This window comes from Zosterops lateralis, assembly GCF_965231275.1.
Source record: "Zosterops lateralis genome assembly, chromosome: Z".
NCBI classification, from domain to species: domain Eukaryota; kingdom Metazoa; phylum Chordata; class Aves; order Passeriformes; family Zosteropidae; genus Zosterops; species Zosterops lateralis.
Window position 1 is genome coordinate 72,562,354 of NC_139800.1, and position 144,179 is coordinate 72,706,532.

General features: G+C 41.7%; 1 protein-coding gene across 4 annotated transcripts; it reads left to right on the forward strand.

Moving 5' to 3' along the window:
* The first annotated feature begins 19,170 nt into the window (after window positions 1-19,170).
* Window positions 19,171-108,726, forward strand: ZNF462 (zinc finger protein 462). 4 transcript variants are annotated; one of them, XM_083883344.1, is made up of 14 exons: window positions 19,171-19,622; window positions 59,313-59,563; window positions 60,172-65,681; window positions 66,558-66,722; window positions 68,492-68,595; window positions 71,706-71,824; window positions 75,979-76,170; window positions 77,093-77,209; window positions 91,230-91,494; window positions 94,055-94,191; window positions 99,421-99,644; window positions 102,095-102,227; window positions 106,693-106,807; window positions 107,718-108,726. In XM_083883344.1, exons 2-14 carry the CDS (start codon window positions 59,344-59,346, stop codon window positions 107,917-107,919), a joined length of 7,503 nt encoding a protein of 2,500 aa, XP_083739470.1. In that variant the 5' UTR covers window positions 19,171-19,622; window positions 59,313-59,343; the 3' UTR covers window positions 107,920-108,726. The 4 variants fall into 4 exon arrangements, with proteins under 4 accessions (XP_083739470.1, XP_083739472.1, XP_083739473.1 ...); XM_083883345.1 differs by lacking the exon at window positions 19,171-19,622 and adding an exon at window positions 20,759-21,229; XM_083883346.1 differs by lacking the exon at window positions 77,093-77,209.
* The last annotated feature ends 35,453 nt before the right edge of the window (window positions 108,727-144,179 follow it).

Consider the following 144,179-nt stretch of genomic DNA (forward strand, 5'->3'; position numbering starts at 1 on the left):
TTCTTGGGCTGTTTGATGCATTTGTTGGCCCATTTAAATCTACCAGAGTGTTCCTTAAAAGGTAATGAAAAAGTATTTGACCCAGTGAATACAATACTAATGTTAGGACCCCATCTAACATGCTTCTTCTTCTGCCCTGAGTTCAATTTATTTGACAGAACTCAGGAAGTAAATAAGGAGCAGTGACTATTCCAATGCTTTTCTTGAAGCAGCAGAGCTGCAAAATCTAGGCATAAACATCAAGATGCTTTTGATTGTTCAGTGCTACTGGCAAGTGAATATGGTTGAGGAACCTAACTACCAATGGGATATTGGTCTGATGTTTTTAGAAGAAAAAGTCTCTCCCGCTTTTATCTTGAATTAGAAAGATGGACTTTTTCATTTGCATCAGGAGAACAACATTCTCAAAATCAAAAGAATGACAGCAAAGGGACCAGACCGTAAAATTCAACCTTTTATCGACGAGCAGTGTGTGTAGACTTGTACTGTGCAAAATAAGCAGAGCATGAATTTATCCCACTGAAGTCATCAGATATTGATCATAAGCATTTCCTAAAGTCCTTGTGGAATGAGGGCCACAGGGCTGGATACAGCCCAGAGAGAAGGGGAGTGCACAGCCAACCTGTGGGACACATTTTCCAGATCCTACTACACCTTCCTTACAAATTGGTTACCCCTGTTGCCTGCTTCACAGCATTATGAGGACATTTCCTGCTTCAGAACTGATGCTTCAAGCTTTGATCCTGCCTGAGTCCCACAGATGAGAACCTACAGCAAGAGGCTCTTTCTTCTTCTTGTTCCACAGCCCTCACAAAACCACGTCTCCACCCGCACTTCAGCAATTCACTCGAGCACATGCTTAACATTAAGGTCATGTAGGACTTATGTCTGTGATTAAAATTAAGCATGCATTTAAATACTGTGTGGAACTGGGACCTCAGTGAGGATGGCTGTTGGATCAACCTGCTATGACCTCTGCTGAGCTGATTATAACTCAGCCTTTTGCAGCATTCTGTTTTTTCCCTAAAAGTCATGGTTTACTCTCTGTGTCTTGTAAGAGAAATTTAAATGGTCCTGGTTTTTTTTTTTTTTTTTTTTTTTTTTTTTTTTTTTTTTTTTTTTTTTTTTCTTTATAACACTGGGCAAATGACATTGATTTTTCTAGCCCTGAAAATATTTGTGATATAGGAAAGAGGTCCAACACCCCCCCAACTCACTCTGTAACACCTTCTGTGCACCAAGGAGGCATGTGTAACATAAATGTACCTTGGGTGCTTTTAAAGTTCTAGGAAGGAAATAAAATCAGTTTCTGTAAAAATTTCCAGTTTCTACAAGCCAGATTTAAGAGTAAACAGGTGGGTGTTTGAGTGTGTGTAGCAGGACAAAGAAGAAGGATTAATCACCCACACCACAGAGATTCTTGACTTGTCCTTTTTGACCATTGAAAAATGTGGTGGCATAAATAATCAGGCAGATTTCCTTTACTTTCCCTTCTGAGGGAACATTGCTTCCTTGCTGGAAGGTCAGAGAGGAACTCTGAATACGCCTGACTGATTGAGAAGCAGAAGGAGATCTTTAATTTTTGTTTTGCAGATTCATATCTGTGGATTATGTTAGTCTACTATCTCAAAGAAAAAGAAAAAAACCAAATAAAACAAAAGCAGAAACAAACAGGCCATGGGATCATCTGCATCACTGCTGTAAACAGATTAGCCCCATGTCATGTGAAAACTCCTTATCACACAGCTGGGACTTAACCTGTGAGGACTCACCCTTTGCTGTGTGGCCCTGCATGTCCATTTCACCCTGAAGTTCCAAAGGCAAAATATTTCAACAGCACTTTTTCCAATTTACCTATCACCCATATTATGAACAGAGACACTTGATCTTCCTTCTGATTTTTAATCCTTCCTCTTTCTGTCCAGAAGGACTGCTTAACCTAAAACCTTAATCCTTAAGCTTGGAAAGTCTGTAGTCACTTGCCTTCATAACCATGTTAGCTTTATCACTGCATCATCACAAGCACTATTTTTTTTTTCTTTTTTTTTTAACAGAAAAGTCGATGTGCTAAGCCTCTCCTCCAGCACTGCAGTCTTCTGATATTTCACCCTCAGATACAGCTGGTGTCCTCGCCCAGCCTCATAGCTGGGTCACTTTTTAAATTTAGGTTTATTTTATCATCTCCATCAAGCCAGGAAATCTTGGCTAATGAGAAACAAAAGGGTCACTAAAAAATGCATATTTTATCCTGACAGAGGAGAAAAAGAGCTGTTTACTTTGAGCACACAATTAAAAACAGAGGTGAAAGCCCAGCATTATGAAGTCAAGGAAAGCTCTGCCATCCACACCAACAGGCCAGAATTCTACCTGGAATGTTTTGTTTGGTTCCTGGGTGCTCTTAGCTTTGGCTCTGCGCTCTTTGGGCAGAGGGTTTACAGCAGCTTCAGCCCTTTTTTTCCAGTGAGAAACCACTTGTATAATTGAGTGTATGATGTTTCCTTTTTCTTTCCCTGAGAGTGGCTAATAACCTCACCCTTTATTAGAGATGGGAAAAAGCACATAAGAAAGAGATGCTGAAAACCAAAATTCATTATTTCTGCCACTCATGGAGGACTTTTTCTTCATTAAGTGAGTTATCTTGAGGGCATAAGGGAGCTTTAAATCCTTTTTCTCTGGTTCAGGCTTCTGTTCTCATACACTTTTACCACTCCATCCAAGCATTTCTCCAGTTACAGCCTTGGCACTTCATTTTTTTTTTTTTTTTTTGGTTTTTCTACTACACCTCTCACCCAGATACCTCTCCACAGGATCTGTTCTTTTAAAGACATACAGAACTTCTCCATGATACATGAGATGCCTCTGTTAATAAAAGATATGCAAAATATATGTTTCACATTTTCATGCTCCACTATCAAATTGAGTAGTATAAGATTAAATAAAGCATGTAGATAGACCTGTTTAGCTCTCTGGTATTCATGAATGAAAAGCTGAAACCTCTTTTTTTTTTGCCTGAATATTTACATTTCAAGATTTAAATGTGTTTATAGTATAACTATTCATATTTTTTTAAATTTTATCTCATGAAAAAACAATCACAGACAATATATTTCACTTTTTTTTTCTTTTGGAAAAGGCTAACTTTTCATGAAAAATAGACAAAATTTGTAATATAACAAATATTAACAAGTTTAGACTTATGTGCACAACTTGGTCTTGTAGAATTTTCATTTTTTTACTAAAAAATCATGACTGAAAATGACAGTCTAATAGTTAATATCTGATGCCATAAATTCATCAAAAACTGAAGAAGGACTCAGAAAATGTCCACTATGTGACTTTTGTGAGAAAAGCAAAGCAGCTAAGCCATCAGTATTTTACATCCAGAGCTCCATGTCCAGTCTATAGGGAAGACATGCAAATACAGCCTTCATTGCATGGATTTTTCTGGAATTAAAAATTATTATATATTTCTGGCATGAGTGTCTGCACACTCTGGAATCCTGCAAGGGAAAGTCAACCCAGCTCCACTGAAACCACCGCCACCACACAGTTACTTACTGGGCAAGGATTTTGGGGACAAAAATGGAGATATTTTTGCTCCACAGCACTACCAGTATGCCCACAACCAGCAGAGGTGGCTTGTGCTTCCATCAGATTCCTCCTCTGAAAGGCTTGTTAGCTGACTGGTAAGATTAAAATAAAATAAAATAAAATAAAATAAAATAAAATAAAATAAAATAAAATAACACTCCTGATTAAATAAAAAGCAAGGCATTAGAGAGCCTGTGTAACTTCTGTGGAAAACTGAGGCCTACTCTGGCTTACCTCAACATATACATAATTTTTTGCATGTCTGTTTTGCTCCTAATGCAGAAAGTGATGCTGTAGAGATGCTGTAGTGCCACTCTTGAATTTAATCCATTCCCATCTTCTTCACTAATATTATTTATTTAACAGCATCAGGCAAAATCAAGGCTCCATCTTACTTGACTATTCACCAACATCATCAAGCAGAAGAAAAAGAAAATAAGCAATTACCTAAGGTATGCAGAACTTGTCATGTTAGGTCAGATTGATCCCATCTCTAACAATGACCAACAGTAGATGCTTGAGGGAGGAATATGAGGTCAGAACAGCCAGAGAGATCTTTTCCTGGTACACCCCTCTGCATTCTGGAAAAAGAAAAAAAAAAAATAAGGTAAGCCTCTACAAAACTGAATATATTACTGCATGCTGTGAGAATTTAGTTGTGTAATTGCCCCTGTGATCAGTGTCATGCATGTCCAGAAAGGGCTTCTAATCCAATCTCATACTTTGAAAAGCGCCTGGCTCACAGGTCCACCTGACATGCCGCATCCCAGAGCAGAGCTCTGTAACTTCAGTCTTTGAAAGTGGGGTCAGAGAGCAGCACCTTGTCAAGTCATCTACTTTTACTTCAGCTCAGATTTTCAGCTCTGGCCAGGTTTGGACACCACCACCTCCACAAATCCTCCTCCAAAATAGGTTTAATTGGGAATGAAATAAAGCCCACACCTAAGCAACAGGAGCCAAATCCATCAGGCCGCTCCCTGTGCAGTGGAAGCTCTAAACACAGAGGAATCTGAGGGCCCCTGGGGGAGTTAACACCGTGAGGATGACAGTCACAGTGCTACTAATACTCAACCCTGCAAACTATTTGGCCAAAATAGAACAGCCAATCCCCTCATTTCTGTAGAACAATCCTCACTATATTGAGCTTGGATTGAGGAGCCTGAAGCTTGCCAAAACTTTGACTTTATCAAATGTTCTACGGTAGCTCAGCCAAGATCAACTCACTTTGACTGGTTGAAGAAGCCTTCTGTCCTTTTCTACCTGGGGTTTGCATTTTGTGCATCACTTGGGTCTCTGAGCATTTCCAGTGGGGCTGAGCGAGCCAGCTGAGGTCTATGGTGCTTCTGTGGCTCTCTCACCCTTTTCCAACAGGTTGTTTGGGCTCACACAGTTCTGTGTGTTCTCATGCATGCCACCTTCACATACATATATGTAGGTGACTATGCGTTTGCCTGAGCCAGGGCAATTTCAAGGAAGCCCAGTTTCATTTTTAAACAGTGATGAAGTTTGCAATTGTCCTTATAAGACCATTTCTTAATGTGGCCCCAAGCTCCGACAAGACACTCAGTTCTGTTCAGCAAGTGCTGCCTGTGCAGGGATCCACCCTGCTTTGCAGGGATGAAGGGCACGTGTTACCTTGGAAAACAAAGGGAAAGCTGATTGAGGCCTCATGGGACATTGTTCCCCTGCAGAAAATTCTTTCTGAACTGAAGAATTGATGGATTCTTCTATAAAAGAGCAAAGTGCAAGTACATCTAGAAGGAAACACTTTTTTTTCTTGATTTTTTTAGATGTGTGGCAGGAAGGGACCAATTCTTTGAAAAGCGCCATCTGAATATGAGAAAAAAAAAAAAAAAAAAAAAAAAAAAAGAAAAAAAGCCTAGCAAATGGGTGCAACAGGCAACAGGCAGCCCATAACTCTGCTGCTTTGTGGGCTGCTAGGTAAGACCTGAAGCAGGCTTTTGGAAGAGGAGCAAGGAGAAGCCTCCTTCTTCTTTCTGTAAAGTTGAGGCCAGACTAAAAACCAAGGGTGCATGGGTGCTCCTCCCTCTCTACTCTGCTCCTGTGCTTGCAGAGAGAAAAAAAACCTCAGTGTATGAGCTGAGGAAGAGGTGGCAGAGGCTGCTGGCAAGGATGAGGATGGTGGGACTACATCCAGAAGGAAGCACCACTCAGAGCAAGGAAGATTAGATGCCCTCAAGGTTTGAAGTCAAGCCCTGTTGTGGTTGATGGGAAGATTTCCATTAATTTGAGTGGAATACATTATTGAGTGATGGCACACATTGTTTATGTGGTAGTGAGTGTGCAGTTCCACTGTTAGAGGAATGAATCAGAAAGGTGCAAGCTCATCATGTATATGAAGTCTTTTCTAGATACTGATCACACTACAGGAAGTCTTTGATCTTCAAGGAAAACCTCACTTTGCCTTCAGCAATGAAGAATACACACGCAATGAGGCAGAAATGTCCTCCTCAAGCTATACTTGCTGTTGTTACAGTGACTTCACCTCCACAACAAAATGAGAGTGAGAAAATTACAGGGCTGAAAAACTCTGAGTGGAAATAGGACGAGGCTGCAGCTCAGGACACTTTGCTGTTTATGAAACGTGGCTTCCAGACTGATCAAACCCAACTAGCATTCATTTTCCCACAAATTGTTTCCTGTATTTTGCAATTCAATTTCCAGCATGCCTCCTATGCCCAGCACCACCAATTGCTGAAGGACAGGACCTGAGTCCAGGTGTCAGAGGCATTTGTGCAGAAATCAGTGCAGCTGTATCAGCAGTGTGGTTTGTGCCCCTCTTTGCTGCCAGAGGTGAGGTGAAGTCCTTGTGGATGCCAGAGTTAGAATAATTTGTGGTTATTCCTTTCTCTATTCACTCAGCCAAACCCACCTGTGGCTTAAACTGAGCATGGGCACTTTTTTTTTTTTTTTCCCTGTTAACTGCATATTTTTGTCAGGCAACACTGGCATTGAAAGGTTCAGTTTAGTATTTGTGTCGCTCCACCTTTATTACAGATCTACTCAACCGTTTGTTCACCCTCCTGCTCCACTCTTCTCAGTATTTTGAATGCACTGGTAATATACTGGTGCTGTTTTGATAACACTTGCCTGAGAAACTTTAGTTCAGTGAGCATTAGTCTTTAGTGTCTGCCGTTCCTACCCAACATTTTAAAAGATGCTTGCTTCCCTTTTATGTTGAATATTTTTTATATGACTGGAATGTAAACACAAATTCTACAAAATTTCCAAAATTAATGGATTACAACTTCCGCTTTTTTTTTTTTTTGCAAATCTCAATGACTGTGGTTTTAATTTTCCCAAATTCTTACACTTAGGAACGGATCTATTTAATCTAGGATGCTAATAACTTCTAAAGTGTAGTGATAAAAGTGAAAATACTAAATTCCTACTTTTAAAGTTTTCAAATTAATTCCATTGTATTCACAAAAAAATTATAAAATATTAATATATTCAGTACAACTATTCTTTAATTCAATATACTGTTAGAGAAGACTATTTTTTAAAACTCCAGCTATCAATAAGTTATTGCAATATCATTTATATAATGCTAATTCATTATTTTAAAAATTGGATCAATTTGGATTTCATTTAGCACTTACTTCTAGAAAAACGCATGAAAGTGCAAAAGAATTATTGAAATTACTTTCGATATACCAATTTTCTGTATACAGCTACACAGTTTTACCAAAATGCTACTGTTATGTCTCTGGTAAATTTTAATCACAAAATGAGTCATTAAATTAAAATACAATTAAATAGTCTAAAGAGTTTTTTACTTCCTCTGCTGAATAGAACAAAAAGAAAATTCAAAATATTCAACCTCTCTTGAATTTCAAAGTTTTCTTTCTTGACAACTTAGTGGCCATTAAAAATAACACACTGATTAATGAAAAGGAACCTGAAATAAGAAGTGCCTGGATTAATTGGTGGCCTTTTGTGGTGTGCTTTTTAATACTTTAGAACAGGTTTAATTGTTTTCCATTGCATGGCTGAAGTGACCCAATACACCCATGTTTCTCAGGAAGATCAATTGAAAGCTATTGCATCTTGTTCTCTTATGTTCCAGAGAAAAGGAGAGAATAGGGAATGATTTATGCACCAAGACCTCAGGGAAAAGAGTCATCAGTGGCAGAGAATGGGATTAATCTGATTTTTGTCCTGACCTGCAAGAGTATTTCTTAATAAACCACAGGACATGATCAACAGCATTCACATTTCAAAATCTGAGCATTTTTACCTTTCACAAACACTTGTTTTGAGACAGGAAAAAGTTAGGTGGCCCTCTAGACAGACATTTCCTCATCTGTACAGCATTAGGTCCCAACACTGTTCCAGGTCACATCTTTGGTCTCCAAGGTCCTTCAAGCTCTGATTTCAATCTCAAGTGCCCAGTGGAGAAAAATTAGCTGAGAAAGGCTGGTAGAGCAGGATGGAAGGAGGGAGACATCCCTTCCTGGACTCCCAGTGCAGATATATGTGTCTCTCTGAGGCTGTGGGGACAGCCAGCCTTGCTGGAGAGCAGATCCTTGTAAAGGACATGGGAATGCTGCTCCCCAGAGCAGTCCCCGAAGGATGGGACAAATGAGAGAGGACAGACCTGGCTGACAGGTACTGTCAGCAGTGGAGATTTTAGGTAAGCAGAAGGTCCTGAAAGAACTTGGCAGAAGTGAGGTCGAAATTGTGAGGAAAGCAGCCAGCACTGTGATCTTGATGTGGTGACTTATTTTTTTTTTTTAATTCCCCCAGTAAAGGGATGAACGGGAGTTACTTCACTTCCTACCTGAGAGCATTCAAGCAGTGGGATTCTTTTGTACTGTTGAATTTTACACAGCAAGAAGAAGAATTATTGCTATGCAGTGAAACTTCTGTGTCTGTTGCAATCTTCTTTTTATACTGCATACCCACAGTGCTAAAAACTGCATATAAACTTGGTCTTGCTGGTTTGGCTTGGACTCTAATAAGACTATTAATAATTTTAAAAAAATAAAAAAAATAGGAATAGTGTGTGAGACTTATTAAAATTGAAAATTACAAAATGCAAAAAAACCTATTCACCCTGTGGTGCATACCTGCATTTAGGTGTCTTCATAAGATACATCTAGCTGCATCACTGCAAATCTCTTAGGTTGTTTTTTCTGGTTGCTTTTTTTTTTTTTTTTTTTTTTTTTTTTTTTTCCCCACATAATTTAATAATGTGTAAAATAACTTAAAGCAAGAATAATGGGATGTAGAAAACCATGAAATAAGGACTGTAGAAGAAAAAAAACCTTTGCCTGCTATTTTCACAGAGGTAAGTTGATGAAAAAAAATCAGTGTTCAATGGTTAAACTGTGAAAAGGATTGAAAAGGAACGATGGAATTTCTTGATTTTGCAAGGTAACATTAGAGACAGTTGAGAGTATTGGTGCCTTATATCACAGAACTCTCTAGGAGCAAGTACCTCTGTATCCATTTGTGAAAATTAACAATAAGGAAAAATAATAGACTTCCAAACCTGCATTCTGACCTCAAAATGCCCACTTGAGTCATTAATGTTTGAACAAGGTTAGATATCCATGGACAGAAGAACCAAGGAGGATTTTGAGCTTGGCACAGTAGGAGCATCCTGGTGGCAGGATGTATGTGGCTTGGCTGAAACTCCTTGGCTGATGGGCAAAGGATCTGGAATCAGATGGGCTCCAAAGCTGCAATGGCAGGAAGCCTTGAACGAAATGAAAATGTTTGGCAGGCTTCATAATCTAGGAGTAAAATGAGGCTCCAAAATATGTTCTAAGGCTTCTGCAACTGGGGTTGTGGGTCAGGGAAGAAGATTAGTCCTTAGGACTTGTCTACATAGGAAATGGGCTGGTTATATTGAAATAATGATACTGCAAGAACTTGGCTGGTCCATTTCCTGATGCAGATGAGACCTTAGCAAGGCAAAGTAATCCTTTTGAGAGAAGGAAAGCACAAAATTGGCTGGGCTTACCCATCAGGCTAGACTGTGGCTATCTCAGAGCTTAGTCTGAAGATGGTTTCAATCCTGCCTGCTGGGGAAGACCAAGGCAAAACAGCGGATGGCAGACGAACAGGTTAGCTGGGAAACTGAGCTCCTGGTGGTGAACACTGAGACAGGAGCTGCACACTGCCCGGGAATGCCAAGTGTCCACCTCCTGTAATTCACACCTCCTCTGCTTGTGTCCTTCAGTCCCCAAGGCCAAGGGACAAAGAGCAATTGTTTCACTTAACGACTTAACAGTAGATGAGGATGGATGTTTGAATAAACTCTCTGGAGAACTAAAGTACTGTGAATTGACATTTGATCAGTGCAATCAGGTTCGGTGGAACAAAACTGGTTAACATCAGTCCTTCAACCTCAGAGTTGCAAGATCAAGAGTGAATAAAGACATTTTGAACTCCTCACCAGCAAACTACACCTGATTTGGTGTGCCAAAGGATTCTTGTTGCTGTGAAATTACATGGCAGCTTGATTTTACACTGAAGACATTGAAACCCGTGAGTAACTGGCTATGAAGGCAATTAATCACTCAGTACATTAATCCCAGGGACAATTAAGTAGGTAGGCAAATCAATTAATTTATTGGACTCCCTCTGTTCTTTCTAGTATGCCATGGGTTCTTGCACTGAAAATTCCCATTTGCAGCTTGCAAGTTGTCAAGAGGGAAAATAGATATCACTGTAGCTCTGGACTTTCTCACCTGGAGGGCACAAGGAACACTTTGAAATTAGGGAATAAAAACTTCAGATGGCTTCTATGAAATGATCAAAAGGGAAACAGTTAAACATGTGAGCCCAGCTCTAAAGCTGATGTTTAAGTTAGAAGAATGTGAAGAATGACAATTTAAGAACACACTGAGATGAATGAGAAGGTCCAAACCTCTTGGAGCTATTGCTTCAGGCTCTCTGCAAACTCAGAACTACCTGCATCAGCTGTGTTTGAGGCACATTTATCAGAATTTAATTTTCAGTCACAATGACTAGAAACACATTATACAACATGCACACTTGGACCTTGGAGAACAACTGGGAACCAAGGAGAAGCTTCCACAGGCAACAGCACCTGCAGCAAAAAAATCACTGAGAACAGAGCAGACAAGCAGCAACAAGTATGATAATCCAGTCTAGAGACAGGGAGCAATTTTCAGTGCAAACTCAAATGAACTGGAGCTAACTAGCTGCAGAATAAACCTGACTACATCCGCTGCATACGTAATTTTCCTAGTTTTCCTTCAGAAGAACTGCAAATTTGCTATTGCCCTCACCTTTTCTAGCCAGAACATGGATGCTTGCTGTTCTCCATGAAGCTACTAATTTCTTTGTGGCTGTTTTGAAAAACTTTGCCTTGGTTACTTTTGCCACAATCAGTTCTGGTGCATTTCCTAACACCCACATGTCCCTTTCAATCTGTCCCAGATACCACCACTAAGGTATGGAACACATGATTCCAGCTACATCTGGCACACATGATTCCAGCTACATCTCTGCCTTCTCCTGAATTGCCTTCTCTGGTTACTACTTGCAATCAAGTAAAATTTGAACCTTTGTTTTCTTTTTTTGTCTCTCTTCCCTTTTCCCTTTTCCCTTTTCCCTTTTCCCTTTTCCCTTTTCCCTTTTCCCTTTTCCCTTCCCCTTCCCCTTCCCCTTCCCCTTCCCCTTCTCCTTCCCTTCCCTTCCCTTCCCTTCCCTTCCCTTCCCTTCCCTTCCCTTCCCTTCCCTTCCCTTCCCTTCCCTTCCCTTCCCTTCCCTTCCCTTCCCTTCCCTTCCTGTGTATAAACTTTTCAAGACCTGGAGCAGAAATCACACTCACAATAATATAACCAACATATCTGCTAAATCTCTGCTCAATTATATCACTTCTCATTACATTCCATGTCAAGTTTTGATGCTCGGCATGTTTTACTATTAGAATAATAAGTACCAGCTTGATTGCAGCTATATCTTTTGAAAGACTACACCGAAAAGAGTACCACCCACTTGCAGTTGTCAGATTTTCAGATAAATTAGTTCATTACTGAGGAAATGATGGCTTTTTTTTTTCTGCCATCTTCTTTTGAAATTAATTCAAATATTAATATATTGATTGGACAGGTGGCATTTACATAGAGACTGATATGTATAAATAATTGTTACCTTTCTGAAGATGGAATGGGATGCTGGAATATTTTTGCAATTATAGGTGAGGATTTTTTTCCAAGTATGCTGATACTATTTATGGACTTTCTTTTGTGTTCTTTTCTGGATCTTTCTTTTGTCCTACCTTCTCCCTATTAATGGGATCCACCCAGTCACCTCAAAAGCCTGGGTTTCCATAAAAGAGCTGGAAAATCCTGGGGTTTTTTTGGGCTGGCCAAAAAGGAAATGAATTGCACCCAGCTGTTTTACATGGTGGTGTAAAAAACCATTACTATGTGCAGTCACAAGACAGGTAAGGATAAGTTCATAAATTATGAAATATATATATATATATATATATATATATATATATATATATAAATACAGTGTAGCACCAGTCTCCTTAAATATGAGACTACATTTCATGACAACAGGATTGGTATCCCTCCCTAGATCATTCTGTAACATAATCACTGGAAATATTAACTCACATCACAAATGGTGCATCTTCAATTATTCTAGAGAACACAACAGCTGTGAAGATAAAAACTAGAAAAAATGCTTTCTACATAATTGTCACAACACGAGTATAGGTGAGATGTCGCAGAAGAAGGGCTCCTTTGAAAAACAGCATATTAAAATAAATTAACGCAGAGAGCAACTCAGCAAAAGTGTGATTCAAAATAAAGGAGGTCAGGGTGGGCATTAGGAGACTAACTCTGGAGAGATCAGAAAGGGGAGCAGAAAAGAAATGTAATTCTTAAAACCAGACCATGATTTTATGAGTTATTGCTGTATTATAGATGAAACACCAATGGAGAGAGAGACATGTAATTTCAATACATAATACCTACAAATAAAAAGAGAAATCTCTAAATTACTGAAAGGAATTGGTAAAGATTATTAACCCAATTAGATGCAAGAATGAGCCAAGGAGAAGGTTTAAATTAGCAGTTTATCCACTGGAGTCAATGAAGCCAGCCAAATTGCATCAGCTGAGGTTTTGGCTGATAATTTGGAGATGTGGAACAGGGAGAAAAAAATTTAAAAGTGTCATAAATACATGGGATTAGAGAAAATTCAATCTTTTAACAGAGATGAATCACCAGCAAATGGATGAGGAAGACCTTGATTTTGTGCTAGTCAGATTTAAAATCCTGAACAAAATCTTCAGAAGGATTTTGTCAAAACTTCTCCAGAGTAGCAGAAGCAGTGACAAGCTCAAAGAGAGGAAAGGTGTGCCCAAAACAAATGACATTATTAGAAGAATAGAGCTTTGGCAGACACTTCAGCAATGTTCCACTTTCTGCAGTGTGCATCCCTCTACTCCCAGGGAAAATGAACTGGAATTGACCCACGGGTACCACTGAGACTTCAGCAAAAGCTGAGGAAGAAACAACTTCATTAGAAAACAAACTATAAGCCGAAGTAGTTAAAAAAAAGTAGAAGATAAAATACATTGTTTCCTTTTTTATATCTTCAAAGGCATGCAAGATGAGAAATCAACTACGCCTGAAATCCTTCCACGGGCAATGAAAATACCTACTAGAGTTGCTTCAAAAGACTAAACTTGGGCTAACTTTGTAATGTATCAATAAAAATGTCATCAAACTGCATATACCAGACAGATTATTCTGTGGTAGCAGGTACTTCCCTACAAAGCCAGAGATGGCCTTGATCAATTTTATGGTGTGTCTAGAAAAATTAGGTATCAGGAAAACTGGCTAGGAAGGGGAACTCAAGCCTTTTGGAGGCTGTATATTATATAGGTTGATTAGGACACACAGAATAAAAATTACCTGGCTGGTATTTGAGAGCTTAAGTTTTAAAAATACTGAGGTGTCAGAGATACATATCAAGAGATGCAAGAGTCATATTTAGGTCTTGGGGGGAAAAAAAAAAGAAAATGCTTTTCTCAAGGGTATACAAGCAAAAATAGATTTGTATTGAATTGCATACATCTAGTAAAATACACAAGAAGAGGGGCACACACTGGAAAATGACCAGTAAATATAGCCAGAAACCATTTGTATCTAATCCATAAATTCAAAATCATTTCACAAATCACTCTGTATCCCTCTCTTCTGAAGACAAAATCAAAATGCTTCTCTCCTGAAGTTTTCTTAGCAGTGAGCATAATGCAATATTGGGATACCATATCCCAACCAGCAAACTGTTGTCATCATCCAGAGGTCAGATGATGTAAAATGACTGCAGTTTCAATCTCATTGACTCCATCTAAAGCCATGCTGAAGGTAAATGAAATCCAGCTGTGTCTTTTGAAGGACTGAATTTCATAAAACTTAATTTGCACCTACAGCAGAGTATTTTGCTTCTAAAGATTTCAAAAGTGAAAAAAAAATTTGATTAGGCTTCATGGTCACTGCTTTTTAGCAGTAAGTGAAGTCAGGATGTGCCTTTAGTTGCTTAGAAATGCTTTTTATGATAACTGCAGATTTTTACAAAGTCAGTTTGTTGCTTGTATTCTAGTGGTGGGTAAAGCATCCTTTTGACTAGACTGCATTCTATTATTTTATTAAAACAAACTTATCATTTAAGAGTGGATACATGCAGACAAATTACTTAATAATGATCTAGGGCCATTTGTGGTTCATGTTTTAGTGACTAATGGATGTGTTTAGTTTGGTTCCAACCCAGTTAATTTTAACACTGAAGGAATTCTTTTTCGTTAACTTTACTGCAAGTTCCACTGGTCTCTAAATACATGTTTTTCTGCTTTCTGCACTTTTTGACATGTTCTGAGGCTGGGGAACTGTGACCTGTGGTACCCACCAAACCCACCTTGCGGTCTACCACAGCCTGCCAACACCACACATCCATTATTCTTGTCTCACGCCTCAATTAAAAGGTTTTGGAGAAGGACTTGTTCTCTTTGCAAAGTGATTTCTTGAGTCCTTCCTAGTGAAGAGTTTCTAAGGAACACTGGGGGCAGGTATAAAAACCCAACTGTGAGTTTACTCAAGAATTTGACTGCCAAAGATTCAGCTCCCTCAAAGGAGCAAAACCTCTATTTCTAATAATTGCCACTTATGCATCTATCAGAGAAGGAAGTGACTTCCAATACCCAGCATGGTCCTTGCCAGTGCACTTCTCTTAAGCATTCTCAGCAACATAAAAATATATCTTTGTATGGGTTTTCAACATGTGCACTACATTCTAGGGTGTCCTTGCAGACAAAGTGATCTCACTGTGAAGAGCTTGCTCTCGGAGATTCCAGTCTAAGCTCTGCCAGGTTAAAAAAAACAAAAAAAAAAAATCATTTTGAATTTTGTTAGCAGGCTGAAAGTTTTGTGTTTTAATAGAAGAATTTTCTGAAGATTTTTTAAGAGCCTGGATTTGCACTATTTACATGTAAATCTTTTTGAATACAGTCTTCTATAAGAGCACTTGCTTAAAGAAAATTTTCTTGATGAGATATCCCTTGTCTTTCATGGATCAGAGCAAGACTTCAGTGCTTCCAGACAATCAGCTTCTCCTCAAAGTCCTTTCACAATTAGGAAACTCTTAGACGTTAAAAACATGAAAGAGTTACCAGGGTAAAGGTCAGATCAGCACATTACTAATCTTTTTTAGACAGGAAAGTGAAATTCTCTCAATAGCTGGAGAACATAATATTCTACAGACAGACTGATACCTAGTTGTTCAGGGAGCTGATACAATACTTGTCTCTTGCATAAGGATTCTGAAGCCTAGCTCTGGTAGAAGAAAACAGATGTGAAGAAAAGAATAAACACAAGTTCATATAAAGTTGTTGTAGGAAAAGGAAGAAATTCTTCCAAATCTGAGAAGGAAAAAAGAGAAGCCACTTCCAGTTCTGTGACTGGCCATTAACTACAGTGCTTCACTGCTGAATGCGTACAAAGATTGTGCTTTCAGTGATTTGTTTTCCACATTGCTTTCCTGATGTCTCCTGCTCTTTAAGGCTGTGTTCACTGTCCATGTTGAATGCACCAGTTTGCCATCCTGAGGAGCTAATTAGAACCCCCGGAGAAACAGGTTTGGCTAGGGGGAGTGGGCTAAGGGGAAAGAAAAGTCAGAATAGCATCATCTTGATCCTTCCACACTGTCATTTCACCCCTCTGCCTGTGGTCTTGCTAGCCCGGGGCTCGATGTGCAGCCCCCATGGGCTGCTGTGGCTGCAGGAGCAGGATGCAGGTGTCAGCCATAGCCATGCAAACCTCACTCATTGCACAACGAAGTGCTTGGGATCAAACCCAGGCTGGTCAGATTTTCTGGGTGAGGAAAGGTGCAGTCAATCCAAGAGGCTGGAAAAATGTTTGTGTTTGTTTGTTTGGTGTTTTTGGTTGAGTTTCTTTCCCCCACCTCACCTCTGGCTTCTCTTTCCCCTGGCTACATGGTGGAACATTGACCATCTACTGACCATCTACCCCAGATCAATGAGAAAAGCTTTTTTGTTTTTGTTTTCAATTTCAAGCCAAGATCATCCCTTCACCTGTGGCTTCAAACCAACACGGCGGTGGGACACCACCTTTGTTGGGAAGACAGAAAGAAGCTGAAATCCCCCTCTATCTTCCCACTTGCCGGGGGGAGCGGGGCTGCCGTGGAGCCCCGGGCAATCCCGACGTCCCCCGCAAATGCCAGCACCCAGAGAGGAGCAAACTCTTCATGGCTCTTAATGGGACACTTAACCCGCCGGGGTAATTAAGACCAGGGGGCTGTCAGCACGATTAACCTCTTTATTGCCGGGCGCAGCACCGAGGCGAGCCAGGAGGGTCCCCCCGCACTCCCACCACCCGCGGAGGGTCCCGAAGCCCCCGGGCTCGCCCCCCTCCTCTCGGGAGCCATAAATGCCGGTTCCTGCACGAAACCAGCGCTCTCGAGGATCTCCGGGGAGGCTCTCCCCTCTTTTCCATGGTGTCCGCTTCTCCAGAGCCCAGCGTGTCCACCTCGCCGCGGGCTGTCCCCGGCGGCGCTCGGAGCGCGGTGGGGAGGGCAGAAATCCTGCGGGAGGAAGTTATGGACCGTCGGACCCCTGGGGAGAAGCCCCCCGCCCCTGCCCCCCAGCGCTGCCCCACAGAGCCGCGGTTCCTGCGGGCGCCCCGACCTCCTCCCGCCGCGCTCCGGGGTCCGTGTCCGCAGCCCCGCTGTCCCCCCGGGCTCGGGGGGATCCTCCGGGACCCGCCAGGGTGGGACTCCCCCTCCCCCCCGCCCAGGGACCGGGAGGACAGGGCGGGAAAACACTTCCAGACTATCTCCATGAAGATCCAGTTTCTCTCTTTTTGGTCAGAAGTAACGTGTTTTGTAAATGTGGGATTCTCTCTTTCTTTCTCGCTCTCTTTTAATTTATTTTTATTGTTTTCGTGTTTTTTTTTTTTCTTTTGTTTTTTGTTTGTTTGTTTGTTTGTTTTAAATTTAAAATATAATGCTGAGAGACAAAGAGGTGCATTATCTATCTCGGCGTTGATGGTACGTCAAAGATTGCAAAGCCAAGGCGCTCTGCTCCTGCGATGAGGATGATTTATAGAAAATTGCAGGCAGAACACATGCACATTCTGGCAGCCGTATAGACAGTCCCTCCCTTTTCCTTAATGTTCTTTTATCAGCTTCTTAGGAGGTGTCCGCTCCGTTTGTCTGCATGAAACCAGTAGTCTTAGTAGGAATCCTCACTTTTGGTGGTTTTTTTCCCCTTTTCCTTAATAAGGAATCTCTAAATCCAACAGTGCTCCTTCAGCCCAGATATTGTCCTTCTTCCCATTTCTCACAGCACTTGTTTGGGGTGGAGGGCGGGGGGAGCGGAAAGAGGGGAGAGGAGGAGGAGGAGGAGGAGGAGGAGGAGGAGGGAGAAGATCTTTCTCCTGTTTAGTCATTAACTTGCATGGCTCAAAGAAAAAGATTTAATGGGAGAGATCCTGCATGTGTGCTTTGTGCTCACGGCATTCTTGTGGACGGGTAGATCGGAGGGTGCATGGGTTTAATATCTGACCAATACCTGGGCGACCGATTTTCGTTATTTTATTTTATCTTATTTTATTTTATTGCTATGGATAGTATTCCTGCGTTTGGTCTTCAGCTGAGCTGAGAGAGACAATGAAGTTCTAACACGCCTGACTTCTCCCAGAGTCAGTAAAACCTGAACTCAAAAATCTCCAGGAGATCATCTCAGGTTCACCACTCATATGTAACTTCCTCGGAGTAGGGGAGGACGATCTCCCCGTCCACCCGAACCGGAGCTCCGTGGTTCTAGTCTCTCTTCCAGTCATGCAAAACTGCAAAGCTGGAGAGCTCGAGAAACCCCACTGATGTTCCAACACCAGTCATGCCCTTGTGCTCAAATTGATTTTGCCTCACTCCCGCGTATTGATTTACTGAGTCTGCACGTAAACCCTAATTCCTCCCGCCCCTCCACCCCCATCCCCCTTTCCCCGCTAGACATAACCCCAGAAAGAATCTGACCTGGTGCTGTGGAAAGATTGGAAGGAGAGAGGGGGGGGAGGTGGGGGGGTGGTGGGTTGCGCTGAGGTGGGGGTGTTGAGCAAAAGAAGTAGCTCAGGACAATGCTTAATAGAAATGTGACTAAATAAAAATGCAGGCTATAGCCGCTTTGTCTTTGTCTGCTTGCCTTCATCACCCAGATACCTTTCTTTGTGAGCCTTGATCGTTAGTTTCCACGGTTTTAAATAATCAGTCACAAAGAGGCAGACAACTAGGTGTTGGGAGGCATAAAAGTTATTTTAAGTGGAATTATTTATTTTATTTTGCTGCCAAAAACCGTTTCACCAATGTAAGAAGTGATTTTGGTGATAGTAGTACAAGCTCTCTTTACTCCCAAACGCTTGTGAGAAACAGAAAACCTGGAGATGACTGTCTTTATTTCCAGGAGTAGACTTCAAAATACGTGCCAGAAATGGACAATTTGATTGTCCTTTCTCCACATCAAATGCGAGCTGGAAGGGGGATTAAAAACCAACCACGTGGTAGATCTGGTTTTATACTTTGCAACCTCCAGCTCCATTTATGTTCTTTACCCTGCTCAGGGAAGATTAGCCTCTAGATGGATGTGTCTGAGGGATCACCTCGGGGGCAGATCTGCATGCAGAAACCGGTTTTTGTCATGGCTGGAAGAGAGCTATGACCCAGCAGAGCGCTCCATCCGAGCGGCTCCCCCAGCATCGCAGGAGCTGCTGAGCGCTCCTGCACAGGAAGCTTTGTGAAGGCAACAGCTTGGAAGGGGAAGATCTTCAGATCTTTCCCCCTTCTTCTCCTCCTCCCTGGCCTGTGAGTGATTCAGTGTCCCAAACCTTAACTTTTTGTTACCACCTTCCTCCTCTTAATCTCCTTCATCTTCAACACCTCCTCCTCTATCACTACCATCTTCTCCTCCATCTGTCTGCCTGCTGGATCTCTCTCTCGCTTGCTTGCTTTCCCCCCTCCTCTTCCACCTCCCTCCTCTTTCTTCTTGCCTTTTCCTCCTCTCTTTTCTTCTCTTTTCTTTCTTTTTTTCCTCCTCTTCCCCTACACGTTGTTGTTGTTGTTAGAAAGGATTCTTGCACCCCCTGGTGCTCTTGCGTTTTGTGTGGTAGGAGAGGAGATTGTCTTCTTTCTCTCTCTCCCTCTGGTTGCTCATTATTCAGAGAGAGACACAGAGGGTGAGAGAGAGAGAGAGAGAGAGACGGATATCTCAGGTCATCTGCAGCTGCAGCAAACCAGTGAAGGAGAGAGAGAGAGAGGGAGAGGGAGAGAGAGAGGGGGGGAAAAGCAGGGAAAGATGGCGATCCTCCATTGCTGAGACCTGGCAAGGAGCACATGAGACTCACAAAACAACTTCCACAACAATAACAAGAAGAGCTAGGCAGAGAGGAAGAGGAGAGGAGAGGAGGCAGCAGCAGCAAGAGCAGCAGTGCCGGGACGCTCCTGTAAGTTCTTGCAATTAAAACCCATCTCTGGTTTGGCATTGGAGAGATCATCTCTCGTTTGTGTGTGTGTGCGTGTGTGTCTGTGTGTGTCTGTGCGTGTGTTATTTTGTTTGGTCTTTTATGTCTGTCTTTCTTTCCACCACCTTCCTCTGAAATCCATTCATTCGGTCAACGGAGGAAGGAGGAAGAAAGAAAGGAAGAAAAAAAAAAGAGAGAGAGAGAGAGAGAAGAGAGGGGAGCGAGAGCGGGGTGTTTTGTTTGAGAGAGAAGTCTCTTGCATGGAGGAGGAGAAGAGGAGGAGGTGCTGGTGGTGGTGGTGGTGGTGGTGGGAGGAGGAGGAAGGCGGTTAATTAATTTTTTGTTGTTGCATTACGGGGGGGGGTGGGGGGGGGAAATATGGGGAGATAAGTGAGATACCAGCCGAGCTTTCGGGGTGGGGGGTGCCTGAGAGTATATGTGTGTGTGTGCGGGGTCTGGATGGTGCTGTGCGTATGGACTTGGATCAGAGACGGGAGACACACGGAGGAGAGAAAAGCTCCGTGCTGGCACGACCCAGGCAATCGGGTGACCTCTTTCTTCCTTCCTTCCTTCCTTTCTTCCTTCCTTTCTTTCTTCCTTTCTTCCCTTCTTCCTTTCTTTTCATTCTTTCTTTCTTTCCCGCTTTCTTTCTTTCTTTCTCTCTCTCTTTCTTTCTTTCTTTCTTGCTTTCTTTCTTTCTTTCTTTCTCCCAGCCACTCTCCCCCTCCTCCTCTTTCTCCTGGTCCCCTCTCGCTGCCCGCCTTGCCGCTGGCGAGGCTGGTCCCTCAGCCCGGCGGTGGTGCCCCCACCGCGGTTCTCCTGGAGTTGGGATGCGGGGGTGCCCGGCGGCGTCGGGGCTGGAGGGCTGGTGGTGCCCGCAGGAGGTGGCTTGGAGGAGGACAGCGTTCAGCTGGAGAGCAGGAGCCATTACACACGCTTGTGCTCTCCTTTGAGAAAAAAAGAGAGCGAGAAGGGAAGAAAGGAAGGGGAAGGAGCTCACTTCTACTTGCTCAGTTCCCCGATGTCCCTACCTTTAAACCAAGCAAGAGAGAAGGCGCTTTCTCTCCTGCCCCTTTCTCAACCCACCCGGAGCAGGTTTCTCCCTATCTCTCCCCCTCTTTCCCTTTCTTTATCTCCCTGTCCTCCATTTGCAAGCTGTCTGCTTTGGTTCCAGTCCAGGCTTCCACAACACAAAGCTTCTCCTCGCTCTCGCACACATGCACACAACACAGTCCACAGGCTCTTTATGTCTTCTGGAGTAACCTTCTCCTTCCCCCCCCGTGCCCCCCGGCTCCTCTCAGCATTGTGGTTTCTATTCTCCACACAGAGAGATCCTCCTGGAGCTTCATGTAGTTGTGATCTGAGAGGATTCCTCCCCCCCTTCCCTTCACCTCCCTCTTTTTGGGGGAGAAAAAGGGAAAAGTTTCATTTGTTTTTCTGGTGTTTGGAAGGGGAAAGACCTCCAAGTTTTGAGTGCTTTCTGCTCCTGCTTTTGTGTGTGCGTCTGTGGGGGTCTGTTTGTCTCATGAAGCTGCTTGCATGTCTAAGAGGAAGTGACTAGTTTGGCAGAGAGCTGTGATCTGAGTCAGGTAAGCCATGTCATGTTCTCTAGCTCCACCAGAAAATGGAGGAGAGAGAGAGTAGACAAAGCTGAGATGGGAAGTGCTCCTAACATTGTGGATGTCTCTCCATGTTTTGAGGCTTTGCTGGGCAGGAGCTGGCTTAATCATGATTTTTTCCCCTAAGGTTTTCCCTTCAGATTTTTCAATGCACAACATTGTGATGGGTCTTCTCGCTGTCTTCATGCTATCAGGAAATGAGGATTGGAGGAAATTGCTCAGATTCTTCTTCACACAGAGAAACACATCCTCAGGCTTTTTTTCTCTGATGCTTTCTTGCGGAGGTCACCTTTCTAGATATTTTTCTTTGGTTAAAGACCACAGGATTTTGGAGGTTGATCAGTTGGCCAAGTAAATAGTGTATATAAGCATATATTTTTAGATTTCTGAAAGCATTTGGAGGTAAGTGCATGCAGCTTGAAGCTGCTCAGGTTCTTCCAGAGGATATCATGAAATGTCTCTTTTTTTCCTAGGTGATGATGCCTAATTTTTGGGATTTTTAACATCTCATTTTCAAGAGCATTCCTTCTTTTGGATGTGTTTTAAATTAAGATGGAATATTTCTCCCCACTCACTAGGTTGCATTAAAGTGATACTGACAAGCTTTTAGTAGGTTTCCCAGAGCATCATAACATACGTGATTTCTCTTGAAATAAGCAAAACAGTTTTCACAGGTGGCTTTTTGGTGTCATAAAATACTCTTTTTTCCTGAAAACCTACAGCAACATTCTTACTGTGATTTTAATGTCATTATGGAAACTTGAGATCTTTAAAGTGAGATAGCAGTAGATCAGGAATTTGTGTGCTTTGTTTTTCACCCATCTTTTAATCTGAAGCAATTTTGAGTAGACCCAAAGCAGGCTTCCCCACCCACTGAAATCTGCACATCAGCTGCACAGTAGATGCAGTTCCTCAAAAAGTTCAAAATGCATCCTGAAATGCATGAGGGGGATATCAGGGTGCAGTGCTGCTGAGCTTGAAGGCACAGACAGCTCCATGGAAAGGTGTGAGTGATGTCCATGCATTGTTACTCTGAGGTGTTTAAGAACAAATATGGAAAGATTTGAAGTGGCAGGATGGGGGACCAGTGAATCTGAATCAGAACACGCTCCCAGGTGTGCAAAAACCCAGAAAGATTTCAGGATTGCAATGACGGGTGATGAACCTGAGATCCATCTTGGAGGTTGAAATCAATGCCCTTGTTTTTTTTTTTTTTTTTTTTTTTTTTTTTTTTTTTTTTTTTTTTTTTTCTGTGGAAGAAATGTTTTTATGTGTAATCTAATATACCTCAGAAGGATATTGCTTTATCAACTGTGCATTTCTTAAGTTCTGATGTGTCACCAAAATTACTGAGATTCTCTGGTTGTCTCCATCTTTCAGAAGAAGGCTATGGAACATACCATTTCAGGTATGTTTAATCTTGTATTTTGAGAAGAAGAGAGGTTAACTGCTTTTGGTTTTGGGGTTTTGTTTGTTTGTTTGTTGTTGCTGTTGTTGTGGTATTTTGGTTCTCCCCCCCCCCTCGAGGTGATTTTTTTTTTTTATGCATTTTCCAGTCTCTGCACAGGTCTAAATCAGCCACAGAAGAAAAATTGAAAAATTGCCCACTGACCTTTACTTATTTGGGTCACATCCCAAATATCCATCCCCTATATGGACTGTATGCAGAGTGCTTGTGGTTCAGAGCTGTGAATCTCCTCTTACTTCTGGAGAGGTCAGCCCAGTGCTGGCACTACAAGGTGCCCTGCAGATACACTGCCCTCAAACTGGCATGTGCAATCCAAGAACAACTCTGAGATTTAAGATCAGGATCTTTATGGGAGAGCCTCTTATGCCCTAAAAAACCAAACAACATTGCAGTTGTTTTAATGGTTTTTTTTTTGTTGTTGTTGTTGTTGGGGTTTTTTTTGTTGTTTTTTTTCTGGGTTTCTTCACTTATGAGACTGAAACCTCTTCAGAGAATTTTATTCATGTTAATAGTGCTTCTTACTGTGGTTCTGCCCAGACAGACTGAAGTTCACCTTGCTGTTAAAATACTAGATGAAGAACTTTTATTTTTTTAAAAAAAGACAACCCAAACCAGTACAGAACAATTCTACCTCCCAACAAAATTACAAACAAACAAACAAACAAACAAAAAAAAATCCCCAAAACCCATTGGTTTTTAAAGAATCTCCAGGAAGATGATCTTAACTCATGCCATGGTGGTGACATGAATGCTTCTCCTAATCAGGCATAAATTTATTCATTCAGACAATGGCTTTCAATTGCTTTTGGTTTGGGGCACACAGAACCTTTTATTGGTCCAATCTCTAATAGAAGGAATAAGCATTGGAAGCTTATTCTCCAGTATTTAAATATGCTTTTCTTAATCACTTTCCTCACACCTACTAGACATAGCCTATGAACCACGGTTTTAATATATTAAAAAAATATTTAATTTTGTTTTACATTTTCACTGCCTTCACACCGGGTTATGTTGATGAGAAACTTACGATGTCATGTGTACAATTTCCTTCCATAATTAAAAATATTATTTTATTCCAGTAAGAAAACTAAAAATACAATAATGTGTATGTTTAGAACATGAAGAATATGAGTACATAATGGGGTGCTGGAAGGGGAAAGCAGGGCAACTGCAGGTGGAAATGGAAAAAAAATATGATCATTCCAATCCAGTAACCTTTATAACAAATTCGTTAGCATTGAGCATTTGACTTGAAAGAGGATTGACTTTCATGAAGACCGATAAAAGGATGATTAAAAAGAGAGTTGACAAGTAGATGACTATTGTTCAACATAGATATCTGGACATCTGGCAGATGTTCCTCTGGGCCCCAAGGAATGGGCAAGTTTAATTTTAGCCTTAAAAAGGAAATGGGAAGAACTTAAGTCTTATAATAGTACAACTTACAGTTTGAGGAAGATTACTTCAGAAGAGCTCAAAAGATGTCTCTTGAAATCTGGAACTCCCAGAAACTCAGTGTAAATTAGCATTTCCTATTGGGTTTTCCTATTATTCCAAACAACTTGTGTGGAGTTACAGTATAAATTGAGATTACCTCAGTTTACTGTAACACTTTCTCTGTGTGGTGTTGTGGATAATTTCCTTAAATGGGCAGAACAATGCTGCTTTGAAGTAAGAAACTGCATAAAAAGGACTTGAAAGTGTGAAACTGGCGAATAGCTGTGTACTACTCATTGACTAATATTGTCCCGTGTTGAAGCTTCACCAGGCCAACTTAGGGACAAATGCAAAAGTCCCCAGTGAAATAGTGATGGGAAGAAGCTGCTGATGGAGGAAGGAGGTCCTGTTTTTCACAGATCAGGAAAGATCTACAGAGGCCAAGATGTCTGTGTTGTTTTGTGTGTTTTGTTTCCTTAAATTTTGTTACACTTCCAATCTATTGTAGGAGAAAAAAAAAATGGAAATACTCCTATAGTATTATTTATTTCTGTTATTTTGACTCTCAACAGATATTTATCTACTTTGAAGTAGAAGATTATACATTTTATGAACTTGTTCTGGATGAATATGGTCTACTGCCAGTGCCAGAACTGTATGAGTTGCTTAACTTGAATACTTGATCCAAGATGTGTTCATGTATGAACTTCTAATTGCTGACTTCAGCAGAGATGTTGAACTTCATCAGTCCAAATGCCTGCTTGCTTTTCAAACAGTTGTTCCCTCTAGGGTATTATACAGTCAAGAGATCTCTGGGTCCACAGGAGGTGAGCAGGAGGTCTGTTAAGTGTTAATTGAGGAGAGAATGAGAAATTCCATCTTACTCTTCAGAGAGAGAGAAAAATTTTTGAGAGGGGGGGAAAAAAGAAGTGTGATGAGCATGAAGGTTGCTTAAACATCTGCTAACTTCTCAGAGAGAGGAACTCAAAATTGTTTAATCAAGAGGTGCTGGTGTGATGCAAGTCCTCAGCTGCTGGCAGAGACACAGTTAACATTGTACATGGTTGAACTTCAGCATGGCACTTCTCCAAATGAGTTGACTGTTGAAAATAAAATGTTCCAGAAGAACTGGGAGAACAGGAAAGAAGTTAAAATAGCATGGTTTGTATGCCAGTGCTGAAAGAAGAAAAGGGGGGAGGAAGGGAGATAGATCGACTTATGATAATTATCTTGTTGGTTGTAGCAAAAAAAAAAAAAAAAAAAAAGGTCTTCAGAAGTTTCCAAACTTAGGGTACCAGGTTTAAGAAGTGGTCTTCGCTTGCGTCCTGAGTTTTGGAAATATTCTTCTGCTTTCAGCCTGTGTTGGGGAAGTTCAACACATAGGTAAATACAAAGTCATGTGAGACTGGTTTTGGGTTCTGTTCAGTTTTGTTCTTTTAACGTTAAAAACAATACCAAAGATCTAAAAAGTCTGTAGTCTGTCCCTCCTCTCTCAAGCTTTATTAAGCTGTGCCAGAGGTTGCAGCACAAATACATCTCTAAAGGGATTTGAAGAAGAGAGAGTTTGAGATGAGGAAAGGAGAGCCTTTGTCTTTGGTGTCTTACAGTTGAACACAATCCTAAATACAAAGTATTTTTTTTTCCTCTGGGCTCTTTGTACTCTCTGGGAGTTGAAGATCTTGGTATAGTTGCTTTGGTCAGCTTGAGGCAACATATGTTACTGCAGTAACTCAAAAGATCCTGAGCTAATCACTACTTGAAGGATCTTTTCTTTAAGCTGTGCTTGAGAAAGAGCTTTCCCTCATCATTGGCTTTGACTGCTTTGTAGTCATTGTCTGGTTATCAGAACATCAGTCCCAGACCTAGCAGCAGTGCTATACATTATATTTTACCTTGATCAAAAGTCTTGTCGTTCTTGGCTGGTTTTTGTGGTACAATTATGGACCTCCACAGCTGCTGTCTAGGGGGAATACAGTGAGGTTTTGACTTGGGCTAAAAGCAGCTTCTTAGGTAGAAGATGGTAAGATCCATCAGGAGAAGCAATTAATTAAGTTGAATTTAGCTGGTAATTGAAGCAAGATGGAAATAGGAGATCTCAGGATGTTCAGGAGTTGTTCTTGAGTGGAGTCAAATGTAGTCTCTTTAAGAATACTTGTTAAATAGTGTCAGCATAAAGAGCTGTAGGCACAGCATCAATGTCGTGAGTGATTAGGAAGAACTTATTTAGAGCTTATTAGAGTAGCAATCATTGCAAGGCCAGTGTGTGTGGAGGACGAATAATTCTGAGAAAGCACTTGATTCACTGGGCTACTTCTATTAGTTTTGAACCAGTTAAATTAAGAATTTAGTTCTTGAAGTGTGTCACTTGTTACTTCCTGGTGGAAAATAAGACCTTCTAATTGGGATTATGTGTGAAGAAGCTAAGTGCTTGCATTATGTGGCAGTGTTTTTCCTTCTCCTTCCAGTTCCAGGAATATGCAATTAATAACTTGATAGTTACTTAGATAATGGGTGCTCAGCAGTCCTGGAAGGTGTATTTGCAGCAATTGTTACAGATGCAGACTCTGTGCTGACCTGAAGATTAGGAAGTAGGATGTTCATCAGAGTGGCATTACTGTTGCTATTAAAAAGGTCTGGAAAGAGGCCTGAGAACCCCAGCTGCTGTCGTGGTGTGGAGGAAGTCAGGCCTTCAAAGGATACAAGGATTAGAGCATCAGGAAAAGTAAATGGTAGCATCAGCACAAGTAGAAAATAGGCAGAGCTATTCAGCAAACAGAAAAAAGTAGGCTAAGGCATGCCATAATTATGTGCAGTGGAAACTTGCTGCTAATAGAGCAGTGGCATGGGGTAGAGAGGCAGGAGAACAATTTTTCAAGACAAAACAAAGCAGACATTGCAGAGAATGATATAGGAAGACTGAGGATTCAGTGTGCTCGTGATAATGTGAAAGAGAAGACTTTGTTTTGAAAGATACTAAAAATGGAATCTTCTGATGCACATGTGGTCAGTGTTTCCGTGGCCTGGTAGGACAATGGGGGCTTCTTTTGCATTGCTGGGATGAGCAAACCCTTCCTTTCCGCCTGCAGCTCTTAGGTTCAAACAGTGGCTTGGGGTGGTATCAGTGGCTGTGGAAAGAAGGCATCACAGGATATTCCTTTTGGGAAGAAGATGGCTCATCTTGGGTTGGACTGTTGTCATGCAAATGCTTCAAAACACAATGGCCACTTATCACAGGAGCTGGACAAACACATTTCTCCCACACACTGTTCCCAAGACCTCTCCAAATAAAGGAGCAGAATGGGGGAAATGTAATACTTGGAACCTGTGCTCCAGCAAGCACATTTTTAATTTTTCTCCTTTTGTCAAATAAACAGCAAAGCTAAGGAGAGACTACTTGTACTGGAAGATTTTGGTCTAGCATGATGGTGACATGGAGGGTGGTTCATTTACCTTCTAATGACTGACTTGCTGGAGAATTCAATTGAGTGTGCAGCTGGGAAAGGGATCATTAATAAAGGCCTTGCTGTGGTCCAAAAGTCAGAATTCAGCTGGCTGATAATGCTGAAAAGGATTTTGTTGTTCTTGTTGTTGTTGTTTTTCCATTTAACTTCTGCCTCCCTCTTGTTGATATTAAATGGCCAGCTAAAATAGATCCTAGGTCAGAAATTCCAGAGGGATTGGTGAAGGTGGTTTATGTCAGTGGTGATGGTTTAACAGCTTTTTGTAATTTCCTTTTTTTAAAAAAAAAACTTCATGTTTTTATTAAACAAAGTGATAACTGCAGTCTGGACTAAACCTGAAATATCTTGAGGAGTGCTGGTGTAGAGGGGGATGCAGTGAGTAAAGGATGAGTACTCCAGCTCTAGTTGAGCAAACTGCTTTTGGAGAGAACTTAAGAGGCCCATGGATGTTTATTTATTTTAACTCAGACTTGGATTCTTCAGTTCTAGTCAGACTCAGATAGATTTGTGGGTGTGTGACTCTTTGTAAGGGTATTTAGGTCTCTCAGACCGAAAAGAAAGGAGACCAAAGAATTCTTGTCCAGTGCTTGAAATCTTGCTCTTAATTTTTTTTATTCCTTCAACCATCTATCCCTCTATCCAGTAAAATAGGCATAATTAGGATTTAACGTGTAATGTTGGAAATTATGAACCTGGTGTTGTGTGTGCTAAAACAAGCCAAGATAGGGAAAGAAAAGGTTCTGGTTCTGGTGTGTGAGACTGCAGAAGAGCTGCTCTTCTCTTGGCAAGTGCTTGAGGGATGAGATGTGGTTACCTGCCACCTTGTTTCTGTGTTTCTGCTGTAATTCTGATTGAGCCTGTCTCCTCAAGTATGTTGTTGCTTGTGGTGAATTTGGATAAATATACAAATATATAAATGTACACAGTACCTACTTAGTTGGTGATGCAGTAAAGTTTTGAATGCAGTGGCTGATGGAGTCATCTTCTTGTTTTGTTCTATGTTGTGAGACCATGTGGCACCATGAAGAAAAGTAAATAAATAAATAAATAAATAAAATGGCAATGTGAACAAATTTGGAATTATTTCTCTCTGTATTTGATTAGAAGCTTTTTTACATTTCAGTTTTTCTCATCCCTTTTGTCTACAGCTGGGTGGTTCGGGCTGTAGGATGTGGGACCTCCAGCACTGGTGGGCTCTGAAGCCTTGCTCCTACCATGCTCAACTAAATAGCTTTACATGTGCAAAAAATGTAACAAATGGCTGATGCAAAATTGAGAGCAGCCAGACAGCTCTCAGCCTGGTTAATTAGGTCCTTGACTGCTGAATTGTTCTTGCACTGTTGTATGGCTATGGCTTGCAGCCCTGTGAGAAAGGGTTTGAGTTCCTAGCCAGGAGTGCATCCCAAAAGTTGAATTAATGTAACTTGAAGTCAGTGTGGACAGGTTCCTTTTGGTCTAAATGACCTTTTATCTTTGCTGGGGGCGGGCAGTGGGGAGAAAGCATATCAGCTTTCAGCTATGTCAGGTCATGCAGAGGCCAAGTTCTCTTGTCTGATCAAGCATATGGTGTGAAACAGCCCAGTGTGCAACAGCACCAGGGCCTGGGCAGAGGAGCACTCCAGCAGCCCTTTTGTAGGTAACTGTGACCCAAGGCTACGTACTGCCTTGCAGGATGGGTGTGTTTAACCCTCCAATAGTGCTGGCTCCTGGTGTGTTTCCATCCTGGTAGGTTGAGAAGAAGCTGTTGTTGCTCAAGAGTGTGCGGATTTCTGCTGCCAGAACACCCCTGCATGTGTGAGACCTGAAATCTCTGGCTCCAAGGACATAACTGTATTACTCACTGGGGCTGCTGAGAGAGTGAGTCAGTATGTTTGGGTCTTTGCATGAATAAATGAGTAAACCTGAATTATTTTAAAATGATCAGATTGCAGAGGTGATAAAATACTACAATGAACTTTCCATTCCACACCCTCTACCAGAGTGCTCCTCTCCTTCTACCATGGGGCAGTGGAGGGGGGGAAAACAAAGATTTACAGTGTGTTCTCTTGAGGAACCATGTAAAACCACCTGCTGAGGCTGTACTCAGGAAATGTCTTTCAAACAGTCAGAAGTTGCTTGGCAAGATGTCAGGCAGGTTGACCAAAGGTTGCATGAGTTGTGCTCCTGCAAAATGAACTTGGAATGGTTGTTGCCCTCCGTGGTTCTTCAGTGCTTCTACAGGTTCTCCAATGGTGTATAGGAATATAGTTTGCTTGCTGATATTCTGTTTTATCTCTGAAGATATTTATTTTAAGAATTCATGTCTACATAGGTTTGTTAATACTGTACTGTAATATCAGATGGGCTGCTGAGACCTCAGGGGGGTGAGGAATCTATTTTTAGTGTGTTTGAAGGGTAGATGATGTTTCAGGTTGTGGAATGACTTTCTGGGGGGCCTGTCACCATATACTGAAGTTTTGTATGTCATAGCAGTGAAGGCCAGTCATATGATGATGAGTTAGTAACTTAAATGGGACATTGAAAAAAAATCCTGCTCTTTGGGGAAATTTTAAAGATAGATGGAGTAAAATGTCACACCGCCTGTTCTCATGCTTGTTTCCTTGATGTGCTGAAGGCATCTAATCCTCTTTACAGGTGAATTAAGCAGTCTGCTTATGAGCTGAAGGCAATACCTGCTGATCTGTTGACATCCAGATTGGAGGGTTATTCATGTCTCAGTAAGACTTTTAGTAATGGATGACCACAAGAACATTTTAGCTGCCCAGGTGGTGTGAAGAAGATGGTTTGTGATCTCCTTCCACATCAGAAGTTAACCACATATAGGAAGTTGGATAGTAGCAGTGCTGTCCTCTTTGAGGGTGTTTGACACCCCAGCCTGCAGAAGTTTGGAGCTTTAGGTTGAAACCATCCAGCCTCAGAGAAATGCATGTGTGCAGCAATCTGAGCAGTGAACCCAGTTGAGCTTTTGAAGCACTGCACTGTGGTGGTAGTCATGAAGAACAGATTTTAATGATTTATTATAGTTAGATTTTATGTGGATTTGCTTCTTATTTCCTTTGGAAGACAGCAAAACTGCAATTTTACAGGATTCTTCTTACATTCCTGGGATTTTGTTTAGTGTGCAGGCATGTGCACTTTATTTGTTTGTTTTGTAACTGCTCACTGCCACTGTTAGGAATGTTAACAAAGGCTTTTTAATAGGTCAGACCTCACCACTGTTGCATTTTCATAGTTAACGTCGTGCATTTGGTAGATAATAGATGATGGGAGCTAAGGCCCTTATTCTGTAAGAGCTCATTCATGTGAACAGTTGCTGTGCTCTGATTCTGAATTTTCACTGCAGCTACTTGTGTGAGTAAACATTTGAAGATCAGATCCTTAGCTGCATGAAGTAATTCTTGTGGAGCTTTTCAGGGAGGCGTTTGAAAATTACATCTTGAATTGAGGATGCCCTTAACTTTCAACAGCTTCCACCTACATACATGAGATGCTCATTTGTGGTTGCATGTGAGGGCATGGCTGTAGCAGATTTGCAAGATTCAGCGGAAGCATATGCATAAGATAATTCTTTCACTTTCATTCATGTGCTCCTTCTTTCATTCTCACTCTGTGTTTTGACAGAAGGAGCATGTATGTTATAAATACTCAACTTTGACTTCAGTTAGTGCTGGCATGTCTCTGAAGTATGATTTCATGTGACTTTGCAGATGTTCTAGTGAGAACACTCCTCTTGCTGTGTTGCTGTAGATGATGTTCACGCATTCTGGAGCCCCATCACTAACTGTGGTAGTTTTGGAAGCCATTTTTCCCTCTCAGTTTTTTCTTCTTAATGAAGAGATTGGCTTGAATAGATACTAATATGGTAGTATTGGGTTTGTTGAAGACAGAAGTGTTTTGGATCGAGAAAAATACAACCTAGGTACTTTTACAATGGCAGAAGTGTGTACCTTTTTGTGTGTGTACATAATACAAGTTCCTATCCATGTGGTTCATGCTGCTGGGGGTGGTTCATCTGGCAGATAGTTTAAATATTTACTCCAAAAGTTCTCTCTTGGTGTGAAGTAGCGTTTCCAGTTATTTTTAGGTCATTTTCATCTTAGCAACCCTGTTGGAGATAAACCATATATGAGTGCTCCAAACCATCCCTGCATTTTGGTAGAGATTAATAAAATAAAACTTAATGGTTTGATCCCAAGGGGAGAGAACAGGCCATCTGGTTAACAGAAGGTTAGGCAAAGCTGTACAGCACTGAGAGTGCCATAAACCAACCCAGAATATCTGGTAGTGTGTCCAGTTCCTGCATGTACTAAGCATTGAAATGGTGCTCTCGGATCTGCAGAGCCAGCAGTTCTGTTACCACTGCTGTGACGCAGGAGATAATTCTGTTGGGCAAGCATCAGCATGGGGGTGGATCTACAGCACAGGATGTGTAATGTCAACATGAAGCATGGGAGCTGGCAGTAAGAAGGAAAGCAGCCATTTCATGCCAGTGCAGGAAGCCCAAATAGATTTTTTCCCCCCTCTGCATCTCGTCCTTTTGTGCTGCATTCATACTTGGTATTAAACTATTACCTTCTGGTTTGTCATCTGGAAACTTCAGCCCAGCAGGGTTTCATTAATTCCTCTCATTCTCTTTCTGAACCTGTGGGGCTTTTCTTCCTTGTTTTTGTTTTTGTTGGTTTGTTGGGTTTTGTTTTTGGTGGTTTATTTTGGTGGGGTTTTTTTGTGTGTAAGTGTGTGTGTATTTCCTTTTTTTTTAAAAAAAAAAAAAAAAAAAAAAAAAAAACCAAACAAACACAAAGCAATGAAGTGCACTCCAAAAGCATGTCTGATGGATTATAAAAGGGGCTGGGGGGAGGCTGAAGGGCTGAGCAGATCTGGAGAAAGGGAAGAGTTCAGTCATGTGCAAGTCCTGAGCTTCAGATGTAGCTCCATTGTAGATCCTTTTGGCTTTAGTGCAGACACAGTTTGTTCAAAAGCTGTAACCATTTGAGAACATCGAACTGCAGCTGCGAAATGCAGAAGGTATGAAATGCTGTGATACTATGTAGACCTTGAAACTCTGTAATTACTAAGAAACTGTAGAAAGCTACTGTAACTGTTCCGGCTTTCTTTTTACCAGAAATGCACTTTTAGAATGCCTTTGTCGTATTTGGCTAAAGCCGTGCGTGACACTTTTTTTTTTTTTTTTTTTTTTTTTTTTGGAAGAGCCAAATATTGTTATTAGTTTATCTAAATGTGCAGGAAAAAAATTCTAAATAAGCTTACTAAGCATTTAGTGGACTTAAAAAAATCTAGTGATATGTCTTCTGTCAGCTCAGTCAAACACTGGTCAACTGGTTTAAAGTTTTTTCCACCCATAACATTTGGAGATACCTTCATGTAACTGCAGCCTGGGAAACTCTGGAATACCAGAGCTTGCTTCTTGATGGGCACAGTAAAGCTGAAGTTCACAATCAGAGCTCTAATGGTTTCCATTGCCTGTTCAGCTGGATCTTCAGAGAATATATTACAGATCCCCTTGAATGAATCCTTGTCTTAGATGCCATTCTGTGGCAGTCCTGCAAAAGCATGACTTTCTTCATGTGTTCCTAAGAACTGGAATGGGAATGTGGGAGTAGTCAACCCACAGGTATGTTTTCCCAGTTGCAATTTGGTGATGGGAGGAGGGGATGCATATAAAACATGGTTTGTATGTGAAGACTGTTTGTTCTGTTCTGCAGTAACTCCATCCTTAAAACTGCTCCAGTGGCCCTCTTCAGATTTTTTGGTTGGAGCTATGGGACTCTGGCACTTCTCCATAGGGCACTTACAACTAAATGTCAGAGGAGTTATATGAGACATGAACATAATCTCTCAGGGCAGAACTCCTTGGTACCATAGGTATACCATGGTGTGGCTGTTCCATCATCAGAAGTATTAAGGATGCAGGCAAATCAAGTGGGTTTTTTTTGTTGTTCTTTGTTTGTTTGTTTGTTTGTTTGTTTGTTTTAATAAAGTATGGGCACTCTATTCTGTCTACCCATGTAATTTCCATTGCAGGTTGTACTTTGTAGTGGCTGGTATTTTCATGCTTTTTCTAGTGGTGTTGGAACAGTTTTCAGAACATGCTGGAGGAATGTTCATTAGAAGTGCATCTTTGTATGCAAATGAACAATGCCACCAGATACTGCCTGCACGTTTTCTCATAGACCATCTCTGTACTTCGAAGAAAATGCATTGTCCTTGACTTTTTTCCTACTGAAAAAGGTGCTACTTGCTGAAGATAGTTTATTATAAATAACTACTAAGATGATAATCTCACCACAGCATGCTTGGCAGTCTTCCACTGAGTTAGCCTGTTTCAGCAAGGAGCTGTCGCTTAAGATACAAAGCAATCTGCAGGGACATATGATCACACACACTGACTGTTTTCTCAGTCATCATGGATGCCATATCATTTCCTGTGCCTGAAATTAGGAACTGGAGTTATTATCTGGTAAACCAGCAGGATCCGCCTCCACAAAGATGGACCTGAGTTCCCACCTCACAAACATTTGGTTGCAGAGAAGTTCTCAGTTATGGAGGATCTAGTAGAAGAATGGTTAGACATGGGCTTTTAGCCTTCCATTTTGTCACAAGGATAGATGTGAACTACTGGAGAAACTCTTGATCTATGTATGTATGTATGTATGTATGTATGTATCTATCTATCTATCTATCTATCTATCTATCTATCTATCCATCTATCTATCTATGCTTACAGCAGTCATTTCTATTAGAAATTATGGAGAAATACAAGCCTACTCCTGGCAATGGTGGGGATTTTTGTTGGGTTTTTTGTTTGTTTGGTTGTTTTTTTTTTTTTTTTAATTGATAGCTTAGTTTGGGTAAATAATGACTTCAGGATCTCTGAATGTTTTGTTTTGTAGAGATACTGTCCAGAAGAAAGACTATGATAAAGAGATAAGAGACTATAAATTTTTTTATGAGTATCAGAAAACTGATATTAGTATCCATACACAGCTCATGTCAAGATTTGGCTATAGTCACATAGGTGGATGGTGACTTTTTTGAGTTTGAAAAGTTTACACTGCTTTGTGGTACATAGCTGTTGAGTTATCATGTTATTGCAACAGTTATGTGATGGATATCAGTGGCAAACTTCCTTTCAATTAGAGTGCTGGCAAGTGTTTGCCTTTTATTTGTTTAAAAACAACTTGATCAGACCATCTCTACTGCTTTGTTGACAGTATAATATGAATCAGAACATTTTTTAACTTCCACATTACTCATGGATTCTGCTCCACGGTGCCTGATGCTTCTCAGTCCTAAAAACTTCTCTTTCAAGCTTCAGCATCTGTGGATGCTTAGAAGTGTGGAATGTGATATTTAGTGGAAGCAATTGGTGAGATTGAGTTGGAACAAATAAAGATATCAGCAGTGATGATAGACATTTTCTTCTACTGGATTTGGCAGGTGATGTTAAATCCAAGTATCGCAACAAGATCAATGAGAAAGCAGGAAATGAAGAGTTTAGTTAGACACTGACTTGCAAGGCTTAATATCAGCCCTTTTTTTCCCCCAAGACTTGCAAGAGTATGGAATTGACCCATCCAGACAGAGAGATGCTCAATCTTTATCCAGTGATGATGTCCTTCCCTACACACTCTACAAAGGCTCTGCTCCTTTCCTGTGAAGTTGCAGGAACAGATTAATGGTGGAATGGGCTCTGCTGACAAATAAAATGAGGAAATTATTGGAGCTGGTTCCTGGTATTCAATGTCCCATGTGTGACTGTGGATTGTTCTTCATCTCAACATCTGACCCAGATGCTTTTAAACTCTGGGATGGCTCTTGAGAGTCTGTCATGTCCATAAATCACCTGCCTGGGGCGACCTTGTGTCTTTAAGGAAAATCCTGTGGAACAGTTAGCCTCAACCTTACTGAAGGACACACTCTGAAGAGCCAGCTCATTAAGCGAGCTTTGAAGGGTGTGCTCTGCAGAGCAGCTTCCTGTTATTTGGTTAATGGTTGACCTAGTTCTATTGCCATATGCCTCCTGGAACACATTCTAATATAAAATATGTGCTAAAGCAAGACTAGGATAATAGATGGAATGTCAAAGCCTCTATGAAACAGAAATCATGTAATGCTGTTGCGTTTTGGAGGATATCATAGTTACTAAAAATGGCAAATCTCTATGCAACTATATTGAACCTGATGGCAAACTCGGGAATGTTAAACACAGCCATCCATGATTTTTTTTTTTTTTTTCCAAAAAGTACAAAAGGTTTGTATCAATAATTCCCCATGCTCTGTATGTGAAGCTAAAGTTAGGTAGTGAAGCACTCAGAGTGATATTACAGCTGTGAGAAAAGATTAGATTAGATTTGGCTGAAGGCAGGAGGATTTTTTTTCCCTCTAGTAGGTGTTTTTTCCATTGCAACCATGGATTAGCAATTTTTTTTCTTTTTAAATGCTGGCTAAAAGCCAGAAATGGGTATTTGAGCTTTTACCTGATAACAGAGACAGCATACTCAAGCACATACTTATGGCAAAAATATAAAAAATTCGGAGGTAGTAGATGAAGTTCAACCTCCTAGCCTGAATGAGACTTTCTGACACGCTGAAGTTCTGAAGAACTTACTGGCTGTGTTTTCTGGTTGATTTGGTTTTCTGCCCTAGGAAGAGGAAGGATGTATGATAACAACTGTTTTCATAAGCAAGTGTGCATTATGGTAGAACAGGGGGAAGGGAAAATTAAAGCCACGTTTTGTAGCCTCTCGAGAGCTGAGGACTCTATCAGTAGAGGTTGGCGATTTTATTTTCCTTCTGTCAGTGTGGGAAACAAAACTGCTCACCAGACAACACCACGCTGCAGTGGTGTTCACACAACCTGGCAGCGGCTAACCTTTGTCTCCTCTGGTGCAGACGGCTTTGCAGGCAGTCCAGGTGTGAATTCTGAGCAGAGGTATGTCACCACAGCGGTGGGGGTGGCTGGGGCCAGCCCAGTTTGTCTGTGTGGGAAGCAGTAAGCTGTCAGGACACGCAAAGGCTGTTGCTGATGAGCACAAGGAGTGCCCAGCCTTCAGAGAAGTGGTGGGATGTCTTGGGAGTCACAATAATCTTGTGCCTCTCCAACTCCTTCAACTCAAGTCTATTCAGGTGCTTCTGGTGACTGTGTTCATTTGTGTGGGGCGGGGAATATTTTGTCACATTTGTCTAAGATACATGTAGCAACAGCATTGTGCAGTTTCCACTTCTTCCTTAGTGTGTAACACTGAACTGAGTTTTTTGTAGGAGAGCTGCCTGGTGGAAAACAAAACTGCAACAATTTTAGCAGGACACAATGTGTTGCGTGAGCCGTAAATCATATTGGTCATGAAAAAAAAAAAAAAAGAAAAAAGAAAAAAAGAAAAAGAAAAATCTCTGCTCTGCGACTGACACACAAGCACAGCTATTTGTGCAACCTGATCAGAACAAAGGATAATGCTTCTGCTGCAAGATCAGACAGATCTGACGTTTCAGCAGGCTGAGCAAATGAATGGCGGAAGTGGTCCGCCTCCTCTTATCCATTGTCTCAAAGATGCAGGCTCATAGAGAAGAAAGAGAGTTTGAATAGGGCTTCTGAAGGAATATGCTGCTTTGTGTTCTGTGGGAAGAGAGCAAGGAGGAGTTCTAGAAGTCCTCTGCATTGGCAGGCTGACAAGCTCGTAATACGAAAATGTGGCAGTGGACTACTGCTGTTGAAGGAACACTTTCGCTTCTGTAGCCTGCCTAGAAAATCTGATCTGTAATTAGAAAACTGGTGAAATGTTCCAGACCTGGAATATGGGACCAAGCCCATCCTGAAGGAAGGTCAGTGGGTCTTTAAATCCAGTGAACTCTGACCTCCTGCTTGAGACTTCTTCTATGTTTTTCATCTTTTTTTTTCTTTTTTTTTTTTTTTTTTTTTTTTTTTTTTTCCTTTTTTTCCTGTGTCCCCTGAATTGTCTGTGTGTTCTGGAATACCTCTCAGTTGTGTTCCTGATGGGATTTTTTGCATAGGAAGGGCTAGACTGATCAAATTACTGGGATGGTCAGAACCTTCTATTTGTGGTTTCTCATGCTCCAGCTGTCAAATTAACGCAACTGGGATTTTAGTAGCAATCTCCCTTTTTAAAAGCATAATGAAGCCAAGGAAATGTGAGAAGGGAGAGAGCAGGACAGGGATTTTTGATAAGCTGGGTAGAATTGAGGGTTACTTCACATTTCAGAACTGTAATATATGATTTCCAGCCTCAAGGGGTATTTCAGTTGAGAAATGAATCCTTTGGAGGGAAGAGTGTAGAATTTATATCAGTAACCTGGCTGGTTAGGTCTCTGTATATTACTGTTTGCCTGGTCACTGGGACTAGAAAATGGTAGTGGTTAGCTGCACCATGATCAGAAAACTTTCATATGGAACCAGTTTTCTTTAAAACCAAGCATTCTCTGGCTCAGGGATCAACAGCTGCTTTTTTTTTTTTTTTTTTTTTTCTTTTTTTTTTCTTTTTTTAGCAAACATGCTATTATTCTTTAAGTTAATAGAGATTAGATTTGTGTCAGTGATAACAGAACTGGTCTTGGACATCCATGAGATCCCTTCTGCCCTTTGTTTTCCCATGTACAGCCTAGAAGATTCTGTCAATCCAAAAGAGACATAAATTATTTCCACAGGATGCTAACAGTCCATCATCAGTAGGCACTAGGAACAAAGCTGCTGCTTTAGAAGCCCACTTAAAAAAAGCACATCAGAAAGTCATCAGACTCTTCTGATTGGAAGCCTGTGTTCAAACTTTCTAATGTGTGATGGCTGGGCTGCCACAATTGGCGTGTTTAGTGTTCAAAAGCAATTGTGAAAATTCACAGAATCACAGCAAGGGTCAGGTTGAAAAGGGATCACTGGAGGTCATCTGGTCCAATCTCCTGTTGTCTCTTTTCAAGAGACAGTCCTAGCTCCTTCAGCCTTTCCTCATGAGGAAGAGGCTCCAGGCCCTTCCTCACCAGCCTCACAGCCTTTGCTGGGCCCTCTCCAGGAGCTCTGTGTCCCTCCTGCCCTGAGGAGCCCAGAGCTGACACAGCATTCCAGAGGTGCCACCCAGGGCTGGGCAGAGGGGCAGGATCACTCCCTGACCCACTGGCACTGCCCTTCCAAGTGCACTCCAGGATCCCTTTGGCCTCCTTGTCCCCTGGACACTCTCCTGGCTCAGGGACAGCTGTTTGTCCCCCAGGACCTCCAGGTCCTTCATTTCTGTTTTCCAGCAGATCACACTCACACCTCTTCTCTTCCACTACCCCTGCCTGCCCCCGCTCCCCCCCACACTGATGCCCGGAGTTATTCTTGCTCAGGTGCAGGACCCTGCATTTTTGAATTTCAAAGGGTTTTGCTCTACCCTTCTCTTGAGGCTCTCGAGGCCCTTGAGAAGGACAGCACAGCACTCCCAGTTTCGTATCATCAATGAACTTGCTGAGGGGACAGTCTATCCCAAGCCATTAAACAATACTGGACGCAGTACCATATTGCTATAATACTAAGCTTTCTGATTATAGTTTACATACTTTTTTTCAAAGTCTCTCAAAACAATGTATATTGTTTTCATTCCTCTCAGTGATGGACTTTTGTATTGACCGGTGGGGTCAGAGAGGTGTTCCCCTCATTGACCAATCCTTGACCAAATCCCAAATACTATATAAACCCTAAACCATAATAAACTGTCTTCTTTTCCCTGCTACTACCTGATGAGTGAGTGTAGTTCTTTTCGTGTCCCTAACTGTGACAGTACCAAACCTTGAGGACACCACTAATTACAGGACTCTGTGCCACTGGTCACATCCTCTGAGGCCTGCCCATCAGCCAGTTCTCAGTGCACCTCACTGTTCCCTCTGTTTATTCTCAGCAGAGGCTAAAAAGCCATCCCAGAGGATGTGCCATGCTGGATTTGACCCAAAAACCACCAGCGTGTGTTTCCAGCTTCTTTGACCTAAGGGAAATAATATTGGGGACAGGAAATAATACCACTAGTGTTGCTCCTTTATTCAGCCATGGTTGCAAACTGTGTCTAAACTAAGTCAGAGTTATTTGGACAGAGTGATCAAAAATGTTTATATTCCAAAAATGTCTAGTGGAAGGAGGAAGGAGTTCAATGAGCTTTCAGTCCATGCCTGAGTGTGAGGACAAGGGTAAAAATCTCATAGCTGCACATAAATCTCAAAAAGTGTTTTCTCAAGTGATAGAGTTTGGGGTCTAAAAGTGAAAGAACAGTATCAGCCTCATGCTAAGCAGAGATTAAAAGGTCACTTGTGTATCAGTGAAGGCTGCAAAATGATTTCTTACAATCTTCTGCTTACTCACCTCTTCAGGAAACAGAAGGTACAGCAGAGAATCTTGGCTAGGTTTGTAGATCTTGGGAAGAGTATCCTTTGAAACTCTTACATTCCCAAATTTATATTAGGTAGATCTTATCTTTGTGGGATATTTTTATTATTTTCTTAGTAATATGACTCCTTAAGATATAAGACAGCTGGACCAATCTCTGCTTTCAGAGCACTGTGCCAATCATAAAGGTGATCATTTTTTTGATTAAAAAAAAAAAAAAAAGGGCTATTTTATGGCCTAAACCAATAAGGAAGCATGGGAAGAATGGAGGATTGGATTGCATTAAACTTTCAATGACAGCAATGTGCTTGGGTTCTCGGGCATCTGTTAGGTCAAGCAAAGTGGATGTCCGAAGTTCCTGTGGACAAAACTTGAATTTTGGAATTTATCAGTTACACTTAAAAGACTGTAACAGACTTTTGGGCTGTCCTCAAAAGTTCACAATGGAGCTGAGCTGAAGGAGACAAATGATCAAAACATGTGTTTGTACCACCTTTCGATCTATGTTTGACATCTTTTATGGTTTGATTTTTGTTTTTGGTCATTCCTTGTGTGCCCCCTCCCGCAAATAAAAGGGATTGAGAATTGGGTCAGTGCCTCAGGGATCATCCAGATGGAGGCACCTGTTTTTTGCAGATCTAGGAGAACAGGACTGTGGAATGAAAAAATTCTATGCAGAGAATGCAGGAGAGTCATAGATCTCCTTGGCCATTGGCTTTTCTGGTGTATCAGAAGACTTTTGCATCTTTCCAAGATTGAAGTAAGTGATGACCTTGCTTTGATGCATCAAACAAATAACACCAGTGTTGTGCCTTTGAGAGTCCATGATCCCAAGGAGATAAGGAAGGGTTTTCCTTTGTATTTTGGACCCATTCCATTCAAAACAAAAGCATCCCACAGGTCAGATGAGAAGGGTATCTGGCAGGATTTAAAGAGACTTCTCCTTTTTTCTGTTTTCTATGCCAGTAATTTATATTGTTTAATGTGTCAGACTTTAAACTTGTAATTCAGTTTGTATCTGTGAAAGACAGAAAATGTGGAACAGAAAATGGTTCATGACTCACTCAAGAAATGTGTTGGCTTTGTAGCCTTAAAGGAAGACTCCTGTCTTCCTTTCAAACTAAAGGAAAAAAAAAAAAAAAAAAAAAAAAAAAAGAGATCCTGCAAAGCAGGCATTTAAAAGAGTTAGAATAGCTGAGTGGACTAGGCTGGAAATGTTTGTGATATTAAAGATTTGAAGTCTGGAAAATTGTGCTTCACCATGAGAGCTTTTAGGTAGTCCATTCCTCCTTTTCAGAGGTTTTCAGGAGTGATATTTGGAGGACTAAAAGCAGCCAATTTGCCTGTCTGTATGCACTAGTACAGGAATCTGGAGTCTGTATGAAACTGTAAAAGATGTGATGGCTGGAACCTAAGACTAGAAAGATGCTCATTATGTAAACAATTCCTAATTTCTAATTGAATTGCAGAAAAAAGTAAAGAGATATTGGAATTTCTGATGGACTGCCAAAAGTTGTAAGGGGTCAAGTGTAGTTTCTCCTTAGATGCTGTGGTGGGATACAGTCTGGATTGATTGAGTTGGCTGGAGACAAATTGTGTAGCTGTAAAAGCTGAACTTTCAGCAGGATGACTCCCAGTGCTGCTATCTTGTGTCAATTCAGGGATTAAAGTACATCTGATGAGAATCCTGCCATGTGGAGCTGCAGGGAGTCCAGGGAGGTGGTTGTGTTCTACTAGAATGTGCAAGAAGGTTCTTTTTCATCTGGCAAAGGAATGGGAAGCAAATAAACCAAATAAGGTGAAATCATAAGGCTAACTATGGGTTTGTAGTTAGCAGTTAGGGCTTGATTATCTGTACTGGGTTCTCCTCTATATCTCCATTTTAGGCTTAAAACTAAGGACATGTGATTTGCATTTTGTTCTCAAGGTGGAATCAGTACAAAAGATTGCTGCTTTCTTCGTCACAATCAGATGCATTTTTCTCTCTACAGCAGAGGAAAAAAGGAAATTGAAATTTCCTTGTTTGTTTGTTTGTTTGTTTGCTTTTGTCCTGACAGAGCTACTGTAGACTTTCACAGAATAATTTCTGAAGGATAAATAAATCCCCCAGAAGGAAGATCTCTGGTTTCCTCTGGAACTTAGCAGCACTTTAGTCACCCCAAACTTCAGTCCTGGTTTTACAGATGGGAACCATTTGCTTTTGTTCTGTAGTTACCATAGAGGAGGTTGTTGCACAAAACCCCAATCATAATTTGTCAACATGTCAGTTCCCTAGGGTAACATAACATTCTGCTATGGATAGCCCAACCAAGCCATCTGAAATTATTATTAGTAATGGTATTATTATTGTAAATGCAATTCAGTAGATTCAAGGGTCTCAGCTATTTCAGTAGTAATTTGGTTTCATTTTTTTGGTAGTCATCTCTCAAAATCTTAGGCTTTGTTCTGTCAAGGGTGAGAAATCTAGGAAACCTAGAGATTAGGTTGTTTTGTTTTCTGTGCTTATGAAAGAATTTAACAGTAAGCACTATCATTAGATTCTTTTTTGATAACTGATGCAAAAACAAGTCAGTTTCAGGGGAAAAATAGTTCATTAGCTTGGTTTTGAAGGTTAGCAGTAGAGGCCACACTGTAAATGCTTTTTTTCTTTTTTTACTTTATAAACCAATTACTACAGCAGGATGAAGGAGAATTTAGATTCTCTAATTGACAGGTTGTTTTCAATTCTTAATTTACAGTTTCAGTTTTGGAAGGGTTCTTTCAAGACTCAGAACTCTGTATGGCAGCAGTCTGACTGAAGGAGCTAGAAGCCAATGGGAGAAGAAAGGAGGTCAGGAATGAAGGAGGAAAAAGATGTTGAAGCTGTTTCCTTTGTTTTTGGAATGAGTGATTATTTTAACCTGTAAAGAACACTCTGATTAGTGGTGTTCCATCATGACATGCAAATAAAGATAAGATAAGATATAAAAAGATGACTTCCTCTTGACAAACCACTTTTTCTCCATTTCTCTCCCATATTCTGTGTCAAATCTTTTCTCCCAGGCATGGGTGCAAGTCCTCTTGCCTTCAGCTTGAACATTTCCTTTCTTCTAGTAATTAAGCCTACAGATACAGACCCTGTGTGCTCTGCTGAAAAGGAAACCACTTTTTTTTTTCTTTTTTGACAGTGAACCTTCACTGCTGAAATGATCTTGTAGTGCAGGTGGCTTAGAGGTATATGATATCAGTTATTTTGTCAGCTTTGCCACACATCTGAAGGGCAAGCTCTACAAGAAGGGTGAACCAAAGCACCAGTCTGTGATTAGCATGTCTGGGTTCTGCCTCCTTCACCTTCTGAGACCTGGGAGATCTATTGCAGGTTCTGCTTTCAGGTGAGGAAAAACTCATTCCTGTTTCAACCCTCCACTTCATAATAAAAGGCTGTACTGAATACTGATCCACACATAAAGGTCTGGTGCTCAGCTGGGGAAAACTGGCAGAATGCCAGCAAATTTCTAGAAATAAAAACCTAGAGAAGTCTCTGAAACCACAGCAGTTACTGGGACTTGCACAATATTCTACAGCTTGCAACAATACAGTAGCATGAAGCTGGGATGACACTGGTGGCTTAATATTTTTTTGTGATCTCTTGGGGTATTTTTGTGAGAATGAAAATCTTCAGGCGAGAACTTTGCTCCGGTTCTCTTGGTGGCATTGGCTTGGGTGGCTTTGTTTTTCTTTGAAAACTGATAGCAGAAGACTATCCAACCTTCAGGAGCTGGAGCCATTATATGTGGGGCTGTGCAACAGGAGCCACAGTTTAAAAATAAAATACCAGGCTGCCTTCCTGAGGATCCAGACATAGCAAACACACACACACATACACAGGACCTTGGCTGGACATGGTTGTATCAGTTACAGAGCCCAGAGTAGCAGACAATGAGAACCAAAAAGAGAGTCTTGTTCCTCAAAAAGAAAGAGGAAGAAATGCAAGGTTTCTGTAGCCTTGGATGCCAGTTTCTGGTGTGCACAGGAGGCCCCTCAGCAGCAGCAGGTTGAAGGACAGACAACTGCCAGTCATTCCTGGTGATGTTTGCTATAGGCCCTTCCCAGCCCTCCCTTCTCTCCCCCATGTTTTCTCTGCCCTGCTGAGTAAGGGGTCTGAGGTGAGCAGTCTTTTTTGAGAATGTGCTCCTTTCTTCAGAGAGAAAAACAGTGGCTTTTATGTCCTACTGAGTGCTGAGTGACCAGGATGACAAACACTTTTAGAATAAAGGAAGGACTAACTATTTTGGCTTCAGAGCTGTGTTGCTGGCATATTTATCTATTGGACTGTAGAAATAGCAAATGATCAGATGATCTTTCTAGAAGTCTGGAGGATGAGAGGCATATAGAGGAGATAGTGGATAGACCAGGAAGAATAATTTGTGATAGCAAAGCAGAAAAATATGGCTTAGGGCCAGGAATACAGCTTGGAAAGTGAGGCAAGTTATGTTAGAATGTCTTTTGAAAGAAAAGGTGACTCTACTCAAACAAGTCTAGGAACTTAGGAAGATACAATTCTTCATTAATTATGAATGTGGAGAGAGATGAAGAAGGCGAAACATTTAACCCTCTTTTGTCTGCTTCTCCAGAGTGCTGACCTCACATCAACTCTCATGGCAATTGTGTGAGCTGGGCTGGCCAGGGTGGGAAGCCAGGGTTCCTCCAGGATCTGGGTGTGGAGCAGCTGGGATTGTTCTTCTCTCAGGTGACATTGACAGAAACTGCAGGGGACAGCTGTGCACAGCCTTACCTGCCACCTCAGGTGTGCTGAAAGATTGGAGCCTGTGCTTTTGACTGCATGGTGTGCCCAGATGCACCTTGTAGTAAATGCAATCTGAGCTTTTAGCCAGGTGCCTTCCAGCTGCACCAAGAATGTTGGTGTATATCAGCTGATAGCTACAGGCAGGGAAAAAAAACCCACCAAAACCAAAACACCCAAAGAAGAGGTGTTTTTCATCATCTCTGCCCAGGCAAAGTAGGAGTCACAGCTGCCCATGACACACTTGGCTTTTGGCAGAGCTCAGGCTGGTTCTGCTCTGCAGACATAGGATGAAGCATGCTCAGTGTGCTTCCTTTCAGCAGGAATGCCAGCAGTATCTTGGATTACTACAGAGGCTGCTCTGTGTCTGTAAGCTCCTTTTGCAGAGTTTGGGTTCACATGAAATGGGATCAGGAGTCCTTGGTAGGCTGTGCATGGCTCTGAGCAGAGAGCCTTTTGGAAAGATGTGTTTTCTTAGCCATCTAGGCTCTCAGTATGGAACACTTATTTTATTGAAAAACTGTATTTTCAGAAAAATCATAGTAGCTTCTCATATTGGTTGAACATAGGCTGAAGGTGATGTGTAGCCTAAAGGTTTTGTAAGATGTGATTCTCATACAATCTAAGTATTTTTTTAAAAAAATCTATAAAATATCTGTGTCTTGCTTGTGGTGTTGTACAAACAATGAAGGATAGGTGCAACTGTCAGCATGTGAAAACATTGCTTGGTTTGCTGCGGTCATAAATTTTGTCAGCCAGGGTAGAGTGGAAGTGGGCACATGCTTTTTGGCTCCAGCAAGCATGTGTGAAAGAGAGGTCTGATTAAATCAAACTTCCTCTTCTATGGTCTTGAATATCTCCTGCATAAAAAAAGACATTGAGGAAGACCCAGAGAGTTCCTCTTGCAGGTATCTTTATGAAGATGCTATAAAGGAGACTCTCTTACTGCTAGTAAGTATTGATGACTGCTAGTAAGTATCCAGATTATTTGCTACAACAGAATTAATATGTTGCTGATTATTTAGAAGAGTTTGGGAAGAAAGACTCAGCAGTTTGGGCAAAGCCCTGTTAAGAGAAAAGCCTCTTGGATCATCCAAGAATTTAAGTTCTTCTAGCTGCCAGCCCTGCAAAACAAGTATTCTTCTTCACTCCAATATAAACCCCTCCTATAAAACCAGTTTTTTCCATGTGCATCCTGCACTGCAATGGCAAGTAATATGAGGGTTAGACCATGTTCACCAACCCCAAACTCTGTCTCCACTTCTTCTCTGCAGCTCTGCAGACATTTTGCCGAGTTGACCTAAATTCTTCAGCAAAAGGCCTGGATTTTGTGCAGAAACGTGGAAATGGCAACTCCAGCTAGAAAATAAATACAAAGATAAATAAAGAGCATCAGTTGTATCCTTATGTGTGGTGTTTTGATTTACCCTTCCTTCTGGAATTCCGACTTCTGCCATGCTGGAGGAGTTTTTCCATTTCTTCTTCTTGTGGAAAGTTAGCACTGAGATTCCAGGGACAGTGACACAGGAAGGTAGCATGGCATCACAGGGAAGGGCTGGAGTCTGGAAAGCCACTTTGTGCTGCTGGATGTGCCACAGACCAGCTGTGTGGCCTGGAGCCAGGCTGCTTCACTTCTTAGTGGTTTTCTCCTACCAGGTAAAGGAAGAAGTTTTTTTTGTGGTGTTGACTGACTCAAATTGTTTTTCACACATACAGAGCTCACCAACAAGTGTGGCCTGAACTCCATGAGTCAAATAAATAGGTTGTGATTGGATGAAATAGACTCTCAGTCTTTTTGTTTATGTGCAACTTAAAATCACGAGCCTTCAGATTTCATTTTGAATTTGCAAACATTTGAAAACCAGGGAGATACCTCAGTCTTTGCTCTCTCTGAGAGCAAGACACTTCTGCTGACTTTAATGACTTGTCTGGGATAAATGAATCGAAACCTGAAACATATGATCCTGTCTTTTGTCATGGTCCAGTGTTCCATAAACAGCAGAAGGGAAAATGAAATTTGTGCAGAACTGATTGTACACTTCTTCCATAGACACTTTGTCAATGAGGTCATAAATTAATGTGGAACTTTGACTCTGCGTGCATTCCTGCAAACAAGAACCCACGCCTGAATGAATGCTTGTTCCTAGAAATGAAAAAAAAAAAAAAAAAAAAAAAAAAAAAAAAAAAAAAAAAAGTGCAAATGCCTTTTATTCAAGTACTTTTAAAAGGGAAAAAAAGTCTAGAGTGGACAGCAAACCATGTTACATTCTTTTTTTTTTTTTTTTTCTTCCATACTGTTCAAGGACACTGGTTAAAAACAAATCAAATGCTCAGAATACTCTGTATGAATTCTGGTGTCATCAGGCTCATGCATGCCTCTTTTGGGACAAAAGTGAGGAGATCCACCTGACTGGCAAGTGGTGTTGCTGAATGCTGTGTCTGAAGAGCTGTTCACTTAGCTGGACTCTTAATGCAAGAAGAATGTGTTGTTTATATATGCAATTGTCCTTGTCTCCTCTCCATTTGTATATGAAAAGAACACATCCTGTCTACCCAACCACCATAAATCTTTTTTTTTTTTTTTTTTTTTTTTTTTTTTTTTTTTTTTTTTTTAGCAATTGAGTCTAACATAGACTTTGTGCTTTATGTTTTGTTTTCTGGTAGGTTTTTTTTTCTTTTTTTTCTTTTTTTGTTTTTTTCTTTTTTTGTTTTGTTTTGTTTTGTTTTGTTTTGTTTTGTTTTGTTTTCCTTGCTTGCTTGTTTCTATCTTTATTCCTTTAGTAAGAACAGAATAGAATTTTTTATGTGGCCCTGCTTTGAACTTAATCCTACTTTATTTTAGAATTTCCTTGAGCTGGAGGATTCAATAACACTCCATCTACTGAAAGTACTTAGATGTACATCTTGGAAAGCAGCAAGGTTTTAAATGCCTTCTCTTTAAGAGAAACCTTGGAGAATTTTTTTTTTTTAATGGTTCTACAATAATCAGTAAAGATAATAGGAATTATGTACCAATTTTCTTTGGAACTATGGAATGCAGCACATGTCTTTGCCATTATCATAGGTGAATTTACTTTGTTGAAATCACTGAGAGCCAGAAAACCCTTTGCTTTCAGAACGTTACTTCTGAACTTTCCAGATTAAAAGACAAGCTATATTCCATGATTCTGTTTGGATCTCTTCAGGCTGAAGGTTCTGTTTGATTTACAGATGGATTTTAAACCACTACAGGGACTTCAATCTTCTGGGTTTCTTTTGCATATTTTTATTTTTATTTTTTTTTTAACCAGCCTTCTTAGCTTAAAAATATCTTAGTCTCTCCTATCCACTCTTGCATGCAGAATAAATGTCAAGGTTTGCCTAGCCATGGAGTTATTTAGACAGAGGCACTGTAGTTCCAAACAGCCTTTTTTGGTCCCAGAGTACATAGCCAAAAGTAGAATACCTGTCCTGAAGAGCCACTGTCCCACCAATTTTCAATAATATAACTTCATTTGCAGCAAAGTAAGTTTTTTTCTGAGGACAGGTCTTACTAGATGACCTTTTTTTTGCCATTTATTTACTGCTTCTCCTGAGGCTTGTCTTCATTGCTTCTTATTATACACAAAACCAAAATCCTGACCAAGCCTGAGTTGCCACTGGGCTGCCTTTTCTTGAATTTCTCTAAGAATCTTGGTCAGGTTTTAAGTGTATTTTGTTTTTTCCTAATTGGAGGAGGTTTAAATTTTTACTGGGGACACATGTAAGTGCTTTTTTAAAAAAACCCTCCACCTTGGATTTTCCAAGAATTCTCCTCTTTTAGACCAGGAAAACTGAAAATCACTTTTAGTCTCCTCTTGTCTGTTACAAAAATCAAGTACTTGGGTGCAGATTCCAGGTTACTCAGTTGTTGGGTGGTTTTGTGGTTTTTTTTCTTTACCTCAAGAGATATTTTTTATCTTGATAAACTGGTCTTGAACTGAACTTTCCCTGTAACAAGAGAAAACTGGGGGTTATATATGTAATTTGGCAATTGTTTACATATTCTGGAGTGAAGTTTTTTGCTTCACTTTCTTTTTATCCTGTACCTTTAAGGCCAAGTGAGAATGGTTCTTCAAAACAAGAGTCATCTTATGACAATGGAAACCAATTATTTTGTTCTAAAATTGGATTTTGTTGCCTTCCTAGATAAATTTAAATACTTGAAGATGGCTGAGTTTTAAATCATTAAATGCAAAAGCATTTGCAACAGCTGAAAAAAAATAAGGTGTTGTGTAATGGACTTGCAGAATAGAAAAAAAACTTCTTAAGAGTTCTGTAATGTCTACATATTTGCAAGGATTGTAGCTTTTGAAGGATGCAGTTGCTTATAATCTAAGCCCTTATTACAATGAAAGTCTCAGTTATTTTTTATTCTTTATGATCCATTTCCTGTTTGAGTATTTCTTAGGAGGAAGAAAAAGAAACTGGATGTCTGTGGCTGACCCTCAAACAGCTTATTTAAAGCAAAAAGGATTAAGCTAGGACAGAAGAACTGCATTAGGAGCTTCAATCTCTTAGCATTTTTAATACAACTGAGCTATAATACTAGATTTCTCCTTAATTTGAATTATTCATCCATAGTAGTCAGGGATGTGAGATGTTTATTACTGGAAAGACATGAAGTAAGAGGATGGTTGTGGGGGTTTTTTGTTTGTGTTTGTTTGTTTGTTTGTTTGTTTGTTTGTTTGGGGTTTTTTTGGTTTGTTTGTTGGTTTGGGTTTTGTTTTGTTTTTTGTTTTTTGTTTGTTTGTTTGTTTGTTTGTTTGTTTGTGTGTGTGGGAGATTTTTCTTAATTATTACCTGGATAACAAAATATGTATTTTCTTACAGCCTGGGACTAACAGCTTTTTCCTGGTTTTAATGTATTAGTTTCTAATTCCTCTTTGATTAAAAGATTTTCTTGCTGGAGAACTTTCATTAACCCTGGTCAAATCAAAAATGTTGTGATCCATAATTACAGGATCACTCAGAATTCCCTTTTCCCCCCATCCTGAAGTGCATTGTAGATGTTCCTCTTGGTTTCTTCTAGAGCCTGTCTGCCATCTAGGTATCACATTAAGGGTGATGATTATAACCCAGAGTGCTATTTTAAGTATTTTGCACTTGAACTTTTTATTATTACACCAACTGCAAAAATCTGATTCCTGGAAAGATTAAGTGAGTGAAAATGGGCCTGAAGGGGGGAGCAAAAGGAGCAAGGTTCTCATTTGGACCCAGGATATTGCACTCATAGTGCATCTCAACATGCAGTCCAAAGAGTTCTGTCTATATCTGACGTTGTTTGGGACAAAGTAGTTTGGGCAATGTATTAGCAGCAACTTGTTCCTTCTTTTCTGCAGCATCCCTTCTCAGCTGGCAGGACCAGCATCTTGCTGCCACCACCACAAAATAGAGAGGACCTTCACTTGCCCAGGTGGAAAAGAACTCCTGGGAGGGGTTGGGAGAAAGGTGTCAGCCTAATGGATCTGTCAAGTGACAGAGAAGTACATGTTCTTTTAACTGGGGCAGAGATGCTGGGTGCCATACTGCATGTGAGTCAGTGGGCAAATAAAACTCTGTATTCTGTCTGGTATTATAAATGGGTCAGTGATGGATTTGTATTACCTGAGGAAATGAACTGGCGGACAGAGAAGCTTCTGCTTGCTGCCCTGCAAATGTCAAATATAGCAGAAACCTTGGGGGAAGGGGAGGGATAGCTGGAGACAAAGGCAGTGTTAAAATAACCAGAGTGTCAGTGGAGCTCCTCAAACAAACATGTGCTTCTAAGGGGCAGGCTGGGAGAGCTGAACAATCTTTAGACTTTGTTAATCAGCATTGTCTTACCCTCCAGCAGGGTTTCAGCAGTGGATCTTTATAATTGGAGTCATGCATGAGGTGTGTTTGGGTTTGCATGAGGTGGTGTGCTGCTGTACGCACTCAGTTCTGCTGGCTGGTACAGAACATGAATTCTGGTGCTTTGGTTTTGTGGGGTTAAAACCAATCCTCTGAATGTCCTTTTCCATTCTTTCCACATGCTCTCTTTTACTTCTAAAGTACCTCAGGAGCATGTAAGTTCTCTGGATGGACTGAGAGAGAGGGCCTCTTACTCCCTAGGGTCCTTACAAGGCTGAGCTCTTACCGGTGATGAAAGACAGCAAGAGAACTATTGCTTGCTTGGATCTGATCCAGGCAATGTTCCTTTGGTTCCCAACTGCCCTGTGAACTTCTCTTAGTGAGTCTTGAGTGACCAAACAGGGTAACAGGGTGCCAAATTAGGGAAGTGATCTCTGGCTGCAAGATTACTCCTCTCACCAGCCAAGTTCAGTCTCTGTTACCACGGCTACATCAGGTTCAGTTCAGTTTCTCCACTTAAAGGAGGAACATTAGTCCAGAAAAGCAACTTTTCACATACATCTTTTAAGCTAGTGGTATTCCAGCTTTATTCGGCATCACACTTTTTCAGTAGGAGACCCAAAGCAGCGCTTTGTCCTTTGCATTTGTGGTTTCTGAGTGCTAGCGACTTGATTTTCACCTCTGTGACTACACTCAGAGTGCCTGCATGTTTTAAACCAACTGTGTTGGCTGGTCTAATCTCAGATCTCTTAAGATTAAAATTCTGTGGCTCCTAAAATAATCCAGCAGTTTCTGTGTTCCCATGGTTTAGCTCTGTCACCAGTTTATAAAGCTGTATTTAGCCTCTGTAAAAATACTGTGCTTCTTGCAAACTAAGATTTGGTCTTCTTTAAAGCTCCAGCTCACCAGCCACAGCACTGCCAGTGACCATGGAATGGAGCATGGAGTTCAGGGTGAATAGCAAGATGACTTCCAAAGGCACTGGAGGGTGTTTTAAGGGCAGATGGCTATCAGGAGATAATCTCTTCTCTCTTCAGACATGACTTCATGACTGTTCTTTCAGTCCATGGTCCAGCAGGGTATGTGATGAGTTTGTTGAATCTGATTTGCCACTGGTAGGACCCCCTTTAAAACAGCTCTGACTTTTCTTGGCAAGGAAGAGATCTTTGCTGGGGTTGTGCCAAGCTGAGGAGGCTGCTCCTCCCCTGCTCCTTCCAGGGTGAGGCTGGTAATACATCCTTTGTGTAAAAGCTCCTGGAAGGTGTTTGCAATGCATGAGAAGGAATTAGGTTGTTTCTGGAGTACCCGGGCACGGTGCTGCCGTGTTCTTCAGCACCACCTACTGACATCTCCCTCTCTCTCAACTCAACATACACCAGGCATGGCACCCCTTTCTTAACTCACAGCAACAGCATTACTCGAGGTAATTAACAATACATTCTTGGCTGGAAATTAGAAACCCCAGACCCCAGTGCATTCAGTTCCATTGTGCCATATGGGGAGCACTAATGAGCAGGGTACAAAAGCCAAGCTGCTTGGCTCTGGTGTCTGTTTTCCTCGGCTGGGCCAGCCCACTTGCCCCTTGAACACGTGTGTCTGTGGAGAAAGCATTGAGGGGCTGGGTTGTGTCAGGGAGGTGAATCACTTGGCTCATGTCCTGTGAGTATAGGAACCAAATAGCAAAACCACATTTCTGTTCTAATTTTTTGCCCCATGCTGTTTCACCTTCCTCTTAAACTAGTTTGATGCAGCAAATTAAGTATCATACTTAATAAGGGAGAAAGTCCTACTCAGACCATCCAGTTGTTCAGATTCTCATATATATATATATTTAGTATCTTTCTGAATTCTGTAGGGATTAATAACTTGCCATGAAAGTAATTCAGAAGATCAGAAGACCGAACTCATCGAGCCTTGCTTGGAGCAAGAGCATTTAATGTTTGAGAGCCTTTCTCATCAAGGAACTTCTTTATCCTCAAACTGTTGCCTATGCTCTGTATCATGTACTGCCTCACAGCTAACCCAAAGGAAAGAGGGACAAAAAAAAAAATCCAGAATTGTAATTTGCACGACAGTCTAAGTTTGTAGTTGAATAAGATTGTGGCATTTTATTTGCAATCTGCTTTTATTTCAAAAGTTTGAAGTTTCAAAGTATCCTTCGGGCATTCAGATGGCCTCTTAATGCTTTTTTTAAAGCAGAACAGTGTATATATGTAGACACCAGGACAGATAGAAGGAGAAGAAACATTTGTGAGAAAAGAAGGAGTCATCAGCACTTAGGTAGCTTGAATCAGTAAAGTCTCAGCAGCAGCAGACAAATAGGTGCCACCATCTGTGATTCTCCTGTCACACTTTGTTCTAAAATCCATGGTGTGCCTTTTTTCTGCTTAGTTTTACAGTGAGATGGCTAATAGGTTTTAATATTCAACAACCACATTTTTCTGGAGTTTTGGATTTTTTATTTGCTTTGCCTTTTTTCCACCACCATTTTTTGAGAAGTTATCGCGTGGGGAACCAGGTGAGTTGATACCAGTGATCCATCATTTGGACCCATTTTATCTCATTTATGTGAGAGGTTCTGTGAATCCTTGTTTTCTTGAACTGAAAAAAAAAAAACAACAAAAAAAAACCTCCAAAAAAACAAAACAAAAAACAAAACAAAACAAAAAAAAAACCCAAAAAAACCCAACCAAACAAAAACAAAAAGACCCAAACAAAAAAAAAAAAAAACAAAAACAAAAACAAACAAACAAACAAAAACCAAACCCAACCACACTTCTGGTTGCAATGAGAATCATCCCTACCATGAGATTTAAGAACAATGTGGTTTATTTAATTTTTTTTTTTTTAATGTAGAAGATTTTGCAAGCTGTGATAGATTTAGTGTGGTATTGGGTATGCTAAATGTCTGTATTCAGGAACATAAATAAATATCAACTCTATGAGGATCAGCAAAGTTGGCAATCCTATTTTCCATGACAGGGAGATTTCTAAAAAGTTTGGAAGATAATATACAAAGAATGTGTAGAAGACCTCCTTTTGTGGAATCAGATCTGAAATCTACTTCAGGTTCAAACACTCTTGCAGGTAGCTGGATAGGGATGTTTTGGGAAGAAAATGAGTTTGTGTCTTCTCAGTTTAGATTGTTTTTACTATTGTTTTGTAATGAATCTCTAATAGTAAAGTTCTTCCTGAAAATACCTTACATTTTGATATGCATTTCCATGTAAGTCAAGAGAAATATTTATTGAAAAATGGAATCACAGGCATCAGCTAATGCATCTCTTATGTCCTTAATTGTTGAGTTTCAGAATGGAACGAACAACCAAAGCTGGATGTATGGAGATACTGATAATCAAAGCTGTAATCACTGATAAAGTTTTATCATTAATTCCTTTACAAGAAAATATGAACCACAAAGTATATATATTGTAGTGTTGCAACCCAACCTATGGAGCTCTATCAAACCCCTGTTGTATCAAATTGAAAAGAAAAAAACAGTGAAAAAAAAATGGTATTTCAGTTTAGTTTATGCTGTTACCAGCTCAGAGAAGTAACTCCAAAGACAGTCTTTGGAAGACCAAGAATTCCAATAGCTTGACTGGAATTCAGTAATTGAAAAAGACCCATGAGTTGAGTAGGTTTATCTGACTGTACTTGGGAGGTGAATTTATTCTCTGAATTCTTAATTAATTATGCTATTTCCTTTCATAAATGAAAGATGAGGCTGGCTTCCTTCAGTTGGAATAGCCTTCAGGTTTCCAGTTTCTCACATGTGTAAGTTTTTGCATTACTCCAATGATTTAATTTGTTTAGTCCTCATTTTTGCTGCTGTGATCTTACATTATGAAAAGTGTTTAAGAAGAAAAAATCAGGGAAAAAAAAAAAAGCCCAAAGCCCAAAACCCCAAATTCAAAGATAAGAGCAGCAGCTCCACTGTACATGGGCTGAACCTGGCCAGGAGCCCAGGCAGCAGGGCTGGAAGGTCCTCAGCACAGCTGTAGGCACTGGTATAAAACCCAGGCTTCTCTAGCAGGGAAAAATGCCTGAGGTGTTAGTCATGGGAATTTTGAAAACGTGTCTTATCTGTAATTACATGCCGGCAAAGTTTGTTTCCGTGGTGTATGGTAGTTAATTTCTGGAAGGCTGGGGAAGACTGGAAAAACCTTGAGGATCATCCAGTCCAACCATTAGGAAGTACTGCTCATATTCACCCACTAAACTGTGCCCCCAAGGTATACACATCCACACATCTTCTAAATACCTCCAGGGAGGGTGACTCGGTCACTTCCCTGGTCCATGTTTGGAAGGGAAACTTTCTCTTCACCTCTATCTTTTCACTGAGCAAAATGAAAGCTGTGAGTGCAAGCTGCAGTTGTGTGATGTAGGGATGAAGATGCTTCTGATCATCTGGCCAGAGGAAGGGCTGGAGAGCTGGAGATGCCTTTGTTTCACATGATGAGTTGGAAGCTCATGGTGTGTTGTGTGGTCTGACTGACCTTTTTAGTTGTGGTTGTGCATGTGCATATGCTTAACTTGTAGAAGCTCTGCTGACTTCATCTCAAAATATAACGGATGGGTAGTCAAACCACAGAAGCTCAATTTTGAGGTCAGTGCCTTGGGCATCACAATTAATTTTGTATTTTGAAGCTTTAAAACCAAACTTAAACATAATGATTTGTACTACTTTGGCTGCTGCCAAATTCTGTAATTACTGTTGTTCAACAAGCACAATTATCTTTTGTTTTGGATTTTTAAAAACCTCAAAATCTAATGCAACTGTGTCTCAGATGTTCTCAGGCGTTTATGAGTATAGAGAAGGATGTTGTAGACAATTTGAGACCACCTTGTGTCTTTAAAACACTGGCTTTGAGAATCTATTGCCCAATGTTTTGAAAGCTTTTTGCTCATAAGAAAAATGAGAATACCTCCATATTTAAGCATTAAGGCCATGTATTTAAAAATAGGTTGTAAATGCAAATTAGCCAGACAATGGCATGTTAATAATGTTTTGTGAGGTTAGTATTGCATTAGTAAGGGTATTTTGGAAGTCAAATATTATTTATAGGCAATGTGGTCTCAAGAGATTGCTTGTGAATATGTTCGAGGGCTTCTGGGATTTATGGATTCATTTAATAGTGGTTTTGTTTGGTTGCTTCAGGTTTTTTCTTCCCACACTTCTGCTGCTGAGTTCCTAGATTTGGCAACTCCTATCTTACTCCATCTCCATTCCCCTCTAAATTTTCTTACTGAAAATGTAAAGGGTTATCGAATGTGTTAGCTTAGCTGACCATTATGGAGATGTGTGAACCTTGCTTTGTCTTGGGATGTGTCTATTAACATCTGGACTTCAGAATGCTCTTTGCTGGTCGGTGGGTGTCTCTCCCGGTGCCACGTCCCATGCCGACAAAAAAGAAGAAAGATGCACGTTTTATTACAGTTTCTTTTGATATATGAGCTCAGACTTTGCAGTGTGTGTTCTTAGCCCTTACACAATGGTGGGATTTTAAAGAGGAACATGGAAATGGGAGAGCAGAATGCCTTACTGAACGGCTTCATCCTGCTCTCAGCCGGTGATGCATGGTGAAAACATCACACTGAAGTCCATTCAGCTATACCCCATGGGAAGCATTGAGATTAACCTCTTCTTGGACTTCGTGCTGCCTTTGTGGTGCAGACCCTGCTGAGATTTAAGTTGGAACCCATTAGAGAGTCTCCATCGGTTTTGTAATCGCCAGCTATTAAAGATACCTCTCAACACAATGGTTGGTGTAAGCATGTGGAGACAGCAACCAGCATCCTTAAGGATGCATTCTCCCAGCAGCAGCGACTGCTGGAGATGAATGAAGATGGTGGTGGATTTGGAGCTGCCAGGATTGTCTTTTTTTTTTTTTTTTTTTTTTTTTTTTTTTTTTTTTTTTTTTTTTTTTTTTTTTTTATATATATATATATATATTCTCAGCGTTGGTCTCCCTTCTGGTTTTCTGTTTCGTAAGCTGGCCTGAAGTTTTCCAAAGAGACAGAGCTGAGAGCGTGTGGCGGTGATGTTTCTAAAGGGTCTGAAGTTTTCGGGGGGCTGAGGAGGGGGAGGGCTGAGGGGGGGGAAGAGTGAGATTTTTGTGTGTGCGCGTTGTTTTTCATCTCCTCCACACAATGGAGCTTTCAGAGAACCTCTCTTAAAAGGCATAGCGACAGCCTTTGTGTGAAGGGTGTGTCTGCTGGCAGGGTTTGCTGATGCAGACAGGCTGGGTGGTGATTAACAAAGGTCATTAGACTTTGGAATCTGGCAGGGGAGTGGGGTGGTGTGTCTTCTGCGCCAAGCAGGAGAGCTCCCCAGGGACAGGCCCGGCTGGAGGCTTCCCGCCTGCTGTCCCCCCTCACTCCCCCGCGCCTCCTCCTCCCTCCTCCTCCTCCTCCTCCTCCTGCTCCTGGAGGCTCAGCTGCGTGTCGCCTCTGCCTGTAGGACAGCTTGGACCAGTGTCCTGACGCTGTGAATGCAGGGTTTGTGGTGCGAACCGCCACAATTTGTGATCCATGGGACAGGGGAACCCAACCCTGAGGAGATGGTTTGGGGAAACCCAAGCCTTCTGCTGGAGGAGAGAAGGTGCAGCTTTGAGGAGGTGCAGGGGGAGAGCAGTGACATGATTTGGAGAGCAAGCCATGCAGGAGAAAGGGAGATGTCATTCTGGAGGATGGTGATTTTAAAGAATCACCTAAGGAGGAGGAGTGAAAAAAGGGAGGGGAGGAAAAAAAGAAAAATAAGGGAAAAAAAAAAAAAAAAGAAAGAAAAAAAAAAAAGGCTGGTGTGCTTTAGCTGAAGCTGAGATAAGTGAGGCCATGTTGTGCACAGGCGAGAAGCTCTGAGGCTCTGAGTGCAGGAGTTGTCTGAGCTAAAATGGCTGCTCCCAAAGCTCAGAGGACTAGGGCAGCTTAGTGAGTCTTAAAGCTTCAGTGACGCAGGGGCTCATATCTCTTGAAAGTGTGATAAACACATTCAGTAGAGCTGTGGCTTGTTTGGCTGAGATGAAAGGACTAAGCTTGGGGGATGGGTAGTGAAAACTGGATGATCTGCTTTTCTGTGAAGTGCTCTAAATGCAGGAGTCGTCTGCTCCATGGAAAAATTTGTTTTCAGGTCTAATGGACTGTGCTAAAGGAGACGTGGGGTGGGGCTTCACTCACTGCTGTAATTTGATCCAGAGCAGATAGCAACCTCTTCCACACAATTTGGTCTGGTGCTTGCACATAAAAGCTTGAGTATCTCGATTATTGTAACTTTGTTAGCTGAAAAGAAGCTGGTGCAGCGTTCATTTTCTTTATTGGTGGTGAGAGGGAAGTGGGGGGGAGACAAAGGACACGGTGCAGCCTCCAAAGTAATGTAGGTAAATATGTGGAGAGCCTCTCTGCTCAGACTGTCCGGAATTTGACTTGCTAGAAGTTTATTTTAGTAGGCTATCAGAAGAAGCATTCTTTCTTCTGAAATCCTGGTGCACTACCCTCTCTTGTTTTCTGTGCCTTAATGTTTTGGAGCTTTCTCTTCACTTTGTAGGTTGCTTCCTTCATACTCCACATACAACAAACACATGGAATTTAAATTGCTGTGGGCTGCTGTTGTGTCATCTGAAATGCTCTGTTTGCCCTCGTTTTCCAGCACATGCATGGAAGCTTAAAGAGGCAATTTCTGTATTTGCATAGGAAGGTATCTCTGATGCCTGAGCACTACACAGGGTAGGAGGGTGGCTTGTGCTTTGTGTCTCCTGTCCTTCATGGCAGTGCAGCCTTCTGTCACAGGATTAATTGCCACAACTGAACCACCGTTCTTCACTGTATCTTATGTTGCTTTGTACTTGAAGGTATCCAGGGCTTTTGTATAAATCAAGCAAGTTATAATGTCTCTTGAGTCTTTGTAACTCATGTTTCCATTGTAGTTTTTCAGTATGGTTATTCCTGTTGCTTGTCCTTTTCTTCCTCTGGCTGTCTGCATCCCCCAGACTGCTAAGGCACAAGGGTCTTGTCCCTAGAATAGACTGAAATGAAACTGGAAACATTTTAACAAAGACTGGAGGTGGCCTTAAGAGCTTGGTGGTAGTAGGGCAGAGCAAAGTATTTTGCCTTGGGTTTGTGTAAGTGCATCCACCCTTGCTGTTAGGTCTAGGTTTTCAATATCAGGACAGGTAAGATGTTGTGAAGAAAGACAGATTTCTCCCTGCTTTTGATGCATGGTAGTGAATGAGGCAGGAATTGGCAACTTCCAGGAAGTTTAGAGTGTGTCTCCTGAAGGTAGAAGCTGCTGTCTTCTGATTGTAAATTCCAGTGCATGACTGGGAGTAATGTGCCATTTCTCTGCACATGGGCTGTGAATAACTGCCCTATGTAAAGGAACAGCCAAGAGGTCAAAGTGCACTGGATGAGTAGTCACTTGTCAGAGAGTTGACTGTTCACAGAGTTGAGTCAGCAGCTTGTGAGCTACCTAGATAGGACTTCTTGTGGATCTGAGTAGAAGCTTCTTAATAGGGTAAGGAAAGGTTGAGTTTCATGCTGCTGTGTTCGTGGAATCTCTGCAAATGGCTGAGTCAAAAGCTTGGTGTTACCTTGGTGTTTCCAGGATTTGTTCCAAAAGCACTGTTGTAAATTCATGTCTTTCTTCTTCTCTCCTTCCCCTGTTTTTCTTGTAGATTTTTCTAATGTAAAAGATCATCCTAAACCATGGAGGTCCTGCAGTGTGATGGCTGCGATTTTCGAGCTCCATCTTACGAAGACCTAAAAGCTCACATTCAGGATGTCCACACTGCTTTTCTGCAGCCAACTGATGTCTCTGAGGAGAGCCCTACCCAGCAAAGGTCTGGGTCCATCAATGCCAGCAATCAGACCGAGGTTGAATTTTCTTCTGTAAAGGATGAATTCGCAATTGCAGATGACATAGCAGGTAATTCTCAACTCCAAGATTGATCTCAACTCTTAAAATCTCAGTTCTTACCCCATATCTTGCATGTGTCTTATTTCAGTGTGTTTTAGTTTCTGCTCTTATTGTGGTTTAAAAATTTGCATTATCTTTATGGCTATGTCAACAAAGCAGATATCTCAGCCGTACTGGTTCTGACCATGGCTTTTTTTCTCTGCAAATGCAAGCATGGAGGATGGTTTTATTTCCCAGCTTCTTTTCATGGGATTCTTCATACTGATTTTTCATTTTCAGCTTTTCATGGTTGTTCTTCACTACCATGAACCACCTCCAAATTACAACTTTTGTTAGTTTTCAAACCTAAACTAGTTTTATTTTTTCCCCCAAGAAGGTAGTTTTGGAAACTGTCCACCCAAAGCTGTACACCACAGTCATTTACATGTAGAAATTATGCATAATGGTCACTTTTCTGACCATTGGCAGGTCTGCAGATATTACCATAAGTAAGTGAGGAAATTCTGGAAAGGTTGTTGCAGTTCAGGATGTGGTTACATTCTTAAGCATACAGGGTGGGTGGAGGAAAAGCCTTTTTATTTTATTTATTTACATATACACCTTAATTCTCATTTTAGGGCAAAATGCAACAAGTCAGATGGGGACTGGAAGTTACTATAGCCAGAGCCAATCTTTCTATGGCCAACATATGGCTCCAAATCCTAAACCAACCAGCAAGTTTTTCCAGTGCAAGTTCTGTGTGCGTTACTTCCGTTCCAAAAACCTCCTCATAGAGCACACACGGAAGGTTCATGGAGCACAGGCTGGGGGGAGCTCAGTGGGGCCACCAGCTTCTAGTTCCCTAAATTACAACATCATGATGCATGAAGGGTTTGGTAAAGTTTTCAGTTGCCAGTTCTGCACCTACAAGTCACCCAGGCGTGCGAGGATTATTAAGCATCAGAAAATGTATCACAAAAACAACCTGAAAGAGAGTTCAGCTCCTTCTGCTGCTGCTGCTGCTGCTGTGTCTGAATCAACGTCTGCTTCTGTGCCAGTGCAGGAACCCTGCAAGGAGCTGCCAGCAGAGGTGGTGGAGCGGAGCATTTTGGAGTCGATGGTCAAGCCCCTGACCAAGTCTAGGGGCAACTTTTGCTGTGAGTGGTGCAGCTACCAGACACCTCGGAGGGAGCGCTGGTGTGACCACATGATGAAGAAGCACCGCAGCATGGTGAAAATCCTGTCAAGCCTGAGACAGCAGCAGGATGGAACCAGTGCACCTGAGGTGCAGAGTAAGAGTGCCCAGAGTGCCTCACCAAACTCGAACTACATGTCCATGAACACAACAGGACGTGAGATGTCGAGTGCTAATGTCTCAAACTTCAGGGGATCTATGGGCAATTCACTTATGAGGCCCAACTCTTCTACATCTTCAAAGTTTTCTTCTGTGTCTTACCCTCAAATGAAGCCTAAGTCACCTCACAACTCGGGCATGGTTAATTTGTCTGACAGATCCCGCTATGGAATTGCTGATATGACGAATTCTTCTGCTGACCTGGAAACAAGCAGTATGCTAAATGACTCCAGCTCAGATGAAGAGCTAAATGAAATGGACAGCGAGAATGGCTTAAACTCCATGGATCACCAGACCTCAGGAATGTCTGCAGAGCAGCTGATGGGATCTGATGGCAACAAACTATTGGAAACAAAGGGAATTCCCTTCAGAAGGTACATGAACAGGTTCCAGTGTCCTTTCTGCCCTTTCCTGACAATGCACCGCCGAAGTATTTCCCGTCACATTGAGAACATCCACCTGTCTGGGAAGACGGCTGTGTACAAGTGTGACGAGTGCCCCTTCACCTGCAAGAGCTCTCTGAAGCTCGGTGCCCATAAGCAGTGTCACACAGGAACGACATCCGACTGGGACACCATGAACTCCCAGGCTGAGAGCATTGCCTCATCCCTGAATGACAGCACGGTGTCTTACGAGAGTGGGAACATCAATGGCAGGAAGTCAGCTGGGATGATGGAACCTGTGCAGCCGCAGCCGCAGCAGCAGCAACAGCAGCAGCAGCAGCAGCAATCACCCCAGCCCCATTCACAGCATCCATACAAGTGCACGTTGTGCAACTATTCCACCACCACTTTGAAAGGCCTCAGAGTTCATCAGCAGCACAAGCATTCGTTCTGTGACAACTTGCCAAAATACGATGGGCCGCCATCAAACGCACCGCAGGAGAGCGAGGCAGATACTCACCCCTCTGCCAGCACGGTGAAGAAGAGCCAGACCTCCATCCTTGGGCTCTCATCTAAAAATAACTTTGTTGCAAAAGCCCCTAGGAAGGTCTCAAATGATTTTCCTTTAGATCTCTCTCCCGTGAAAAAGAGAACTAGAATTGATGAAATAGCAAGCAACCTGCAGAGCAAGATCAGCCAAAACAAACAGCAGGAGGATGCTGTGATTAATGTAGAGGATGATGAGGAAGAGGAGGAGGACAATGAGGTGGAGATAGAGGTGGAGTTAGACAGAGAAGAAGAGCAAACAGAACCAATGATAGAGGTTTCTAGTTCTTACGCACCCCAGCAAATGTGGGGCAGAGAGGCTAATGATTCCCAGAAGGAGACGAGCTTCAGGAGCATGCAGCATGACTACAATTCCACCAATGGGGCGGAGATTGAGCTCACTTTGTCAGAGGATGAGGAGGACTACTACTCTGCTGTCAGCATGAAGGACCATCAGAGCCCTAATGCCTCTGTTCTGGGCAGCCAGTCCAACATGTACGGTACTGACCAGAACAATGAGAATTCAGAGTTCAGTGACTCTGGCAGACTTTACTATTGTAAACACTGTGATTTCAGCAACAAATCTGCCAGGAGTGTTAGCACCCACTACCAGCGAATGCATCCCTACATTAAATTCAGCTTTAGGTACATCCTGGATCCCAATGATCACAGTGCAGTGTACCGGTGTCTCGAGTGCTACATTGACTACACAAATTTTGAAGACCTGCAACAGCATTATGGAGAGCATCATCCTGAAGCTATGAATGTACTGAACTTTGATCATTCTGATCTGATCTACCGCTGCCGCTTCTGCTCTTACACAAGCCCAAATGTTAGAAGCCTGATGCCACATTACCAAAGAATGCATCCCACAGTGAAAATTAACAATGCAATGATATTTTCAAGCTACGTTGTTGAGCAGCAAGAAGGGCTGAACACTGAGTCTCAGACACTGAGAGAGATCTTGAATTCTGCTCCAAAAACTATGGCAACCTCCACCCCTGTGGCTCGCGGGACTGGTTTGCCAGCTGGTTTTAACAAAAGTGCCACCAAGAGTTTCAGTCCTGAATGTGAAAATCAGAAGGAACCTTCAGTCAACACTGTGGTTGTTTATGACTGTGATGTGTGTTCATTTGCAAGCCCTAACATGCATTCAGTTTTGGTGCACTACCAGAAAAAGCACCCCGAAGAAAAGGCCTCATATTTCAGAATCCAGAAGACCATGCGTGTAGTCTCTGTTGACAGGGGCTCTGCCCTGGCTCAAATGTCCTTTGAGCTGGGGGCTCCCATCTCCCCAAAACTGTCCAACTTGGCTTCTCAGCCTCCACCTCCCCCACCACCACCCCCAGACCTCTCTACTGAGCTCTACTACTGCAAACACTGCTCCTACAGCAACCGCTCCGTCGTGGGGGTGCTTGTCCACTATCAAAAGAGGCACCCAGAGATCAAGGTCACAGCCAAGTACATCAGGCAGGCCCCGCCGACCGCAGCCATGATGAGGGCAGGGGAGCTGCCACCTGGCATCCAGAGGCCACCAGTGTCCATGCAGCAGCTGGGCCGTGGCGGGTCCGAGACCTCCGTGAACCCTCCCGAGAACGAAATGTTCTTCTGCCAGCACTGTGATTACGGGAACCGGACCGTGAAGGGCGTGCTCATCCACTATCAGAAGAAGCATCGCGACTTCAAAGCCAACGCGGACGTGATCAGGCAGCACACGGCCACCATCAGGAGCCTCTGTGACCGCGGCCAGAAGAAATCAGCTGGCAGCCTGCCCGCCCACACCTCCGGCACCGAGCGGGACAAATCCAAGCTGAGGGCCCTCAAGTGCAGGCAGTGCAGCTACACGTCCCCATACTTCTATGCATTGAGGAAGCATATTAAGAAAGACCACCCGAATCTGAAGGCCACGGTGACATCCATACTGAGGTGGGCATTTCTGGATGGCTTGATAGAAGCTGGTTATCACTGTGAATGGTGCATTTATTCTCATACAGAGCCAAGTGGCTTGCTTGTGCATTACCAAAGGAGGCATCCCGAGCATTATGTTGATTATACCTACATGGCCACCAAACTCTGGGCGGGTCCCGATCCTTCCCCTCCTGCCCTAGTGATGCCGACAGAGATGAAGACCTATAAGTGCAGAGACTGCATTTTTGAAGCATCTTCTATTTGGGATATTACTAATCACTACCAAGCATTTCACCCTTGGGCCATGAATGGAGATGAATCTGTGTTGTTAGATATCATTAAAGAGAAAGATACTGCTGAGAAAACCATGTCACAGCCTGAGGAAGGTGGCGTCAGGATGGATTCTGAAGACCAGATAGCAGCACCACAGATGGATCAGGATGCAGAATGTGCAGAGGATCCCAGCCTTTCCCATGAAAAAACTGTGCAGCTGGCTTCTGCAAATCCTGCCATCTCCTCCACTCCATACCAGTGTACAGTGTGCCAGTCTGAGTATAACAACCTGCATGGCCTCCTGACTCATTATGGCAAAAAGCATCCTGGCATGAAAGTGAAGGCAGCTGACTTTGCTCAGGATATAGACATTAACCCAGGGGCTGTATATAAATGCAGACACTGCCCATACATCAACACGCGTATTCATGGCGTCCTCACACACTACCAGAAGCGGCACCCATCAGTAAAAGTCACTGCTGAAGACTTTGTGCATGACGTGGAGCAGTCGACTGACATTGCTCAGAATGATGTGGAAGAGACAAGCAGGATTTTCAAGCAAGGTTATGGTGCTTACAGGTGCAAACTCTGCCCCTACACTCATGGAACCCTTGAGAAGCTGAAAATCCACTATGAGAAGTACCACAATCAACCCGAATTTGATGTTTTTGCCCAGTCGCCACCAAAGGTGTCTGCCTCAGTGGAGCCAGACATGGTGACTGAAATCAAGGCCTCCCCAGAAATTGCTGCTGAGGATGTTGGAGAGGTCTCCATGCCAGCGCCTCATTTCTCCAGTTCTCACTTAGTGTCTCACACAGTTTTCCGGTGTCAGCTCTGCAAATATTTCTGCTCCACCCGGAAGGGGATAGCGAGACACTACCGCATCAAACATAACAACGTCCGGGCGCAGCCAGAGGGCAAGAACAACCTCTTCAAGTGTGCTCTGTGCTCCTACACCAACCCCATCCGCAAAGGGCTTGCGGCACACTACCAGAAAAGACATGACATTGATGCTTACTACACTCACTGCCTGGCAGCCTCCAGGACAGTAAGCGACAAACCCAATAAAGTGATCATTCCATCTCCTCCCAAGGATGACACTCCTCAGCTCAGCGAGGAGCTGAGGAGGGCTGTAGAGAAGAAGAAGTGCTCTCTCTGTTCCTTCCAGTCCTTCAGCAAGAAGGGCATCGTGTCCCACTACATGAAGCGTCACCCTGGTGTTTTCCCTAAGAAGCAGCATGCCAGCAAGCTAGGGGGATATTTCACTGCTGTCTATGCTGATGAGCATGAAAAACCAGCACCAGCCGAGGAGAGGAATGACTTTGAAAAGCCTGAGGTAGAGGCTGAGGCTCAGGAAATTGAGTGGCTTCCCTTCAGGTGCATTAAATGTTTCAAGCTGTCCTTCAGCACGGCAGAGCTGCTGTGCATGCATTACACTGACCACCACAGCAAGGATTTGAAGAGGGACTTTTCCATACTTGGAAGTGGCACCCGCTCTCAGAGCCCTGTCTACCAGTGCAAGCACTGCGATACAAAATTGCATAGCACGGCAGAGCTGACTGCACACTTGAATGGTCACAATGAGGAATTCCAGAAGCGTGCCAAACGTCAGGAGAGAAGGAAGCAGCTTTTGAGCAAGCAGAAATATGCAGATGGTGCTTTTGCAGATTTCAAACAAGAGAGGGTAAGGATTTGTGTGTCTGGTCTCTTTCTCTGCCCCCTGCTCCCCACCAGGGAGCCCACCAATGCCCACTTGCATGTTCTCTTCGACAGCCAAATGACCACAGGCTAATGAATGACTCAGAGTGCCAGTGAGCTCCTTAAGTCAATTACACATCCTGCTTTAATTTCCTCATCCATCCGCCACATCTCCCTAGGTTCTGTAGGAAACTTTGTTCCTTCCTACTGCTTCCTTCAGTATTTTCTTTATCTTCTTTCCTCCCTCCCACACTTCTGGAGGGCCATCTCTGTCTGACATCACTTGTTCTTTTGTGGCAGGGCTGCCATGTACTTTTGTCGCAGATTCTCTACAAAATATCCCATCCCCTTCTTCCTTGTCCCTCAGAATAACACATCTGTTTTCTTCTCAACCTTCTCTCTCTCAGTCCTTTCTCTCATTGAGCACTCTAAGATTAGCATGATATGAATCTGTATGGTGGCAGGAGCTTTTGGCAAGTGCCTCATAAGGAGAGGACCAAATTGTTTCTCCATTTTTTGCCCACCTTGCCCCTTTCTTCTGCTTCATTTTGCAAAAGGACACTTGCGCAGGAAAAGCTTTGCACAGAAGTTGGGGAAGTTATGGGGTCATGGAGGAGGAGGCACAGTTTCAGGCCAAACTGGAATGGTCTTCTAGAGAACCACTGTTAGCCATAAACTGAATGTTTCTTCTGCATAGATGTCTTGTCCAGTTTGTAGGAATTAATGATCTCAACAGAAATTGACCTTGCAGTTCTGCAAAACCAGACATCAAGTGTAACATCAGGTCTGAAGTCTGGTCTGTGCTCCTAAAAACGAGGTGACAAAACCTGCTTCAGTGATTTATGCTTGTGTGCTCAAACAGGCTTTTGGACACTTGGAAGATGTTTCAAAACTCAAGGAGAGGAAGGTGGTTGGCTACAAATGCAAATTTTGCGTGGAAGTCCATCCAACACTTCGAGCTATCTGTAATCACCTCCGCAAGCATGTCCAGTATGGGAATGTCTCTTCTGTGTCGGCCACTGTAAAGGTAAGAATTCCTTAAAGGTGACTGAAAGTGACTGAAACTACTTGCATTGTTTAAAATAAAGGCCTCGTTGATAACCTGTGGAGGGCTCTTGTGAAGTTGAATGGGTTTTGAACTGGGCATTCCGGTTCAGCATGATGTTTTAATGTAACACTAAGTTTCTGGAGTGCATTTGGTTCATTTCAAGATGTTTTAACTTGTTTTCACTCTCAATCCAGGGACACGAAGACTCTTTAATTCTCATTTCTTCTCAGCCACAAAGGAGTTGATGTCGTTGATGACCAAAAGACTTGGTTTATGAATGGGAAACTTTCTCTCAGCTACTTTATGGGCTACATTTCTGTTAATTAAGCTCAAAAGGAGTTGTTTGTTTTCTCTTTTTTCTATATGTATGTGATTTTTATTTTAGGAAGAGGAAGTGTGCATGTACAAATGTGTGAAGCTGCCTGTGGTACTCCTTTCCACATGGAATTTGCATGCTGGCTCCAAACAAAACATTCAGTGGCCAGCTAAGCCAGTGATCCCCTTCAGGTGATTAGGTGCAAACATGTTGTTCCTTTCTCCCTGTGGGAAGGGGTACTTCCAATGACATCTCCAAGGACAGGCGATGTTCCAAAGTCTGATTTCCAGAATGTTCATTGGCAGGAGAAGTGAAAGTGCGCCAAGGTTGTGGGAACTAGCTCTTGTCAAAGGCTCCTGCTGTCTGACTGACAGGCCTTTTTGGTGACATAATCTGCTTTTTATGGGGAAGCCGTGTCCTCCACAGCCTCTCATGCCACCTGAGAGAGCTTTCATTGCCCTACCACTGACCTTTCCTTACCTTCTTACCTGGTACTCCTGACAGATTCAGATGCTTTCCTCCTAAGAGTCCTTTCTCTCTTCTCACTTCTCAAGTGATGCTTGTATAGGGTCAGTGCTTTCTTTTGAGTAAATAAAATCTTGCATCAAGGATCAAAAGCTGAAAGCCACAGTCTAAAGAATGTGCTGGAAATGCCTCTTACAGGGTATTTAAGTAGCTGCACAAATGCATGCTCTGGTTTGAAATGGGAAAAGAAAGTTATGAAAGAGAGTTAAGAAAAAGGACTTTTTCTGTTTGCTCTGTATTTTTGGAGGGTTTTAGGGCCTTAGTGTACCAGCTTGTTTCTTAAGAGTTTGACACTGATGGACAAAGTCTACTGAAAAGTAGACAGCTATATTAGTCTGCAGGGTAGCTGCAGTCAGCTAGAGTAAAATAAACTAAAATTATCTTCTCTGTAACTTACTAATTATTCTGTGATCAAGTTTAGAAGATTCACACCAAGATCATTGAAAGATAAGTTTCTTGTCTTTTTGCGTGATCTGACACGAATTTGATCAAGGAATGAGATAATTTTTTTTTTTTTTACATATGCATGAATGTATATAATAGGTGTAATTATGGTTTTCCCTCCCAAGAATAGGTCATTTTTTTTTCAGAATGCCATTGACCTGGAGTTTGTCTAGGGATATGTTTACAGAAATAATGCAGTGGGAAGCCTGGACGTTCTGATGAACACAGGGGAAAGACTGAGGGGCAGAAGGGAGAGAGAATTGATGGCTTTGGGGGGATATGTGTTTTTTAGCAGGAAGCTGAAGATCCTTCAAACACAACTTTGATGGAGGGTTTTGAGGGAGCCAAAGACCCTGGCATTGTGGAATTTACAGAAGCTGAATATGGAGCATCTCTGGAAGATGAAGCCAGGCCTGGGGGCTACCACTGCAGCCAGTGTGACCGGGTTTTGATGTCTATGCAGGGTCTGCGATCTCACGAGAGGAGTCACTTGGCTCTGGCCATGTTTGCCCGGGAAGACAAGTACAGCTGCCAGTATTGCTCCTTTGTCTCTGCTTTCAGGCACAAGTAAGTTGTGGCTTTTATTTATTTTGTTTCCTAAAGAGTCACCAGCTAGCAGTAGTGTTTTTTGTGGGCTGACACTGAAGAAGAGCTCACCTAATTTGGCATTGAATTACGCTTTTCTCGTGGCATTTACATATATTCCACACTGCAAAATCTTTGGCCATTATAATTGGCTGTTTATAAAAGATTGCACCTTTATATCTTCTTGATATAATTTCATGCTAGCCCTCTTTTTGCATGTAGTAGAGAAGCATGCAAGCAAAAGAATAAAGATTATTTCACTAGACAAATAGTGCTCCCCACTTATTCATGTTTGTCAAATGCATGAGACTTAACTAGCCAAGAAGAGAAAAGTTAATCTTCCATATTTAAGAAACTTCTGCTGCATGTAACTACCTTGTTTGTAATTACTACAGCTCTTTGTGGGTTGAGTTTTCATTTCTAAGATTAGAACATTATTGTTAGTATCATAAATTTACCTTAAATCAGATTTTTTTCTTAATTTTGGCATGCAATTTCAGTCCACAAATATTTAAAATTCATACCAGTGTGCCGTATGAATGACTCCCTTGTCTTGCCTTCCTTGTCTGATATATGGTCGTCATTAATAGTTGCATTTCTTATAATTTGTTTCCCTGAGATTTGACTTAGCCTTAAGTTTGTTAGTTTTAAAAAATATTTTAATAATAAAAATATATGTGTCCCCCCAAAAATGGGGTTTGGGATATGTTTTCCGCTGGCTCCCTGGACCTGATTTAGAGGTCTGTGTTTCCTCTTAATTTCTGGGGCTAGAGCTGCTTGTTCACTGTTTTAACAAAAGTAAACAGATCCAGGTGCTCATTTGATGCAGACATTCACAGCACTCTTAAATTTGGTGATGATGTCACCATTTTGCAATCAAATGCATGTGGAAGAGAAGACATTTTTTAGTTCCTTCTGTTAAAAAAGCAAGGTTTCTGCTGGTGCCACAGTTTTGCAAATTGATGCCACACTTGGAAAGGTCCACAGGGTTGAGCAACCAAGGGTTGGAGAGGGATCTGGGGAAGGATGTGCACTGCTGGGTGTATCTCACCCTGCTTTGGCAAGGCTGGCAGTGATGGGAGCCCCTGCAGGGCTTGCTGTTTGCCTGGTAAACTTGATTCAACAATCAGACTTCTGTTGAGTTTGGTGCCTAGTGAATCTCTTATTGACGATAAGTCATGTCCCAGAAGTTGCAGGATGGGTAAATCAAAAAGTGGTGGATGGCAGGGAAGAATTCACCATCTAACTTGCTAATAGGTGTGGTCTCTGTTGTTGAAGTTGTTTGCTGCTTCTTTTATTTTTGTTTCTGATGCAATTATTCTCCTGGGAGATTAAGTCGGTTGAAGGAAACCAAACCAAATGTTTAAACAGCCCAATTATTCTCCCAAATCTGACCAAAACTTTAAAACCTCCTTTTAGAAGAGTGCAGCTGGCAAGCCATGTGGTTGTGAATATAGTTTTAATTATTGCTATGTCAAATACCTTAAGGTATATATATTTATAATAGCTTAATATGTATTACATACCTCTTTGGCAATGTGCTTTAATTGTTAAGTAATGTCATTCCCTGGAGGCTATTTACACCAAGTTTTGTTCTATGAAGTATTCACTGCAAGTGTTCAAAGCTTAACTCATTTAGGAGACATTTTCACCCATTTCTCTAGAAAACCTGTGCATTTTGTCTTGTCCTAAACACCGTCCTGGATTTCTGCTCATTTGTATTTGTATGAAGTGACCCTGAGAAGAGATACAAGTTCATTTTCTATTTTTTTGCTGTTATCAGATGTTTGAATACACAGGCTTCAGTGTTAGCTCTCATAAACAGGGATTTTCTGGCTCAGGCTCTTGTCAGTGTGGGACTAAAGATCACGTGAAATCTTGTGTAGTGTGACAGGGCTGGAACAGCTGCTGTTTGAGCTACATGTTGATACTCTGTAAAAGAGAGGACAATTTAAGACAAATAAAAAGAACTACGCCTGAAATACATTTAGAACTGAAGTGAGGGGGGTGGAGGGCAGTTTTGGCAAATTGCAGCTCCTGCAGTGTCTCTGCCCCGTTGTTGTTCCATCACCAGTCCTGAGATGACTCAAGCTAAGACCAGATCACAAAGCATAAATGCGTTCAAAGTAGAGGCTGTACTGGAAATGTTGACAGCCTGGGCTCAGACTACCTGCCTGCCACCCAGAGACAGTGAATTCATGTCTGTCAGCCACAGTGTAAGAACTGCAGAGCTCTGCAGGATTCACTCAGTTAGAATGAATTTGATCTTCTGTTAGAAAATGTGGGAAACATCCTTTTTTCTCCTCCAAACTTTACTGAGCTGTTAAGGACAGATTGTGTTGAGAGCAGTTTTTGATCACTTTGCAGTATTCAGACTGTTGGTACTTCCATTTTCCCTGAAGAAAGTAGAGGCTGGTCTTTGCCACCCCTTCTTCTCCTGCTGAGCTTCGTGTAGAATCTCCTACACTGCTGCTTCTGAAACTCTGTTGCCTTTTAATCCTGGAACTCATCAACTGTAGCCTGCTGGCACCCTCCCCAGAGCAGGATCTCTAATCTGCTTTTGCTGCTATAACCAAAAGAAGGCTTCCTCAGTAAAGCTGGTCAACAAAAAAATTAAAAAATTAAAAAAAAAAAAAAATAATTTACCCTTGATCAACAGGACAAGAGAGGATATATATATATATATAGATATAGATATAGATATAGATATATGTTTTCACAAAAATATTTAACAGGAGAGAAACTGTGTAACAATAATTTAATAAGAAAATAACCGCTTGCCTGTTTCATGTTTCTTCAGTTGGTTCTTTCAGTCTGGATCATGCATAACTTAATTTATACAAATCTTACCCTATAAGTTTATTTAGGTGGCTTGCTCTCTGTATAAACAGAATTGATGTCAGTTCTGCTCCTTTCCTTCACACTAGATTTGACTTTATTGTGTAAGTAGACCCTTTGAATTTGTTGAAGAAAGAGTGTGAGAAAGGGTCTTTACTTGCTCTGCTGTTGCTGTAAAGTGCTTTGCTTTGCCTCTGAAGGGACAACTGAAATAATTGAACCTTTTCTGTCTCCCTTTTCTGTCTCTTCTCAAGCCTGGACCGCCACATGCAGACCCACCATGGACACCACAAGCCGTTCCGCTGCAAACTCTGCCCCTTCAAGTCCTCCTACAACAGCCGCCTGAAAACCCATATCCTCAAGGCTCATGCTGGTAAGTTTTTCCCTCTCAGTCTTGCAGCTGAAATGGCCCGGTGTGTTCTTGTGGCTGATCACAGATGCTGGGTTGAACCATGCGTTTTGTCACCAGAAGTGGGTAAGATTTTTCGAAAGGCCACAGTGGTGGTTGGCCAACCGATGGAACCTGTTGGGATAAGTGGGAGTTTGGGTAATGGGAAGGGCAAGGATTTAAAATGATGGGTACTTCAAGAACTTTTTTCTTCTCTTTTCTTTTATATGAATGATATCTTTTTCCTTATTTCTGCTTTTCTCCAAGTGGATTTCATTGCTTATACCATAACTGCCATAACAAAATTGGCGGTGAGCTTTGCTCTGCTCTTTGTATTTATGTTTGTGCTTTAGGTGACTCTGGGGAAAAGTCTGTGAAGAGCACCTTGGTTATTGGTAGAATCTTATGCTGACTTTCATGTTAAAACCAAACTTTATGGACATTGAGAGTCAGGTCTGTGTGCAACAGACTGAGAATGTCAAAATTGTGTTACCAAACATGGAAATTTGTCTTGCAAATCTCTGTATATCGGTACAGAATCCATACAAGCAAACAAGCAAGACGTGCTTCTGAGGAATAGGAATTGGGAAGTTGATGTGTGACACAGAATAGGTCACCTGAAATTGTTGCACCTTTGATTATTAAAAAGTGAGACTCAGGATTTCCTCATCTTTATTCCTTGGCCGTAAACTCTTGGCACCGTCATGCATCCTGCATTGAAAACTTATCCTTTGGCTTGCAATCCAAACATGCACTCTGATGCAAACAATAGAACAGTGACCAATCTGAAAACCTGAAAACCAGCCCAGTGTTAAAAAGCTGTGAGTAAAAACTCCATGAACGGGAGTTTCTGATAAAAAGGACCACCAGTATGTTCCTTTTTCTACTATTTTCTTAGTCAAAGTCATATACACTGGGGTGGAGGAGGAAGGTGGAAAAATGGGGAGAAAAGGCGTAAGAAATTTGAAGCTATCTGCTGATACAAAAAAGGGTAATTATTGTTGCCGTTGATCCAAATGCGTTTTTCATCTACAGAAATGTAGGAGGGATTGACAGTCTTGTGTACTTTGTTTCCTGTATTTTTTTGGATTTCATTGAGCTGGTGCCAGTTTCTGTACTTGAATGGATAAAATAGATTAGCCTAATTTTTGCCACCTTCCTGTTGTATGGGAAGACCATAGCATTCTGTCCCTTCTAGGAAATCCAACTGTATGCAGCAGTTCCAGTTCACAGAATTTCATATCCTTTATGGAGGAGCCATGGTTCTTTATTTTCACCAACCATAAAGTAATGTTTTCTTTATGCTATTACACAGCTGGGCTCCTTGCTTGAACCTGCCAGATTTTTAGACCCAAAGTTACCATGCAACTAATACTTACTTCACACTTCTTTTCATGTAATTCATTGATTTATTTATTAGGAATTCATGCTTCTGAACTTGGTTTAGTGGATGGACACCCCTTGAAAGGAACATGTTTTGCATTGTACAAGAACACAATTTCATGGTTGCCTAGATAGTGCTTGCACAATGACTTGGGTAATAGAGTTTCCAAAGGCTTATAGATATGTTTCTGCCTCAGTCCCATTTCCACCAAATGAATGGTCACGTCACGGAAAAGTTGCTTGTATGTTTTTCAGTCAGAGCTTTCCTTTGGTGTGTTTTGAGTCAATCATTCAGAAATATGTATTACTGAACAAACATGTCTGGCTTCCTCAGACTCCCCAGTTTTTCAATAACACAGTGGCTCTCTAAACCTCTCTTATGTTACCTTTTTTTTTTTGTTTTGCAATTGTCAATTGTCTCATTATCCATTTATTTAGAATTTAAAATTTCAGTCCTCCTGAATTTTTCCTGAAGTCTCCTGGAAATCTTTAAAAGTCTGTAAAATCCTGAATGCTGAAGTGTTTTACTCAGTCTGCCTCTCTCCCTCATTTTCTGGGTATGGATCAAAATTCAGTGAACTACAAAATCCGTTCTTATGTGACAGCTGGTACCAGTGTTTATGGCATTTGTTTTTCATCCAGTGTGTGCCATCTCCTTTGGCATGGAGCAGAACAATTTACAGTTTCTCTAAACGGACTCTCTGTTGTTTTCATCTGAACTTTTTCACCTGGGTTTTTTTGATTGTTTGTTTGTTTTGTTTCTTTGGTTAGTTGGGGTTTTTTTGCTTGTGTTTTTGAGGAATCTATTACCAATTTCTTAATTAGCAGTTACTCTGGAAATGCAGAAATGGGTGATTGTAAGATAAGAGCATTAAGACAAGTTCAGTTTCTGTATAATCTGGAACATGGCTCTTTGAGTACATATCAAGTGTTGAGACCCACTACATAAATGCTTATTACATTTATTTATTTGTATGTGTATTAATACAATCACTTTGTGAGACACAAAATTAGTAATCAAAAAAAATTGCAGAAGACTTCTATTGGACCAAACTGTAGCTTTTCCTCTGCAATCAGGCGTCCTTTCATGTTTTGATGTCCATTGGAAATGAAGAGTGGGCATATTTATTAGTGTGTCTAGGCTGCTTGGTATGTAATCATCCTTATTTGCTTTAATGTCTTGTGGTGCTTTTAAGTTAAAGGTTGGTGCACGTTGTTACCCAGGAATCTCTTACACTAACAAAACCAAGAAGGTCTATATCTATATCCTACTGGTATCTTGTAACTTTTGAGTATCTTTTGTCCTTAAATTATTGTGTTCCATCGAGCAACTTGTTGTGCTTGCTACTCAAGAAACGTTGTATTTCTTTTTGTGAAAAGGAAACATGTAACTTGTACAATGCACAGGTGAGGAATGTCACTTGCAAAAACACCCAGGGCTGTTTTTTGTTTCCCCACTTCAGACTCTTTGAGTGATCTGTTCTTTTTCAGATGCATGAAAAAAGGGCATTCTAAGAGTTTGTATTTTGTCCTGATGATTAGCATGTTTTTTTCTGGAAGACAGGGGTGGGAGTTTTGTGGAGGATGGTTGCTAATCCTTTCAGGTGTGCTTACTCTGAATGGCTGCAAACGTGTGTTTTGATATTCTCTTTTGGTTCACTTATTTCTGGTGTGGAAAACAGTGCTGCTTGAGAACCTTCTTTGCTGGATTTGTCAAGAGGTGGAAAACATTTTCTGCTTCATCCATTACCAGAACTCTCGTTCTTCTGTTGCTGTTCATGAATATTTTGTTCCTGTATTAGTTTTGGCACTTTATGTACAACTCATATGTGGCCAGTGTTACTCTTGTACATGGAAGTGGCACTTCCAAAACAATAACTTGGCACCTGTATATAATATCACTTTGTTTGTGTTGGGACAGTTTCACTTTGTGTTCCAATTGCCTCCATGCCTCCATGCAAAACAAATCTTGTATCAGGATTTGTTTCCCCTTGTTTGCTGTCTCTATGGCTTGGAATGTATTCAAAATTAAATCCACTACTGTGCATTACTTCTGTTCTTCCACTTCTTTTAGTGCTTTCTCATAACACACTTCCACACAGCCTGGCAGATACACCCTTTTGTACTTGGCATTGCTGTGTTCACCAGCCTTGACCTGGTTGCCACTTCTGTGAAGATTGGTGCTGTCTAATGGCAGATTTTTCATAAGGAAAACTGTAACCTTTCCCAATGTGATTATACCACACGCTTTTTTAAAAGTTCTTTTTTCGTTCTTTTTTTTTTGTTTGTGGAAGCCCTTTTTTAGCATTTTGTAGTGTCCTTCTTGCTTCATTAACAATGCCGCTGGATGTGCTGCATGCAGAAACAAATGACTTCACCATCTCTAGTTGCTGTGCTCCCAAACAAATTTGGAAGTGCTGTGGTTAAGTTACTCCATTTTCATCCCAGAGTCTGTTTTCTTCCCATACCATGCAACACAGGCATGCTGAAAGTCTGGTCTCTGTTTTTCTTGACATCAGCCTCTGTACAAGGATCTGCAGTTGCCAGAAAGTGATACTTTGGTCCAAAGCAGGTGTCTACACCCACAGACTCCAGACTGCCCCAACAAGGAGACATGCATAGCTTGTTTCCTTTGGGATCAGTCATTCGCTGAAGAGTCCATGGGAATTTTACTGCCAAGTTCAGTAAGAGAAGTGTGAGGGCCCCATTTTGTTTCTTTTGTGAGCTGATGACTTGCCTGTATTTCGCTCACCCAGGTGAACATGCCTACAAATGTTCCTCCTGCTCATTTTCCACCATGACAATCAGCCAGCTGAAAGAGCACTCCTTGAAAGTGCATGGGAAAGCACTGACACTACCAAGACCCCGCATTGTCAACCTTGCAGCCTCACACGCCCACCACACCTCCAAGAACCACACTCCTGCTGAAGAAGTGGAGGACTCTAATGGTAAGAGGTGCCTCAAAGCAAGAATTTAATTGTCTAAGGTGCCGCTTAATATTTTTGTTGCAAACCAAATTGCAGCAGGCAGCTTTGCACCAAAAGCATCTTCATTTGGTCATTAAGAGGAAACCAGAAGTTGCATCAAAACCAAGAGTAAACGTGGTGTTGTAGGAAGTGATCTGCTTTAGGTCCTCACCAGTTCATACTACATTAATTTGTTCCCTTGCTGCTCCAGCTGGCTTTGGAACATGTCACTGCTGGCTTTGCTCACAGAGATTTACATTTCAGACTCATAATTCCTACTCATAGCCAGTGGGAAAGGGATCTTCAAATTCCATCCATACTCCTGATTTTCCTTTAAACTCATAAAATCATAGAGAGTGGTTTGGGTTGGAAGGGGAACCTTGATGATCATCTTCTTTCACTCCTCTGCCATGGGCAGGGACACCTTCTGCTCTCTCAGGTTGCTCCAGGCCCCATCTGGCCTCACCTTGGGCTCTTCCAATGATGGGACAGCTGCAACTTCTCTAGGAAACCTCTGCCAGAGCCTCATCATCCTCAGAGGGAATAAGTTTTTCCTAATATCTAATCTCATGAATAGAGCACTTTGCTGAAACTGCATGATTAAGTTAAAAATGTGAACCTGTAATAATAAGGAAGAGTAATAATTGTTGTTGTCTGTTGTACAGAGGACACTAAAATTACCTTCAGATACTCAGCTGCAGGAAGGAGAACCTGAGCACTGTTTCCTTTTCAATGCTTGTTTTGAAAGCTGTGCTGGAGGGGTGTGTAAAAGATGCTTGGAAAGCAGCAGAGGGAGGGACACTGTTTAAACAGAGAAATAGAAGAGGTGGTGTGGGGTATCACAACAAGCTTCAAGGCTTTTAAAGTAGTAACTTATGAGGCATCTTTTGGTGTTACTTCCCAGCAATTAAGAGAAGAGCTGCTTTGGAAAAAAGAAACCCCAGCCTTAATTCCTGGATGAGTTTCATTGACATGGAAGGAGAATATTTGCAGATGTTCAAAGAACTGGAATGTATGAAAGGTGTGTTAGAAGAGGGGAAAATACTGTTTTTGTCCAGAAGCTTAAATGCTTCTAGCTGCTAAACAGCAGGAATTCTGTTTGCTGTTTTGCTTGGGATATTGGTGAACTATGGATGGGAGGTAAATATTATCAATAATTATTTTGTAGCATTTTTGGTCTCCTATTTTCCTTCTCTTTCTCACCATTAAAAACAAACAAGCAAACAAAACCAGCAAAAAACCCAAACAAAAACAAAACAAACAAACAAACAAAAACCCCCAAAACAAAAAACAAACAAACAAAATCACACACAAACCCAAAAAAAACCCAAACAACCCCCCAAAAAAAACCCAAAACAAACAAACAAAAACCAAAATCAAAACAAAAACAAAACACCAAACAAAAAACCAAAAGTGAAATGAGAAAGAGTGAAAGAAGTTCAGAAAACAGCTGAAAGGAACTGAAAGAAGTAAATAATCAGCATAGAAATACCTAATTGAAGGGCGGGGGGGAAAGGCACAGTATTTTTGTGATTGGACAAGTCACTTTTTGGGTCAGAATCAGAATCTCAACAAGAGATTTTGACCAGCTGCTCCCAGACAACCTTTTGTCAATGTGTTGTCTGGAACAGTGCAACTACTGAGTTTTTTTACTAATGCTAGCTTAAGCTAATCCAACAAACTGAGTACATCTTGAGATGTGTTCTACTGCTTTTTTTTTTTTTTTTTTTTTTTTTTCTGCTGCTTTTAAAATAAAATGTTCCATTACTGAATTAAGAAGTGGAGAATTATTTTCAGTGGCTGTCCCAGCCTTTCCTGTGTGTTAGCAGTCTTTTGTTAGTGGTGTGTGGAGAGATACAGAAGGGCAATAATCAGTTTTTGGAAGGATGGTTCAGTTACTTTTTTTTTATTTTGCTTATCCCAGGAGCTCACACTCTTGATTAGTGGAGTTAAAATTCAGGATACCTGCTGTATTCTGTAGAGGATAGTTTTGCAGCCTTTAAGAACACTTCCTAAAAATAGTTAAAACGATGCCTCTGTTAACAACAGCATTTCATTGGGTTGACTTTGTTACCTAGATCTGTATTACAGCCTGAGACCAAGGCCAAATTTGTCCCAATTAGCTAGATCATCTTTAAATGGGGTTAATGTTAAGTCACTTTGACAATAATAGAAGCCACCCACTGGGGAGCTGGAGTACAGGTGTTACAATAATAGTGTTAGCATTTTCAGCATTGCTTGAGGAAGGAATAACCTGCTTTGAGTAGTTTTTTCACATTATACAGTTTGCTGCAGGTCAGGTTAATGGTGGCTGCTCTTATGTCATCACATGTTTTTTGGGTTTTTAGAAGGCAATAAATCATTCCCTCTGTGGCCCAGGGCTGTGAGTCGTGGATGGTGTGCAAGACTAGATTAAATACTGGTCCCAGTAATAGGAAATGGAGGCACAGTTATGTCCAGTTGGAGTATTAGGAAGGGCTCACATGGTGTAAATTAGTTGGATTTTGTCTGTTGGTGTGTATGAATAACCTGCAGTGTGAACCATGATCAAAGTTAATTCACCAGGGATGCAGCCCTGAACCTGGGCTGGGGTGAAAGGCAGACAAAAGGCTGCATCCCATTGTTAGGGAACTTGTTTTGTAGGTTGATAGGTGTGCAGCAGGCTTGTGTAATTGAAATGAGCAGGAGCTGTTTCCTGCCTGTGGATGAATATGGTGGTTGGAGTAGGAAATAACAGCAGGGCGGCTTGGGGAGATTTGAGGAGCTGGCAGAACTCATCTTGTCGATTGTTGAGCTCTGTAAAAATGTAGAAGAGGGAGAAGGGTACTGAATTGTAATAGCAGAGTGCATGTCTGAATAGAGCTGCTCTGGGACAGCAGCCCAGTGGAACTTATGATGCTTCTTTTCCCTGCAAAAATTGTTCCCTGATGGGCCTTTCTTAGAACATTCCTTTTGTTCTTTTAGATCCATCCATTCATTAAAAGAGGTGAATGTATTTAGATTTCTGTGGCTCATCTCTTTCAGTTCTGTGTTGGTAGCAGAAGACTTATCTGAAGTACTCAGCTGCACATCCCAGAGGTGTTTTAGGGTACCTGATAGACTTTTCATGGAACTGAAGCTAAAATGGAGTAGGTGCTGAACATTTTGGGTAGGCTCATCCTTGCAAACTGTAATTCTGGTGACAGCTGTCACTAGAAAGCATAACAACCTCTTCAGTCCAATTAATAACAATCATTCAGAGCATGTGTGCTTCTCTTAGGGCATTTGTGTAGGAAGGTGATGGTGTCACTCTTGATGAGTCAGCAGAGGAGGCTTTTTTTACAGATACATCATTGAAAGATCCTGCTTTTTTAATCATACCCCTCTTTGCCTGCTGGGCAATATTTTAATACATAAATAACCTGTTTTTGCTGTATCCTCTTCTAACTAGAAGTAAAGCACTCTGTGGGTTTTTTGGGGGAGTGTGGAGTGATGATATTTTGGGTTGTGTGTGCTCTTCTTACAAAAACACCCTGAAATATTTTCAACACTAAATATTTGTCATGAGTGCTATTTTTCTGGTTTTTATAGTATAGGGGCACTGAACAGTTTGTAGAATCCAGCTCTTGTTGACACAATGAGGTTGCCATTGTAGAAAAATATTCTTTTGCTCTCCTCATAGTTCACAGGTATTTTTTTTGTCTTGCAAGAAGGAAATGGTGAGGATTTGCTATATGTTTGCATGAGTGTTTGGCTTGTTTGTTTGAATTTACTTATTTGTGATTTGCACTAAAATGTCCATAACAGTTCTGAGAACCTCAGCAGCAAAAGTTAGTTGTAAATTGAAATACTGCAAACTGCTAGGAGAACTGGATGGATCCCTTCACCTAGATCTACTTCTATATTATTTCAGCTTTTGTGAGAATAAGAGCTTGCATTCACATTAATCTCTGGCCAAAATAGGTTTTTTGGTTTTTGGGGTTTTTTTGATGGTGATGTCCTCCTGTGGGGCTCTGTGTGTCTCAGGTAAGTGTTCCCAGCTCTGCTCCTGTTGAGGGCAAGGCAATGGAATCCCTAAATCTACACTGCCAAAGCACCACGTTGAAATGCTCCCATCTCTTTCCATAAGAAAGAGCTGCAAGTGAGGCAGAGACACAAAAATTGTGTGGCTAAACACGAGAAAACACGAACAGCAGCAGGAGTTGTGTGCAGAGGGATCATCAGCTGAGGCCAAAGCACATGGCCACAGACACTGCCTGTGGTGTTGTAAGTGTGTCTTTGTGTTCAGGGGCTGTGAGGTGGTGATCTGACCTCCTCTCACAAACTGGAGAGACGCACGAGCTCAACCCCTTGTCATAAAGTCTGTAAAGCAGAGTGACTCAACACATTGATAAACAGTTTCACATTATGCCTTCAACCGCAGCAAAGGCTTCTTGAGACCATGTGAAATACCTGCCCTAAATTGCCCTGGCTGCTATTATTGATTTTTTTGAGTAGCCCTTTATTTTTTGAAAATAACTCCTTTGCCCTAACCAAGCTGTAGAGCAAAGCACTGCTCTTTATTCATATGGCTGGCAGATTTGGAGCCTCATAAATTTCCTTCTGTCATGGCTGTGTGCAGTAATTCAAAATTATAGCTTTTTAAAATTTTAGTGTTTAAAAATACTGAATTGTGAAAATAAAACAGCAAAGTGGATGGCTAAACAGATCTGGATGTGGTTTCTAATGTCTCCTCAGCCATACTGCTATGGTATAAGACCATTTCTTTTTACTGGCCACCAGTTCTTTATCTGTAGAAAGCAGCACACTTTTTATGTGCCCTTGAAGCTCAGTAATTGTGCTTTTCACTGTTGTGCAAACCAAACAGGATCTATCATTAATACCAGCACACATCACAAAACACGTGTAAGGTCAGAACTAGAAGACTTCTTGAGTCTCTCAGTACATGGTATGTCAACATCCTCAATAAATTTAATTACTTGCAGCAGCAAATGCATTGAAAACTGCTAAGTGAAACATCCAGTGCCCTGTTCCTTTTTTTTCCCCCTGAACTTTAGCCTTTGCCAGTGGAAAATAACTTTGCCTCATCTAGAGACTGAAATATAAATACCTCTGCTTGCTTTGCCAGAGCTAGGCTGGGCACAAAACTGCTTGACTAAGTCTTGTTTCTTGGACTGTTGCTCCAGAACTGTAAATCTTTCCCATTTCTGTGCTTTTTCAAAGTATATAGTGCACAATCAGACTGTGTGTCTTCTTCTGTGCTGCCTCACAGATGAGCTCCTGAAGGGTGCAGGGGGCCTTTGGCAGATTTTGCTGAAGCAGTTTTGTGTGCTACCACAATGAGGGCAGAACTATGGGCAGCAGGGCACCGTTTCAAGAAAATCCACTGATCTGGTGCCAGTGAGTCATGATTCTGCCTTCCACCTTTGAGAAGAGAGGCAGACTTTCTATATGGTCAGGCATGCTACCCTGATTTTTGGTTTCTCCTGTTTTTTGTTTCTGTTGAGTCTTTTAAATACGCATCATGGATTGTGGCTGACTTGCTTATTTTTATTCATGTGCACTGTTACTCTTGATAAGGGATATTTTTCTAACATTGCAAATGGGGCAGAAAGCTCCTAAGATGGTCCCTTCCCCTTTGGTGCTGTTTCTGTGTCATTGTTGCTTGTGTATCTTTGTGCTTTATGGCTGCTGCTCTCTGGGGAAAATTACAATGGTCAGTCCTTACAGCCAGAAAACTTCGTATTAGAGCAGAATGTATTTAGTTCTGGGTTTGGGGTTTATTTGGAAGGAAGGGCTTGGACAAAGACTCTTTTGAAGTTTCAGACCATGTAGTTTGACTGGAAGGGCAGAGAGCCAGCAGTGACTACAGGGCAAATTCAGGCAGAACTTCAACAGCTAATTGCTTTAATTGCCAGGTGAGTCGGAAGGATTGCATCCACCTTAAGGATGCAAGATGGTGATCTGCATACTGCAGAACAGAAGATGCCTCTGCTTTTGTAGTTACAGTTGGGCTACAAAGAATTGTCTGCTTGTTCTTCTTGTTTCCCTGCTTTTGTGCCCCACAGGCGGGATGCCTCATGCTCACTCTCAAGTATCAGATTAACCTGTGTTACCTGCAGGCTGCTTTTTTTATTTTCCTCAGCTGTGTTCCCTCTTTCTCTAACCTAGAGCAAGTTCCTGCTTTCCCCTCAGCCTTTGCTTGTCTCTTCTTCCCACAGTGTCCACACTGCCTTACAGTGCTTTTAAAACTCTGTGGTAATTGTTGTTATGTCTTACTCCTTGTGGTCAGTATTAAGCTAAATACCAGATGCTGGATCAGATAGGACTTTTCTCCTTCATCAGATTGGCAGGGGCTGGTGAAACAAGCACAGGGCTTGTTCACCTCTACTTTTACTGAACAAACTCCTCACTGTTCCAAGGTCCTGAGGCACTGGGGGGATGACCTTGTCCTCTGTAGCTCTCTTCCACTGGGGTATGGTTTGGCTTCTGGCCTTTTCCTGCAGCATGTTGAGAACTGTTTTGTGGCTGGTGGAACAGAGGGAGATGTCATTGGCTCTGCTGAGGGGAGTGTCAGCTCATTGTGCTTTCTTTCTGGTGCTGTTTTTTGTGCTTGAGCTGAATAGGCAAAGGCAAAACTGAGATTGAACAGGATGCAGACTGGAGCCCATTCAGCTGGGAGAAGGTTGATGTCAGCCTTGTATGGAGTTGGCCACCCTGCTGCTGTGGGATTCCTGTGGCACTAAAAGGCTTGCCTAGTGTTGAGAGAAGACAAAATGTTTGGGTGGATCAAGAAATAAATGGAGGAAGAAACATCTTCTAGGTTCCTTCTGAGCAGAAAGAAGTTACCTGATAGCACCCACAGTGAAAGGAAAGAAGCATATCCTGACTCCTGTTGTGGATTGGGTTTTTTTTTTTTTTTTTTTCTTAAGGTTTTTGCTTTCTTTTGGCTCTGGTTTTCATGTTCAGGATAGAGGACAAAGTGGTAGATGCTGATCTCTTGTGTGTCTGAGGAATTTGTGATCACTCAACACAAAGTAAAAAGGATGCTGTTGGCATGAAGGGGTACAGGGTGTGACTTGACCAAGGGTGTGCAAGAGGGCATTTCTGCAGACTATCATTCCCATATATTCACAGCCTTCTCTATCAGCCTCACTGATACTCTCCCTGTCACCTCAGACTCCAGTTTATCCATTGTTTTAATACATGCTGGAGGGATATGGTGCTTGGCAGAGAGGTAAAACTTCTTTGCCCATTTTAGCTCTGTTGAAGTGGATGTGTGTTATCATCATAGGCGACAGCCCAAGATTTGACATATAAGTAGCTGTTTTTATATCTTCTTTAAGGAACATTGTTACTACAAGTGCTTGAAAACACTGCCTAGAGTGTTCTGAGTTCAGAGCTGGTGACAGAGATGAGGACTTTCTGTTGGCAATAAAAGTAATTTCAGGTGTGTGCTGGAGGTCTCCAGAACAAATTACACAAGTTCAGGTTCCTGAGCTCTGTGGTTAGAATGAATCCTTGGTACCCACATACTACCACTGTAATTTTAGGGCCAGTTTTAAAGCAGAATGCCAATATGTATTGCTTGATAAATTGATTTTTTTTTTTTTCCTTTTCATTTCAAGCCTTAGAGGAGAGTGACCATTTAGGTAAGAGAAATGTGTGTTTGTGGCACTGTGTTTGCATTAATACAAATATGTAGAGGGTCATATAGAGAAGGAAATGTGAAAAATATCTGATGAATTGCCTGCAAAAATAAGAAGAAAATCATAGAACACAATGGCATGAGGATAATTTGGTTACTGATGAAAAAGAAAAAAATTGATTGGTAGATTATTGTCTTGAAAGAAGAATCAATTGAACTTTGTACATTTTAATTCCAAAAAGAGTGAATTACCACTAAGTCCTTTTAGCAGATTGTTTAAATCAGTGTCTTGCTAAAGCTATTTCCAGTTCTGTTGTGTTCCCCTCTTCTGTGAATGCACTTCCATTTATGAAGTTTGAGTTTGGTTCAACAGAATAAGGAATAGCTAGACAAACCTTTTTATTTTATGTGTTTTATTGAAATAGTTCATGGAGGTCCCAGTGTTTGACATGTAGCAGAAATCTTGGTTTTGAGTGCAATCCTGTATCTAGGCAATGGAATTTAATTCTCTTTACAATGAGAGGGTTGTGTGCAGCCTAAATGTGACCAGTAAATGGCCAAGTCACCTAAAGAGCAGGAAAGTTAGATTAGGCCAGGAAAGAATTATTGTTGTGGGGAGAAGAGATTAAAACAAGGGATAACTAGAAGTTATAGTGAAGCATTTCCTGAGCACTAACTGATCCTTCCAAATCACAGCATCAGCAGAGCAGGGCTGTGCCTGCCTTGAAAGCTCATGTAAATAAGAATTTCTGGTGGTGTTGGATACTCTAAAACAGAGGGGCATGGGGATCTCCTGGACTGATCTTTTTCTTCTTATGGAAGTATTGTGGTATAACTTATTTAATTAATTATATTACTCCTCCATAAATCTTAATTAATTCCTGCTGCTTTCAAATGCATCATCTTTTATAGACTATGGCATCTACTCTTGATTTCAACTATGAAATCCCAAAATTCTTGTACAAGACAGCAGTGTGAGTCTCTCCGTGGAAAATTATTCAGATGATAAAAATGATTTATTATTGTCTTCATAATAGGTGAAATTTGTATCCCTTGGAAATTACTTGGATATTAGCACAAGAAGTTACACAGCCTCTATCCTGCCTCTGTCCCAATCAGAGCTGTGGTATGGACACAACTTCAGAGGAAATTGAAAGTTATGAAGAAATGCAGATGTAGCTTCTCTTACCTCTTCTGAATAAACAAGATTGCATAGTTCATGTGCCTTTCTCATTGCTCTCTTCTGAGGCCTAGAAATTTATGTTATATCTTTCTCACAAAAGCTGGTCTAGCATGATCCAAGAAGTGGCCTTTAGAGATAATGCTGAAATAAATTCCACAAACAAGGTTTTGTTTTGGCTTTTTGTTGGTTACTTGTTTGATTGTTATTTTTGTTTTGGTTTGGGCTTGTTTTTTGTGAGTTTCCTTTTGGGGTAGTAGTGGTGTATAAATCCCTTAAATGGTCATTTTAATCCAGGGCTTTATTATCTTTACTTTGTGATTCCTCTTCTTTTTTTTTTACTTTTGGAATGTGTGAGTGAGGGCACAAAACTTATATCTGTTTTCTCTCATTCATAAAAATCTGGCAATGTAAAGGTTCTTAAGCAGAAGTCAGAATTTAGGTAGAGGACTAGGGTCACACTCTGTTTTTAAACTTGCAGTGGACAAGACTTGCACTGTCTGGTTCCCTGAGCTTCTTTATGAATATTTAGTTGCATCTCTCTGAGCTTCTTCTGTCTTCCCTTCCCTTCAGCTTAATTTATTGCCAGAATATTTCACCCTCCCACGTATTCTTCCTTCCAGGTCAGTGCTGCATGGCATAAAGTGAACAAATGTGTGCATCTTCACAATCTTTGTATGACACCCTGCTTCACCACCTTCCCACTTTTCAAGCTGTTGCCACTCATGGCTATGTGAAATCCTGCCACTCAAGTCAGCTGGTGATTATGAGTCCTGTTGAATTTTGGAAGGGATTGTGTTCCTAATTCTCCTAAATATCATCCTTACGCTTATCTTAAGCATTTTAAAATATTAATTTGCCTTATGTTGTTTGTTGGTGTTCTTTGGTGCATCTTTACTTGGTTTTACAAATTTGTTTCTATCCAGAGGAAACTGCTGCTTTTCTTAAATACTTGGATTTTTTTCTGTCCTTTTTCGTACAAATTTTCTCTTAATGAATGAATTTGGATAAAATTAAATAGCATTCCAAATATTTTCCTCTTAGTCTCTTTAGAACATTTCCTTGCAGATCCAGACTGTCCTAGGCCTGTATTAATATTTTATATCCTTTTTTTTTTTTTTTTTTTCTCACAAAGTGTTACTAAGCACTTTCTGTTATTTATACATCCCCTTTGGGTTTTTCTCTTATCTCATGAGCCAAACATCTCTGTCCTCAGCCTCATTGTTCTCACAAATGCTGGTCTCTTCTGACTGGCTGATGTTTCTGTGTGAATATACCAGGAGAGCATGGTGTCTTCACTTTTATCTCCCAGACTCCTCCTGGTTGTTGAGCTATTCAATTATTAAAATTCTGTAAATTCAATAACGTCACTTTTCAGTGTACTTCAACAGCTGCTTTTCCTGAGCAGTGTTACTCCCTCCACCCCTATCCATCACTGTACAGGCATGAAAGTGTTTATATTACATATGTCTGGTTCTGCCCACCCTAAAAGCATGAAGCAGTGCTTTAATTTCCTCCCTGTAATAAGTCCTTTTCCTTCTTGTTTCTTAGCTGTTGCTCAGTGTCTCTTACTTAGACATGTCTGGGTGAATTTCTGCCCTGTTCTTGTTGGGTTAAGGAATCTTGTGGAAGTGTTTTGCTGTTGCAGATGGTATTTGTAGATACCTCAGAAAATACCTACAAACAACTGAAACATCACTGAATTTCTGTCTAAATGTATGTTTTCAATTCAGGATATGAAACATGCATTTTTTTCTCCTGGAAGGATCCCAAAGTTTTGTTTTTGTTTAGATATCTCAAACATGTTATATGCTACACAGGATCCAATGAAACATGGATTTTCATTTTGCTTCTGTGGTGGGTTTTCACTGTGTATTTTCTTTCTACATTTCTTCCCCAGTGTGTGACCCCAGGTTATGCAGGGGATCAAGCTGAATTTTCATAACTGTATTGCCTTGCTCTTTTGGCTGAGATAGTAACTTCCAGATTTGTTGGCAGACTCATTTCTCTCAGTCTTTGGGACTGTACTCTGGATGATTTTTTGGGGTTTTTCTGGATGATAGTTTTTGGGGTGACAACATCCCAAAACATTTAGTGTTTTAGGCACTCTGGAAGTGCCCGTGGAGGAACAAGCAGTGAGACTTGCTTGTATGTTCTTCCCAGAATGCAGCAGTAATTTAGATACAGCTATGTTGATAAATCACCACTTGGACAATAATTTCTCCTACTTTCCTTTCAACTTCTGGCATTTAGAGTACAAAAGCGCTCTTCTATACTAAGGAAAGATAATGCCTTTTAGATCCATAAGTGCTGGCAGGGGTTACATTATTTGTTGGCATTTCATTTGTCCTTTGCAGGTAATTTGTAGGTAGATGCCATATGTAAAATGTCAAAATTGAGAGCATTGCTGCTGTTCTTTCCATTTTTGACTACAGCAATCACTGTTAATTTTTGCCTCTTCACACAACTGTAGGTGTCCTTCATTTTTATCTCAGATCATCCTATGCTGTTTACCTTGTTTTTGGAGTTGCACAGTAAAGTCCTTCCATTCATTTTGAATAAAATTAGTTTTTTAAAAAGAATCTCAGTGTTTTGGGTGTGGGCTTTTTGTGTTTGTTTGATTGTTTAAAATGAGTCAGGGCTAAGTGTTCCATTTTCTTCCTTTTCATTGCATATATGAATGTGCTGTATTTTCTTGTGCTGCCTCAAGGCTGTTAAGTGAAAAAAAAAAAAAATTTCCTTAAAATGTCAATGGTACTTCCTGGTGTTTCATTTTTTTAAAATTTCCTTTCCATTTGTGTTTATTCACTGCTGCTGTGTTTTACATGTACATAATACAAATTTTCTTAAATTTTCCCTTTGCGTATTTCAAATGTTTTCTGCTTTCTGACTGTAGGCTTTTAGGGCCCCTTTTTACCTGTTTCAGACATGAATGGCTAAACCCTCTTCCTGCTCTAGGCCAAGGCCATTAACACTTTATCAGAGTCCTCACAGCCTTTTATGCTTGGGGGTACAGGAAAAAGAAGAGGTGGAACTTGCATTGTGTACGACCATGACTCAGTTTTTGGGTCAGTTCTGAAGGAAAAGCTCTGCTGCTTTAGTTCTCCGTTCTCCACTCTGGCATCCTGTTGTTGGGGCAACACCTCCAAAATGTGTCTGGAACATCAGCCCACTCTTCCAACAGGAATAGAGCAAGGAAAAGTGCAGTTTTTAAAGTGCTGCTGTTGTTTTGTGACTGTGTATTTGCAATGCCTGGCCCTTCTCTAAGACACTGCTTTTGAAAAATTAATTCTAAAAAAATATCCGAAAGCTCACCCCCATCCACTGTTTCTCATTTGCTGGTGATTTGCTCTGTGCTGTGTGCCAGAATGCATCTTTGGAGGCAAGCTCAGGTCAGTTGCTGCCATTCCACTGCCTCTGCTGGTTTTGGAGTGGGCGCAATGAAGGTGGGGCTCACTGAACCCAGTGGAAAACTTCCCGTGCCTTCAGTCAACTTTGGGCTCTGTCCAGGGTGTTCCTGGTGGAGCTGTGATGCACCTTCGTGCCAGGAGAGCTGTCTGGCAAACTGGTTCTCAGACACCAACAGAAGCCCTATGTACATGTGTTAATCCTGAGTGTTTTCCTTCAGGAAGTGCTAAATCTTGCCCTGCAGCAAGTTTGCAGCAAGTGTAATGAAAGAATTCAGCAAGGGAAAAGGCCAAGAGTACACTAGGCCATGCATGCTACCGTTGTTCAAGGGTACAACTCACTGGAAAAACTCTTCAGGTGGCTTTTTTTATTCCTCTAAATATCATAGCTCTTTTAAGTGTAATGAAGCAATATTCTAAAAACTGTGAGGTGGCCAGTGTGAAAGGTAGAATTTTCTTATGGCTATTCTTGATGACAGGGAAAGCTACTTAATGTGCTTTTTTGGGTTTTTTTTTGTGTGGGAATTGACATGAAACTATCTACTTCTGCAGTTTTCACATACCAGATTCCACAGGGCTGTGTAAATAACTGATGGAAAAGCTCGAAAGCTGGAATAATAGACACCAGATGATAGGAGGAGTAAAAACATCTGAAGTACAGTAGATCTTGCAGACAAAGCAGAACTTCCTTCTCCTGAAAAGAATTTTTTTAGGCCTGTAGCTTTCTTAGCCATGGATATCTCTGGGGCTTTGGCCAAGAACATTGGTGATGCGGTGGAAAATTTTCATCCTTTCTTCCTGAGGAGGAGAACAAGTGAGCCACAAAGTATACTTCAATACCCTAAGAGTAATTTCACAAGTACGCACTAAAAAGCAACAAAAACAACAACAAAAACCTAAACAAGCAAGCAAACAAACAAACAAACAAAAAAACCTAACAAAAAAAAGCCCAACAAAAAAACCCACCTGCCTTATCCTTTTATCCTTTCCAGGGGATCTGTCCAGTTCTGTTTTGCACTTTTAGAATCACTAAAACCGGTAGCCCAGAGAGAGGTGAGGCAGGAAATCTCTGAAGTTCTGTTCCGAAAGAGGAAGGAGGAAATCTCCGAAGTTCTGTTCCAGTTGCTGCCTTTGAGAGAAAGGAGACTTTTGCAAAGGGTTTACAGTTCCTCAGGCCTGTCCTGTGCCAAAGTAAAGGATGTAGGGAGCCTGCTTCAAACATGAGGGAAGGAAAGCCTTGACATTTAAACAGGTGGAGCTCATTGTGAGCCCTCCTGGTGAACAAACGTGCTGTAGAAGTGGTGGAAGCAAGACATGATAAATGCCACATTGTAATCCAGCCTCACTCATCTCATGGGGCTTGGATGAGAAAAACAAAACCAAATTTCATTCATTTTACCAGAATCTTTCATGTGCCTTTCTCTTTGCTATGTACACCTGGTGGTGAAGCCAGGGGAGGATGGAGACATTTACCTGCTGTGTCTGTTTTGTTTCAGAGTTTGGTTTTTTCATTGTCATTATTTGTTACTCATTTCTCAGGCATGTGTAACCCCAGTCTGTGGTAGTGTGAAAAGAAAGCAAGCATTTTGCTCTTTTGAAGACAGGTGGAGTAGTCCCCACTCTCAGTGTTTGTATAGGCCTGTTTGCCTTTTGTTTCCCCTTACTAATTGGTTGGAATGGATGGTGTTAAGTTCCCAGAAGTGTGTGTCTATTAGGGAATTCTTATATATCTAGCCTTGGGGAATTCAGCTTTGGAAAATGAAGTACACATCAAAGCAGGAGGTGGCTGGTACAGTTTGTGTCTTGACTTTCCTCCCACCTCCCCCCCCACCTCCCCTTGTTTTTTCCCACCTTCTAGAAAGCTTAGGAAAAGAGCCTTTTGTCTTCTATTCAGGAAAATTGCCCTGAAATTCATCTCTGCTTTATCCATCTGCTTTGATTTGTGCCATTCATGGGCAGCTGTGGGTTATGTAGAACAAAGCAGATGAATTCCTAACCTCCACATTCAAGCAGTGTGTTGGGAAAGGTTCAACACCACCCTCCCTCCCCCCACACTCCTTTTTTGGGGCATCCAACCAACATATTACAGCTTTCAGTTTCAGTACTGAGAAATCTCTGGACTCTGTCCTCCACATGCCATTAAAATGGTGTGGCAGGGTTCTGCTGGCTTGTAGAAGGGATGTGTCTTTAGACATCTTTCTCAGTATGGCAAAACAGTGGTTTGAAAGTTTGCTTTACTGGAATTTATGATTAAATGGTGGTTTTGTTTTTGTTCCTTTTTTTTTTTCCAATGATGATTTAATTTCTAACATCATCAGCATGAGTAGGGAAGATTTATTTTTCTTCTTTTTTTTCTTCTTTTTTTTTTTTTTTTTCAATATAGATAGATTATTTACATGTGTCCTGTTCCAGATCTTCACCTCGTGTGAACTGGCATAAGATATTTGAGAGGATCTGGTCTGATTTATGTGCCAAACACATAAAACCAGTATGATTAACGGGCTTTACCTTCACAAATTAAGTATCTTAAAATCAGGCTTCTTTTTAGACTACTTTAATTTAAATGTGTCACTTCTTCCCTCCCCGAATCAGATCTAAAAAAGCATAATTTATATTGCTCACCTTATAAATTGTAGAATACACATTAAATTAGATTAGGAAGTCCTGCACCTCTTAATCCCTTCAGAAATCAGGCAGGATTAGTTTCATAACCAACAGCTTGATCAACCCACTCCAAAAGCCAGTATGTTCTGGAGCAGGCATCTTCAAGCCTTATTTAGATTTGTTGATCCACCTGGAATAACAACTTTGCTCTGTTTCCCTGCAGACTCTTCATACTCAGAGCCTCCTGATGTTCAGCAGCAATTGAACCACTACCAGTCTGCAGCTTTGGCCAGGAACAACAACAACATCAGCCCAATCCCACTTTCCGGGAGTGCTGCAGGAGTGGAAAAAGCGGAAGCCATCCTTAACTGTGAATTTTGTGAATTCTCTTCGGGGTACATACAGAGCATCCGGCGCCACTACCGTGACAAGCACGGAGGGAAAAAGCTCTTCAAGTGCAAAGATTGTTCCTTTTATACAGGCTTTAAGTAAGTATTGTGCAAAACAGATGAACTGAACTTGTAAGGGTTTTTTTTTCTTATGGCTTGAAAAGACTTCTGAGGTCTTGGAGAGCTGGCTGTAGCTGACAGGAACATGGCCACTGCTGACTAGGGAGGGGAACGTAGGAAATGCCATCCAGATCACAGCAGCATCCATGTAATCCATTTTCTTCTCTCCTACAACAGCCCGTACCATCTGTTGCAGACAGCAGCACACTAAGTCCTTGCAGTAGGTTTCAGAATCATAAAATTGTTTAGGATGGGAAAGACCCTTAAGATCATTGAGTTAACCATTAACCCAGCACTGCCAAACCCAACATTAAACCTTAGTGATGTATCTGCACATCTAAATCCCTCCAGAGGTGGTGACTCAACCACTTCTCTGAGCAGCATGTTCCCATGCCTGACAACCCTTTCTGGTAAGAAATTTTTCCTTACATCCAGTCAATCTCCTCTGGTGCAGCTTCAGGCTGACAGATTCACAACATCCCTGTTGTCCTCTTGGCACAATCCTTCTTGCAAACGTCATAAACTCTCCTTTTTTCCACAACTTCCATACACATCTCTCTGGTCAGCCAGGCCAATCTCATCTTTTAGCATGTGGAATCAATCTGCTTTTGCACCTTTAGGATTTTCTTCTTGGAGAACATCTAGTGTTCTTGAATTCCTTTGTCCTTCAGGATGCCCAGGGGACTTTCTCAACCAATCCCTTAACCAGGCCAAAGTCTGCCCTCTGGAAGGCCAAGGTGGCGGTTCTGCTGCACCCCTCCTTATTTCTCTGAGATTCTCTGAGAATCAAAAACTATCATTTCACGATCCCTTTGTCCATATGTGTGAAAATTTTCTCTGCAGAAATAATGTAATTTCCACATGCAACCAGCATGAAATGTTGGACAATCAAGTGTCCCGTGGCAACAGGGGAATTTATATCACCTTACTGAAGAAACCTTTCTTGTGTAATTTCTTTTTCCACCCAATCTTTCTAGCTTAAATGATAGAAAGATGCTATTGTCTAGCATGTCTGATAGTATACAGAGACATTTCAGAAAATCCAATTATTTAAATTTAAAGCTCAGTGCCGTGTGTGTTTGTGTGTGGGAGTGTGTGTGCATGTGTGTGTTTGTAGCTGCTCTTTTGTGAAGAAAAGTGAAAAAGGCACCTGTGCATTTCATCATTTCCTCCTAATGCGCTGGGCCCTCGAGCATAACACCCTCAGCTGACATTTGAGGTCTTAAACTTGTTAAGAGTGACAGTAAACAGTAGGACTGGATCAAGGGAAGGAGTTCTGTTGAAGAAAATGTTGAGCACAAACCTGAGAAAATCCACATGGGAGCAGCCTCTAGTTATATGTCTCTGCCCTTTGTTTCATCATCTTTGCTCTCCCCATGTTAAAATTTGCTGCTTATGCTTAGTATCCTGATTGCTCTCTGTCTTAAATACTGCCAGAAATTTACAGGTCCAATCTGTCTGTATCTTGCAAGTGACATTTTCTTTCACCTTAATAATTATGAAATAAATCAGGCAGCATTTAAACACATTCATAGCAACATATTTTCTGCCTTATTAAAAAAGGGGAAAAGGAGGCAAAAAAAACACCCCAGAACATACAATTCCCTCTTCAAGCCACCTTAGAAACTTAAAAGCATGAGAGCAATGACTGAAGTTGATAGAAATATACCTGCAGAATTTAGTGATTGCTGGATTGGGTCCAAAGCCACTTTTTAGTCTAATTCAGTGTGTCAGGAAGCTCCTTAGCTTTTGCAAGGTTTATCACTGCTTTAGGAAAAAATTACCAAGTGCCCCAAGTTTAGAGAGAGCTCTGATTTTAGTAGTTGGGCTTGTGGTTAGATGGATGTACAGTTAATTTCTTGTTATGTGGATCTCTTGCAACTTCTAAGTATGCAGCCAGTGTAATGCCAGCATGAAATTTTTGGTTCAAAAATACTGTGGCGTATTCATTCATTCTTCCACACTAATAAATACAGTATTCTAAATCTTGGATTTTTCAATTATTACAGCTGATGCTTTGAAAGTTAAACCACTCAGTGCCAAACTCATGATGAACATAAATCCCTTTGGTACCAACAATCTAAACAGCTCAGCTAGTTAGATCAAGATGGTTAAGGATGTTTTCTGCCTGAAATAAGCTTGTCCTCCCCTCTGCATGTCCAGAACAGTTGACAGATTTTGTTCAACTTGCTAAAAATTTAACCTTCACTGGAGAAAGTGCACTGAATGTTTCAGCCTGAAGACAGATAATGAGTGTGAAGGATGGGAATTCTTTTGCTATCTTAACTACAGCACTATGACTATATGGAGCAGCCCATGCAGCAGAATATCTTGTCACAAGGAGTGTTTGTTGCTTTGAGGGTATGAGCCTGCAGATTCCTGTGCTCATGTGTCGCTCATGTGAGCAGCCCCTCTGCAGGGCCGTGCAGACAGGGCTGAGTGGCATCTGCACCTTTTTACCCCACACATCCCTTATAGAGCTGTGACACGGCACTGCTCGCCTCCTGACTGCTCCCGTTGTCTCCCTCCTCTCTCACAGATCTGCTTTTACTATGCACGTGGAGGCCGGGCATTCGGCAGTCCCCGAAGAAGGACCCAAAGACCTTCGCTGCCCTCTCTGTCTCTACCACACCAAATACAAACGCAACATGATTGACCACATAGTTCTGCACAGAGGTAACAATGTCTGTCACTGTGTCTGTGTCCTCTGAGGGGAATGCTGGACAGTGCCCTGGTCTGGTTTCATCAAATATTTCAGACTGGTTTCGTTAAATTTTTCCTCTCTGTACATGAGGACAAATATGTTGGAGGAGTCACTAGCCCTTTATTATCTTTTTGTTTCATTTCTATAAGATGCATCTGATTTTTTTCCTGTAAAATTCAAAGTTCACCAGTGCTGAAACAGGGCAGATTTGGGGTAATTTTTAAGCTTTTTCTCAAGAGAGATGAGCAGCCATCAAACACCTGTTTAGCAAAAGTTGTTTTAATTTGGCACTTCAATCTAGGCCAGAGTCATGTCCTTGTTATCTTAAAGGCCTTGCTATCATAAACTCACCCAAAAGCTTTATCAGCTATCTATAGAGGCCTCAAAATATCCCTTGATAAATTCCTTGAGTATTTTTTCCCTGGTGTTGTTAGGAAAAAACTAATTATCTCATTTTTTCTTTACTGTAAGACTCTTTTTCTGTCTACACCTCTCCATTTTTTTATTTTTTTTAAGGCCTGCTAAAAGTGGGATTAGGGATTTCTATATTCTATTAACTGTGGGCTTGCTAGCTCAGAAGAGACAGCAGTTTGGGCTCTCTGGGCTGGGATTCCTGCCCACAGCTATCACACTTGATGCTTGTGGATGGTCTGTTGGCTGCTGAAATCCAAACCCATGTGTTGGGATGGCACTCTGCCTGCATGCAGGTTGGGCAGAGTTTCACAGTGGGGTACTGGTGGTGAGCAAACACAGGTTTTGCATGCCATCTTTTTCCTGGAGGAGATTCTGGTGTGACAAGTGCTGTCGTAATTCCTTGTAGCATACCACTTCTCAGTGCTGGTAGCTTCAAGTCCTTCTTGTACCAGTGCAGGGAGGCTGGCAGAATTCAGATTTCTTTCTGCTAGCAGGACTGTTCTGAGGGAACATCTGGGGCAATGACCTGTCAGTGATCCTGAAAGCACATTGCAAAGCTGCCAGATTTGGTTGCAATGGTTTGGCCAGTGGTTTGGCTTTTACTTCCTGTCTTTGAAGGTGTTCTTGTGTTAGAATTTTCCCAGTTTGCTCCATTTTGTGGCCATGCCAGGGCTCCAGCAGGCAGTGCTAGACCTTTAAAACAGAGGCAACTGGATAGGTTTAGGGTATTTTTCAACATGCATAGGTTTGGTATTGGGAATGTCCCATTGCAGAAGTGGAAGAGCACTTCATGAGCTCAAGCAGTTCTACTGCTTGTGCAGAGCTGTTTCTGAGCAGTTGAAAGGAGGTTGTCACCTCCTGTGAGTGAAACTGTGGGTCTTTTCTTCTGTGCAACTTGCTTCAGCACAAACCAACCTCAAGGAGCTTTTGCTGCTGAAACAAACCTTATGGCAAAAGGACAGAATGGTCTACACACCACAGTGCTGTGGAGAGAAAAAACAGAGTAAAAGAAGTTTTAATGCAAATGAGATTATAGCTGATAAAGAGTCTCAGAGGACATGAAAGGGTTTTCTTTGACATCATGTATCCAGGGTTCATACTTAAAATCATTTCTGGTGCATATATCCAGCTAAAAAAGAGCCCTCTACTGTTGTGTTTAATTATGTGGCAGCTGAAGCAGATGGTTTTGACAAGATTTTATGTGCACTGAAAGAGACTGAGGGATAGTCGATGTAGTCTGAGGTAGTCTTCCTGTTTTATGGCCATTACATTGGCAAAGCAAGGGCATAACCCTGAGCTGCAGCCCAAGAAGATTAGTTTTGAGGTGGATGGAGTGGTGCAGTATGTAAAATCAGGAGTGAAGGACTCCATCCATTAGTCAAGGTTCCTTCTGTGCAAAAGTCATGTTTACAGATGCATGACTCTTACATTACTTCCAAGTTGCTGCACCCCTAATCCTTGGTGAAACAGCATGTGCTTGACATGGAGAATATATTTGCCTCCTAATGAGTGGCTACGGAGGCTGAATTTCACAGGGTTGAAGCAATATCAGCTAGAAACCTGAATGCCTAATGAGGGGAAAAAAAAAGGCAAGGAATTTGCTTTCCATGAAGAAGGAGAGGTTCCAAGAACTTCTCTCATGTACCACCTTCCCCTTACCAGCGTCAGGGCAGTTAAACCTCCCTTCTGTGGGCACAGATGGAGCACAGACACATTACAGGTGTCCTGTCCCAGGGGACTGACACAGCCAGAGGCTGCTGGGGGTCAGTGAGGAGAAGGAAGTTTGGCTCTCTAGTTCTTCCTGTTCTTTATGACAGGCAAGAGAAGACAGGGAATTCCTGATCTAGCAGCATGTTTGCCTTTAATTTATGCTGGACAATACAATTAGTGTGTCACAGAATCAGTTAGGTTGGAAAAGAGCTCTGAGACCATCGAGTCCAACCTGGGACCAATCCTCACTTTGTCCCCAGTCCAGAGCACTGAGTGCCACCTCCAGGTGTTCCTTGGACACCTCTGGGGAGGGGCTCCACCTCCCTGGGCAGCCCCTTCCAATGCCTGACCACCTTTTCTCCTGATGTTACCCCTTTCCAGTAGCATTCCCCTCATGCATTTTGAAGTATGTTGGTATTTTGCTTCCTTATCCTTCTTTTAGAGAACTAGTGATTTTCTTCTTTCATATCAAAGAATAACACCTATATGTTTTGAATAGTAACCTTTAAGATAAATTTTCAAATTTACCTACCAAAGGCTTCCTTGTTATGGATCCTGATTCCTTGCACATGCTTTTTTTCTGGAGTTTTCCACTGTGCATACAATTTCACTGATACATGCAGAACCCTTGTGCAGTGTTTGGTTTTGACTACTGGAACGCAAATGCTACTTGTTTTGTGACTGTAGTTTGGTTTCCCAGACAAAAATGTATGTTTTCAAAACCCAAGATGACAAAATAATTGGTCTGTGTCTAGATAGTAGGACTTTTTGTTTGGTTTACCTTTGAGGGAAGGAAACAAGTTATATGGGCTTTGGTGTGTTGCTGAATAGATTTCTCCTTACAAGGAGGAAGGACTAAGAGTCCTGAACTCTCCTGTGACTTGAGAAAAAAAATGTAATATCTGCTTTGAGTTATAGTACAGTCATTAGTGTCCTTTCAGTTAATTCCCTGATACAATTAGCCTGAATTTTCTAGTCTAATAGGAGGATTGGATTTCTTAAACCAAGATGATGCTTTTGTTAGGCGTTTATTTTGTTGTTAATTTTTAATTACACATCTCGCAAAATTGCTCCACTAGTCAGGACTTCTTTTTGTGAGGTTTCTACAGTAGTTTTTGAGTAGACACTGATGAACTTTGAAGAAGTCTCACTGGGGTAAAGGAGCTCCCTCTTCAATTTTTGTATGACACTTTATGGTTTGCTGTAATTTTGTTGGTTGTCCAGACATGATAAGTGCATTCTAAATGAGTAATTAAATAAACAGGGCTTTGCAGGGGCAACCTGGAGGTGAGAGCATCACCTTAAGAAATGTAACATTCCAGATCCAGGTAGCCTTGCAAGCTCCAAAATCATAACTTGGAGGAAGCTCACTGACATGAATACAACATGTAAAAGTTATAAGTCATTTCCTGAAATTGAAATATTTCAACCTAGAGTTGATATTTTTATCTATTTTGCTATTCTCTTACTGTGTTGCCTGTTTGATTTGAGGACTCTGTGTGTGTGGTTGTGAGGTAATAGTTTTTTTTCATGTGAATAAGAGAATGCTGCTTTACTTCAGACTAGTAGATTTGAAGTTTTATATTATCACATGTTTTAGCTTTTTTAATCTGTGCCAGGTGCTAAAGGAAAAGTGAATGTTGAAATATTTTAATTAGTGTTTCTGTTTTTGAAAACTTCACTTGATTTTTTAATTCTGAAACTGGCTGTGTCACTTACTTCTGAGAGTCCACAAGCACGCAGCTGCAACAACCTTGTAAAAAGTTTTTCTAGTGATCTCAGCACCACAGCTTTAAATTCGGCTGTGTCTTAAACCCTCCTCTCCCCTCCTCTGTTTCCACCCTGAATGGCCACTATTTGGTTTCTTTGTATTTAGAGAAGTTGTTATTGGTGTAGAAAAGAATCACAAGTCTTCGGGTGTTTGTTTTCTTGAGGTTTTTTTTTTTGGTTAAGGCATAGCTTTGGGGAAAACTTCAAAAAGGGGAAGTTACAAGATAGATAACAAGATAGATTTTGTGCTCAGGGAAAAGCTGGGCAGGATGGAATATTTTGTTGAGCTGTAGAAAGAAGTCTTACTGTAAAGAGAGTGTGTGTTTCTGTAGTTGTCTTTGGATGTAATTTTACCCTCCTCACTAGAAGAAAGGGCCCGTTGGCTCAGATCCATGTGTGCACTGCCACGTCCCACATTCCTTCAGCCTTCATGTCTACCATAAGAGATTCAGGCCTCTTTTTCTCCTCCTGTCCTTGGGGATGAGCCTGGATGAGGAGGATAAAAACCCTCCTTTAGTATGCATAAGGAGGAACATTGCTAAGTTCCAAGTGTTCTAGCTCAAAATGCTAGTTTGGGTAACAAAAGACTTAATGAGGATCTGCTGGTGACCCTCAGCTGAATGGTCAGATTTCGGGTTTCTCTTGTGTGCACAGCGTGGAGGGAACCACAGTGTATGAGTGTTGAGGCACATCGGAGTCTGGCTGTGTCAAATGACCAAAATTAATTGCTGCTCTGTTAAACATCATTGCTTTGTTAGAGGGAGTGCAGAGTTTAAAAACTCAGCAAGAGCATTTTCTGTACATCATGTGTGCAGAGTTTGGGTTTTCTGAAAGCTCTGGGCATGTCAGGAAGTTTCTGCTGCTGGCTGAACTTGCACAGCCTTTTTCCAGGGAGAGGTGCTGCCTTGCTCACCTTCTCAGTCCCCAGAGGGCAGATTTGGGTGTGATGGTGAGGACACCAGCTTCAATTTAAGCAGAGCCAGCAGCACGTGATGCTTTGGGAAGCTGTCCCTGCAGCCCCCTTGTTTATTACTTTTCTGGAAGCGGTTCCCAGCTGCTGACAAGTACTGAACAAAAACACACTTTTGGTCTTGGCTGATTCATGGCTGGTTTTGTGTTCCTAAGTTCTGCTCCTCTGACTCGTAGATGGAATCTCACCTGGCCCAAAACTTTCCATTCCCATCCTCTTCACCCAGTCACCAGTCACAGAGGACACCTGCGTTTGTAGCTTTTGGAGATTAACCCTGCCCTGGCAGGGAAGGTTGTTTTCCTGATGTTATTAAGTGAATGTTGTGCTGTCCCCACAGAGGAGAGGGTCGTTCCCATAGAAGTCTGCCGTTCCAAGCTGTCCAAGTACCTGCAGGGAGTCGTTTTCCGCTGTGACAAGTGTACTTTTACCTGCTCCAGTGACGAGAGCTTGCAGCAGCACATAGAGAAGCACAATGAACTGAAACCTTACAAATGCCAGCTCTGCTACTATGAGACCAAACACACAGAGGAGCTGGATGCTCACCTTCGAGATGAGCACAAGGTAAGAACCCAATTAGTTTTAATTTGTGGCAATCCAGTCTTTGCAATTACTGAATTGGTTTATTTGCATGTCTGACCAGTCAGCTTGACTCTGGGGTTATTTTTTTCTTCTCCATCTCCAAATCTGAAAACTAATCCTGTGTTGCACATCCATTTCTCATTTTTATCTTTATCTTTTTTCATTGTTTGTTTCTTCAGAAACTGAAAAAAAAAAATCGTTTCTGAAGCTATTCAGATTGATCAGAATTGGCAAACTGCTGCATGTAGAGTGTGATTATCTGGAAAAGGCTCTTGTGTATGCTGGGTTTATTTAAAGGGGGTTGGGGAAAGGGTCGTGGAACAATACCAAGGCAGTGTGATTCAGCCCCTGTAAAAGGCAGGAGATTCCAAACACAGGATTGCTCTGGTAACTTCAGCAGGGTGACATGCCACACATATTTTAATAACAAAGAGGTCTATACATCTCCGTTTACATTTAACAAGGGAAAGATAAACAGGAGTCTAACCAGCACCTCAGTTAAAACTGCTTTGAAGTTTTTGTGGATTACCTGAGTGCATACCAGGTCCAGTTTTTGAGAAGTCATTAAAGGCTTTCCACAGACTGTTAGCTTTGAATTTCTGTAGCTGAGAAATGTTTAAGTTCTAGAACTGTGATGTGTTTTGGAATATTTCCTAGAGTCCTTCCTTGGCAAGTTTCCAGGGGAGGCAGCTATATGCCTTCACCTGTTGGAGCTTAGCTGCCCAAGGTCCTCACTAAAAGCTTCATTGACTGAATGACTTTTCCTTAAAACCAAATATATATGGAAGGTATTAGCAGCAGAAGTCCCAGGAAAAAAAAAAAAAAAAAAAAAAAAAAAAAAAAACACACCAAACAAACAAAAAAACCCCACCAAAACCCCAACACTTTCCATGCTCAAAAAATATTTGGCCATCTTATAAAACCAAACTTTGTTATTTTATGTGTTGGCATGATAGGCTCCTCTACCATCTTTATTACTTCCGGAGAATCTTCTGCAATTCAGATGGTACAGAAGGAGTTCCACACCTGCTGGTCATCACAGCAAGGTGCCTGGTGTATCCAGGATGAGCTATTGCTTGGGTTTTTTTGACACAGTGCATCTGGCTGGGAAGATTATTCTTTTAGCTTAGCTCTCCCTTCTGATCTGGACCTGCAGTGGTGGTGCTGGTAGTTTAAGGTATCATTTCCCCTTTTTTTGTGGGTAAATTATAGCTCTCCAATTTGTGTCTTGAGTTCTGAGCTCAGATACTACCCAGGTTGTATATTGCACCTTGAAAAGAGTTCCTTTACACAAGCTGAGATGAATCAAGTGCTTTGCATGTGGTCTTGTTTGTTTAAACCTCTGTGTGTGATGTGTTAAGTTAGAGAACCTCATCACAACTGTCTGTAACCCACTACTAGGAATCTTCACACCTTTATATTCAGGTTACTTTGCTATTTGGATGTACCTTACATCCTGCTTCACATCCTCCTTGGGTTCATTCACATTTCCTTTCCCACAGAGGGGTATAAAGCAGTCAGTGGGTGTTGATATTTCATTCAGCCTCTTGCAGGATGCGTTGTACTGCACTCACTGCTCTGTCTCCATCCCCTCTGCCTGCATGGCTCAGTGCCTGTGCTGCTGGAGGGCTGTCTCTCTGCATGAAAGATGAATCCAAAACCCTTCCCAGCAGTGATCAATGAGCTCAGAGGGCGCTTGTCATCCAGCAAGTATTAGCCTCAGTGTCCTGGTCATGCTCCACGCTCTCCGCCTCCACTATAAATCTGGGCTGCTGCTCCACTGTTCCTGTTGGATGTGGTGCAGTTCCTGACTTCTGTGCCCTGAGCTGCTCCTTTCATACTGCTGCTGTGAGCTGTTAAGTAGCTGGTGCATTTCACCCCAGGGTTAGCTGAATTTGACTGCTGGGTGAAGTGTTCCCATTATAGTCTGTGTATCAGTTTGCAAAGCACTTTGCAGCCTGGCATAATGAAAATTAATCTGTTATTAATGAGTGAGAGTCTATGTGCCACACAGCAGCCATGTGCTTAGTGAAAAAAGAACCATCCTTTCATGAATAAAGCTGAATGAACCCGTCACAGAGAGTTTCCCTTCAGCGTGGATGTGTGGTAGCAGTGTTTGATCACAGTGGTTGAATAATGCCATAAAAATGAGGATACGACTCCATGTTTTACATTTCTTGGAGGAAGCAATGGAGGGGGTTTACCGAATCTCATTAATTTCCAAAAAACAGAAATGAGAAATGCAGAATAAACAGCAATGGAAGAATCACTGCCACTGGAAATAAATGAGTATTAATTTGATTATGGGGACTGCTTGCCACTTCAAGCTGAGCAGGCTTTGGGGTGTACTCAGTTTTGTTTTGCATTTGTGCTCGCTTTTTCTGGCTGGTTCGTGTTTGTGCTGAGTGCTAACAGAAGTATTTCTTTCAAAGGTGAGTCGTAATTTTGAGCTGGTTGGACGGGTTAACTTGGACCAGTTGGAACAAATGAAAGGGAAGACAGAGAGCTCTAGCAGTGATGAAGAAGAAAAAGAAGAAGAATTAAGCCCCAAGGCACAAGAGAGAGGTCAGTGCAGGCTCTTTGATGTGTTGGGGGGGTTTTGTTGCAGTTTTTTGGGCACTGCTATCTGCCTCACCAGTCCAACCATGCCAGGTCAAATGTTGGGTGGACAGCACATACTGTGCAAAACCAGTAACAGAATGTGGCTTTCCTGAAGACACAGCTGCTGTAGGAATCTTTTGTTTCTAATCCTCCTTACAAGTTTTTTGTCTGTTCAGAGAGAATACATGCTATGAGATAGCATCTGTGACTAATCTGCCTGTTCAGATAACATCTATAAGGGCTTGGAAAACTATGTAAGTGTATTTTAGTGGCCTGTCAGATTTTATGTTTTGGTAACCAGTTTCCAGCTTTCACTGGGCAATGTCCAAGTGAGGGATGAAGGCTGATTTTTGGGCTGTTATTTGTCTCTCTGCCCAGCATTCTTTGTCAGACAGTCAGTCCTGTTTGCATTTGCTGCAGTTTGCAGCTCAAGAGCCAGGGCACATCCATGCCCGCCTGTCTGGACCATTTTATATTTAAATATGTGCCTAGGTTTGTATCTAAGAATAATCCACTGACTTCAACAAGGCTAGGCCATATACGTTTGGTTTGGTTGAATTTAGATCAGCAGAGGAAAAGTAAGTTCTCTGTTAATTAAATGAAGGGTTTCCTTCCCAACAACCTTCTCCCATAAAAGACAGGTTATTCCAATATCTGGTGTTACTGTGTTTTGTCTGGTGCAGCAATGCATCGTTCAAATGCAGCAACTTTTAAATATCTCTAGTCCCATCATGGTTTGAATGACAGGCTACCCATTCTTGATGCTGACAGCTCCACTTAGCCAGGTTCTGTGTAGTTCAGCTAAAGGTACATCACCATGTTTGGTTAACATTTTCCTCCTGATTTTTTAGCTTTCAAACTCACTCAAGAGATTTTCACAAGAAACAGGTATCTCTGTACATTTTTTCAGGCATTGAAAAATTCCCATTTCTGGATTCAAAGGTAGTTTACAGAACTATGGGGTTTCAGATCATGCCTTTAAATGACAAGACCCTAGCATTTGTTTGTTTCATTTCGTGTTTGTTTCATTTCGTGTCCCTGCAGTGTAAATTCAGTTTGTGCTTATCAGCAGCACTACAAGAACAGTTAGTGATGGCTTTTAACTGGAATGAGAATGCAAGCCAATTGGATAGGAAACCATACATGTTTTAATGAAAGGTGTCCTTCATAAGGTCTTAGGTAGAGCAGCAGAAAAATCTGAAGATGGATGTCAGTTCCACATGCATTTTAGAGTTCAGCATTTCTTAGGGTCATCTCTGACCCTCTCAGCTTTGTGGCTGGAACAATAATTGTGTCATGATTTGACTAAAGCACCAGCTCACCTCAGCTGCAGATGCAGCAGGGTGATTAATGTTGTGTGTAGACCCACAGCTAGCAGGGGGTGAGGAGTCAAGCTGTCCTTGTGAGGATTACCTTAGCATTACACACAGGCACAGGTGCTGAAGTGACCTTGGAGGCCGTGGTGCCTGGCCCAAGGAGAAGAAAGTGCTTGCTGCCAAGCCTCACAAATCCCTGTGAATGTGCCACAGGCAGGGGGGCAGCCTAAGATGAAGTTCATTGTTTAAATTGGCTTTAGGTTACGCTCTGGAAGTATAAAAACATCACCTTCTCACTGGAGTTTTACATGTGCAAGGGTTAATAGATGTGTTGTCCTCATGTTTTAGAGTTAAGCAAGGCAGTGTCTTGATGATTCTATATATTTTTTTATTTTTTTCACCTCTGTCTCTGTTTTCTTTTATCTACAACTGGCTAAAATGATTTCTCCATGCTTGTTTGGATGACCAGCCTAAAAACCAGGCATATTTTCAGGTTTGCTTTGCAGCATTTCTTTCTTCTATGGCCCGTAGGGTTGATGTTTCACCATTGTTTTGTTGTTTTGTTTTGGTTTGGTTTTTTCCTGTTTTTCAATCTCTTAACCATTTGTAATACATTATAGTAAAATAGGTAGAAAATGCAGAAAACACTTATGCCTACTACAAAAAGGATATTAGAAAACATCCAGTTGTATTGATTGCATTTTTTCTAGACAAGTGGTGTGAATTGCCACTCTTAAGGTACAAAATTTTTGAAAAATGTCCCAGTGGGACAGGAACTGAAGGATGCTAAGCTGCACACTGGCATCTCCCTAAGCATTTTCAGAAGATCCTTCAGCAATGGTTTACCCTGACAGCAGAGAGCCAGACCTATGGTTTAAAAACAGAGCCTGTCACAGTGGCTAATGCTGTCACAGCTTTCAAACTACATCCAACTGTGCAATCCTGGGTACTGCTGGGGTGCATCTGACAATTCTAGCCTTTGTGGTGTTAGAAGAAAGTGGGATTTGCTGAGAGTGCCTCTTTGTTCTCCAAGTGTCTGTCTGAGGTCTGTGGCTTTGGGAGAATCACGATTTTTTCTCTAGATTCACCATTTTGACTTGAGCTACTCTGTGCAGTACTGAAGGTGCAAATAAGAGTTTGTGGCTTCTTCAAATGGGCTGCTGGACCAAACAAAGACATTGACCATGTGGTCAGGCAGAGCTGGGTAGCAGAGTTGAACTGCACTCTTGGATGGGAAAGGAAGGGAGTCATTTGCTTGTGGTAGAGGATACAGTATAAAAGGAGATGTGTGGGCAAAACTGAAGAGTCTGGCACAGACCATGCCAGGAACAGCTCTCCCAGGTAGAACTGTGACTCAGAGAGGCTGATAACTGATCTTTATGTCTTGGTCTTAGCAGATCAAGAGGTGTTTTTCCACAATAGGCAAAAATTAAATGTCTGTGGCTGCTTGTATGTGTGACAGAGCAAAACCACAGAGAGGTCAGGTGTGTGTGCGGTCTGTTACTTCTTCTCTGCAGGACCCAGAGAAGAGCAGCTTCTGATAATCCTTCAGGGAAGCAGCTCATATCCCTAAAGGCAAAAGTTACTGGGGAGTAGGATGAAGAAGATGGTGTTGTCTGAAGAGGTGGTGGATTTACTAAAGTAATACTTGCTCAACTTGTTGGGATTTACAAGTATAAATTATGGACTGGCTTGGGTTGGAAGAGGCCTGTAAAGAGCATCCAGTCCTAGCCCCTGTCATGGGCAGGGTCACCTTCCACTATCCCAGGTTGCTCCAAGCCCCATCCATAGCTATATTCTTATACAGAACATCAGCAGCATTTGCTTCTAAAACTATTTCCCACCAAAAATATTTATCCCTGTGTCATGACTAGTCTGTGTGTTGCAGTGTGTTTATACATTTGTGCCATGTTTAAGGTGTTAAAAATACAGATGTAAACTGAGCTGATGGCATTTGCCTGCATTCAGGTGTTCCCCAACACAGCAGCTTTATGATATTTAACCACATAATAAATAAGCCCCCAACAAGAAGAAATGCAAAGTGGATTTTTTATTTTTTCATGGGAAGAGGCCAAAAAATTGTGTCAAGAACCACTCCATATAAAACTGAAGTAATGGTTAACTAGTGAGAAATGTGTCACAAAAATTCATTTGCAGGACTTAGGTGTGGATAATAGGGAATGTGTGAGCAATTTTAAGTTCATAGACTGATCCCAAACAGTGAAAGTCTGAGAGTGAAGAAATCAAGTGAGCAGAGATCAGCACCAAAATTAAGCAAAATCCCTTTTCTTTTATTATGTAGTTCAGGAGGAGTCAGAAAGACATTCTGTTGATTTCTTGCTTAAGATAATCCCTGCTAAGGAATTAATGCTCTGAGCAGATGGTACTGTCTCATTTCCAGCAAAAGAATCAAGTGAGATAGTTCATGCAATTATTTTCAATGGCTTGTGCGGTGATCTTCTTAATTTGTGAGAAAATGTTTCATCTTTTGTCAGAGCAGGCTGTATTCACATGGAGCTTGGCTTTCAGGAATGTCACTCCCTGAGCTGCCAGTGACTTCAGTCATCTTACAAGGTGCTTGACACTTCTGCAAATGAGGCCTCTAGCACTTCGTGTAAAAGATTAGGATAGCATGAAACACCTATGCAGTTAAGATGCAGGACTTAATCCATGAGGCTTCATGATCTATTACAAGAATCATATGTTAAATGTACCAAATCCATGTCTTTCCTAAAATTTGTACTACCAGTTCTGAAATTATAGATTGACTTGAGTGGGGTTTTTTGATTTTTCTTTCAAGCCACTTCAGTCCTAAGCTTTGCAGTTTTGGTTTAGAATTTAAATTCCACAGTTTCTTCATTTGTCGAAATAGATGAGCAAGGACTAGTAACTTGTTACCCTTATTTACAGAGATGCTTTAAGACCTAGGATGGGATTTGTCACTTGCAGTGTCACTTTTCTTTTCAGGAGCTGCATTTTCCCAGTTATTTGACAAGAAAGTCCTTTTATTTCTCTGAAATGAGAGGTGCAGCAGAGGGGACTGGAGTAGGATCACAGTGGTCCCTTCTTGCCCTGGCATTTCTGAGCTCATGGGCTGTGCTGTCTTTTCCCAGATCCCATGATGTTTCCTGACAGCAGTGCTCCAGAGAAACGTTTTCCATGCGAGTTCTGCGGCCGATCCTTTACTGAGGGCTCTGAGTGGGAGCGGCATGTGCTGAGGCATGGCATGTAAGTTGGTTTGTGTTCCCTTACCATGCAGCCAAAGGTGTCAGTAGATCTCCATATATTCCCCCCACCCCATCCAAGCCCTCCCAAAAAGCTGCAATAGATGCAGTTCTGTGAAGACCAAATCTGTCTTTGGATACAGTCATTGGATGTCTCTGCATCATTTTACCTCTGCTGCCCAGGGTGGCTGTAAACCATAGGGTTTAACTGTGATTCTAAGACTTAAGATTGTCCCTAGGTGAATGCCTCATGGCTAGGATTAACTTTCCCTAAGTGTGCTGTTGATTTTTTAAAAAAATTTCCTCTCTGTGGCAATTTGCACACTGTGGGATGATACACATCTCAGGAGAATCTGGAGAAATCTGTTTCCTTCTTTTGATGTATGTCTCGTTCGTAGCAGAGATCTCTTTTATAGCTAGAGTTTCTTCAAAGAGTAGATTTCATTCAAGGCATGTGGGGAGCATCTGAATACAATATTGTGGGTTAACTGTGATGGGATGAGAAACAATAACTTCTCTTACCTTTAAGAGAATGTAAGTCTGAATATAAACGCCTGCAACCTATGAAGAGATTGATTGGATTTTATTAACTCTTTGGGAAATGTACTCCTTTCCTGTGCCTTTGTTTGGTGCCTCCTAAGTCTTGTTTACAAGGGACCAAAGGGATGAGAATAAACTTCAAGTGTCACAATTTGAGTTGCTCCCTCTGATCTCCAAATCTGTCCCAGCACGGAACAAAGATTCAGTTTCAGGGCTAGAATGTCCCACCAGCAACTTCGTTCCTCTGCCTCTCCTTTTGGGCCAGTGGCATGGCGTGGCTGCCTTTTTGGAAGGTGATCTGCTGCTGTCCCTCATGTGACAGGCAGGGGCTGGCTTTGCTGTACCCTGTGCCTGACTGTTCCTGTTTCCTGCAGGGCGCTGAACGAGAGCAAGCACAGGAGTGACGAGGACGGGCAGCCCAAGGAGGATGTGGAGGAGACAGCCAGCACGCTGCCAGAGGAGAGGGAAGGCATCGAGACCATGGTGGTGGACTACTCCCACCACGGAGAAACCACGGTCAGCATGGTGACTGCTGACCAACCTCTCCTAGACACCCCGGAGGCCAAAAACGAATAAGCGAGCATTTGTTGTGGTTCTAATCGACAGTACTTGAACAGTGATGAGCTTGGTGGGGCAGGCGGGGTGGGCTGAAGGAAGAAATAAAAAGCTGCTTTTAGGACTGAATGATCTATTTTCAAAGCACTGGTACCTGTGTGAGTGTGTGTATATTAAAGTTATTTAAGTGATGGAATAAGTGGCTCCATTACATCACTGCATCTTTTTTCCCTCCTGGATCTGACGATGGGAAGTTACGTTCATCTTGGACTAATGAAGCAACTCCCCATGTTTTTCCTACATTACACATCGTGCTTTGCAGTGGAGACTTCGATTGTTTTATGAGTGGAAGCGTCGTGAGCGTGGAAGAAGTGGTGGGGAGACAACTTTTGGACGCACAAGTTTGTGTGCGTTTTTCTAGTTTTAATACATAACGCTTTTCCAGACTGAACGCAACTGCTTTAGAAAAGAAAAAAAAAAAAAAAAGAAAAAAAAAAAAAAGAGGAAAAATAAAAAAAAACACAGGGAAAAAAAAAAAAGAAAAAGAACAAAATAAAAAAACAAAACAGAAACTGCTTTGCTTAAAACAGTCACCTGTTTCCTAGTACCTCAGAATTAACCAAGGGAGATCTCTGCATTTGTCAGTACTACCTGTTGTTGTTGTGGTTAAATGTAGAGAGACTGCTGGGCAAGGTGGTGAATGGAGGAAGAAAAAAAAAATTTAAAGAAAGGAAAAACAAATTGTGCTTAAAATCCCAGTGTGGGTTTTATTTCTTAAAATACTGTGATTTTTTTAATTATTTTAGTAAAAAAAAAAAACAAAAAAAAGAGAGAGATACTTTAATTCCTAGATAACTGTTTGTGAATTGTCATCCTTTATTCCAGGTAAGCTGTTTGTTAGTATTCAGTTATAATTTTAGTATTTGGTAGATTTCATGTGACTGATTGTGCAGTTTTGTTTGCCACACATTTTATTTTCTGTCAGCCTGAGGTGTTACAAATACAGCACAATTAAGTTTCTCATGTAAAAATGAGTATTTCTTTTCAAGTGGGGGACAGGGAAAGGAGACTAGATCTTGTGAATAGAACCTTTTTTTGTTGTTGCTGTTGTTGTCGTCCTCATTAATTTTAAACATATGGAGATAACAAAGAAGTTTTAACTTTAAAAAAAACAAACTAAAGAACCAAACTTACAGCACAGCTATGCAGCTCATGGGCCAAACACATGGGTCCTCATAACCGTTCTGTTGCTTGTCATATTAACATTGATCAGTCTCACACCAGTAACTTTTCGTTGAGATTGGCTGCCTTTTTTCCTTTTTTTTTTTTTTTTTTTTTTTTAATTCTGTCTGTGGTTTGTGCGTGGTTTTTTTTGTTGTTGTTTTTCTTTTTTTTGTTGGTTGGTTTTTTTTGGTGTGGTGGGAGGGAGGGGTGTCTGTTAACACATCTTTTTGCAAGTGGAGGTGAGTTGGTTACACACGACATTGAGCCTGGAGAACTACTTTTAACTCAATTCAGTGGATGGAGTTGCTGAGTTTTTTTCCCCTCCTCCTTCGCTTTTTAGCATGAGGGGAGCAGTGTAGAATGAATAGGAACCTGCATACCTTAAATGGCTGATCCTGCAACTACTCCTTGGGTAGAAAGCCTATATAAACTCAAATTGGGGATTTGCCTGAGCGGCCAATACAGGATCTGGTGCCCATGGTATGTTCTGATTGTGAACAAAAAATAATAATTTAAAAAAAAAAAATTTAAAAAAAAAAAAAAAAGAAAAATGAGAAAAAAAAGAAAAAAAAAAAAAAGAAAAAAAAGTTTCTTTCCAAAAAGTAGAAAGTACTTGACTGAAACCTAGTTTTAGAAATGCATGTGTCTTCGTTTGTTTTTTTTGTTTTTTGGGGGGTATCTGGGGGAGGGGGAGGGGGGAAAATAGGAAGCTCTCCAGGAAATTGTGTCCTGGAGAGCTTCACTTAAAAGTGATGGCAAAAATGTTGCATTTGTGGAATAAGTGCTACTTGAGAAGCATGGTGTTTTGCTTTTGGGGATTCATCAATTGTGTGTTAGGGGGATTCTTTTGACTTTTCTGTTGGGGTTTTTTTTTTTTGTTTTGTTTTGTTTTTTTTTTTAATATTTTGGTTTTTTGTTGTTTTTTATTTTTCTTTTTTTGTTTGTTTGTTTTTTTAAATTTTGTTTTCTTTTAAATAGGGAGGGAACATCGTAGAAAAAAACACATTGGAGGGACAAGTATAAATACACATTTTGTGTCTGTATTTGTTTTTTAATTGGCCTCATTTCAAATATATTTAAACAGTTCCATACCTGGATTGGGTGTTTGTAATGGTTACCAAAAAGGAAAAAAAAAAAAAAAAAAAAAAAAAAAGAAACAAAGATTGTGACATGCTTTTATCACTACTTAATTTTTCAAATAACATGTAAATATTGTAATCCATTGGATTTTGTTTTGCTAACCTGTAATAAAAAAATATGGGACCATTATCCTTTTAACAAGCTTAGAATGTCATATTTTTTTCCTTTTTTTCTTTTCCCAAAAATGTATACCTGATATATTGTGGACACACATTTTAGGTGCATTATTATGATTCTGTTGACTGTAATGACATAGAATTGAAAATAACATTTTTTTCATTGTTTAATTTATACAGAGGACTTTTTCAGAGTTTGACAGAAGGAAATAATAGCAAAATGCTAACCCATTGGCTTCAGCACTCGGTATTTCCTGATTTTAAAATTACTGCTTACTGATGGGGGATAGGAAGGGGATACTGAACTGTTGCACTGACGGGTTTGTTTTTTTTTTAAAAAAAAAAAACAATGAAAATTAATAAAAACTTTTTAAGAGTGTGTGCTCGTCTGTGTGTGGTTTTTATATTGGCTTGCTCTGCAGATGGGTCCCTACAAGTAACTGGTTCTGTGCTTGGCAGCTCTGGGGGGGAGCAAAGTCCTCTTTTTTTCCCTCCTGCACCCTTTCCCCCAGTGTTTCACAGGGAATTTTTGATTTGCAGGTGATGAGGAGTGACTTGCCCTAGGTCACACAGGCCTAGGGTCTACAACATCCCCCAAAAATGCCTCCAGTGTGCCCCAGGACAATATCCATTAGAGGTCAGGGGCACACTGCCAAGCTCTGCTGGCTCCTGAACCCAAACATAGGAGGAAATTTTGCAGGCTCTATGGGAAGATCAAAATAGATGGAGACAGGCTGGTATTTGGATTACCAACTCAAGCCCTGTGATGAGCTGTTGGAATATTGTATTCCTCAGTATCCAATGACCTGCTGGATCCAGCACTGGTGATGTGCTTGACTGGAGCTAAATATTCACCCAAAAATCTGGAGCTGGGTGTATTTCCTCATTCTCCTCCAAAAACCTAAAGTGATGCTTGTGGTGTTGTCATGGAATCTTTCTTTACTAAATACAGGTTTTTAAATACATGTTGGTAAGATGTCAGAAGGTTTTGGGGTTTTTTTAATCTGGTTGTGTTTTAATCAGATCCTGTTCCCAGTTTAAGCAGCTTTTGGGTTTTACTGGGGTTGGATCTCAAAGGAATGTGTATGCTGTGAAACAGCATGAAACCTTTGATCACCTGATAACTTAACATGCTCATGCCTTTTTCCCTAGTAGTCAAAAAGTAGAGTGATATCCCTGATAAGATGCTTATTTCCTTAACCCGGGTTTACAGGGAATGGGGGAAATTATGCGTTTTGAACTGTCAGACAACCTTTTTTCAGGGACCTCTGGAAACATTTATTCAGAGAGACCTGCAAGTAATTTCCTCATTATGTGTTCTAGCCCAGAGCCTACCTGTACTCTCACTAAATTAAAAGAGGAAAGGCTGGTCAGTGATATATCAACAAGAATCACATCACTGATGTAATAACCGAAGACCTTTTGATGAGTTCTAGATTCCTGCAGTTGGATTTTCCTATTCACATTAGTGTCAGGATTGTGTGAGTTTGAAACAAAGCATTTGATTTCCCAGGATACCTATCAGGCTGGATGTGACTGGATAATGAAATCAAAGAATGATTTTGGTTGTAAGATCATCTTGTTCCAACCCTCTGCCATGGTCAGGGACACTTTTCACTATCCCAGGTTGCTCCAAGCCCTGTCCAACCTGGCTTTGAGAGATGAGGCAGCCACAGCTTTTCTAGGAAACCTGTGCCTCACCATCCTCACAGCAAAGAATTTTTTGCTAAAATCTAATCTAAGACCATTCTCTTTGATTTGAACCCACTCCCCTTTGTCCTGTCACTATAGTGACACTTACTCTGTCTTTCCTTAAGTTCCCTTCCTGTCCCTTCGTGCATCACCTTCATGTGTTGAGGTCCCTGTGCTGAACTGAAATCGCAGGAGTGGGAGGGAAGAAGCAAAAGGGAATGGTTTCTAACAATGATCCTTTGCTCACATTATTACCCCTCTGCCTTGACTGGCAAGTCCCTTTCTTTCAGCTGAGAACCCTGGGCTTCCCAGGGAGTGTTTGTGCCTTGGGATAACTGGGGTTTTGCACACACTGTGTTCCCAGGCTCATTGTCCTCCCTTTGCTTAGGAAGCCTGTGTAAATGTTTGCCTCATTATTGCTATCTTGACTGCTGGCATTTTCCTCCAGTCTGGAGGTACAGTGGCTGAATGCTCCCCATGCAGAGCTCTTGCCTTTGTATCCACACCGAGCAAAGGCTGTGGAGGAGTTGCTATGGGAATAGAGTATCAGGCTGATGTCTCCCTCCCTTCCAAACATCCAGCCTCCCTAGAGAAGAGTTCAGCCTTTGAGGTTGTCCTGTGACTCAGGGACAGCACTGAAACTTGGCAGTCACATACGAGTCTGAATCTGTGGGGTTCCCAGAGGAAAATCCACTCTTTGGGAAGTGGATGTGAAATGTTGGTACTCCTGGCCCGTTTATCTTGGAAGACTTCATGTGAACCCACACAGCAAAGTCAGTCTCCAGGCTTGGAGGAAATACCTCAACACAACTGCTGGTGTTCAATTCAATGGAAGCTGGCCCAAGTTTCTGCTCTCTTCCTCACCCTCTCCCTTCAATATTCTTCTGAGGACACAGGACTTTTCCACCATGAGAGCCAGCTGTCTGGCTCCAAAGCAAAGCGATCACAAGCACCCTTGGCCTGGTCGAGTATCAGCAATAATCCTTCTTTTGGCACGAGGCTAAAACTCCTGATCTCCAGATCTCCCTCATGAGCCCATTTCCCAATTTCTATTTCTTTGGTGTTCTCTAAACCCTTGACTTCTCCAGCTTGTCTCTTTTTGCAAGCCCGTGTTTTTGGTGAAGTGTGAACTACTTTGAGGGTGTGCTCACTGACTCACAGCCCTTCTCTGAACACCATTTCTGCCTGTCCTGTGTCTAATCATTTCTGACTAAAAGGCAAATCTAAAGGTATGAGCAAATAAACAGCTATCTAAATGTATGCTCAGTGGCATATCATGTAACTAAAACAGTGATTTCTTAGCAGAATCAAAGCGGATTTTATCATTTTCTCTTTAGGTCTGTAGGTATCACTGCCAGGGGACAGCACACAAGAGCCCTTGACACGTAGAAGATTACCATCACAGAGGAGAAAATATCAATCTCTATTTCAGATTTAATTAATTCCAGCTTGGATCCTACAATCCCTTCTCTCCAGCACTCACAGAATATGCTGCAAATCAAGTGAAACACCCGAAATAGTGTCAGTGTGGGGAGATTTGGGGTTTGCTTTGCTCTTTTGGTTGAGCCTATGTTCTTGCTTTTTACAGCTGGAGGAATCCAAAGCAAAGTTCTGTCAGCTTGCAAAAAAGTGAGAAAAACCGCTCAAAAATAAGCAAAATAAAATAAATTCTCATGCAATGCAATGTATTGTGTAGCAACAGACAGAGAGTGCAAGACTCAGGTAGCACTATTGACTTTTCTTTTGCTCCATTTGAGATCTGTTTTGTTCCAGCAGAATGTGGAAATTGATCAGATCAGGTGTGTGTTCCTTCTCTGGTTCAATGTCTTGACTCCTGAAGGAGAAAAAAGAAAATCTCATGGTGAGCAGGAAAGAAATAATCTGTTCCTAATGAAAATCTCACCTTAATCCATTCTGACAAAACCTTTATCCACAGAAGTGGAAGTCCTACCTCTTTCTCATTCATTTTGTGTTCTGGTAAGTTACAGTACTTTTGCTACTAATTCAATTTTAGATTTGACTGAACACCTGGTATTTCTGATGAAAACTGAGAGGTAAAACACTTTTGTGTTAAAAATTTTAGCTATTTTAGTATCCTAAAAAGAAATGCTTCCTAAAAGTTAGTTGTGTGAGCTCTGTTACTCTGATATTGTTCATAGAATGAATTTTTCATAAAAGAATCACTCAAAAATTGAAATTGATTAATTTCAGGTAGGATGCTTAGGGAAAAAATGAAGTCAGGTGCTGGAATGAGAAGAGACATGCTTTCCTTCTCAAATAATTTCTCTCTTTGAATATTTGGTGTAACAGCAAATATGCCTCAGCTTGATTCTTGAATTCTCTGTAGAGTTTACACTTCTATTAATGAAGAGATTAGCTCAGTCTAGCCAACTGTACATGCATGACTTCCAAATCTATGTGAAATGTGTCTCCCTGCAGCTGTTCTGTTGTGCTGTCAGCAGCATTTAAAAAGAGGTGGGTATTCACTAGCAATGCCTCAAATTAATATAGCTTGTGCTGAAAATGTGGGACTGAAATTCAAAGTTTTCTCTACAACTGAAGAAAACCATATATAGCTACTGTGCCAAATATTGCTTCAAGTCTTTGTGGAATCATTTAGACTGAAGTCACTGCAGACTTGTAGCAGAGATGCTGCAGTAAAAAGAATTTTAAACTATTGCAGGTAGGTTTGGTCTGTAAGAACCAACAGACAATTAGCAGGCAAGGTCTGTAAAGCATTAGGTCTTTCATGTGTTTTTTCAGAAAAAAAAGCATGTTTTCCTCTGCTTAGACTCTTCAGGACTTCAGGCACATGATTGTTGAAACCACGTGATCTGAGTAAAAATAGTCATTCAGAAGTGGAAAGGGTTTGGTTTCTCACAGACAAATAAATATCCAGTGCTCAAAACATGCTGCCTGCAGAAAGGCACTAGGCCTTTGAGGTGTTTTTGCTGAGCTGCAGAGTATTTCTTGCTAATACTTCACAAATATCTTGCTGGAAAATAGGTTAGAAAATGATGTTTGCTCCCTCTGTTCCTTAGCTCCTCCTGTAAACTCATCTTCCACCTTCCCTCATGGGATGGCTCTGGAAGCCAGGTGGCAAATGCTGGCCAGGATGTGGCTGGAAGGAGCTGGGCTGTTTAAGGAGACATTATTATGGTTGTTGGTTGAGCTCCTGCAAACAGGACTTGTGTTTCTTCATCTCAGGGGCATAAAAAAGATTTTTGGAGTTCAACAACTTTAAATATGACTGATCCCTCCCTGAAGAACTGGTTGTGCTTCTGTGCTGTTGAACAAAAGCAGGAAGACAGGTGATCAGATGTTGATATCATATCCCATGTAAATGAGGCAATGAACAGCAGCAACATGAGTATAATTATATTCTTAACATCAGATTAAATGTATGTTGTTATTTAATCCATTTGAAAGTTTGTGTTTAGCAATTAGGACCTCATTCTGCAGGGTTTCATGCTGTAACCTAGATTTCTTTCCATGTAATTTAATTGGAAAATTGACAAGGAGATTTTTTCCCCTCCCATTAATTTATATCAAATGGGTGCTGCTGCTGAGTAAGTGGGCTATTCCTGGGGAAACTCTGCATTCTGGGAGAGACTTAGAAGGAGAGAATACACCTGTTATTTTATTTTCCTGGGGGAAAAAAAAAAAAAAAAAAAAAAAAAAAAAAAAAAAAAAAAAGCAGACTTTCTTCTCAGTATCATCCTTGAGAGCAAAATTTGTGAATTCAAATAGAAGCATGATTATGTACCTTCACCAGCCAGCAGTGGGAAAGTGCTGTGCTAGCAGGTGGTTAAACTGCTTAGGGAAGAGGGGATCACTTCATTTTTCATGCAAAATTGGGACCTCAAACAAGACAAGTTTCCAAGATTTCTCAGTTAAAATGTCCAGATTAAATTTCAGAGGGCTCCCATCCTGAAACAAACACTGGCAAATGTTGTAAATTAAATATCCAGGGTGTACTGCAGCCGGGCTCTTCTCCAGTACTTAAGTGAGTTTCTGCTGTGTGAGAATTTACTAATTCTCTGTTCAGTCATATTTTTTGCAAATATCAGGAACTCCATTCTATGTCTGGCTCTTATGCACACAAAGGTGGTTTGCCTTTTTAATCAAGCTAAAATATCTCAAACTTTCCATTATACTTGTTTTTTTCTTCCTTTTTATTTTCTTCTTATATATATTTTTAGATGTCTAATCTGAAAGCTAATGATGGAAAAGAAAAGCAGAGAGTGATGATATAAGCTTGCTTCCTAGTTCCTTTCTGTCTTTGGGGTTATCTGTAGCTCCCATCCATGTTGACACATGTGCTTTTGACACATTGTGATACATTGTGCTTTCCCACACAAACCTCAAAGCAGAGGTTTGGGGCGTCTGAGCTTTTGCAGCTTGAGCTGGGTGTGAGTTGAATCCTCTCAGATCCAAATTGAGCAAGATCTTTGGAGACATCAGGATGTGAACACTACCCCAGTTCCGTGGTAGGTCAGATCAAAGACTCACCTGCAGCCTGTCTGAATCCTGATCAAAACTCTGTGGCTCAGATCCATATCTAATTTGAAAATCTAAATTATGGTCCCTAAACAACCTGTCTGTGCAGCTGTTTCATGGCTTTGCTCTGCATCAAGTTTTCCAGATTGTCTTCAGCTGACTCTGAGCAGTGGAATCTTGTTTGCTTCTTCAGTAGCAGGTTTCCAGCACAGCCTTGGTTAGCCCAGGTTGCCTCCAGTTTCAGACTGGGATGTCTTTCTTTTAAAGCTAGTGATAGTCCTCTCTTGATTATTAACTTCACTGTGTCAGGAGTAACACCCACTAAACCTATAATATTTAACTTTGAGTCTCTCAAAGCAGGAAGAGTTGTACAAACTTGCATTCAAAATCCCTAAACTTTAATTCCTGTTTAGAGTCCAGTGACAGACAAGGGCTTAAAACTACATATAAATATCTCCTATCACCATTTCAAGGTCTCTTTCATGGAGAATCACTTGTACTAGAGAGGCTTTTGTTGTTCATGAAGTGTTTCAGTTATTTTAAATCTAATGTTTGTTTTCACCAGCAGTAGATAGAGTTTTAGCAAAAGTCTGCTAGTATTTAATCCTTTGTCATTAATGCTCTTTCAAAGAGAATAATTAGAGGATGGAATGAGAAAAATGGAATAAGACAATAATCTATTTTGCATGACAATAGCAAAAAAAAAAAAAAAAAAAGTCACACAAATATTTCTGTAGTGTTTCCTGTAGTAGGAAGAGAGCAGAAACCTTTCCCAAAAAATCTAAAGGACAAACAAGCTGTTGCTGTTGGGGCAGAAAGGGGGTTTAAACATCTCTTTTTGCCAGATGGAGAACTAGTATAAGAAGAAGAGGGAATGAGGTTTTGAGGAATCCTATCATAACCCAAAAATAAATTCTGGTGAGTTGGGTCTTTGTCCATGGTCTTAGTCTGAAGGCATTCAGAAGTTTTTAAGAAAGGATTTCCTAGAAGGAAAGGATTTAAGTTAAATATTTTCTCCAAGTTATACAGTTGTGCATGAAACTCACACATTTTTTTTAAAAAAAATATTTTAATATGCTTATTTTCTTTTTTTTTTTTTCTTTTTAATCTTTGAATCTGGTGAAGTACCATATTTTAGGATTTACTATCTAGATGAGTAATAAGTAAAATGCCATTAAATATTGTCAAATAATTTAAGCAAATTTAGCGGGACAATACCCTTTTCTGAGAGGGAACAAATTTTCACACACCCTTGGGGCCTGTTAAAAACCACTTCTGAGGAAAGGGAGGCTTTTTTACCCACTCTGGGGAGAAACAACCATCCACCTGTGTGTCTGGGGCCAGAAGAAGACCCTCTCTTGTTGGACTTTCAGTTTCTACTGAAATCACTTCCAGATCTACCCTGTGGAATCAGGGGACTCTTTGGGTATCCCATCCTCACCACCAAGCAGATAAACCCTACAAGTCTCTGGAGTCCTCTTGGCAGGCTTGGAGCTGAGGTGAGGATGTTATCTCACTTGGAAAATGGGGTTTATCCTCCCAAAGCTTGTTGTGATGGGGAGGATGGTAACATTAGCTTGGGCAGCAGCAGATGGCTTCTTCTGGAAGGTGTTCTGGGAACATGTTCAGGTTTTGCCTTTCATGTGGTGTGTGTGCACACTGGCAGCTAACTCAGACTAAACAAAGGGTAATTCTGCATTGTGGTTTCCTTCTGTCAACAGACTGTGTGATTGGGTGACGTTCCCAGTGGCACATATCAGATATTATTTTCCTCCCTCTGGGATCCCTAGCGAGAATCTATCCTGACTGCAGGTGCAAGTTACAGCCCTACACCCTGCTCTGCCAGCCCTCACCCCTTTTTTCCTACTTTTTCAGACTCCCATTGAAATATCTAGTCCCTTACTTAACTCCTGGTGATGGTGGGGGACTCCAGCCCTCCAGTTTTGGCTCCCCTTTTGTGGCCTCTGCCACAAACCCTCCTCTTGATGTCATTCACCACTGAGGTCCTCTTCCATCATGAGGACCTTCATACAGGACCCTTTTCTCTGTGCTGATCGCCCTTGATGGAGGTCAGCACAGTGTGAATTGCTATTCACATCTCATTTTCTGGCCAGATTTTTAAACACAGCCTCATGGAGGTGAGGGCTGTAGACTTTGCTCAGGAGCGTGTCTTTTTCCTGCTACCCCTCCCCTGGCTTCTGGCTCTCTCAGGAATATCCTGTACTGTGAGGTGATTCTGGAATCAGGGGAAATGGACAGTGTATCATTGTCCCTGATCTAAAATTACTGAACAGTAGCTGAAATCACCTCATTCCCAGGACAAGATGAGTCCTGCATGCTGAGGGGTGGTTTCACATGGCTAATGAAGAGCTCAACAGTATTCTAGTGATAATTTGTTACTCAACTTTTAGCCCGTTATATACGTGCTAATTAAATGTTTTAACATGCTGTACATGTTTTTTGTATTAATAAGCAATAAATGTACAAGTTACACTTTTTACAAGATTTAGAACTAATTGCAGGGTGGTGAGATTTTCTCCTTTATACACTTATTAAACCCTCATAACTGCTGTTTTTACAGTTGATGGGTGTTCAGTTAACATATAGTAATTGCTCTTTAAGGGCTTCAGTAAGTGCATGTTTGAGACAATTTACAATGTTAGCAATTTCCTAGTACTATTCCTCAGAGGCGCGGGGAAGTTAATCACACCCAGCTCTGGATTTCACTGGGAGTCTGCCTGGAGTCCCTCACTCTGCACCATGCTAGCTGCATCCAGCTATGAGGGATTCCCCTTTCAAGGATGATAAGAACACAGAGAAACACCTCATTGGCTATCACACAACTGTTTAGGCTGAAAAAGACCCTTTAATATCATCAAGTCCAACCATGAACCCAGCACTGCCAAGCCATGTCCTAAGGTGCCACATGTTTAAATCCCTCCAAGGATGATGACTCTGTCGCTTCCCTGGACAGCCTGTTCCAATGCTTAATAGCCCTTTCAATTAAGAAATTTTTCCTAATATCCAAACTAAACCTCCCTGGCCCAGCCCAAGGCCATTCCCTCTCCTCCTGTCCCTGTTCCCTGGGAGCAGAGCCCGACCCCCCCGGCTGGCCCCTCCTGTCAGGGAGTTGTGCAGAGCCAGAAGGTCCCTCCTGAGCCTCCTTTTCTCCAGGCTGAGTCCCTTTCCCAGCTCCCTCAGCTGCTCCTGATGAGATTTGTGCTCCAGCACTTCACTGCACAGCATTCTGTGAGCAGCTGGGATGTAGGGACACGTTGTTAGAAATACAAATCAGGAGGGGCATCACTCAGTGTTTCCTGGTTTATCCTGCAAAGCCACAGAGGAAAACAACCATCTGTCCTCTTTTCTCTTGGTAGACCACGCAGTCCCTCTCTCTCTGCCTCCAGTCTGAAGCCAGGGAAGCTGTGAGCCATAGTGCCTGCTCCTACACTGGGTGTCACCTCGGGCAGATCACTTCGTGCCTCTGTGCCCCTCCTGTCCCTCCGTGGGTGTGACACTCTGCCTGCCTTTACTCTGGGGGAATATTGTTCATTCCAGGCTGCAGGCTCCAGCACTAAGTGGTTCAAATGCTTATTTAAGAGTGATTTAAAACCAGACAAACAGCACCACCCTTCTGCCCCATTAATTTAGAAATTTTGTGGGCAGGAGGAAACGGCTTCTTGAGGCAGCAAGGTGATCTCCCCATTTAATTGACAGAGTCACCTGAAATCCAATCTACCAGATAAAGCAAAGAAGGAATATCATTTGAAAACCGTGTGCCAGTGAGAGAGAGCATGTGGAAAAGAAAGCAAATTTTTTTGTTCCACTTCATTCCTTTTGCATAATGTTGTATCCTTTTGACAAGGCAGCATAATAAAGCTTAACTCCCTCTCTGCTGTCCACCCTCCAAATGCTGACTTAAAAGAAAACAGCAAAGCTCTATCTTTAGTGTCAAATGAACAATGGGCTCTCTTCCAACAAGAAGAAATGAGCTGATTTTGAAAGAGTTCTGGAGAAAAGTGCAAAATGTTCTTACTTCTCATGAAATAAATATTTGAATGATAGTCACTTGGCTCATCCTGTAATGTCAGCGCAGACTTTGCACTCCAGGTTTTATAAAAAGTATTGGTGGGGGTAGAGAGAAGGGCCAGAAAGCCCATATTGCAGATAAGAAGAGACAGAGACACCATAACATCTAATACACTTCAGAAACAGTAACTAATTAATATTTCCACCACAAGATGGTATATTTCATCCTATCTCACTGACAAAGCTTGGCCAAAACTTTCCAAGCAGGCTGTAGAATATTGAGAGGCTGGTTTTCACAAGCCTGGGGAAGCTCAGACAGCACTGTACACTTTATCAGAGGCTGGGGCATACAGGGAGCTGCAGGGACTCACTCAGCACAAAAAGCAGGGAAAATACTTTATCCTACAGGGTGATGGAGACCTAACAGAGCACCACAGGCTGAGATCAGCCAGGAACCTGCCTGACAAAGCTCAAGGCTTGAGCCAGAGGTCTTGCCAAAGCTACATGGCCCTTGGACCAGGAGTGAGGGCTTGTCCCCACAGAGACAGGGTCAGCCTTGATACTCCACTGCTTTTCTGATTCTGTCTTTTTTTCCTCACTTTTCTTCTTTATTAAGCTGTTCAGCATGGAAAACACGCTTTGTTTACAGTGTTTACACTGCTGCTATTGTTGTTGAGAGCTCTCAAAAAAGTTTGGAAAAGCTAATTTAAAATATGTTCTGGTGGGCTAAGAAGTTGTAGATTTAGCATTTTTTGAAGGAATGCCTTAATTTAAATCACTTTAGGGTGTTTGGGAGAGACACCACCAGTCTTCTCTGCCCCTTCCAGAAAACCACTGGTGAAAAGGAACTTCCAATACTTCCTTCACAATGTGATAATAATGAAAAATCCCTTGTATTTTTGTGCTAGTTCCTGTGCCCACAGGAAAATACATATCAAAATGATAATTTACCTGGATGTGCATAATGTCAGACCGTAGCATTGCCCTCAGCAGCTGTCACAGATCTGGCAGTTCTGCATTGTCTCAGTTACTCACATGTCTCCCAGTTATTTTCCTCCTCCAGTGCAGTTACATACTTCCCACTGATGATGATATATCGAGACTTGGCATACACAGCTGGGAGAGGCAAAACAGTCTTAAAGGTCAGGCTTGGGGGTAAGGTTCAGATGAATCGTCCTCAGCTTTCTACGCCATGGAATGGCTCCTGTTTCTGTCAGCTGTGACAATGCTGTCCTACTCCTACAGGGAGCAGGAATGCGGGGAAAGTGAATCCCACAGGAGGTTCCAGGTGGGCAAAGGGGATGTGAAATAGCCTGTGTAAATCTGGTTCACAATGTGGACTGTTATTTTCGATGATTTTTAGTTCTCACTACCTACCTTCTGACACAACAGTGGCTGTGGAAAGATAGCTGAAAGAGCAAAGAGCAACAAAATATGTGTTCAAAGCAAGTTGCTTTCATGAAACTTGGAGACATCTGATATTCTGGCTTTTTCACAAAGCTTAGAATTTAGGATTCTTGCTTGTTGAAGCACAGTGATAGTTAAATGTGATCATGCATCCTGTTTGCTTTTAGTGCTTCTGAAATTGCTGGCTGTGAGTAGCTAGCATCACCTAGAAGCTCCTGCGGTTGTGAGAATGATAATGCTAATTTGGCAGAGAGCAGCAATGTAAACACTTCTAACAATGCTCGTTGCCCCGGGAAGAACTGGAAATGGAAAAAGGATATTTTGAATTAAGGGTGTGATGAAAAAAAGCTTGTTCTGGAAACCCTGTAGGCTTCTATCTGCATCTGAGGTATGATTCAGTGTTGATGTGGCAGTGTGATTTGCCCTAAGCAGTGTTTCCAAAGCTGGAAACAGCTTTCCAAATTCCAATTCGTTTCCAAAATTCCAAATTGTTTCCAAATGGCTGGAAACTTTCCACAGGTGAGGTTTTCTGCTGAGAGGTTGCTGATTCCATGGATGCAAAACCTGCCATGCCAGGAGCATTACAGTGGCTGGAATCTCCTGGCTAAATCAAAACAGTGGGTGCCGCTTCCTCTAAGTCCTGACCAGGACGGCCTTTGTTTAGGGACAATGTGCTGCTAAGAGCTCGATTTCAGAGGGAAGGTTTTCGTTTCAATTGGAACTGCAGCATTCCTATTCCACCAAGTCCCACAAACCCACTCTGTGAGCCCAGAGGACACCTGGTACTTCAACACCTGGGCACTTAATTAAACTGACACTCTGAAGCAGGATTCCATGCTCTCCAATTTCTCTTAAACCTAGTGCTGAAGGCTGGGGTGTCAAATGGGGGCACAGTGACCAAGAGGGATTAAAGTTGAGTTACCTCATCCCTGTGGACCTGGAGCAGACATGCAGAGGGAAGGGAGCTTTAAATGTTGGTGGCATCTCAGCCAAGCAGCAGAAGAGTCAGGGAGTCAATGCCGTTACTGACAGCTACTCTGAAGCTCAGTAAAGAGGCAGGCAACTGAGATGAGAAGCTTCAGTTACCATCCCTGGATCCAGGCTGGACACCAGAGAAAAGGATGAGGTCAGGATTACAGAAACAGCACAGGCTGAGGAGAGGCAGAGCATGTCAGGCAACATCTCCCTGGTGTTTTTCCATGACCTCACCAGGCTCGGTTTCTCACCTTCTGAAGCCCAGAAGGCATACCAGGGAGTCTCACTAACTGTGGATCCTAAAGAAGGGCATGCACTTCACACTATCCTGATGAAAAATACCCTTGTGCCAGACAACTGGATAATGCCTTTAGACTTGCAAGCAATCCCACTGTAGCTGTCTTGTTTCCCTACTGTATCCTACCACCAGCTGCTGCCTGGAAACTGGAGTATTTTCCTCTCTGTGTGCCTTTCCAGAGACATAACCATGGCAAAAAACGAGTTTTCAACTGTCAGTGGACTTGCACGGGTTCAATATTCTTTCTTGTTACAAAAAGTCTTGTTACAGGTTTTCCTAAACCTTAGTTCAAAAAAAGGTTGAGGCTCACATCATGCCCAGAGCTGTAATGCTTCCTTCCTTATAAAAACACCTATTTTGCTCAACTGCACGTCTGTGGCTTGTTCCTCTCTGTCAAGGGGACTGCAAAAAACCCAGAAGTTTTGTCAGCTTCTCCTTCCTCACCCACACTGGTCAACCCGTTTTTCCTCTAGCACTTCATGCTTCTGCAGAAAAAGAAGATTATGAGCACTCTCAAATTACCTCCATAAAGATTGAATAAATACAAGAAGACGTTCTACAAAGAAGTAAAAATAACTCAATGGAAGGTCACCTCCTGAGTATTTCCCCAACTATGGCAGTGACAGCAAAGATTCTGATCTCTTATGGAGGCAGCTGTGGCATTAAATTTTGGTTCCAGTACAAATGCTGTCTGACAGAGTTGTGGCAGGTAGATGGTGTAGGACACAAAGCTATTGGGATGCACTGGGCATGGAGAAGTGGGAAAGGCAAGGGACTTGCAAGGACAGGATTAGCGAGGACCATGAAAATGGAAAGATGGGAACTGGAGCATGAACTAGAGCGTGGGTGAAGATCTGGTGTTTGAGTAGCTGTCACATAATCCGTAAGAAGCTTGGATGAAGCTATTCCCACCAAGTTGCAGAGGGAAAAAAAAAAAAAAAAAAGAAAGAAGAGAAAGAAGGAAACCTTGCTAGCTTCACACATGCACACACATGCATCTTACATATGTGTCTGCAAGAGAAATTTCCTGATGAACTGGAATGTGTGACTAAAATGTTTGTGAAGTTTCCCCCAAGGCAACAGTTCTTTCACTGGTACAGGTCACCACCCTCCACTGGCTGATGGATTTACCTCTTTTTATGCCCCCCGCAAAATCTTACCAGAGGCTGTGGCCATTGTCCTTTGGTGCCCTGCCTGGTGTTTACATGACCAGGTTCTTTGAAATCCCATCCTTTGGTTCCAGTGACAAAACAAATCAGCCGGGAGCATTTTCAGTGATTTGGAAGGTGCTCCTATGTCCCTCTATAAATAGCTAGCTGAATCTAGCTCCTTAATGTTTCTAACCATGGTTGCAGTGACGTGAACTGCACCTCATAAATTTGTGAAGCTCTGAGAGTCATTGCTGCTACTGTCTGGAGAGCAAAAAACCTGAGGAACCTTCAAGAGCTCAGTACATACATAATTTCAAAAGCATGACTGGCCACTGGAGCTGCTGCAAAGCTGAGTGGGCTCCCGTGGCAGGGCTGAGAGTCTGTGTGTGGAGCAGGATGAGAGATGTGGGTTCACCTGTGGCCCAGCTCTGCCTCTTGGGGTTGAGTGCTGCTTGGCACAAGGGATTCAGCACGTGGCAGGACAATGCAAGGTGTCCTCCTTCTAGGCGGCATGGCAGGAAAAAAAGTGTATTTCTTGACAAAGAGCTGTCCCTGACTGAGGCTCATCTCTGCTCTCAGAAGTGTCTGGAGAAGTGCAGACTCAGTTTGACCTCCTCACCCTCGCTGCCTCAGTGTGCCATGACCTGCCTCTTCTGCCTCACCTGCCAGGCTCCCGTGCTCTGCCTCAAGTACCAAGAACACATGGGGTGTACTCATCCTCCTTTGTGAGCAGCAGGAGTGGAAGGGTCTGAGAGGAAAGCTCTGCTTTTCATTCCGCTCACATTAATCTTTACAGGGTGGTGACAGGAGCTCAGAAAACAATTTAGTGATGATCTACAGTCACAGACCAAACCCATATCCTGCTGTCTCAGGGATGTCATCTCCACGGTGTCTAGGGAAGGGAAAAGCTATGAAGTACTTCTGTAATTACTCGGGTCACCAAAGTTGTTGTGCATACGCAGAGGATCCCTGCTCTGCAGCAGCTGTCTGGCAGATGGAGATTAAATGTAAACATCAGAACTGGTGAAATAATAACAACAACCACAATAATTACAATAACAACTGTAATAATAGGGGTGTGGAGGTGGGGGGAAACTCTTCACAGGAATTTCTGATTTGGGTTTCTCACCAGATTTGTCTGTTTAGGCCATGCTCCAGCTTTGCCTACTCAGTGTGTGCGTAACACCTCAAAAATCACCTTTTTCTACCAACCCATCCACATAAAACCCTGTTAGGTTGCTGCTCCCAAGAGTGCAGGCTGACCTGTGTTGGCCAATGTCTTTGTTGTTTCTGTACACTCTCCCATCTCTAAGTGCCTCTCTTCTCTTGCACTAATATTGATCCTTGCTGCAGGGTCAGCTATCTGCAACCCTGCCACAGAATCCTGGATCCAGCCAGGATCCAGGACCTCAAACCAGGTGCCCAACAGTAGAACACAGAGTTCAAGGATTTTACCCAAATTTTCAGGGTCATTGACTCTGCCCTCTAGAAATGAAAGCTGTGTTACAGACCAAGGGAGTGAAAAGTCCAAAGCCAGATTTTGTGTCTGAGTGTTTTGCAGTCTCAAGCCTCTATCATGATAACCTGGGGAGAAATGGAGATGAGCTTGGACTTATTAAAATTTAGATTTATTAAAAGTAATTATATATATATATTTGTATTTCCTTTAATTAAAACCTTGTAAAATACATCTCTGCTTTAAATATGGTCTTCAGTGGCTCCTGACACCATTGCTATTACATCCCACCCAGATCGTCCTGTTGGTGGGCAGGCAGGGTGACTTTTGAAAGTTTCACACTTATTTTCTCAGCATGGAAGAATATTCCTGAAGGCACAAAAAAAAGGAAGAGGAACACCATACATTCCACAGTGTACTCCGGACTGCTGGGTTTAAAATCATTGTTCTCTGGATTGTGTTGGCTTTAACCTGGATGCTATTTAATCCCATCATCCAACTGACAGCATTGTGTTAGGATGTATGGGATGGCTCTCAGGAGATTACTAGGCAGGCTGGGAAGGATCTTTTGGTTTGAACTTGCTGTATTATATTACTCTGGAAAATAAGAAAAGGCAAGATTTGCCCTGATTTCATAGAGGTGTTGAATGATTGCATGTGCTTTTGATTTTTTGGAATTGTGTGCTTTTAGAAAAAAAAAAAAAATAGGTCAACCTGGAGTTTCTGTGAACTAGATTCTTTATTTATTTATTTATTTATTTGGATAACATGAATAACATTTAATTTTTTTTTTCCTGAAAAAGAAAATTTCCTTTCTTCCCAGAATTTATTTCTATGCAGACCTTATGACCCTCAGCACTTTGCAACCTTGTTAACTTGCTGGTTGCAGCACTTTTTGCTGCACAGGTTGGTAAGCACACAAAGGCCCCCCACAGAAAGTTTTGCAGTGCTTTCATAAGCCTGGACCTGGATGGGAGAGAAAACACCAAGCTCACATCGTAGAAATTACCAGTGTGTGGTTCCAGAGTTATTTCTCTGGCATTCAAAGGGATTTTGCCTGCACTGTGAGCAGGTAGGCAATGTGAGAATTTGGCTCCATGTCTCACAAAGTCTGATGGATTGAACACAACCTGGGGACTCCTGAGAGGCTGTCAGTGAAGACCTTTATTTACAAAGTTTTCAGGTCCCTTGATTGTTTTAGCTCGTTATGACGCAGGTGAGGTTAGGCTACTTTTATTCTTCTTTTTAAAATCAGAAATACTTCCCACTCCTTTCAGGAATGTTAAGCTAAAGGTTGCAATGGGGTTTACAGCTTTACATTGTCACCCTGCATAGCCTTTTTTCCAAACTCCCAATGTCTCCTGTACTCTGCCTCTGAAGGACAGGAGTAGCTGTTTCCTGAGGCTTAGATAGTTTCTTTTCCTTCATGTTTACTGACATTGATGGCTACAGCACAGAGAAAGAGCTGCCTGTTCTGGAGGAATGCAATGTTTGGCCAGGATTCGATTGTAAAACTGAGCAGGCTGGAGAGCATCAAAACTAAGGACAATGATGAAACCAATAGACTTGGAAAAATGTCCTCAGAATTTGGAAGGAAATGGCTGAAGCCACAAAAGCTTTCTTCCCTGAGAGTGGGAATGGAGGAATGAAGGAATGGAGAAATGTTCATTGTGATGGAGTTAAACTCAGGGGAGATAGTTACTTACAATACAAGAGAAAAACTCAGGAGGGAAATGAAGGTTCCTAATGATCATGTTGTTCTGGAAAATGCTGAGGAAAAGCATCCATTTGTCTGAATTTAAGACCAAAGGATTGTGCGCATCTTTCTTTACTCACCCTGGACAAGGAGCTGAATCTCAGCCCAATGTTTGTGCTTGGACATCTCTGCTGGCACACGTGGGTTCCTTCTGCATGCGTGTATAGGTGAGAATTGGATGTCCTGGTACTGTTAAAAAACATACTGGCATGTGATAACTGCAGGCTCCTGGCAGGATGCTCCCTCTCCAAAACACAGTCCTGAAGGTTCAGTCAGTGCTGCTAGGGCAGCCTTTTGTGTGTGTGTGGAGTAACTGCTTGGTATTAAGTACCTAAACCCTTGGTAAGCTGCTTTGGGGTGGCATAAACAATGTCATCTGGAGATGACTGTTCTTCTCCTCCTTTCAATCCAGAACAATTGGGGTAATAGATGAGGTTTCCTGGACAGATGAGTGTGACTCACCCAGCTTGATGGACAGAAGGGAGGGGAAATGAAGTAAGGGGCCAAAAATAGTCTTAGAGACATTGGCTTGGAAGGAAGGACAAAACAGGGCACAGACTAGAAAATAAAAGACCTACAGTGATGTGACATTAAGACCATCTGGACAATGTTTGGCAGCAGTTGAAAAGCAAACAAAGCCCTGAGAACGGTTTCTAAAAGTGAGGGGAATATAAACGACACACTGATGGGCAAGTGCTCAGAAAGAACTGAGCTCTCCACATCTATCTGCGTCTGTGCCTCCAGTTTTGAAAGGAGCAGCCCAGAGGCAAGGAAAAAAGAAAAAAAAAAAAAAAAGAAAACATTCTCTCAGGGAATATGACAGTTTGAAGAGAGAGATTCCTCCAAGTCTTGGCTTGCTTACACTTAGAGAAGCTCTCTGGGAGATCTGGCTGAGACAAGGGTGTTTGAAAGGCAGGTAGCACAGTAACACTCACCAGCTATGCAAATAAGTCCCAACAATAATAGGAGAGCTCAGAGGCTGAATTGCAGAACAGTGCAAATGGACCTATATGTTTGCATAACATCTGCCAGAATGATTGAGGTTGCTAGGTGCTATTGCCAGAGAAGTGAAATAACAGTGATTATATCAAAAGTGGTGTAAGGAGAACCTCAAAGCTCTGAAATCCTTAAGGAAAAAAGTAATATTTTGGGGGTCATCCTTGGTAGCTGCTTTGGCCATGAGAAATGCTGTAGTTGAAGGGAAAGCCTGAGCTGCTGCCTGCTTTTCTGAACTGAGTAAAGTGGTTTCCTGCAAACCCTTTTTCTCTGAAGAAAATATGAAAGCAGGTTTGCTGTGCTTTCCAAGCTGGTGGTTTGGAGTTTTTTTCCCCTTGCCTTTTTTAAAAAAAATCCCAAATCTTACCAAACCCAAAGATATTCTAACTACAACTTTTTCAGGCTGAGTCAGAGAGATAAGGAGAAAGAAGAAATGTCAAGGAAAAAATCCTGTTTAATTCCTTGTTCCACTCCCCCTGATAACATTGATTTTGATCCAAGTGCCACAGCAACATTGTTGGGAATGTTTCTCCTATCTCCAGTCCAAAATTAGAGTGAAGAAACTTTGCTGGCAGGCAGCTAAGCTTTGTTTTGGGGAAGCATATCTGTATAGACAATCATGGTCTTGGACAGCAGCTGAGGATGTGAGCCCTTATCCACCCAGACTGATGGATGGAACAGAAGTTTTCCTATCCCACAATTCCAATAAAGTCCTTAAAAACATCACTGCTACTGGAGTGGACAGGTGTCATTCTGTTTACAGCAGTGTCTTTGGACAGGGTGATGGCTTGCCATCCTTCCATATAATGTCCATGCCTCATCCTGCTGCTCAAAGAGCAGGAAAAATGATTATCAGTTTTGGGGTAAGACGTACAGTTTTGTGGGTTTCACATTTTTGTGCTATTTGTTTTGTGTGTGTAAAACAGGAAATTCCCCCTGCCCCTCCTTCTGACTATATTCTTGTCTCCCCAGTCCTGGTTTCTGGATCCTTTTATCTCAACTGTTGCAAAGTTCCTTCTTATCTAAATTGGCTTTTGTGGTCTTGCATCTGAATGCCCAGAACAGAGGAAACAATCCTTTGCAGGAACACAAACCTCAGGGCTTCAAACTGTTGATTTCACACTGATTTCCCTGCAATTGGCAAGCAAACTTGATTTCTGACTTGGGCACTCCCAGTTACTAAATTCGCAAGAACTGGGAGTAGGAGTTGAATTATGTGAGAGTATTTAGTGAGGGGAATAAGGGTTCATTAATTAGTAATAAATATAAGTGCAATTAAACATTCTGCTTCTATGTAGACCTTCAACACCAAAGGGTTGAGAAGAGTGTGATCTTTCCAAAAGTATATTTTCTCCAAGGTTTTCAGGTTCTTTATCAGTAAGCAGATTTGGGAGGATGTTTGGGGCTCAAGCACATGACCAGCCAAGGCTGGAGGAGACGCCTGGCTCCAGCTGAGCTGTGGTAACTCAGGGACAAACAAAGGAGGTGCTCACAGTGGTCAGACAGCCAGAAAACCCTGCTCTGGAGCTCTCTGCAATGTCAAACCCACAAAGGAGCCTGAGGAAAATGGAGGCAGTGAATTGGAGCATCAGCAATCCACTCACACAACAGAAGAGTAAAATAATCCTCTGATGGAGGTGCTTTATTTAATAAGTAATTTGGCAAATAGGAAACCAGAGAACAGGCCTGGAAGAGATATCTGCTCCATGGCCATGCCCCAAGGCTGGTTTGAGTTATTCAAGATGGATGTTTGTCTAATCTCTTCTTCAATCTCTCCAGAGGTGTAGGTGTGATAGTGATGCCCTGGGGCTCAGCTGTTCCTGCTGCCTGGATGTTTTGTTTCCTGAAGCTGGAGCTAATGACCTTTTCCTGCAATTGACAGCATAATTTTGTGTCCCATCTGCAATGGAAATGGGAGGCAGGTTATTCCATTCTTCCTCAGAGCAGCTGAGGAACAGCTGAGGACATCTCTCACACCTCCCCTTTCTGTCCTCTGAGCTGAACAACCACCGAGGCTTTTCTGTCTTTGCAGGTCAGGATTTCCAGTCTCTCAATCTCACTGTCACTCACCTCTGCATTTGCTGCAACAGACCCTCAGTTTTCTTGGAATCTGATGCCCACAAAATAACCAAATAGGTATATTACATGCAAAACCTATGTGTGAAGAAACAGAGGGATGACTTCAGATGTGTTAGACAAAACTGCTATATTCCTGCATCCAGACATAAATTGTCTGTATCACTCTTCACTCTTGGTTTACATGTAATTCATGACCAGCTATAAGTCCCAGATATTTTTATGCCGTATTTGTACAGTTGATTATTCTTTCCAGATTGTTCTTTTTTGTTGTTATTGTTGTTGTTGTTGTTGTTTTGGGGTTCTTTTTTTTTGCCTTTTTTTTTTGTTTGTTTTGTTTTGTTTTGTTTTGTTTTGTTTTGTTTTTTTTATGGTTAATTTGCTTTCTCTATCCTTTTCCTAGGTTAATTTCCTACTCAAGATCAGATTGGATTCCTCAGAGTGTTTTTCAAAGCTCACAGGTCCTCTCACTTACAATCTTCAAACTAAGGAACAGACTTTCAGGTCCCTCGAATCAATAAAAATATTGAATAAAAAATGTTGAATGTGGTCTTTATCTGAATATTGTTGCAAATTGACTTTTTATTATGGCCAGGTAATCTCTGCTTCACTGAGCAATGTCTCCCTAAAACAAAGCACACAGGGAAGTCTCATTTTTGCCTCATACAGGAAAATACAATTTGAAACATCAGAGATATGTGTAGGGAAAGGAGGCAGAGTTTGGAGGCAGACCTGGCTTATGGCTGAGGTTTCACGCTGGCTTTGAGTCTCACCAAACTCGGGAACAACATCAGGAATCTCTTCTTCACCAAGCAATATAACCAGGAATGTGACTTTCACAGGCTGCCAGACTACACTGACTCACTCCTCGGCATTGAAAAGGGACAAAACTTCTAAAAGTATTATTCCTGCACTTGCTTTTACTTTGCTTGACAGTGGTCCAAAACTTCTTATAACACTCACCAACAATTACACAGACTGCTCAAGACTATCTTTTACCACGGGTATTTCATATGCAAAATGCAGGGCTCTATGTTCCCAGCAGCTCCTGTGAATTCCTCTGATTCTTGAATTCATTCTTGTTGCAACAGCCAGAGGTGGAAGGGCTCATATAAAAAGAGAAAAAGTGAAAATGGATGTGTCTGCACGTTCTACCAGCCAAAGATATGGGCTAAGACACCTATTTATTACTGATTCTTTTAGCTGCTGCTTTGTTATATAAGAAAACTCTAACTTTTTCAGGACTTGAAATGACTTTATTCAGGTTCAGAACTTCTTTAGCTATGGTACCTATGTTTTATCTCACCTTTTTAATAGTATGCACCAAGTTGTAAATACAGCTTGCCCTGCCAATCCAAGATGTGTGGCTGATTCAGCTTCAAAGTATATATTTCATTTTAGAATTTTCCTCCTCATGCAACAGTAGTTAAGCCCCCTAAGCAGTCAAGTGCTTTCCAATGGGATACTGACTTAATTTAGTGTACTTTGCAGGCATTCAGGTGTGTTTCAAGGGTCCCGGTTTTGGTGTATGCTGGAAATTGTCTCCTCTGGACCTTTAAATCACCTCCCTTGGAAAGCATGTAGGCAAGATTTCTGTCCTTTGTAGCAATCCAGGCTGGAAAAACTGCACTGTGTTATTTCTTGGGAACCTGTTTGATGCCAGCACAGCTAAAGCTGCATAACTTCTTTATGTCACACCCAGAGCAGCTGGAAGAATTGGCTAGAGATACAGGAAGGACAAATAGACCCTATCTAACTTTTTGTTTGCAATAATCCAAAGTTTCCATAAGGACTGAGACAGGACGTGCTGCTCCTGAGGGAAAGCTGCCTGGGATTCAGTGAGGAGAAGCTGACGTGCCCAACAGGAAAATGCAGCACTGTCCAAACCTCTGGCTGCTCTCCTGATACCGAGTCAGGTGTCAGGAGACATTGGGCAGCCAAAATCAGCATGCTCTGAGTGAGGTTTTGCCTCTCTCCAGTGGTTTCCAGCACAGAGCACTGTTGACACAAACTGCCCAGGGTGGAGGCCACCACCCCACCACTCCAGTGTGGATCCAGTGTTTCATGGTTCCAGTTAATTTTCCTGTTAGGGAGAGGATGTCAAAGAGGCAGGGATTTCTCTAGACCCAGGTGTTTTGTGCCCATCATGGACATAATGATTTCTCCAGGTGTCATGAGCTCATCCTGTCCTTCTCAGAGTGTGCTGCCTTTACTGTTCAGCCCACTGTCTGCTGTGGGATTTGGGGTGTTGTTTGGTTGCTGGTTCTCTCGCAAGGGCTCTTACACTCTTGATGGTGCTGCCTTATTTTGGATAGTCTCCAGGCCCAAAAGAAAAGACTGCTCTTAACTCCAAGAGGTCTAAACGCAGCTGGGAGGTTTTTCAGACCAGTACTTTTCACTCTACAGCCATGTTTTAGCACTGTCTCTGCACCATGTCAGCCACCTCCCACCACTGGACCTACAGGTGTTTTCATTGGACCTCCTTCCCATTCCTCAAGGATAAACTCAGTCTTCAAACAAATTATTTCGGGCCTCTTGGAGACCTTACTTACCATATTCTCACTGCATTTTTATGGTGGAGTTTGTGGACATTATGAGATTTCTTTCAAATTTTTTTTTTAAACTTCAGGAACTGATGAGAAGAAGGAAATGCTTTTCCTTCTATTTCACAAATAAGAAAAACACATTATGGACCTAGATGAGACAGACATTTGCCCAGCTCTGGATTTCATGGCCATCTCACTTTACAGCCAACAGGCAGGGCAGAAGGCAGTCAGTGAATCCAGCCCTAAACAGGAAGGATACCTACAGCAGAGCAAAGGAGATGAAATGGGTTCTCCCCCAGAAGAGCAGGTTAATTCCCAGGCTATTTTTCCTGTCAGCTTTTTGGAGACAACTTTTGGCCAGGCAGAGGGGAGGAAGGCTTAGTGTGTAATGTAGTAGCTGGCTGTCCCCCAGGCATCTTTTGTGTGATCTCCAACAGCTCTTGTGTTCTGCCAAACCATACCCTTGCCACCACGTGATGAACTCTGACTTGTGTTAACTTATTTCAGAGACAGGAGAACCCAATCCCACAAAAATAATTAAAGAAAAAAAAAGGCAAACAAAGCCACACAAAGAGAAAAGACAAAGTGGTGCATCCCTGCACACAACAAATGAAGGGTTACTTCGCTATCTACTTGGGGGTGAAATCATCTGACCACATAAGGGAGTTGTGAAGGTGAAAATGAGGCTGTGAAATCATGTAATTAGTTAGTTTTTTCCCCTATACTAAAAACTAAATTAAATATAGACATTAAATAGTTCAGTTAATTAGGGTGCCATAGTGTCGTCTTTTCTCCTACTCTAATTTGTGCCATGTTGAAAGTGGCTGCTTTTTCCACCTCTGCCTCCTTATAAATATACCATATGTTTTCTGGATCAACTCATCCAATTATATCTTAATTGTTTTTAGGAGTACATCTCCCTACTACATTAATTGTCATACAAGGATTTGTACACTCAGGGTCAGATTCCCACTGGTGATATTTTAATTATTATTACAGTGCAAACATGGTCTTTAATAGCTTATTAACACACTGAGGGTTTAGCAAACTTCTATCAGCAAACAGATACAAACCAGGATGTTTTGTGTCAGGATTTTAGTGGCCCCTTTGATAATTTCTCTATAACAAGTCTGAAGAACATGGATAGAACATGGACAGGCCTCAGAAGCCCAAGCTGGGTATTGGAATTCATCTGGTGATGTATCTGACACCACCACTCCCACAAGGATGTCTGACATGCACTGAGTAACAAAAACTGCACAGGGTGAAGAGGAGTGGTGATTGTCTCGTTTTGTTACAGCTGCATTCCTGAAGTGTGGAGGGACACATAAGCTTGAGAAATTACATTTAGCCAGGTAGTTGCAGATTTAAATGGAGTTTAAAATAAACACTGAAGAAGGCTTTGGTTTCTGAGTTGCCATTGACATTCAATGGGGCTTATCCTCCTGCATCACTTTGCTGCTGCTGAATCTGCATCTCTCTCATGTGTATTTTAGTACCTTCCAATAAGGTGTGTGGTGAAACAGAGGGAGAGGACAAGAGATTCTGGAACTTGCAGTGTATTACTTATATTTTAGATTAATAAGCCTAGAACTTTGCAAAAAATAGGTTTTTACACTTATTTTAGTTCTACTAGCCATGTGACAATTTTTAGAGATATCTATTTTTTTCTTTTTTTCTGATTGTTCCCTTATAAAACAAAAAGTAGCAGGAAAAAAAATCCTTTAGAGTCAAACAAATTTTTAGGATTGAACAAAAACATTTATCTTCAGATGAGTCTTGAGTTTTCAAAGTACACACATAAGCAGAAGAGTTTTGGTAAGAGACGTCACATTGAAATGAGAAATGACAGTGTGATGTTTAGGCAATAGTGGGTTTTTCCTAGTGAGTTACATTTTAAGCTGCTCTGATTGAGTTTTGTGTTTTCATTGATGGGGTGAGAGAAATGAGGAAGATGTGGAACTCTGACACACAGGAAGCCCTGTGTATAACAACAGGGCAGCCACACTTTCCTCCCATCCCTTCATGCTGTGGGAGTAGTGAAAATGGGCCAGAAAAAAGGTCAAGTCATGCCTAAGAGAGCAGAATGTTGCTGGAGCTGAGCTGTGGCACCTGCTCTTTGTTACTGCTGTCTCTGCCTCCAGAATATTTCCTGGGAGAGGACATCAGCAAGGATGCTACAAAGACAACCTGAAATGAAAGTATAGACTGACTCCCTGTGTCTACAGCCAGATAAAGTGAACCAATAGCACTTGGAGAGTGGGACACTTGGCCCACACTGGTCACTTGCCCACTTTCAGTGCTTCTTCCCATGCCAAGAGAGACTCAGCTCAGGCACTTCATCAGGCATGGAGAGGGGCACCACCATCAAAGCTCCACTCCTGTGAAAGGGTACTCTGTAGGACCTTGTCTGCAATTCAAGCATGCAAATAATAGTTGCAAAAGCCACTCACTGGCTGGAAGAACCGTGGGTGGTTGTATAATCCTCCTGCAAGAGGAGGTGGTGACACTGCAGGAGGGTGACACGTCTGTCTCCTACAGGAGTGAGTGATGGACAGGATGGTGGCACTGGGGAAGCAGGACAAACCCAACATCTCAGCCCTTTGCTCCACCTGTGGGTGTTTTCCATGAAGTTGTTTGGTTCCTTGGTCCAGCAGTTCCTCACCTGAAAAGAAAAGTAATATTGCCCCTGCCCCATTCCAGTGAAAATGAAAGGAGAAGGAAAGTGTGAGGTACTCAGATCCTACTGTGGAGGCACAGCAGTGTTTTGCAGGACTGAGCTGCAACAGGACCCTTCTCAACATCTCATTTACTCAGCTGGGCCAATCCTTCTCTGGGAGCACAAAGGAGCCTTATTTCATGAGGAGATCTGGTTTTTTAGGTCAATACCGAAAATAAAACTTCTGACAATCAAAGACTTTGTAGCCAAAGAGAAGAAGATGCCAGAAACGCAGACGGGAGTCTTGAGGAAGGGAATCTGGAGGAAGAGTTGTTCAAACCCTTCTGTTCTGTTGTCTACAAAGCCTTGGGGACCTGAGTCCTTGTTCCACCCTGCTCCAGTGCCATTAACAAGCAGGGTAGGGAGACAGGTTCCAGTCACTTGTGAAGACATCACTAAGGGTGAGAGAGCCCTGTGCACAAGGTTTTCACTGCAAATAGATGAGACACAGTTTGTAACCTGACACTAAAATGCAGTTTTTAAGCAAAACCGAAATCTGTGATTCATGTTAGTGATGGACAATATGCCTCAGCCTATGCCTATTGGCACAAATGGACACTTTTATTTAAAGTACATGTATGTGTATATATAGTTGTATTTACATTTTTATTAACTTATTTTTCTCCATCTTTCCTTTGTACTTGCTTGTCATTCTTCCTTCCCTTCCTTGTCCCCATAAGCTCTTGCTGCAACAATGGTTTTTTAACACTTGTGTTTATTTTACTCTTGCAAAATGGTGAATTCTGATGGTTGGAGGTTTAACCAGAAAATCTCAGTGGCCTTGCTGTCATTTTCAAATCTTACTTAACCTCTTGGAAACCTAATGATTTATTGAAAATTGATAGGATTTAGGATATTAAATTTCTGATTCTCTTTTGGATAGGACACATAAACTGCATATCTTCTTAGTGCCATGAATTCATGGGCCAATATCATTCCTAATGAGAAGCTCATGGGTAACTGCAATGATAGGCAAGAAAACCAGCTGGAGGAAAAAGTGTTTTAATTTAGATTTTGGTCTCAACCTTTCCCCACTGCACTAATCTGAGTTTGTAAAGTACAAAATGTCTTTCAACTAGGCAACTCTGCAATCCTGTCCCACTGTCATGAATATGACTTGAGTCTTTACTGATCTTCTGAACTGTTCCAGACCCTTTCATATTTCAAAGGTAAAAATTGAGGCTTCAAGAAGAAAAGCCAATCTCAATGCAACTACAAAAAACCCTAAAATACAACAGCAACAGCAACAACAATAACAAAAACCACAAACAAACAAACCCCAAACTAACTTAATGTATGATTTAGTTTATAAATAATTTGAAATGAATTTCAGGTATGAGGAGGTACTTTTAAATTCATTTCCACAGCTAATTCACAAATAATCACTATTATTTGCTGTGGCAAAATCAGCAAAGACCACTGCATATTTAATAGCATACTTATAATTATGGTCTTGGCATTCACTAGTTAAAATCTTGTGCCTGACTACTCAAGGTACCTGTTCTTTATTCTAGACTTTGTCCAGATGGTTTCTATCTACACCATATTCTCTTAACCAAAACTTGTATTTACTTGATTGGAGATTTTTGCTGTTGCCACTAGAGGTCCATTCACCACTACAAATATAGAAGAAAGATGCAAGCAATGCATTTCCTACAGCAGAATTTATTTATTTAAATCACTGTTCAGTGTTAGTCTTGGTGTAATGATCTAAAGGATGATGATTGTGGGCACCTTATAGCAATAGAGGTGAAGTCAGACAGTTCCACTGTTGTTTCAGGGTGTGTACAATTTGGTCTTACTGATGCCATCCTTCTGGGTTTGGTAACAGGCACTTTTTGGGTTTATTTTCTGTTTCCTTTTTCCTGCACCCAGGTCTGTGTTGCCCAGAGTCACACGCCTCCTGTGTTAGTATATTCACCTCTAATAAGCAACAAAAGGCAAATGGTCCCATCCACCCCCAGAGTATCATACTTAGTTATCACAAACTGCAGCAGCCTTTGTTTCAGCCTGGGTAATAGCAGAGTCCATCCTTTTGTTCCCCGAGCTTTCCTGCTCCCCCTTTCCCTCCTCCTGTCTTTGTCAGAATCCATGTGAATGCTGCCTTTGCCTCGTTTATCTTTTCATCCCCAGCTCAGCACAGCCTCCTGTTTCGCTGTGACATCCCAGGGTGTCTGTGAGGTTTCTAACTCTCTCCCCCCTCCGGCTGACATTAAATGCAGGCTTTTTGCTGGTCATCAGAAACATGCCTCTGCTCAGCTCTGGAGGGAAGGAATAATGCTGCTCTGTGAAGGTGGGGTTTGCTCACTCCTGACTTTATTCTGTTCTCATTGGTAATCAGGAGTAAAACTCCTGCTAGCTGCAGTGAGAACAAAGCTGGGCTGAAACTCGTGGCTTTTGAAAATCTCCTTCTTGAATCCTTTGGATCTGTTTTCCTGAAGGACCAAAATAAGAAGGCACTTACTGAATTCCACCAGTTTTTCTCTGGTGGGTTTAATTGCCGTCCTCTCTGTCCATCCTTTCCCCTTCAATCTGTGTAGATGATCTGTTTTAGCACAGGACAGGATCATGTCCCACCTCAGGAGAAGTGGTGGGAGGAAATCTCATATGGAAGAGGATTTCCTGAAACACTTTTCCTTGCCTCTCTCTGGAATCAAGACATGTCAACAGTGCAGTGCTGGCTCTTGTATTTGTCCTTTGTCACAGGGCTACTGTCTGGCAAACCTTCCCACCCCACATTGTCGCCATGCTTGTGCCTTTTCCTTCCCTGGACTGACTTGTTTGTTTGCTTGTTTGTTTTTGTTTTGTGGTGTGTTGTTTGTTTTTTTTTTTTTTTTTTTTTTTTTTTTTTTTTGTTTTTTGTTTGGGTTTGTTGTTTTTTTTGTTTGTTTTGTTTTGTTTTGTTTTTTGTGGGTTTTTTTGTCTTGTGCATCATAAAAGGTTAAACTCTTCGAGTACCTGCTCATGTAGCCTCCCAATAATTAGATTGCTTGAACAAAACATAATTTTGAATGAATCAACCAACAACCAACCTGTGGGCACTTTACAACTGAATTTCCAATTTCTTCCTCTGCCAGTGGATATTGGTAGTGAAGCTGAGCACTGGTAGGGAGGTCACTTCAGGATGAGTGTTTTCATAATTCACCACTGTTGAAGCAAGGGCTTTTGGAGACAAGGAAGGGAAGGAAGAATGAGAAGAAAATACAATGGAAAGTGTCCAAATTAGGAGAGGTTTGGTGCCCTGCACAGAGATCTCTCATTTGCTCAGGCACTTGGCACTTGGTACAGATGAATCATCCCTGACAATGGGTAATCCCCAAAACATAACTCAAGGTTATGAGCAGATACTAGTGTCTTGCCTCCCCCTCTGTGTGATTGTACACAGTCCTCTTTCCTTTTTCCTTGCCTTCCCAGAACTTCCTGGAACTTCCTGGAACTTCCCTTCCTGCAACTTACCTTCCTTCTCCTTCCCCTTCCCCTGTTTGTTTATTTGTTCATGGGGGTTTTTTGTTTGGTTTGGTTTCAAGGTTTTTTAGTTGCTCTTTCCCCCCAATATCCTAACTGTTTGAACAAGACAGACCTAGAATGAAAACCACCTATTACTTTTATATCAGCCCTACCTGAAGGTCTAAAACAATGTCATAGCACCACCAGGACAAGCCCTTTTACGTCCCTGATCAGAGAAGGGGCTGATCAGAAGAAAAGTGCTGCTCTGAAGAGCTTTTAACCTAGAGCAGTGTTTCTCAGCCTGGGTTGGATTACAGTGACTTACTGGTTTTACAGGTTTCATCATGGCTCAATTCTCCAAGCGTGGACAGAAAGATGGTTTCCCCTGAGCTCTGGGATACAACGCAGAGCTGGAGATGTGTAAACCTGGACAGGTAATGCGGGTAAAGATTAGGGGATGTATCTGCAATTTCCAGAAGATGAGCAAAAAGCATACAGAATTCATCCTGCTCCCCTTAAATCTTCACTGTCTTCAAATGTGATTTTGGATATTGCACAGTGCATAAAGACCTCAACATGGCAAAGACTCCACGGAGGCTTTAGAGTGTGGCTCCTGGTTGTGCCCCTCCGTGGGAAGGAGATGCCACACCAGCACTTTTTTTCCTGTTTGGTACTCCTCGGAAGCTTTTTGGCTTTGCTCTTCACCTGAAAAAAGCCACAATTGCAAACCAGGGCAGGCCTCGTGCTCTTGGCTGTGACCATTGCAAAATGAGAGGTGTGCACACCTTTGTGGGCCTGTGTGAACACCAAAAAACACCCACTGCTCTGCCTTGAACCACACCACTAATCTGTGACTTAAGGGCTTTCTGAGTCATGGAGGTAAAACCAGGCAATTTTCCTGATCTGGAATGATAATCTTCTTTATGTCCGTGCTCCAAAAAAGCTTGATAGGAATGAGATGGTGAAAGGGTCACATCTTCTCTGTGTGTGAATCATGAGGTGGGGGGTGTTACCCCAACCAGGAGCAGCCCAGTGAAAGAAAGCAGTGCACTTGTCCTGACACACTTTGCTTTGCATACAGAGGTTTAGAAGAAATCCTGCTGGCCTCAATGCTGGAGCTGTTTACTGGTTTTAGGCTTGACAGCCTGTTATTAACTGTAACAGCAGAGAGCACCATCTGTCTTCTCCTGAGCTACTCCATCAGACTGTGAGTTGGGGGGTTTTGCTTTTTTGAGGGAAAAGGTGTAATTGTCCTGATTTAGTGAAAGATCTTTAATTATCATATTTAAAGCAGAAATTTGAACCCTCAAACATTTTTCTTTCCTTTATGATCTCTTGATATCCTGACCCCATTTTCTTTTGACAGTTTGCTGCTTTTCCTAATCATTTGTAGGCTACATAGGAAATACAAGAAGACAAATAGGATGAGGACAGAATGGAACTTCAAAGATTTTGGGGCAGGTCATTAACTAATGTGTCTAGCTCAATAGGTAGCACTGGTTGTTTCTTTCCATAATCATGTGCACTTTCATTTTCTAGCTTTTCTCTCTGCAAGTAATAGGACTAGATCTTTGTTTTGTTTCTCCTTTTTTGAGGGGAGGGATTTTTTTTTTTGTTTAATGAACTGTTGTCTGCTGTTGGCTAAATTTGGAGGACCTAGAACCTACCAATAGACATCTGATGAAGGAATGGTAGACTGGATATCCTTGGGACAAGCTTTAAGATAAATATCATGGGAACTGGAAACATTATGAGCAGGTGTTTTTGATTTAAGCAACAATGGAGCAGTTTGTTCCCTGTGGAAAGGATCCGTGCTGCAGCAGTCCATGAAGAACTGAAGCACAGGAGAAGGACACACCTTGGCCAAGTTTGTCTCCCACAGGAGGAACCCCAAGGTGGAGCAGGGTAAGAGTGTGATGAGAAAGGAGTGGCAGAGGCAATGTGTGATGAAGTGACCACGAGCCCCATTCCCATCCCCCATACAGGGTAGAGAAAATCTGGAGTGAAGCTGAAGGAAGGGAAGAATGCAAGGAAGATGTTTTTGGGTTTGTTATTTCTCATTACACTAATCTGTTTGATTGGCAATAAATTGAATTAATTCCCCCAAGCTGAGTCTGTTTTCACTATGCTGGCAATTTGTGAGTAATCGCTCCTTGTCCTTAACTCAACCCATGACCCTTTTGTCACTTCATTTTCCCCCTTCACTTGAGGAGGCAGAGTTACAGAGATTATTGGTGGGCTACTGAGAGCCACCTCGGCAGACTCAAGTCTTTTAGTGGGCTCTTCTTTCAAGGTTAATGCAATCCTCATGAACACTTAGGGTCTCTTTTGCTCTGCACCAGGATGAGACAAGGAGAGGGAACTGGTTTAGAGGTGAGAATTCAGGCTGGCTTTGAAAATGACTTGCTGGCTTCCTGAAGAAAAATCCCTGAAAAAAAATCTCTCACCTTATCTGCAGGGAAGATGCTGCCCCTTGAGCACATTTGGTCCCCACTGAGGTTGTCAGCACACTGAACACTGTGCACAGCTACTGTGCTGTCTCAGTACAACCCCAGCCACCAGTGTGTGGTGGTATTGCTTTTACAAAAACACCAGGAGAAACTTCAATCAGTAACCAAGTGTAAGTTTTTAGTCTCGCAAAATGCAGAGCCAAGTAGCACAACCTTGATTTTTGGATACACACACTTCCCCAAGCAGTCCTTTTTTGCTGGCACTGATGCTGCTGCATTACTCCTCCAGCACTTTTATTACAGGTGAGGGATTTTCCATCCTCTACTTAGGAATCAAGGATGGATGGTGTCCATCCTCAGCCTCAAAATGGGAGTAAGCATTCCAGAGGAAATGGAGTAAGGAAGGCTTTGGGGGCGGCTGCCACCTCTTGCAGTTGACAGTGACACCACCACCTGCTCCCTGGTGGCTCCTCCCCAGGGTTTGCACTGTGTGGACCTGAATCCAGCTTATCATTAATTAACAACAAATTAATTATTTTATACTGCAAAAATACTTTGCTGTTCCCATAGGGGGTCAGACTGCAATTCATTATGTTCTTAATGCAGTAAACATGAAAATTAAAAGAACCAGTTGATATTGTAATTATACTGGGCCTAGATAGATGCCATGGAAATAGGGAGGTTTTTTTTTTTTTTTTTTAAGAGTTGAAGAAAACTTATACTTGCTTTGTAATAGTTAAAGGAAACAAAAATAAGCCCTCCACACTCTGCATTGGTAAGAATGAGAACTGAGCACATGACTTACATAGAACTATGCGACTTTACATAGAAAATAAGATGTTTTAATTTTAAAATTGACATTTTGAGAATCAAAACCATATTTGAGCCAGTAAGACTAAGCATTTTTTTAAGTGATGCTCTTTTGCCTAGATTGTATTCCATAAAACAAACAACAAAGACAGAAAAAGACCCTCCAACTTTTTACCTGTATCTGTTCCTCTTCCCATAAAGGCTCTTCACTGGCACAGGTAAGTAATGGATTAGTGCTGTTTTTTGGTGGGATTGTGATCTATAAAGTAAAATACCCAAGTCGTGTGCTGGAAAAAAAAAGGGGAAGCTGCTGTAATGGTTTAGGGAACTGAAGCCCTGATTGCAAATGATCAGTGAAGGTGAGACAATTCACATCACTATCACATCCTCTTGGGAAAGGTGCCCATGAGGTGTTCAGACACCCCTGCAAGGTCAGCTGTGAGACCCCAGAGACAGCTTCCAGCCCAGCTGGATCTGTGGAGGAAGGGGGCTGTGGCTGCAGACTCCCTTGGGTGGAAGTGGTACCTCAGAAAGCCCCGTCTGGGGCCTCTGGGTTGGAGAATCAGCAACTCATAACCTGCTGGGGTTTTTCAGAGAGGTGATGCCACCAGGGTGCTTGGCTGCTCAGTGTGATTCCCTTCTCTTGGGAGAAACACATATTCATTGTTACTCTTGGCCCGGGCAAGCAGTTCCTGAAATGGCTTTTCAGGGCAAAAACCAGAGAGACAAGTCTCCATGCTCCAGGACTGGCTAGATGAGGTGTGATAGCTGGAATGAGTGAGGACTGTGAGACAGAAAGCAGAACAGCAGTGTTGAGGACTTCCTGCACTTTGGCACTGAAGTGTTGCCCCTGCTTTTTAGTCAGGTCTGTCTTTTCATTTTTCCACTGGATAAGCCTCACTGTTGCTGCCTGCCTGCCTCTTTGCAGAGCTTGTGGAAATGAACCTTGAAGAGGCTTCTCTGGCATTAAGGAAGTTATTGTGGAAGTCACCAATATTACCCCCATTTGATAGGGCACAGTGCATCAGAGCAGAGAAGCTCCGTGTGCTTTTTTTCAGCAGAGACCTGCAATAAGGCACCAGCTTCTCCAGAGGGAGAGAATGTTTCAAACATTATTTTCAAGATAACAATGGTAAAAAAAAAAATTGTTCTACTGTGTGAGGGAAGCCACAGGCATTAATGCAGCTGCCACCACTGTCATACTACTGGTGAGTCACTGGTGAATGCCATTGTAACGACATGGTGAGAAGCTCCAGCATGTCCAGCTTGCTGAGTCCTTCCAGTGATTTGGACACCAATGCATTTTACAAGAGCAGATCTCCACTCAAGGGCATAAAGGCCACTGCATCCCAGATTGTGTGAGTACAAAATGGCTTTTTATCTCTCCATGCCCAGTGGCATGGAGAAGAAAGGGCAAATTCACCATGTTTGTGGAAAAAGTGTGTTTATCTGGGTCAAGAAGACCACCACACATTTAAGTCCTACTCTAATTT

Coding starts and splice junctions, on each gene's coding strand:
- ZNF462 (XM_083883344.1), top strand. CDS start 59,344: ATGGAGGTCCTGCAGTGTGATGGCTGCGATTTTCGAGCTCCATCTTAC. Junction 59,564..60,171: donor AATTGCAGATGACATAGCAG/GTAATTCTCAAC, acceptor TTCTCATTTTAG/GGCAAAATGCAACAAGTCAG. Junction 77,210..91,229: donor AGAACTGGAATGTATGAAAG/GTGTGTTAGAAG, acceptor GTTTCCCTGCAG/ACTCTTCATACTCAGAGCCT.